General features: G+C 45.0%; 7 protein-coding genes and 1 long non-coding RNA gene across 16 annotated transcripts; 4 read left to right on the top strand and 4 right to left on the bottom strand.

Annotated features, from left to right (window-relative positions):
* Positions 1–556: 556 nt before the first annotated feature.
* On the bottom strand, positions 557–4,865 carry zgc:153867 (uncharacterized protein LOC337226 homolog). Of its 5 annotated transcripts, none has more exons than XR_005100827.1 (7): positions 4,740–4,865; positions 4,351–4,378; positions 2,539–2,682; positions 2,299–2,472; positions 1,987–2,064; positions 867–1,069; positions 557–807 (listed from the first exon to the last, which is right to left on the bottom strand). XR_005100827.1 is itself a non-coding variant. In XM_037275838.1 (7 exons), exons 1-6 carry the CDS (start codon positions 4,740–4,742, stop codon positions 1,735–1,737), a joined length of 456 nt encoding a protein of 151 aa, XP_037131733.1. In that variant the 5' UTR covers positions 4,743–4,865; the 3' UTR covers positions 557–1,069; positions 1,716–1,734. The 5 variants fall into 5 exon arrangements, 4 of the variants coding, with proteins under 4 accessions (XP_037131733.1, XP_037131746.1, XP_037131723.1 ...); XM_037275838.1 differs by adding an exon at positions 1,716–1,763 and having other exon boundaries at positions 557–1,069; XM_037275851.1 differs by adding an exon at positions 4,105–4,132 and having other exon boundaries at positions 557–1,069; positions 4,740–4,855.
* Positions 4,866–12,969: 8,104 nt separating this feature from the next.
* On the top strand, positions 12,970–16,194 carry neurod4 (neuronal differentiation 4). The gene is made up of 2 exons (XM_037245735.1): positions 12,970–13,194; positions 13,827–16,194. The coding sequence occupies exons 1-2, from the start codon at positions 12,976–12,978 to the stop codon at positions 14,913–14,915; spliced, it is 1,308 nt and encodes a 435-aa protein (XP_037101630.1). The 5' UTR covers positions 12,970–12,975; the 3' UTR covers positions 14,916–16,194.
* Positions 16,195–20,625: 4,431 nt separating this feature from the next.
* On the bottom strand, positions 20,626–23,491 carry birc5b (baculoviral IAP repeat containing 5b). The gene is made up of 4 exons (XM_037245838.1): positions 22,720–23,491; positions 22,184–22,293; positions 21,499–21,616; positions 20,626–21,432 (listed from the first exon to the last, which is right to left on the bottom strand). Exons 1-4 carry the CDS (start codon positions 22,843–22,845, stop codon positions 21,343–21,345), a joined length of 444 nt encoding a protein of 147 aa, XP_037101733.1. The 5' UTR covers positions 22,846–23,491; the 3' UTR covers positions 20,626–21,342.
* Positions 23,492–28,694: 5,203 nt separating this feature from the next.
* znf385a (zinc finger protein 385A) lies at positions 28,695–60,447 on the top strand. Of its 2 annotated transcripts, XM_037279216.1 has the most exons (8): positions 28,695–29,268; positions 41,158–41,333; positions 45,464–45,574; positions 49,948–50,113; positions 54,902–55,189; positions 57,203–57,387; positions 57,588–57,680; positions 57,826–60,447. In XM_037279216.1, the coding sequence occupies exons 1-8, from the start codon at positions 29,259–29,261 to the stop codon at positions 58,072–58,074; spliced, it is 1,278 nt and encodes a 425-aa protein (XP_037135111.1). In that variant the 5' UTR covers positions 28,695–29,258; the 3' UTR covers positions 58,075–60,447. The 2 variants fall into 2 exon arrangements, with proteins under 2 accessions (XP_037135111.1, XP_037135112.1); XM_037279217.1 differs by lacking the exons at positions 28,695–29,268; positions 41,158–41,333 and adding an exon at positions 43,457–43,768.
* A 12,681-nt stretch (positions 60,448–73,128) lies between these two features.
* On the top strand, positions 73,129–74,577 carry tac3a (tachykinin precursor 3a). Of its 2 annotated transcripts, XM_037276854.1 has the most exons (7): positions 73,129–73,297; positions 73,478–73,593; positions 73,661–73,766; positions 73,838–73,867; positions 73,930–73,983; positions 74,121–74,187; positions 74,482–74,577. In XM_037276854.1, exons 2-7 carry the CDS (start codon positions 73,492–73,494, stop codon positions 74,498–74,500), a joined length of 378 nt encoding a protein of 125 aa, XP_037132749.1. In that variant the 5' UTR covers positions 73,129–73,297; positions 73,478–73,491; the 3' UTR covers positions 74,501–74,577. The 2 variants fall into 2 exon arrangements, with proteins under 2 accessions (XP_037132749.1, XP_037132759.1); XM_037276864.1 differs by lacking the exon at positions 73,930–73,983 and having other exon boundaries at positions 73,131–73,297.
* Positions 74,578–77,258: 2,681 nt separating this feature from the next.
* On the top strand, positions 77,259–84,442 carry b4galnt1a (beta-1,4-N-acetyl-galactosaminyl transferase 1a). 3 transcript variants are annotated; one of them, XM_037268539.1, is made up of 12 exons: positions 77,337–77,426; positions 78,033–78,104; positions 78,511–78,825; positions 78,894–79,076; positions 79,885–79,991; positions 80,077–80,114; positions 80,208–80,388; positions 81,240–81,335; positions 81,545–81,732; positions 81,802–81,942; positions 82,311–82,548; positions 83,274–84,442. In XM_037268539.1, the coding sequence occupies exons 3-12, from the start codon at positions 78,608–78,610 to the stop codon at positions 83,483–83,485; spliced, it is 1,602 nt and encodes a 533-aa protein (XP_037124434.1). In that variant the 5' UTR covers positions 77,337–77,426; positions 78,033–78,104; positions 78,511–78,607; the 3' UTR covers positions 83,486–84,442. The 3 variants fall into 3 exon arrangements, with proteins under 3 accessions (XP_037124424.1, XP_037124434.1, XP_037124445.1); XM_037268550.1 differs by having other exon boundaries at positions 78,608–78,825; XM_037268529.1 differs by lacking the exon at positions 78,033–78,104 and having other exon boundaries at positions 77,259–77,426; positions 78,608–78,825.
* On the bottom strand, positions 80,830–81,266 carry LOC119132980. The gene is made up of 2 exons (XR_005100022.1): positions 81,043–81,266; positions 80,830–80,945 (listed from the first exon to the last, which is right to left on the bottom strand). It is a non-coding gene; the product is annotated as an uncharacterized LOC119132980 (long non-coding RNA).
* Positions 84,443–85,471: 1,029 nt separating the features above from the next.
* Positions 85,472–91,699, bottom strand: slc26a10 (solute carrier family 26 member 10). Its single transcript, XM_037268517.1, has 18 exons — positions 90,047–91,699; positions 89,372–89,482; positions 89,082–89,242; positions 88,833–88,997; positions 88,588–88,740; positions 88,131–88,213; positions 87,916–88,063; positions 87,731–87,844; positions 87,568–87,645; positions 87,410–87,505; positions 87,211–87,317; positions 86,905–86,974; positions 86,586–86,768; positions 86,417–86,471; positions 86,190–86,278; positions 86,066–86,120; positions 85,881–85,987; positions 85,472–85,824 (listed from the first exon to the last, which is right to left on the bottom strand). Exons 1-18 carry the CDS (start codon positions 90,330–90,332, stop codon positions 85,792–85,794), a joined length of 2,094 nt encoding a protein of 697 aa, XP_037124412.1. The 5' UTR covers positions 90,333–91,699; the 3' UTR covers positions 85,472–85,791.
* Positions 91,700–102,603: the final 10,904 nt, after the last annotated feature.

Here is a 102,603-nt window from a genome sequence, read left to right on the forward strand (position 1 = left end):
GTAATTAGTGGAGCACCGACAACTCGTCACGTGCACGCGCATTCCCAGAGGGACGCTCGGTGTGTAGTGAGGAAAAAGTTAAGCCACTTGTGCACGAAGTCACTAAATAAACTGGAGCCTTCTTTTTGTTGTCTTTTTACCGCTTTGTCACCCAAAATGTTCACAACACGCGCACACAAAGCAATCCTAGTTGATAAAGCAAGTGGAATTCGCCACACGCACCCGAGGGAAATGAATTGGAATTTAGTTTGACAGTTTTACTGTAAACAGACGGCACCTGAATAAAACGTTTCAATTTTACGAGCGTCGTCACTCGGTACACCAAGTAATTTTTTTTATTGGCTAATTGTCCATATGCTGGAAATAAAGTTTGATCAAATACAACCAATTATTTCACTGGGATCCCCGAAGAGTATGTTGTTTCCCCGCTAATGCCTATTTCAACGATTACCACCCGGACACTGCAAACTAAGAGCAGCACTGCCCCCTCGTGTCGTGCGACCAACACTACAGACGAGCCATTTCATTGAAACAAATGCAGTCACATCCAATGAAATCGTGTTTGAGGAGACTTTTATTCGAATGCAAAAAAGACTGTGATATCAATAGCATGGGAAAGAAATGTCTATTCAGGGATAATATGAATTTTAGAAGACTGATTTGCCACAATGACAAAGCAAGCCAGCGGTTTTGAGCCCAAATTCTTTGCCAATATTACAGTCGATCAAAGCAGATCAGTGTGGATAAATATGAAATTGCCATCCAAATTTGATGCTTTGGTAGCAGGAGTTACGACAATATTGGGTGAGTTAGAAAAATCTCAGATGATGCATCTTGGAATGTGTCAAACAAAGCAAGCTTCAAGACTCCTTAACGAATTCATTCACGTCAGTCATGTTGTTAGACTTGACGGCAGTAGCCAAGGTGATGTCTTCAGACATATCAAGGAGCTTGTGGGGGATTCTGACAGAGAACTGCAAAAGGAGGAACCGTGACAGGGTAAAAGACAAAAGAAAAAAAAAGCGTGATTCTTTTCATCTTCAGCCGTTCATGACCATCCTGACCAGTTCTGAGGAGAGAGGAGGAGACAAAGAAAACATGTCAGGAGCGCGTGGCGACGTGCTGCCCCCCGCAACAAAAGGAAGGAAGCCTTGAAAGAAGGAGGCGAGGCAATCGTCTCGAGCTCTTATTCAGCCCAAGCGTTTGGCCGTGTCTACGCTCCAACGAGAGCCAGCCGGCCGGCCGATTAGGGAAGGGAGGGAGATGATGGAGGCAGCGGCCAGCTACAAATTCAGCTTTCAGAGCAACTCTGCAGATGTCTGGTTAGTACAAACGCTCCAAGAGGAATACTCCGAAAGGTCGTCGACGGCTAACCGGTCAAGTTGCGCATTTGTGTGAGAAGAGCCACACGGACGCTTTCAAACACCCGCAGAGAAGAAAAGTCCTTCATGCAAATGAAGAGCTGCAACGCGCTTTCCATGGATGACGCAAGCCACTTCCCGGTTTTACGTTGCAAGAGGTCCACACCCTCCCACCAAGCTAATAGAGGCTTTCCCCACACACCGACAGGTTCAATCTATTTTGAACCACCACCACACGGACACTCGAAAGAGTTAGGGAGGCCCAATGCGAGCGCTTATTATGTTGAGGAAATAAAAAAAAAAAAAAGCTCGGAAGCAGCAAAGCCCGCTCGTGCCGCCTGGCGGTATGTATACCCGCTGCCAGTACCGGCCCTCAGCCTGACATGATGTGGCGCACAAACGCTGTGGAGGAAGAAGAGTTACACACTGAGTGGTCCACACGGCAAAGGCAAGTCAGCACGCTTGAGGCGGCGCATTAGCGACCGTCCCCGCACGTCCGTCCAAGATGGACCGCGTCGGCTACGTCGAGGATTTCGCGATAGTTTGTGTGCTCCTGCGTTGGGACGCTTGCTACTTTAAATGTCTTCCTTCCTCTCTTTTGTAAATTATCACCCCCCAATCTCACCTTCATAATTGATGCAGCCGTTTGCGTCTTCATGTCCTGCCAGAAGAGTCTCCACCTCTTCCTCTGTCATTTTCTCTCCTGAAAAAAATCAACAGAAAAGTATTTCACTGGCACCTTAAAACAACGCAGCCATCTACACGCACATTCAAAGGCGTCTCCGTTCTCGTCAGGGTTCGCCCAAAGTCGCAAACCCTCACCAAAAGTACTTTTCTTGAATGTTGCAAACGTTTTCGACCTTGCGTTTTCCGAGACATGTCCTAATTGTGTTCCGACAGCAACCAACCTCTGCTGAGCGAGGCTAGTCTCACTTACCGAGTGTGGTGAGGACATGGCGCAGCTCGGCGCCCATGACGGTGCCGTTGCCTTCCTTGTCAAAGACGCGAAGGCCCTCCACAAAGTCCTCCATGGAGCCCTGATCTTTGTTTTTGGCGATGGTCTGGAGCATGGGCAAGAACCTCTCAAAGTCCAGCATCTTGGTGTTCATCTCTGAAGGAGAACACCAAAGTCAGCAAAGTCCATTGTGTGGTGACCAGGCCGCCGAGGCCGACTCACCCTCCGCTTTGGGGTTTCCCAGGACCTTGAGGACGTCGGCCGTGACGGGGTTCTGTCCCAGGGAGCGCATGACGTCCCCACACTGGCTGTAACAGATCATCCCTTCGCCTGTTCTGTCGAACAGCAGGAAGGCCTCCTTAAACTCTGCAACAGAAAGGGAGGACGGCGATCAACTGAAAAGCCGCACCTACTGAAAGAAACGAGTATGGCGCGAGAACCATCAACAAAAACGACATGGTAATGACGTCACCAACATGCAGGCAGATTAAAAAAAAAAAAAAAGCAGACATTTAATATTGAAAGCGTTCAACACTAAAAATGAGCAGAGTGCGCATCTTGGTAAAAAGAAGGGTGGGGAAAAAAAGAAACGCAAGGTGGAGGTCAGGTTATGCTTGAATGTTGTGGTTCTACTGCAAAGACCAACGGGATACTTGAATCAAACAACTTTTCAACAGCTGCATGTCGACAAACGGCGCATTGCCATTATCACAAAATGTAAACAAAAACGCTCAACGGAATTTCCTCTTGAGGGAGTAAAATTAGTCGAATGATCTGGGGGAAAAAAGTAGCATAGATGCGGAAAGACAAACAGGGGACTGAAGTTAAGCGCTAACATGCGGAGAGTAACTGGACACAGCAAGCATTTGGACAAAAATGTCAGTGCACAAAAAGCCACAAAAAATGAATTCCAAGAAGGTTGGACGGTCTCGGCATGACCGTGGACCTTCAACACGTTAAGAGAGTTCCAAACTATTTGAGTAAGTGGACAAGTCTTTAAGTCAATCAACTTCACGATTAGCGATGACTAAACACTAATCCTATCTGGCAACTTATCTGCTCACTTGATATAAATACAATTGTCGTAAAGAAGATTTCATTTAATGAGGTAATAACACCAGTTTGGTGAAAATGCTTTCCTTTCCTCCAGTCGAAGTTGTTTGTCATCCGAGTGTTGCAAAGCTACTCTGTTTACACTTATAGCCGTTGATCAAGAGAGAAAATGACCGTATAATATTCAGCTGTAAATAGGTGAGACGTGCCAGGTTGTCAGACCAAGCAAAAACCAAGCCCAAGTCACTTCGGCAGTGTTGTGAGGTGTTTTTTTATTGGCCCCGTTCAAAGGAATGCGTCTCTTCCCGTCTGGCATGAGACAACCTTTCCCCAGCACCATATTTGGTAATGGAGGAGTGGAGAAAGGAGGAGGAGAGTGCAAGAAGGAACACGGCCCATGATGTCAACGGTGTTCAAACATACATTAGCAGCACCAAAAAAGGGGAAGCAGTGAGACAATGACTATCTGGGAATTGATGAGCTAAAGTTTATGGTGACCTGACACAAAGCAGCAATGACAAAAGACTCTGCTCATGACTATGTTTGGCATTACAGCAGTGCAAATGCACGTCTCATCGTGTTACGCATCTGGCAACTTTAGGCATGTTTGGGAACGCAACAAACAGCTCAAAGCATCTCAATCACGTCAACAACAACTCCGCCATATGCGAACATGCAAACCAAATCCCGAGTTGGCCAATATTTGCACTTAAAGACGATTTTCTACCGACTTACCATGAATTTGTTCGGGGTTAAACTCAATCTGTGAAAAAATAAGCAGTTGCAAGTGGAAAGGGGTGAAATTGTGCGAAGGGAACAAGAGTAGGAATTTTAAAATATGTTGATTGTGACAGGAGGAAGACAAAAAATAAAGCAAGGTGACAGTGGACGGGGGGCAAAGTGCCGTTTGGAATGAAACACAATGACACAGCATGCATAAAGAAGCGTGATGGTAACAAAAAAATAAATATGAGTACTCACCCTGAATTTGATCGTCCGAGAAGTCAGACTGTTAAGAGACATTGAGCGAGATGAAAATGGTTCTGTACTAGGTCGACGTTAGCAATGTTAGCTCCGCTCTAAAACATGTCGCCAGGCCTCTTTACTCAAACGAATTGCTTCAGACTGTTTAACTTTGGATAATTAACGTTTATTATGTTATATTGCTGCAAGTATTTTTGTTAAACTGCGCTCGCTACTTTCGTATAAGCTACATGCTAAGACTAGCTTGGGAAAAAGTTGCACTTCCGCTAGCAAGAAGCGAGCACAAGAACGACATTTTCAAATGAGAATAGATCGCAGCGATAATCCGAATAATAATTGCTAAAACGTTTTTTTTTTTTAAATGTCGAATGGGAAATAAAACTCACCATGTTTGAAGCGGATGAGGTGTGTCGGAGAAAAAAAAGAATGTGACAGTGACTACTACATGCACTAGTCAGACTCGGGAGTGACGGCTCGGCTCGATGGGCGGGGTGAGGGAAAAAAAAAAAAAAACGTCGCTCGACGTCATGACATCACTAGAGTGACGTCCGTTGATGAGATCTATTTGGTTATGGATGAATTTCATTTTTCTACGCTTTGATAATAATGGCAAAACAATTTATTCATCGATACAAATGTATAAAGTGTTTCCCGTTTTTTTATTTTATTTTGCCCATAACCATAAATGTGTTTTGTTTAAATACTCTGTGATTGCCCGGATACCATTTCTTGGTGTCACCGTGACGTCAATGACGATCATAAATTTCATTAAAAAAAAAAAAATGGAGGGATGTTTGTACAGCATTTATAGTGTGGATGATGGCCATGCATAAATGTGAGGCATATTGTAAAGGTTTAGCACGTGACATTGGCACGCATACATTCTCACACAAGGCAGTTATGAGAAAACAGACACAAACATACACAAACATGACATTACTTGCAGTACACATACACACAATTACTGCATATGTAGACATCAATTGTATTTCCTTAGAATCCCTTGACACAAAGGGCAGTATAAGAGCAAACGTACAGTGTTTCCCAGACAGTGAAAATTAATTGACAAGTAATTGACAATCCCACCCCCATCCAGTAGATGACAGTAAAACTCCCCCCCAATAATACAGTTAAAATCGTACTTGGCACAAAGATGCCACAAAGCGGTGCCAATGCAATATTCTAGTTAGCCAGAGCAAAAACAGAGCCCAAACAGAAGTGATTTAAAAAATAATAATAATTAATCAATAGGTTAATTTAAAGGAGGCACTGTATAAAATGCAGTATACTGAAAAAGTCATTTCTAAGGCAGTCATGATATTTGTTCATTCTTACATTATTCTACGCCCTTATTTAATAGTAGAAGTGGCTGCCTGATGCACAAGAGAACGAATGCCCTGTGACAGAAACCGCGTGGCGGCATCACTCTCGGTGCCCCAGTTCTTATTTTAGCTTCTTTCTCACCACAGGTTGCAGCTGCCGTCTTTATTCATTGTGTGTTTCGTTGCAAACCATCATCACCCTATATGTAGCGTCACATACTCAGCATGATTGACATCACTCACCTCCAAAGTACTGGGGTCAAACGGTGAATCTGATGGCCGCAGCATCCTCGGTTTCTGTTCTGGGGCTACTTTCGGTGCTGCAGGCAGGAGAGGAAAAGGGGGACCCAGGATGGGCTGGGCCAGTGGCGAAGGTGACTTCTTAACGGAAGGTTCTCTTTTCGGAGCCATCCTTAGCCTCTTGTGGGCTGCCCGGACTGTATGCTAGGAGTGACTGACTAAAGTATGTCAGCGTGATGGAGAAATAGGTTGAAGGAAAAAAACGGGTGATGATGCCAATGATGCTCAGGGACTGCACGGATGGAGCATGAGAAAGCGAGAGAGAGTGAGGGGGTGAGGCAAAGCGTAGGAATAGAAGCCACCTAGTATATGCGAGTGACATAAAGTGACAGATAGAACAATTTCATTATTCTTCTACTTGATGCCAGAAGGTACATTATTCATATGCGCATCCACGTTTTGTGACAATTTTCTTTGGTGGTGCGTCTCAGACTTCTCTAATATCGAATATCTTCGTTGACTAAATCAAGAGGAATCCTGCTAGAGTTCAAAAACTGTAATTTGCAACATTACCACTAGAGGTCACTGTTAGAATGTTGAAACAAACATATTTGTGCTCTCTCTTTCTATCTATCTATCTATCTATCTATCTATCTATCTATCTATCTATCTATCTATCTATCTATCTATCTATCTATCTATCTATCTATCTATCTATCTATCTATCTATCTATCTATCTATCTATCTATCTATCTATCTATCTATCTATCTATCCAACGAACGTGAGCATGACTTTGGGGCGCAATCCATCGCGCGCTCAATGAGCCTTGAAATCACCTTATTTATTTGTGATGAGCCCCGAACAAAGGCGGCAGACTAAATGGCACCTCTGACGTCACAACCATGGATTGTGCAAAATCAACAGCAATAGTAAAATAGGAAATTTTAATGATCACATAGAGCAAAGCGCAGGATTCGAACCGGACCGATGGAAAACAACCCAACGACAAGTTGGCCAGGGTGTCCATTGGCTTGGCATTGATGTCTATTCATGGGCCAAGCGATTGTGGCAAGTCTGCCGAGCAGACAGCTCAGTGTCAAGCACTTTAAGGAGATTAACTGCATGAGCAGACTCACGTTTTTTTTCCCTGTCATCTCGATAATCCAGCAAAAGAAGCTAATATCTCCACCAATAACACTACAGCGCGCCTGCTTTCAGATCGATTGCCACTCTTTTTTAATTGGCAAATTGGATTTTAATCCCACTGCGATGATATTTCGGCGCATCTAAGCATCGGACGGTCGTTCTCTTTTACGATTATTTGGCACTTCATTCTGAAGACTATGCGTCACATATACTTTACTCATTCTGTGTTGAGTGCAGGGAGAAATTAAATTAGTGTAACTTGAAGGAAACGTTTCAACAGATCCTCTGAGATGTTCCCACTGGCTAATGAAATTATGGCAGCTCTCCTACCTAATGCCATTCAAAGACCCCCCACCCCACCCCCAAGCAAATCTCCAAACCATCTGATTTATTTTTAATGATATTACACCCCTCAGTTGGCTGTGTCATGGTAATAATCGGGGCCGCTCCAGCTGCCTGGAGACCACATTAGCCGGGCTTAATATTGGCAGCGCGGGGCCCGCCGAACAATGAGGCGATGGAATCGGGAGCTTAGCGGCAGGCTAGCCAATGGGCATACTGCAGGAGGTCGCGTATAGGCGTAAACCGAGGTGCTCCAGTTCCCTGTGCCCCGGAGGACTGGCATCATTATTAAGATGGGCCCGCCAGCGCCTAGCATCTCGGACATCAAAACCATGCTGCCCGGGGAGCGTGAAACAAGTTGCAAAGTGATACCCCGCTCGGTGCCAAGACAAAATCCAAGCATATGCACTTTAGCCCCGCCCCCCTGCTGTGATAAAGTCAGCCAGAAAGGTTTGGCCGGTCGTATGACATTAAATCAACAACTCAGAAGGACGGATGACACCAAACGCTCAACACTCGCATAAACGCTTGAAAGTACGCCACGGGACAATGCGAACGTATTAGTCGAGTGCTTTTGTCGGTTGGTCTAATTTCTCTGGCGGGGTCGTCGTGTTGCTGTATTTGCATAATGGTCACAGTGGGAATCAGACGAGGCCACTTGTGGGATACTCGCACCTGATCACATACTCACGATGGATGGCTCTTTGCCAATCACAGCTCTGCGAGTCTCCCTCCACAATTCCAATCATATGCCGAACGTTACGTTTACATATTTGTTGGATTGTACAGCGCACAATTCAGTCAGCTATTATGTTTTGGCCCAAGTTGTTGTTTGGATGGGATTTTGTATGGGGGCTCGCAGATTAGCGCCGTTGATTAGTGGTTGGGTGTAATCCTTTCAGCCCCTCTCTCTCTGCAAAACACCCCTGGGATATGGCCGTCTCCCTCAGGAGCGCTAGCGTGGCAGATGGCTCCCCCCCCCGTTCTGCCCCCTCCGACATGCAGCACACCCAAAAACACTGTTGATGTCCTGGGACGGAGGTTGTAAAGTATCCCGAATATGAAACCACAGGCACCTTTGTTGAACGGCTCTCTCTCCACTTAGTGAGAATTGCCCTCGAGCCAGATTCCCATTCTGTTGCTATCTGCGCGATTGGAATGTTTTGCCAATCCATTAGCCCAAAGGAAGACGGAATAAGCTGCAAACAATCTGCTCATATCGCATGCAGGATATTAGCAAAATACAATTTGAAGAATCGGATTCAAGTGTCACACTTGCACATTCATATATGTTTTATATACAATGGATATCTGGGTGAGTGCAACTGTCTTTCATTAAAAAAAATAAAAAATAAAATAAAAAAATAAAATAGTTTGCATGTGCGTATGACAAACTTCTCCTTCGGCAGTCCATATGCAGTGTAAACGCTTTTAAATCCAGGTGACAAACTATGTTTTAAACCTCTTTAAGAAATTAAAATCAATTTCACTGACAGTAATTTTCTGAAATGACCGTATTTTCCGGACTATAAGTCGCTCCTGAGTACAAGTCGCACCCCCGGTCAAACTATAAAAAAAAAATGCAACGTATAGTCTGGAAAATACGGTAAGCTACTTTTGAATTTTTTTCCTTTTCATTTTCAATGCCTTGATTTTTTTGGGGGGGGTTACTGCATTTAAATTTACTTTTTAAAGTAATTCTTTTGTTTTCTTTGCTTTTTTTAGCTGTCTGAGTTGTTTCAGGCATTTGCTTGTGTAAGAAAAACAAAACGTCCTCCAAGACAGCCTCAATGAACACCAAACAGCACTCAAGGCCTTCTCAACATTTATGTAACATCCAGAACCATATCTACAATCCGTCGATGTGTGCAAATGTGTAGCAAGTTGCTCCTTCCTTCCTTCCTTCCTTCCTTCCTTCCTTCCTTCCTTCCTTCCTTCCTTCCTTCCTTCCTTCCTTCCTTCCTTCCTTCCTTCCTTCCTTCCTTCCGTCCCTCCTGGCAAAACAATACACTGGCATCACTCGGACTTGCTCACACTGTGCCATGCATGCGGCCTGCCCCTTCTCCCCACTCACTCCATCTTTTATGATGTCTACAAGGGCTCAGCTTTCAGTAGCGGTGTGTGTGTATGTGTGTGTGGAGAGAGCTTTAATTCCCATTGTGTCGGCGCAGTCCTGGTGTGTGTGAGTGCGACTGTGTTTTAGCAAAGGAGGGAGATGAAGAAAAAGACAGGAACAAGGACCCATCTGTCAGCACCAAGCAAGGAGCCCTCCCATTTCACTGCGAGGCCCTGGGGACATGACTGAGAGACAACTCACTTGTGGCAGTGATTTCTTTTTTGTTGTTGTAAGGAAGGGGGTTAGCCTCATTATTAGCAACAGCAGAACTCAAATAGCTGGTACAAGACTCCCCTCGTAATGACTCCAAAAATACAGATGGCCCAAACCAGTGGTGCCTTGAGATACGAGTGATCCGACTTACCAACTTGCTTTTCCGATTTGACATGAGAGCAAAAATTTGAGACAGGAGCGCAGTGAACTCAACTAATTTTTCACCAAGCGACACTTATGCAGTGATTCGACGATTCTTCAAAAAATGATGCTTCAAGGTAATTAATGACAATAAAAGTTGAATTTGGCTGTCAGAGTAAGACAAATACCAGTTGTGTCTTTAAATCAACCACATACTAGCTTTGTATTCATGAAAAGCCATCTTAGCTTCATGCTAACAAACAATGGAAATCTCTATAGACATGCTAACAAATAGCACACGAATGGTGGAGCAACACATGTGGGCTGACAATCTAACAATATATCCTTCATCGTCTTCATCTTCACGTAAATCCATTCGTCTTATACCGCCCCAGGTGGCAAAAACAGGCTCACCAGAAGAACCAGCACCAATATAATGAATAAATCATCATCCACAAACTCATTATTTTATTCTCTATAAAAGAGTAATATTTTCCTCATCAAAAGGCATATTACCAAAATAATTTCTGGGTGAAGGCTGGAACAGATGATTGGCATTTCCATTCACTTCAAGTTGATTTGCGATAGGACTGATATACACTCCAGCACGCTCTTCAATTCTCCCGCAAATGACAAAACTAAAATGAAAAGTTATGACGTGGTTTTAGCTCCGACGCATGACCTCTTCCAGAAGATTGGTTTTGTGTGTTAGCGCAAATGGGAGCAGGATGCCATTCCCTTTCCGTTGGACTGACGTTCGGAGCGGTGGGGATTGCGGGAGATGACGAGGTTTTAATTCCCTGTGCAGGCTGCAGGTGCGATGGAGGCCATGCTCACTCGTGGGACGTATACGGGGAGGGGGGCAGGGGTGCATGTACCTGGGGAGTGGGACTCTCTCTATATGTACACGCAACGTCCTTTTCTGTCTAGTTGTCTATAGACAATTTTATTCTTTACCCTCTGCACAAAACAACTAATATAATTTTCCCTAAGACTTGAAAAGAGTTCAGATGTCTTAACTTCCTGTCTATCCATCTATCTGTCTTGTAGTGGCCCCAGATGGCCAAAGTGGGAACAACAAAAGGAGCAGCACAACGGCCAGTCAATTGATGCAACATAAGAAAAACTGATTTTTTTTTTCTTTTTAAGATACATAATCATATTGTGCAATGTTATTTTCCTCCTAGAAAAAATACACAACAACAATTTGCGTTATGAGCAAGATGACAGAATGAATTGAACTCGTATCTCAAAGCAGCGCCTCCGACCACATGCACGAGCGCGTGCACGCGCGTTGGCGCGCACGCCCAAAAGGCGCACTGGCCAAAGGAGTGAGGGCCGTTATGGATGTCTAAAATGCTGTTTCAGCACGAGACCGCATCCGCGGACAGGCGAGTGACGCGTGAGCATCCAAGCAACAGATGCCCCCACCCCCAAGACCCACCCCCAGCACGCCTCCGAAATGCAGCCATCTGTCAGGCTCTGTTCAATAAATCGTTGGGCTGAGCCGAGCGCGAACCGCCGCTCTTGCATTCACGCGCGACGTTGCGACGAGTCACGTGATCCTCTTTAAGCCGGTCCAAGCAAAAGTGCGTGCATGCAAACTTCTCGTATGTATGCGTGCTGCTTGGCAAAGTTGAGGAACCCCCCCCGGTCTCGTGCACAAAGGGATCAATGTGGGGCACGTGCGAGGCGCGAGACCCCAAGAGGACAATGTGGTCCCCCACTGGGCCGAGGCTCGCCACGCACGGGGCCGCCGGCCCTTTATTATGCCACCACAAAATGTGAAAACGCTTCAATATGGAGAGTGTAAAAACAAGACGGCCTTGTCACGGCAGAGTTTTGCAGCTAGCAAATTCAAAATGTGCATCCCTTTTGCGACTTTTTTTTGCGGCCTAATGTTAGAAAAACCTTAAACTCTAAATTGTTGACATTTATGGCAACAAAATATAGCGCAACAAATGTGTGTGTGCAATGCAGCAAATTAAGACAAATTTCACAACAGAAAAACTTAAAACGTAATGAAATTGCTCAACTTAGAATGTTATGAAAGTTTGTTGCCTTGAAATTTCGAGTTCACCCAACATATTTCTTACATTGTCAGGGTCCATATAAAAGGCCAACGGGTGCATTTAATTTGACAAAAATGCCGTTTCTCCTATTGATAAAATATTTCCTCGCCAGTGAGTAACACACACACGTACACAAACCCGCACAAAAATCCAAAATTATGATTTGGGCAAAAAAGGGGACAGCTTGTGACCGAGCCCAAACAACTTTTTAATTTCATCTAAGAAACTTAGTTTTTATCTATTTAATCAAAGGCGGTCCACAGTTTCCCATCCCGGACACATCCAAGCTCCCAATATTCGGTTTCCAAATTCTGGGCTGTTGATTGTCGCGCCAATAAGGAACGGAAGATGACGCGCGCTCAGTAACGTGCAAGAAAACAATCAAACGACGGAGCGCATGCATGACGCACACACACGCACGCGCGCACACACACACACCTGCTCTCCGCGCAGCAAGCTGTCAGAAACACTTAAATCCGCGCGCATGGAGGAGCGTCTCCTCGCCCGGCCACAAGCAGCCGTACAATGTGCGCCTAATGAAGTGGAAAATTCCTAATCCAACCGACTAATGATGAGATAGACAATCGATTAAAATGCTTAACGCACGTCGGCATTCAAACGATTTTATCCTGTCGCCGATCTCGCAAATGAAGGCAATACATCTTGAAATTCCGATTTGTATTTTAAAACCACTTGCAAACGTGCATGTGAAGAATAGAAAATTACGGCGATGACGTTTATCATCTTAACGTAAATTGAGGGTTTTAATCATTCGTTTGCAAATCAATAGAAACTTTTGAACAACAAAGTGATGTTTCATGAATGGCCGGTTCCCCGGCTATGCAAATTGATGGTCCTGTTCGGTGACTCGCTTGACTCCGTCTCCGAGCACAATTGACCCCCCCCCCCCCCTGCTTGTCTCGCGCTTATAAAACAGTGATTAGGCATGCAGCGGGGCGTGCGCTCTCTCTCTCTCTGCTCACAAATGTTGTAAAACTTCTGGCCACGAGACTGCCACGCGCGTTTCAATGGGTCGAGGGTGTGGCGTGGGAGGGAGGGGCTTACGGAGCTTAGGGCAACAAATCTCAGCGCGCTCGAGTCATTTTGGGACGAAGCCTCCATGCATATATGCGCCCCAGCGGCCAACTGAGTTTGGGGACAGTGGCACACGTACGAGACAAACGCGCAGACGTTGGACTTTCTTTTTCACTTCTTCATATTCTTTCTTTGACCGTCTGCCCAAACAGGTGCGTTGCATTCGATCCAGCTTGACCTCCAGATGTAATATTTACGACAGGCAATATTTGTGCAAATACTTTCTTCACAAAATTCAAAATTAGGGCATCGATAAAATGCTAAATCTATAGTTTAGATTAAATACATAAAGTCTAGTAATTTGTCCCATTTTTACATACTGGTGCACACTTATCTGGGACATTTCACAAAAAATCTATAGTTATATTTTTATGTATTTTTTGCATGAATAAATAATAATAATAATAAATAATTATCACAGGTTATTTCAACTGAAAAATAAAACAGAAAAATAAAACAATAGTTTTTCTTTTTTTGAGAGGGGTGTGCATGTGAACACATTTTTTGATTTTCATGTTGTCCCATTTAATCTTTAGGCTTTATTTGCTGGCTAAATCCTGCCGTGTCCCAGATTGACAGCGTCCTTATGCCGTTCTCATTCCTCTCCTTTATTATTTTCTGTGAATCTCACTATATTACAATGCAAGGACATGTCAAATGTAGGAAAGGGCTCATGCATGGCGATGCGTGAGCTGTTCACCTCGTGGTGCTGAAAGTGGATATCAAACATGCGATTTGAAGTGGTTCTTTGACTAATGGTACACACTGTCCCCTTTTTGCGCAGAGCAAAATGATGAACAAGCCATTTGGAAAGAGCGGCGATATGAGTGAGCTGGTGGGCTCCCTGGGCTGGCTGGAGGAAGACGGCAGCTCTCAGGATGGCGAGGAAAGCCCAGAGATGAGGGGCCACCATGTCCTGCTTGAAGGAAGCAGACACTCCTGCTCCGAGCTGGGCAGCGAGGACATGGAAGAAGAAGAGGAGGAGGAGGAAGAGGAGGAGGTGATGAGTGGGCCTAATGGAGAAATGGCTCCTAAAAGGAGGGGCCCCAAGAAGAAGAAGATGACCAAGGCTCGTCAGGAGCGATTCCGGGCCCGCCGCATGAAGGCCAACGCCAGGGAACGCTCGCGCATGCACGGCCTGAATGACGCGCTGGACAATTTGCGGCGAGTGATGCCCTGCTACTCCAAAACGCAGAAGCTGTCCAAGATTGAGACGCTGCGGCTGGCCCACAACTACATCTGGGCGCTGTCGGAGGTACTGGATAACGGCCAGTCTCCGGAGAGCCACGGCTTTATGGAGATGCTGTGCAAAGGCCTGTCGCAGCCCACCAGCAACTTGGTGGCCGGCTGCCTGCAGCTGGGCCCAGCGCCCTTGCTCATCAACAAGCCCGAGGATAAGTGCGGAGGCCCCGGCTCAGTCGCCGCGGGGGGTCAGGCCGGCCGTGGCCTCAGCTACCCATCCCCGGGGCTCCCCAGCCCCCCTTACGGCTCCCTTGAGGCATCCCACCTCCTCCACATGAAGGGCTTCAAGGGGGGGCAGTCATTCGGCCACCCCTCCCCTCATGAGTGCGGCGGCGGCGGCGGCGGAGGCACCCCGCCGTACGACGGGCCCCTCACGCCCCCCCTCAGCATCAGCGGCAACTTTGCCCTGAAGCAGGAGCCGTCGCCCCGGGAGTCCGAGAGGAACTACACGGGCCACCACGCCCATTACCTGACGTCCCACCATTACCCCGCCTCGGCGAGCGCTGGCCTAGCCGGGGGGCATCAGGGCCACCCGCTCTTCCAGGCCTCCCGCTACGAGCTGCCCCTGGATGTGGCCTTTGACTCCTTCGCCTCTTCTCATCTGTTGGCTGCTCAGATGGGTACCATGTGAAAAGACCCTCACAGGCTTTGAAATGGTCAACGGGCTACCTTTGCTACACTGCTTCCTCATTGGGCCAGGGGTGGGGGGGGGTTCAGCGTGGGGTGGTCAGCGTCTTGCTCAAGGACACTTGGACATGCTTACAACGGCTGAGGATCCAACCTCCAACCTCTGGCTTGGGGGACGACAATATTAGGCACCAAACTTGAAGTCGATGCACACTTGCTTTCATGGACCACATACGATGATGCGAAGGGCCAGTTCTGGACCCCGAGCCTCAAAGTTGGACACCGGTGCTAGAGAACCAGCAGTACATTGCATCACCTGAGCGCGGCCACCTTTCAAAGAGCGACTGGTCAGCTCCCATCCATCCACCTGATGCTCAACATCTTTTTGAACAAAGGACGCAAAACTTTCCATCCACCTGAAATTGCCCGCAGCCATTGAGCGTCTCAGCAACGGAGCGATGAATTTATTTATAAATTTGTATTTAATATTTATTTTGATCCTGTCTGTCTTTTTACAAAAAACCCTGTCTTCTCTATTTTTCCGTTTTGTTTTCTTTTGTCTTCTCGGTTTGTCCTTGGCAGCTATACTGTATTTAAGTTATTTATTGGAGCTCTTTCAGGTACTTGTTGATTGGGTGTCACAATCTTTGGGTGTCGACATTGTAAATATTTTTGCTGTTTCGCACTTAATTGAATAAATATTCTTATACAGTATTGGATGCTCTTTCCGTCGTAAGATTTTGTTTGGGCTCGTGCAATTTTACTCCATGCCGTATTCTAGAAAATTATTAGAAATTATTCAAATGATTAGAAATGACTGATTAAAGATAAATAAAAAAATAAAATAAATAAAAATAAATAAATAAATTTTTTCAAAATCCACAGGGACCACACATTACAAAATTATAGTTTGGTTCTCATTTTGATATAAAACTAACAACGCTTGAGGATAGTCTACCATTTTGCTTCACTTCATTTATTTCAAGGTGACTAAAGTGCAAGTACAGGCTTTCTTTTTTCTTTTTTTTTTTTGTTCAGTGAAGTCCCACCAGAACTCATTTGCAAGATGTGTGAGCGTGCACGATGTGTGGCTTCACGCAGTCAGGCGGGTGTGTGGGACCCCGTTGTGGGCCATGGGAAACAACACTTGAGGAACAGGTGAATGTGGCACGGCCTTTTTCTCCAGCTCTCCCACATGTCCCCGTTTCCCATCATGCCAAAACACTGCAGGGCAAAAAGTCATGTTTCATCCACCATACAAAGTAAAAAAAAAAAAAAAAAAAGCAGATTTTTAGTGGCAGCAGATACAATGATGTGCATTTCCCCAAGTGGCCACGTATCATCTGGCACATTTATATCACTCCCTTAACGTCAAAAAGCCGAGTTTACACTTTAATGAGCCCGTCGAGTGACTTGATGGCACTCGAGGTGAACAAAGACGAGGGTGGCAGAGCGCGACGTGCGTGTGTACGAACGACCCCGGCTGAAGCAGAAGAGGTGCCTCGTTGTCCAAAAGAATGTGCCCCCTCTTCAGATGGCTCTCCAAAGGTTTGTCTTTTCCAGTTGGTGCTGAAAGGCCGCAGGAGGAAAAGGGAATGATTGTTTTACAGGGCGCCACTGGTCTATTGTGAGCGCAGCCTGTTCTTTCTCTTGACCTGCGACCTCTATTGTTGCGGGGTTCTCTCGTTCGGGGAGGGCAGACAGCTGGGGGAACCGCGGGGGGGGGGGGGGGCTGACGGACAGCTGGGCCAATTTGGGAAGAGCAGAGTGAGAGCATGCGAGCCAGCGAGCGGGCGGCACGGCCCACAGAAAAGGGGAGCAGTGTGCCGAGGGGTAGAAGGGGAGGCCGAGGGCACCAGAGGTGACCGGGGGGGTCCTTGCGCTTCATTCACAACTTTGTCCCGACTGCTCTTTGGCATATAGTGACACATAGCTGTACACACAGACAGACGTTTGGCCTGTGAGAAAGTACTGCTGGAGTCAGTTGGCGCGCATGCAGCCTCTTTGTGCTCTTTTGCTGGTAGGGTGGGGGGGCGTGATCATAGATACCCCCCCAAATCTGAATATGGTGGATGCAAATATATAATATATATATATATATGAAGAAATAATAAATTCACTTTGCAGAATGCCCCAAATCTGAATATGCGAATAAATAATAATAATATATATCAATAAATAATAAATTAACTTTGCAGAACGCAGACAAGAGCGACTTCACACCTGGAAAAAATGGAAAAGTTGTGAAAAGAGAACATTGTGGACTCAGTAATAAGGTCAACCAAGTACAATGATTCAAGGGGACATTTGTCACAATTTGAAAAGTGTCTTGATAAAGTGTCGGAATAAAACTTGACACAAAGGATGAAGAATTACAGGACACACCAATGTCTTTTATCACCACAGTGACCAAAGTGAAGCCTCGGGGATTATGACTAGGTAAGCGGCTTGTTTTTGAGAAGCTTCGAGTCTGAAGACAAATGTGTTAGCACCTCATCACGCAAGCCCAGAAATTTGCCAAATAGCCGTATCCATCCAAGCTCACGTCGACAACATTTAGCAACTTGGGAGTATGTGACACTATGTGGTATTGTTTGGGAACACTGCAGCTCTGCTTACCTTTTGGACTTGGCAGGATCGATGTTATCTTGGCACCAGTTGATTTGCGGGTCTGGCTGCAAAGTCATGGAACAAGAAGATATAAGATTGACTTCATTTTATACATGTTGGCTGAGCCAAGTATTTGGAAACAAACAGTTAAGGAGGATATTTCCCTTCATTTGTTCATAATGCGTATTGTAAATTGTTTGGGAACTGGAGTTCACCTTACATATATACTTAATGACCTTATTTTTTCTCCATCTTGCGGTCTACAAATACTGTAAACATTTAAGAATAAATAAATAAATAAATAAATAAAACAAGGCATATTCGCAAAAATGAAAACAAAAACAGAAATGAAACAAAAGTCTTAAAGTAACAAGTAAAAAATCTCAAACCACGATAATCTCGCCTCACAGAATATTCGGCGAAGGCGGTCTGATTGTAAAAGCAACAATGTAAACGTCAACTATTCGTGACATTGGCCATGCAGGAAGCTTGCTAGCTAGCCATCTTCTGCGCTTAGATTAGCGTTTGTGTGCGCCGGCCGCTCATCCTTAATCCAGCAGGCCAACAACAGTGGCAGGTCAGGCCACCAAAATGAAAAGGCCCTGATCCATAGGAGCGAGATTGAGGGATAAAGCATTGTGATTAAGATTGTATTAATGGGGCCATGGGAGCTTGGAAGGCTTTAATCAGTGTCTGTGCGCCAGTAATCCCTTGGCCTCAGCCCCTCCCCTCCCCCCTGGTGGGGCACACACAGGGATGTGATGGCCCACACTTGGAGGTAGACAAACCTCAAACAGAGGAGCCTCAGGAGCAGGTGGTGGAGGACACACAGAACCAGGAGATGATGGTGATGTTAGAATCATCAAGAGGAAAGGAGAGGAGATTTTTCACAATTCCCTGCTCGCCTCGGGGCTAAACCTGAGTAGCTCGCACGCAGACCCGTGACCTCACGCCAGAGGTGACGTGCCGTGCACGAGGACACGCCTTCTCCACCCGAGCGGGCCTCGCTCCCAGTATTAGCGTGTGGAAGTTAAAGAGCTTCTAATGGGATCTGGATGCTGTGGTGTTTACCCTGACGCCGCCCGCCCCGCCCCCTCCTTGCACGCCCACTGCATTGTGGAACTTGCCGGGCTTTGGCGCTTGACAATAGGGCGAGTGTGGGGACAGATGGAGGTCCCTTTTGGAAGAGGCCACAAAAACAGCCAAGGTAGGAGGGCCCGGGTGTCTGAGAGGCGGGACGTGGGATAACTTGGAAAAAAGGAGAGAGGGGGCAGGAGATGAAGGAGCTGCTGAATATTGTGATGCTGCACGGACTTGCCTTGAGCTTTGAAAAGTGACATCAATTCAAATTGAAAGATAAGAACAGTAGCCTAGCTTGCCACTGTGCAGTGAATATTTTCTATGCTTTAACCTGCATAGCAACAGGATCCAAAATGTGGGAGGAGCTTGCCCAATAAAGATACTGTCAATATTTTTATATATACTATAACATAACATAATATATAATGAAATATAATAGTATATTTAGTATATTATTTATATAATATTTATAATATTTATAAATAATTTTGCTCAGTGATGGTCAAAGTGAGGTAGGTGTACAACTTGTCATACTTGACTTGTTCCACTGATACCCGAGTAAGTTAGCAGAAAAAAAAAGTCAGATACTTTTTTTTGAGTTTTAACTTTGCAAACATTTGACTTAATCAATTCAAAACAAGTGAGGCAATTTGTGGAGGTGATTAACTCAAACGTTCAGAAGTTAAAAAAACCCCATAGTGAGGCAATTGACTGTCTGTGAAGCCTTTCAAATTGTCCTCCTAACTTGCTTCCAAAAGACATTGCAATTATTTCTAAAGTATTCCTCTGGCGATGCTTTTCTTTGGATTGTAAAGTGTCTTCCGCCTACTGCTCAGATTCACAAAACAGACAATCGGAGGGCCGAGAATGTCAAATTGTAAGCTAATGGAGCTCGGGCTCACATGGGCTAATAAGCGGCTAATTGTCTGGCAAGGGTTAAAGCAGGTCAGGCGGGAGGTTAAATGGGGACGCCCGCCCGCCCGCCCGCTCGCTCGCTCACGAAGGCTGCGGTGATAGATGCTGATGAGCCAAGCGAGAGAATACCAAGACGATGGGGGAGGGCGGAGAGAGGGAGGTAGCAGGTTCCGCAGCAACAGATGGGCCTGATGGAAGGCCCAGGTTGTAAACTTTGTGCTCGCAACATCTGTCCGTCTATCCATCTGCCGCGCTTATTTCGTTTGTTTAGCGAGCGCTGATTAATTAGAAAAAGGCAGGCCATCCCGTGCTCTGCCTTTGTGACTGCATTTCAATTACAAGAGGAACAACTCAAAGCTCGCCCCTGATTTAATGTGTGCACACTGAGAATTATTAAATCACATTTATGGGCCGGTAATTAATTGTGCCGGATGCGCGAGGTGGGCGGTGCGATGTACAGTGAGTGCATAGGAAGTCGTCTTTCTATTTTGCTGAAAATAAATGGCTGCTTCATCATATTACAGAAAACTGAATTTTAAATTAAAATTTTAAATCTAAATTTTAAAGTGAGAACTGATTTTTTTTCCCCATGAGTAACAGATTTGAAAAAAAAATGCAAAAAACAAAGAGCGGCAGATATGACGCAGGGGTGTGGGGATCAGATTATCCAAAGGAATTAACAGGTTTGCAGCTTTCCCATGCCCAGATCAACATCTGCGCTGAATAAATAGATGGTCTCAGGGTGATTAGTGTCACCTTCACGATCACTAACGTCAACACGGATTGAAGTGGGAGCGGCTTACAGACGGCAGCAGTGCTCCTTTGACTCGAGTTTGCAACCAAAATGCAACCAGTCGCGTCAAAATTGTCTTTCCAATCAGATCGTGCCGTATTCCGAGGAATAATGCGTTTGAAAAAGCCACACGTTTTTATCCCTCATAGGGGGCGGCCATTTTGCCACTTGGCGCAATGCTTAAACACCTAAATGAGTTTTTATTTCTATTTCAATTTTGTGTAAAGCACTCAGAATGATCTTATAGATGAAGTGTCGTATAGAAAAAAGTTTCCTTGCCTGTGATGTCATTTTCAGTCAACAGCAAGATGCAAAATGGCCGCCACCTGGGACGGGAAAAACAAACAATGTTAGTGTTATATTGTGAATGTCGTGCGTGGGCTTGATACAAATTAATGTTTTCCACTTGACTTCTATTTTAAGTCATTCATTAAATGGTCAGTTCTGGCTTCCAAAAAAAAAAAGTTGCTTTTGAATTTGCAAGCGGATGAGTGAGAATTAAGCATCCGAGTGGCCAGTGTTACATTAAATGTTAATCCAGGAGAGTGAAGGTCATGACCTCTCATCCCGTCGTGCTGAGCTATAAAGAATCCCGCTAGCTTGATTCAAAAACGACAAATTTGAGAAAAGCTAAGGAGATGCCATATTGAATCTCAGCCTACGTGTCAGCAGCGCTCCTCCCAGCGTTGCGACGGGCCCTCTCCGAGTGGAACAGATGTTCTGGAGGCAACAGTTGGTATTGAAAGGGAGGGGCTTGGAGCCATCTGTCCGGGGTCAACTTCTGAAAAGGGATGCTGGAGATGGCTACACGCTCACCGAAATGCTAAGTGTGAGCTTGAAAAGAGGGAATATGGACGACATGGTAATCTAACTTTCTTTTAGGACGCCTTTTGTCAAATTAGTGAGCTCCAATAGACACGCGAAAAACCTGAAGCTCAAAAGCATTGCTTTGAGGTTAACATAAAAAATTTATTTACATTTCAAACATCATTCACCACACGCAATTAGATCATAAAAGTCAACGTGAGCGTTGTCAAAGAGAAGTCAGTTGCGAGCGAAAGCCTTTAAGGGCCTCGTCCACCGCATCCCGCATGCCCGCCATCTTCTTGTGGCAAACTTTTCTCTACGAAAGCAAAGAAGGTCACAAAACATCGTGCGGGCTTAGGCGGGCTGGTGTGGCAATGCTCACAGTAAAGATCTTGACCCTCTCGCTCTCCAAGTGGAACATCTCAGCCAGTGTCAGCTCGCGCTGGTCTTTCTTCAGGTTTAGGAAGGCACACTTGGGGGAGCGCTTTGAGTGTTCGTTCCTGGGAGTTTATCATTCATAAAAATTTTTTTTTAAAAAAGGTGGGGGGCGTTTTATTTCTTATCCAACAACACTGTAGCAAATCAAAAGTGAAAAAAAAAAAAAGACACTGACCAGCCTCAACATTGACCACTTGGACAATAATAATAATCATAATAATAATGGGCTGAGTAAATAAGGGCAATCAAAAGTGAATCAAAGCTTTGCATTTAGCAAATGAACTGTCAGCATAATCAGTCGCTTTTAGAGTTTTTCCAAAATTAGTCGATCCGCATTTGAAAAAAAGTTGTTTTTAAAAATTCCGGAAAAAGAAAAAAACTGCAGTTACAAAACCATGACCAGTAGAAAGCTCTCCAGCCACTCAAACTATTTGCCAAAATAAATATTTTAAATTAGGGATGGGCGAGCATTTATTGCAGCCACATTTTAAGCTTAATAGCAGGTTTCATTTTGTCCTGGTGTGTTTGAATGGCCAACTTGGCTCCTCTACCACAGCGATCTTAACGCGTACTATCAAAGTGATGCCAATGTGGCTGGCTGCTCAGTGTCCATTGGATTTTGGCCACACCAGGGTTCGTCGTCGGGCTCCCAGCCCTCCAGCTCGATGAGACAAAAGAAGCAGCACACCACATCGGGCTCGTTGTCTCCGGGACAGTGCACAAAGCCAGCCTTGGCCATCTGCACACAAAAAGCTGCATGCGCTCGCTCGGATCTGCAACAAAATGCAACTATACCGCACACGGTTCGGGATGTAATGCTTAACAACATCCGCTAGATGTCACTGTTTGATCAAATGAGGCGCTACACTGGGGCGGGTATTACAAGCAACATATGCACAATTTAATAGGCATGTATGCTTTCCCACGATGTTTCAGCTCCCACTCAGCAAAAAAAATAAAAATAAAAAAATGATGACAGCCCATCAATCACGAGAAGATGTGGACAAGCGCACTCAAATCCTTTTGGAGTAAAACCAAATCCCGGACCTGCTTGACTGCAAATCACATCTAACGCCGCAGTAGGCTATATAAAGTACATTCTTGACGTATTGCATTTAAAGTAAAGTTGCACTTGAAGTTGGTGAGAGCAGCCAGCTGGTCTTACCTTTTCAGGTGTGCAGTTACAATCTTCTCGAAAGGGCCAGTTGGCGAAGCTTTCCTCACGTGACTCAAAACTGTACATCACGGCATAAGAGTTAAACCTACTCATGATGACTTCAATGCTGGACATCTTTTCAGCAGTAGAGTTGATTTGATGCACAATTGGGTTGATGCACCTCACAAACCCGAACCGTGACGTTTCCTGGACATTCACAGGACTTTTCAGTTGACATTGATTTAGTGGGCGTGGTCATAAGTCAAATGCTTTCCTCATACACATCCATTTATGTGATTTAAACGTTTGACATTTTAAAGTCAAAATATTTTGGGTAGAACTCATCAGCGATCTTCTGTGTGCTTTTAAACCAATTCAATGATGAATAGGGTATTGTTACGTCACGCAAGGAAGGGGACGTGAATGACCACGGCTCCCCCTATTGGCGGTTAAGAGTATAGTAAAGTGTCAAATGCAAATTCAGTGTTCAATAAATCATGACATAATTTTCCTAATCTATAGTGTTGTTCTGTACTCTTAAGAGCTTTTTCTTCTTCTTCTTGGGACAAACAACAATGGTGGTAAATGTGACCTTACCCACTGGCCTCTGAAATTTGAACACAAGTGGAAACGGCAGGAGTGATCGCTTTGGACTGCAACTTTGATTTTCAGTATGTGTGTTAACATGATCACGCTCCAAATGACTTTTAGAACGCTTGAATGTCATGACTTGATTGACATTGGAAGCTCTTTCTCCTGGTGACCAACGTCCGTCTCAGTAGCTTGCTCCCTTCTCCCTCATCCAAACGCTTGCAATGGCCCGCTGTAGATTGTTTTCACACAGCGCTGCAAAAAAGCGAGGGAGGGGAGGTGTTCACGCCGATATGTTTGCGGTCTCTGTGTGCTCACCACCGCCAGCACGTCCTTTACGTTTGCACGGGGAGGTGTATGCAAATGCTCCCCTGGCGTCGGCCTTCAAATCTTTTTCACAAGGATGATAACAAGAACTGCGTGCGATGACTAGTTTGATGTAAGCAAGACTTTCCCGGAGGAGTTAGCGAGCGACTCGACGTTTGACCCACTCGGGAAGTGCAGCAGACGGGCAATCGATGTGGGCTGCAGGTAAGAAAGGAAGCCTTTTCTTTGAGGACGTTTTGCTTGAATGTGGAGCAAGAAATAGAAGAGCTTTCTATTCGGGATTGAGATGTTACTTCAAAAAATCTAACAGCGCACCACCAAAATAAAAAAAAACATCTGAATTTAGGCAATTTTTGGTTGAAGGCAAAGCCGTCGTTCCGTTGGGGGAGACACACTTTAGGTTCTTCACCGAAGAGCGCTTCATTATTGGGCCTGTGGCTGTAAACTGATTGGTACAGATGGATGAAGAAAGATTTGTAATGATCATTTTAAGTGGGATTGGACAAATTCCCGTGGCACCCCAGATGATCTCTCACAGCACGCGATTGTCACTGTAATCTTCTGAAAGACACAAATTGCTGCGTGGGAGATGTTTGCCATCTAAGATCTGTCACGTCACATTGAGCAATGACTTGATTCTTGGACTCTCATCTACTGTCATCCAATCGCTCGGACGGGAGTTGAAGAGACAAAAGAGAATAGAATTTGGGGCAAGCATGTGATCCCGATGCACTTGCCAAAGAAAGATGCCCTCTTCTCAAGTGGGGGCGACGTAAAAGTGTCATGGAGGTGCTAGAGTGTGACAGTCAACTTCAACATTCTTCTTCTCTGGGCACACCGCAGACTACACCCACACACACACATTGAGTATATATATATATCTATATATATAAATATTTAAAAATACATAGTATATATATATATATATATATACCGTAATTTTCGGACTATAAGTCGCGTTTTTTTTTTCATAGTTTGGGTGGGGGGGCGACTTATACTCAGGAGCGATTTATATACATATATATGGTTTTTTTTTCACTTTTTTGGGCATTTTATGGCTGGTGCGACTTATACTCCGGTGCGACTTATAGTCCGAAAATTACGGTATATTAAAATACATAAATACAATTTTTACAATGGATACTTGAGGTCGTTCCCTTTTCCCGCATATATAATCAATGGTCTAAATGCAGAGTGATGATTATCTGTCATGGCTGCGAGCTGATAGACTCGAATGTCAGATGTGCATGCAGGCTGCGCCCAATTCAAGGTGTTTCAATTCTGTCGATTCATCACACGAAGTAAAAAGCAACAACAAAACGTAACAATTAACACGTATTCTTTAGATCCGTAAGATTTTCCTGCTGTCATGATTGACATTTTTTTTGTCCAGTCAGACGTGTAGAGCAGGAGGGCGGGGCTATAAAGCGGGCAAGTGTAAGTATGTCCGCCGCTTGCCCCTGCTCGCCCTCTCACCTTTGACCGTCGTAGGCGGGTTCTAAATTCACCACCTCGGTGCCAGCCGGCACCCGAAGTGCTGATATATGAGCTAGCTGAGTGCGCACACTGTATCAACATCAAACCTTGACATCGCAGCACACACAAAGAGCAAAGACAAACTAGCATTGAGCTCTCTGCCGCCGGTTCTTGATAAATGACTGGCATACAAGTTGCCTCTTGACTTTGACTTGAACATACTTCAATCGTTTGTACTGCGCAGAGATTTAGCCGCGTCTCCCTTTCAGGAAAGAATGCGGAGGTTGGATGGTGGATGGTATACTGTAGATCGATGAGGAAATGTGATCCCGACCCTCCTAGATTTGATCTATTCATAGCTCGCCGGATGTTCCTCGGACTGAACATTTCAAGTGTGTTCAACAGATTTGTTGCATTCAGTCTATCGGGCAATCAGCATTTACAAACTGAAGAGATCATTTGTTCCTCACAGGAACTTTTCACAAAGTCAAAGCTGCACGAACTGATGGCTTCGCCGTATGGCTGGTATGTTGACATTGTTCCACCGTTAGGGGGCAGCAACGCTGAGTTAATCATCGTTTGCAGGAACCCTTTCTAAATAAATAAATAAACCAGCAAACATATAAATAAATAAATAAATAAATATGATTTATTACAGGGCGGCTCGGTGGTGCACTGGGTAGCACGTCCGCCTCACAGTTAGGAGGGTGCGGGTTCGATTCCACCTCCGACCCTCCCTGTGTGGAGTTTGCATGTTCTCCCCGGGCCCGTGTGGGTTTTCTCCGGGCACTCCGGTTTCCTCCCACAACCCAAAAACATGCTTGGTAGGCCGATTGAGCACTCCAAATTGTCCCTGGGTGAGTGCGAGTGCGTATGGTTGTTTGTCTCTGTGTGCCCTGCGATTGGCTGGCAACCGGTTCAGGGTGTCCCCCGCCTACTGCCCGATGACGGCTGGGATAGGCTCCAGCGCGCCCGCGACCCCCGTGGGGACTAAGCGGTACAGAAAATGGATGGATGGATGGATTTATTACAGTGAAGCAGCAACACACAATGGAAGGGAGCTGACTGACTCGCTAAAATGAGAACCGAAAGCACTAAAAATGTTTTATTCCCATTTAGCGCATGCACCGTTAATTGCCATCCCAGCATGTGAAAATGATTCGATTCCATTCTTCTGTCATCCTTTAAAAAGTCATTTGTCATCATCATGACACAATTGTGAGCTCAATCCCCGAAGACCGCACAGGTCGCCCATTGCCAATTTATTATTCATCGAAAACGTTCCGTATGTGCTTCCTTCCTTGACGCGTCTCCCTCGAGGCGCCAAAAATCACCACATCATTGCCCGAAGAAGTGATTTTCCGTCGCTTCCGCTCAATTTCCTCACCATGTCCGGTGATGCCAAGCACCCCCCTCGGAGGCCCCCGGCCCAGGCCGGCGCCGTCACCCAGCGCCGCCTCTCGGCGCTCTCGTTCATCGGGGACACCCGATCTCCGTCCTCCTCTTCCACCTTCTCATCGTGACATCCATTAAAGTGGCACCGGACCCCGTCCTCGGGGCCCCCGTCTGCTCGACGGCACATTAGCACTCGGACCATTGAACGCGGACAAGGGGCGTCTCTGAATTATTGATAGCGACGCAACTAATGAGGAAACCCGAGCGCAACTTTTGTGCTGACTGAGAGCGACCTTCACACGTGGCCGTATCGATCGCTTCCACCGCTTTTACTTGTTGCCGTCATCTTCATCCGTCCGCCTGTTTGTTCGTGCTTTGCTGTCAGCGTCCCGCCTTGGCTGATTGCCAAGTAAACAAAACTAATTATGACGATAGGAATGCAGATTGAGAAATCAGTGAATCATTGCGTTGGAGCTTCACATACTTGCCTTCTTCAAAAGAACCTTTAAGCTGTTTATTGCTACTCCCACTTTTAGTTTACCGTTAAAATGTGAATATAGCTTAAAGTCCGCTTAGCTAAACGCTAACAAGTGATGTAACACCATAGCGAGGCGAGCAAATGGCCTCAATGTGGCAGAGTTGCAATGCCTCGAGCATTAGTGTACCAAATGTGCAGGGATACCGTATTGGCCCGAATATAAGATGAGGTTTTTTCATTGAAATAAAACTTAAAAAGGGGGGGGGGGGTCGTCTTACATTCGGGGTCGAGACAAAGGCTTTTTTTCAAACTTGAGTCTTGAAAAAGAGGGAGTCATCTTATAATCAGGGTCGTCTTATATTCGGGCCAATACGGTATATTCAATATCTTTGGCAAAATGAATGGGATGAATGAGATTTCAATACGAAATGATGATTTGCAATACAAGTGTTACAAGCCTGATCAAGGGAAAGAAAAATGACTCTTATCTCAAGGCATCCCTGTAATATTCCACAATCATGGCCTTTCCATTGCTGACTGAACTTTCTATTCTGATTGGCTGGTAAAAAAGCGCACGTGTGGGGCCAAATATGATTCATCGACGAAGGGTTCACTCGTTTGTTGTGTTTGGTTAAAGTAGCTTGTTAAGCTTTTTTTTTCTTTTGCTAAACCGCAGAAACAGGATCTGAAAGCACGTGTTTGTCTTCTTCCCTCGTGGAATTTTGTTTGCTAGTTGTCAGTGTTTGCATACAACGGCGGCGGTGCAGTTGTTGGGAATCTTTGTGGCATCGGCGGCCAGTGACTCATCACCTCCTCCTCCAAACCTAAGACGCTTTTAGTGCATGCATGGAGGCTGAGAGGAAACCCATGCAGCGAGGGAAGCAGCTCGCGCAACTCGAAGAGGCGCTGTGAACATCAGACAGCGTTTTCCGTAGCCGCGGGCTCACGTGTTTATGTCTCCAAGCATACACGCCCGCCCGCCCGGTCGGGGATTAATTTTTTGACAGCTCCGTTAAGCCTTCTCTTAAGCTTTGCGCTAACATTGCGTCAGGGTGCTTTTCAAAAGCCATGCTGCGACTCCTCTTGATTGTGAAAGTGAGGAGCTGTTGCTGTTGTTGGAGAGGCGGCTCCTCTTTGCACAATGTTTCATTTTGTGCTGCCTTTCTGCTGTGACTTTGCGCTTGGTCTCCTCCTCGCTGCCACTCCACATCGCTTCATCCCTCTGTCGCTTTGCATTGAGTCGAATCACTGCCCCCCTCCTTCTCCTTCATAGGCTACTGCTTCCTCTGCTTGTCGCCTTCCATTTCATCTTTTTGCGTAACCCCCACCCCTTCCTTCTTGCCCGAGTAGGTTAAGAGAAACAGTAGCGGCAACGATTTAAATAGAGAAAAGGTTCATCCTTTGGCAAGTCACACAGACGCAGCAAGTTAGAGGACAGAGAGGAGACAACAATTGCGCTCGCTAAACAGATGTGACAATCCGAGAGCCTGCAGGGAGGCGCTGCGTGTCTGTGCAAAGTCAATGCGAGAAACGGGATGGTGGGAGGAGATCGCGTTCTCGGTCAAGCTCCTTCTCTCCTTCATGACTTCCACTCTGCATGATGACAAGTGTCTTCTGCGGCTCCCATTGGTGCTGGCTGCCACCAATCAGAGTGAAGGCATGCAAGGTGCCTCTCGGTTATACGCAAGCCCCAAAACCACACACAGAGCTGGAGAAGACAGTGTGTGCCAGTTGAAGCGTCGGAATGAAATAATACTTGTGAAGAAGTTGCCTGTCAGTTGTTTCTTGGAGCTCACTGCAATCCCTCCTGGCTACTGTGAAGAAGAAGAAGAAGACTTTGGTTGTGTAGTCTTCCCCTCTGATTGGTTAGCTCACTTTAGGTTCCCCCGCCTCCTCCTGACTCTCCCCTCCCTTGTTCCCCTTTGCAAGTAAACCCCCTCTGTAGTGTCCTCAAGCTTACCTGAGCCACAGCTGCAGGAACACTGCCCCCCCCACCCTCATCTAAACACACACACGTGAGCTTGCTCTCTCTCTCCCTCGCTCTCTCTCTCTTTCTCACATCCACACCTAGCTTTTCACCTGGCGAGTGCGGGCATAGCGGACGGCATGCGCAGCAGCAGCAGCAGCGGTGGCGGCAGCAGCAGCAGCAGCTCTCTCTGCTCCCGTCAGGCTCTCTGACTTGCCTCCTACTGGAGTTCACCTCTGAGGAAGGACTTTGGAGCTATCCGTCCCCAGAAGCTTTGCGACGGGGCCGTCGGCTGACCCGCAGCCAGCACGCAGCATGATTTTGGGTGAGTTGGCAGTTTTTGCTATTTTGCGCTCGTAAGGTCAACGGTTTTGCCGGCTGACTAATTCCTTTGCTAAGCTGGCGGCTCTTCATTAGTGGTGCGGCGTGCGCGGCGGTGTTCATTCCACATCTGTCAACACAGGCCGGCGGCGGGGTAAAAGCTTTAAATCCCAGCGAGGGCTTGTAATTATCATCATTGCGTGCCATTAATATGGCAGGTGTGAGCGATGACAGACAAGGTCAAATTGTTTAACGCTCAACTATCTGATTAGGACATGTTTGGTCACATGACCTGGCTTGAGGAGTCGAAGGTGGATAGCATCGTCAATGGGGAACCAATTCCGAAGCTCGACAGTATTTACAGATTTGGGGGAACCGCTGTCAGATGTGATGCATCGGATGCCCTCAACTCATTTTAATTCAGTTCAGCAGCAGCAAAAAAAAAAAAAATGGAGTTCTGATGCAGTCTTGATGGGTTGTGAGTCAGCCGGCCAACCGGGCGCTCGGTCGGCACTTTGGCATTTAATATTCCGCTCTCGTAGTGGCCATGTCTGACAGTGGGATCCCGCACACACATCGCTGCCGCCTCGTGCACGAGCGCTCGCCTCTCCAAGTCCACATGGCCGATCATGCGTGATGAAGGACAATGTTTATGCATTTAACTATATCTACCTCATGCCCACCAGCATCTGCAAGCAAATGTGTGTGTGTTTGTGTGTGTGTGCGTTAATTGCGTCGCTATGCGCGCTGGCGGAGACGCCACTTTGTGTTAACGCATGCCTGGACTGATTCGGCTTCTGCTCTGTGGGCAGACGTGTTTTCAGAGCATGCAGACTTTGAAAAGAACAAAATCCACTTTGCTTTCTCTTGTTTATCATTCCGGCAGAGTTGGCACGTTCAGGTTTTTGCCGGAGCTTGCAGCGCTTTAGTTAGACGTGACGTGTGTGTGTGTGTGTGTGTGTGTGTGGCGCTTGTGAATGATATTAGTCAGGCAACGCTTAAGTTCCTCAGCGGCAACGGTTGGCTTGGACGATGACTCTCGTTTTTCGTTTGCGGCCTGCGTAGTGTCGAGGATCATCGAGTCGTACTTTTTGTCCCTTTTCATGCACCGTCCAATCTTTTAAGTGCGGCTAGAACACAAACAAGCATGAGTTGTGACATTCCAAAAATGTAAACGCTCGTAAGCAGCTGGCGTTTGCTGTGAATGACCTTGAGCGTCTCCACCTTCTACTGTTTATTGTGCACTCGAGAGTCCATTTTGGAGAAAATAACACGATGAAGGTCGTACAAGCCCCGGTGGCCATTTTTCAATGTGACAGTGGTAATTATGGGAATGTCAGTGGACGTGCTCTTTGGTTGCCCTCCGGGGCAACCCGTGGATCAGAAAGTCAATCAATTGGAGCGCACTTTGGAGGCAATCGGCCCCATTTGACTGAATTCCAAGCAGCATGTGGCAGGGAGAGTTCATAACATTGCAAACACACCATAAAAATCATCTCAATACGCACACCATTGGCACCATTCATCTATTTGGAAGAATTGTTCACTCTTTGCCAATATAATAAAAATACAAAAATAAATAAAAATAAATCAAATTAAAATCAAATAAATAAATAAATGTTAAACAAAATAGAAAATTGATACGGAAAAGCCAATACTTTGACATACGTAGCATAATTTTACATCTTTCATCGGTCAAGCAAGGAATGTTGTGCTGATGCTCGGCTTCCTGTGGATTTTTTGTGCGTGTTTCATCTACCTTCATCTGACGCTTTGTATTTGGACGCCTAATCTGTTTTCATAAAGCCTGGCTCGCTTTTGAACTGCCCTCAACTGGCTCCAGCAGGTCAACTCAAAGTGACACAAGAGAGAGAGAAAAATTTGAGCAGATCAGAACTTCTTGCCCATTTTCTCAACTGCTCCCCGTGTTTGCGTCAAAGCGACACACTAATTAGAAGGCCTCGACGAGGCAGACGTTTGCCAAGTACGCATACACACGTCATCCCTCTGGCTTTTATTTGCATATTCGACAATTCTGAAGATGAGCTTGTGTTGAAATAATCCGGTGGAGCACAATTCTTCAAATCGGTTTTGTTTCACTGAATTTATTCATGCGCCATTTTGACTGCCATCCATATAGCACGTGCTAGGGCCAAAGATTCAAGAAATAATTACGAGCCTCGCCTTGGCTCCTGCTGGACTCGTGAGCGTTCCAGGCCGATGACAAGTCAGAAGTGAACAGATTGCAAGAAGAGACGCCAGGAAAAACACATCATCGGTGATTAGCTGAGTGTAAGCTACGTACGTCGATGTGGAGTCGTACATCCGACTCGTCCGCTTGTCCACAAGCCTGTTTTGTCAATAAACGTGCGGGAGACTCTGACGACGGGGGCCGTCATTGGGCTGGCGCGGAGGAAAGCGTTTGTGCCCGACCGCATCCTTCTTTGTGTAATGTCGTGTGGAGCGCCGCCGAGTCAGGGGCCGTCGATCCGTTCTCTGCTTCACGCTGCGCCTCATGCTAGCTGATTGGAAAACACGTCCGAACATTTAACCGCTCGTGCTAGCTTGTTACACTTGAGCTTCTCAATCTCGCTCGCTAACGAGAATTTGGAAAATAAACTGCGCCCCGACGGTGTGGTTGCGCTACATTCAAAGCCTTCTGAGATATTTGGGGAGAAATTCTCTTGCTTTGTTAACGGTTAAACAAAATATTTTGTCAGGAGCCATCGTGAAAAGTTAAAGGCTTTTTTATCGATCACCTCATTCGGCAAGACTCGTAACAAATCCCTAAGCGGCAGCAGCCGAGCATCAAAGCAAACGTGTTTGGTGGGCAGAGATGACGCGTTATTATTTCTGTGCAGCCTGAAGACGATGAGAAGCGAATGCAGTGAAAAGTGCTAATAGAGGAGATTCCTCCCAAATCAATTGTCCTTGAGAAGCAACAAGGTCACCGTGGCGACGAAGATGCACGGGAAGGCGTGGGAGAAACGTACGACACGAGCGAAGGAAACGAGTAAGATAATGGCCACATACTCGTCTTTCAGTTCAAAATTGGCCCACGGGAAGAAACGGATTCCTTTCAGCAACGCACACGCACCAAGCCCAGCTTTCTCTTGTATCGTCTGACTCATGGAATCTGGCCCATACGAGCTTTATCCATGACATACCGCTGGAAATGCCATCACCTCAATTCCTGATCACGACCATCACAAAGGCTATTTTCTTTTCCGTCCTCGGGATAACCACGCGCACACACACGCACAAAACCTGCTTCATTGGCTTCCAAGAAGCTAATCCTTAATGTTACAGCGAGATTCTCAAAATAGCCTGATTGGCCACGCAGACACTGCCAACTAAATCTTCCCCTGTGACAAAAAGATGGCAGTAGCCGGAGTTGAGAGTGAGCCCAATGTGTCGTCTAGCCCGCTGACAGCCCGCACGTATTTGGAGCGTTGGTTCAAGGAGAAGCCGCTGCAGGTCTGGTATGCACACCTGTCTCGAGTCTCTTGAAGAGAGCGTGTGAGAGGGGGTTTTGCCAGGACCTGCCCCACGCAGCGCCCCTGAGGCCGGAGGGAGGGGCAGGGCGGGGTGGGGCGGGAGATGCCAGAGGTGCAGATTAGAAAGGCTGTCAGGGCCAAAGTGGGAGCTGAGGATATCCGTGACGGCGTGTGACGCCTACGTCATAAGATGACGTTCCCGTTGCAGCATTTTCAGCGCGTCAAGAGTAATTTTAAGCCGCCTTGTGAAATGTAAAGCAACACTACAAAAGATAATTTGCAAAGCAATGGAAGCAGCATTAGCATATTGATGCACTTAGAAGCGGCACCACACGTTGACATTTGAATAATGTTGGGCTTGAAGACAGCAACGCTTGCATATGTGAGGAGAGTGAAGAACATATGCTTCTATCTTTTCAGCTCCTTTTTCCCCCCGGATGTTTTTCTATAAATGTTATTTTAAACTGACGGAAATGTCGTACTACTGTCCTCGAGAGATATCATTTCAATGATATTTTTGGGTTTATTTGCAGTGGTGAATTTCCAAAATTCGCATTTATTCACAGCAAAAGAAAAACTAGAATCCATGTGAAATCAATCTAACACAAAAATAAACCCCACCCTCGAAAGAAAAACTCAAGTAACACAGGGAATAAACTCAACAGTATGAATTGACAACAGATTTGACGTGGCAACGAGGCGCACCCGGACAAGACCCAAGCGGACGGAAAGAGCCGATTGGTGGATACAAGGGGGATGATGAGAACAGGCTTGCGGAAACCAAATCACGTGAGCCGCAAGAAAAAAAGCTTGCCAGTTACCTCGTTTTCTCCACCGAACCTGTGATGACTTGTTTTGAAATGTCCCAATAGATTTGGTTGGCACTGCCACAAATCTTTGCTTAGAGGATTAGCTAGCAGGGAGACAGCTTGTGTCGCGTTACTTTCACCAGTTGCTCAGCAAGTTTTCCTTCCTTCCTTCCTTCCTTCCTTCCTTCCTTCCTTCCTTCCTTCCTTCCTTCCTTCCTTCCTTCCTTCCTTCCTTCCCTCCTTCCTTCCTTCCTTCCTTCCTTCCTTCCTTCCTTACCATCCTTCCTTCCTTCCTTCCTTCCTTCCTTCCTTCCTTCCTTCCTTCCTTCCTCTTCCTTCCTTCCTTCCTTCCTTCCTTCCTCTTCCTTCCATCCTTCCTTCCTTCCTTCCTTACCATCCTTCCTTCCTCTCGTCTTCACATGTAGTCTGCATGTAAAGACTGCATATGTGTGTGCGCTCTCCATCCCTCATGGCAGGCAGCTAATGCTCACACGATTTGTCAGCGTGTCCCCTCAGGGAGCATCAGCTGCCCGTTTGGCACGCCTCCTCAAGACACAACAAATTAAGGTCACAGCAGGGATGGACCACACGAGATGTGTGCGAGTGTATGACTTTTTTTTTTCCCCAAAAGAAACTCTGCTGACCCCTAAAAATGGACCTGACTGCAGACATTTGTCATCAAATGTCTCCTGTCCTCCTCAACGGACCCTCAGTGAGCTAGTTTGCAAGATAAAAGGTGACACCGGCCCTCTTTTGAATCCAGGTCAGCAGACAAACATGAAGGTTCTCCTGGTGGCACACCCTCATGTCTCCTTCGAAGACAGTGGCTGCTCATCTTTTACTCGAGTACTGTTTTTGCGTTCCTTCAGCATGTGCACGGCACACCCAGGAAAAGTCTGTATGCTGTTTGTTTTTGTTATTATTATTATTTTAAATATCCTAAACACTTACTGTGGTTAATCCTAAATCTATACAAACACAAAAAAGTTCCAGGGGGTTTGTCCTTAGCAAGGCAAGGTGGAGACCTCTGTCGAAGGGCGGCATCATATTGTGCCTGCCTGTGCAATCCGTAGCTGCAGGGAGGGTGACCTTCACGGTTCAGGCTGGCAGGCAAGCGGGCAGGCTGCGACAGGCAAAAGGATGGCGGCCTTCGATGAAATATGCCACTTTAATTGCGATAATTACATTCAATGTTGTTTCAAACATCACTCGGCTGATCCAAGAAATTCCTTTTCCTGGATTTCAATGACTTCGCCTCCACTGGACCAAATGCACAGTACAAAAACATCAATCATCTCTGTCATTCAATCTTAAAGCTCGGGAGAATAAAAACATGATCCTCACTCCATTTTTCTGCTGTAGTTCCCTGAGGGCTGAATAAAGGTGACTCCAGTGACAGATTGTTATTGGCAGAGAGGTAAGGGCGATGACGCAGCCAAATAGACCCCTGCTCATGAATATTGCATGTCCCAGTACCCCCCCCCCCCCCAACCCTCCTTGAGAGCGAGCCGGACAGCTGGCTCGCTGCGTGGGCGCATGGTGCAGAACAAGGTGCCCCTTTTTTTTTTTTTTGGGCCCCCACCTACATCAACTCAGAGACTCCATATACCCCCGAAGCTTTGCTGCTCTATCCGTCAATTCTCTTCATGCCCTTGCATTGTCATCCTTTGACTCCCCCTGCCTCCCGTCCCTCCCCCCACCCTCCCAGCTCCTCTATTTTTGTCAGCGACAATCACTGTATTTTCCGCCTCACTGCCCCGCACTGCCGCAGTCTGAGGCTCCTATCGAGGCAGACTTGAAGGCGAGCGAAGGAAAGCGATGGCAGGGAGTGGGCGCGTACGTGGCGCGTCTTGCGTGGTTGCGCAACGCTTTGTTGCCGCTGTCACGTCCGTCGGCCGCCGAGCGATGAACTCGCACTCTGTCCGTGACATTCCGTCACATGTCGGCAAACGGACTCTCATGCACATCACGCGTGCGCGCAATGGAAGATTCTATTAAATATAATATAGTCTGACCCTTGAGTGGGTTTTTATTTTCAAAAGAAATCCAGTGGTGCCTTGAGGTCCAAGTTTGAGCCATGTTCGTGACTCAAAGCACCAGTGTCATTAATCTGACAGTTTTTAAACAGTGTTCTGTAATTCGTCGTTTATGAACAAATATTTAACGACACTCAACTCAAATGTAAAGATAAAACAGATTTCACTCCATTTTTTTCTTCTCCTTCGGACTGCTCCTTGCAATGTGCTCGCCTTGCCACCTGGGGGCAGTGTAATGCATACGGAGACACACAAAGAAGTGTTTCACAGCCGTCTCAGTAATCTGCAGACAAATTAGTTATTTTTTTCGCAAAGGATAAAAAATACTGTGAGCATCGCATCTAACATGTTGCTTCGGTGCTTGCATTTCAATATTTGTATGTCGCAGCAATTTCACGGCGCACCAACACAAACATTGTCACAAAATCAACACTTGTATACGTCTGCATAAACTAAATCATCATATGGAATTTGGTTGTTGAACATACGCTTAGACATTGGAAACCAACATGTGAATTTTCACATTCTTGCTGCAGTGAGTTAGAAGAATGTGAGCGCCATATTTTCGGATGTTTGGGGGTAAGGAAGCGCCTCGTGTGTGGGAAACATCTTTCAGTGTCACCCAGGTGGCTCAAGCTTGAAAATGTGCTTGCACTGCACATCACAGTCGCACGCACGCACACACACACACACACACACACACACACACATTGAGACTGACTGCAAGCATGTCAGCGCAGCCCAGAAAAGAAGCAAAGCGCAGCGTCAAGCCAGCCAGCGACAGGGATGGCGAGTGGATGGGGGTGGGGCTGGAGTGATTGGCCCATTTTAGATGTCTTGCATGCGTGTCTTCATGCTGTTTGTACAATGAACATTGAGTGCTGAGAAAAGAGCCAAAGGGTCGCAGAGGGGGGGGGGGGAAGCAGCGTAAGCAAAGACGTTGCAAGTGAAGGTGACAAAGAGGAGAATTAACGTCCCACTTGAGCTATGGGGAGAACAAACAGGACTTAAACACACATCAGGAGCAGGAACACCTAAAATGTCTTATCAGTTTTTTAATTTACTCGAGGTGGCTTTTCCAGACAAATTTGAGCAGAGCTCCTGAAGGTTACAATTAAGATCAGTGTCATGCTGACTGCTGGTTTTTCGGAGGTCACGGTGGCACTTTTTTTTTTCTTTTTAATTGCAAACTGTTCCTTGAAAAGGTTTGTTTTGCAATTGCGCCACGCACGGCATCATACCAAAGTATAAATAGTTTTTTTAAATTAACTTTATTTATTTTCACAAAGTCAAGGTCTGTGTCATCTGCGCCAGCGTCCTCTTTGAGCTCACCGACGTGGAGTTTGCTGGCTAATTCTCCTCAGCCTGTCGTCTCCCTCTCTCCTCCCCGAATCCCCTTTTAAATCCTAATCCCCGCTTTTTCCAAGTCCCGCCTCTTCCCGGCACCACGTGGCTCTCTCGGGCCGGCGTTGGCTTCGGCGTGCGGCGCAATTACGGAGATGACAGCCGCTGTCAGTCAGCGGCTCACGGACGAACGAAGCCGGCCGGGCCTCTCCGACATGCTAATGGCGTGCCAGATTCAATCGGGCCTTTGTATGGCAGCCGGAGCAAGGCGCTGCTCATTAGCAAAAGAATCAAAACAGCAATGAGGCCGAGCCGCAGTGCCGGACGTACTCTCCTCCTTTTTTTTTTTCCATTTCTGCTCCTCAGAATGGTGACGTCGGCTCGAGGAGCAGCAATTTGCTGGCTAATATGATAGCGTGTATTTTAATTCTTCAAATCGGGACGACTGCACATTTTGGTACGATTGCAAAACTTATTATTGTCACACTCGGGGCCCCGTAAATGGATTCCACTTTGTAAATCTTGCCGATTCAGCATTTCCTGAGTCATAATTAGCAAAATTCATGTGCAGAGGAATTGATTGATTCTCCCACCAGGGCACATTTCTCTCTTTGCTAGCTGTCAAGTTCTTTTTTTCTCCAGCCAGCTCGTTGTTTTTGGCGAGCCAGGGTGTCGCAAAACGTCAAAGTCGTTTTGACAGATGAGAATTTACTTTACAAGGCTTCGTGTCTGATCACAATCAAAAGTCACACCTCGCGAACGTGTTGCCGTCCCATTTCTTCACCGATGCTCGTCGACAAGGCGCCTTGGAGCGACTTTCAAAAGCCGCAATCCGCGCCTTTCCTTTCATCCACGCTCGGCTTTGTTAAAAAACATGTCGGAAAAGCTCACCGTTGTTCATTTTGATTTGACGTTTGCTGTGATCTCAGGCTCGATTGCGCCACAGGACTGAGATTTATGGCGGCCGGGAACGACGGCGGCTCGTCGAGTGATGCAATCGCTGCTTTCTTGGAAAAATATGCCAAGTGCGCATTCATCAAATTTGAAAACGGCTTGTGTGGGGAAAATGATCATGTTTGGATTCCTCCCTTGGAGTGTCAGCTGTCCCACTCTGCAATGACAAGTGAACCCGCTACTTAAAAAGATTGGGCTCCGTTTGGCTGGCTTAATGTTAAAGGACATGCTTGTTGCTTGGGCTAACCCAGCCCCTCCCCCGCTCTATTAGGCTGATGGAACATTCCTCCCTGCCCAAACTGCATTTGGGCTGATAGAATTGCACACCTGAGGGCACAAGTTCCTGGGAATAAAGTTGCCGGCTATTGTTCCAGCAGGGTACCGCCCGCCCAAACAAAAGACGGAGAGGATGTGGGGGAGGGCTGGCTGCGGGATGGAAAACAATGGAGGCCAGGTGGAAGGAGATGGCGGCGCTTCACCTTGCGTCACTTTGGTGGCCACGCCCCCTTTTTTGCTCCGCCCCACTTTTGTCATCCATGCCCACAAGTCTTGCGGCAGACACAACAAAAATGGCCTTTTGGGTTGGGAAACCGTTTGTGCGCCGCCTCCAAAGGTCAATAATCAAGCTTGGATTCCTTTGCTAACACTTTTGACCTTTGCACTGTGCCATATCGCTGCAAGCTGTTAGACTTGAATCATCCAATGCCTGCATCTTTGTACATATCTTAAATATATTCTGTGGCATATATTGCACTAAAAATATGACTCCTGCTGAATTTAATTTAAAATCTCAAAGAGTTGAAATAGAGTTCCGGATCCAGATGTTCATTTTCTAAATGATGAAATTTGTTTCTAGTGCCAAGTCTACAAAGTCTACCATTTGTGTGCTTTCTGCTCTTTCCCAGTTATCCAGAGAGTTGCGAGCGCATTCATCTTCTTCTCCTCTTTTGCATGTTATTGTTGTGCTAAGCTGCAGCGTCGCCCTGGCACCGTCTGCGTTGGAGCCCTCACCCCGGGCTGTCCGCTCCCATTAGCTATTCGTCTGACCTCAAAGCGGCCCGACAAAATCATTTTGTCCCAGGGCCTCAGTCTCGAGTCCACGTTACCTTTTCATCGCGCTTTGGAGATAACCATCATGAGGGAATGCCGTGGCTGAGAGCCAACTCTGGCATATTTTCATTAAGTATATAAATCCTCCTCTGAGCGAGCGAGTGCGTGTCGTGACATGAGACCCGCAGACGCCGACTCAACGTGAAGCTCGGCGCTGCATACTTTTTGCGCATCCACCTTCGGCGCGCTCCATTATTCGTACGCCGTTGCCCAGTCAAAGGACTTGTTTGTGTAAAGCTGGAGAAGTCAAGCGGGCATGCATGTGTGTTAGCCAGAGGTGCCCCCACCAAACACACACGCGTGAAATCCCTCGAGCCACAAGTACAAAAGCCGAGCGCTTTTGCGAAGGTCCGCTTGCAGGAGCCAGCAAGAGATTTATCTGGAGGATTAAGGGAGGTGCATCTGTGGCTCACGTGCACTGGTGTGTGTGTGTGTGTGTGTTTGTGTGTGTTCAAGACGTTCCGCTTTGCCGAGTTGAGGTCAGACAGGTCACGAGCAGTCATTCCATGATTCTGACATCACTTGCGTTCGTCTGTTGTTGTCTTCTAAACTAACCGAGCGGCAATTAAATGTTATTGCGTGGATTCGGCGACTTAGCGGATATCAAAGTGGGATCTACCTGGGGGGGCTCCAACGTGTCCCAATCATCCCACTGGGGTGTCATTACTATTGCATCAAGCCTTTCATTACAGCCAGCCCATAAATTGAAGCTTCAACTTGCCTTGAAATTAAAACAATTGCGAGAAAAGCCGCGAGCTGAGATTGGCGTGTTGCCGGGTTTTTCTTCATGAACCCGAATGACCTTTGTGATGCTTAGCGCAGTCAAAATGATTGAATTATTGTTCTGTAAAGTGGTAGTTTGCGATTGCGTAGGGACATTTCAGAGCAGACCGAGCACAAGTCTGCACGGCGTACAGAATACGCTGCACTGAAACGAGAACATGTTGCAACTCATATTGGAACTAAGCCGCCCGTGACCTTTTTGACACGCCCTCACGCGTTTGCAAATACCTTCCGTGCAACTTGTGATTGATGAAACTGATTCTTTTTCCACTGCCAACGAATAATTAATTACTGCAGTTTCTTGAGAAGTTGTGACCGTGTCCATGTCTATCATGTTGCCTGTTTTATACTGCCCTCAAGTGGCCAAGGCGTGCACAGACAGACCACCAAATCAATCATTTTGTTGATTCCAATTACATTCCTTAACTCGTTCACTGTTAATCTTTGACGTCTATAACCGTCATTGGTAGCGAACGGGTTGAGCAGCGCCAGTGTGCTTTTTTCCAACGTTTGGAGCACCCCAAGTGCTTAAGCTGCGGTAACGATGCAGTCGTCCCCACCTGGAGGCTGACAGATGCTCAGCAGAAGGCAATCTCCACTTGACAGCACTCTGTCTGACAAAGGCGCTCTCTCTAATCCAAAGTTTGTCGAGTGCATCGCTTAGCATCACCCGCGCAGAAGCTTCCTCTGATCTCATCCGGCGCGCTTTGAGTTTGATGAACAAGCCCGGGTGTCGAGAAAGCCTCAAATTACATCTTGCCGGTGCAGAGGCAGGTAGATGGAAAATTTTCCAGGCCAAGCGAGAATATCGTGTAGCCCCCAGCAATCCCCGAAAGGAGAGCAGCGAAAGCTTTAAGTCGCGGGGGTTGGAATTTGAACGCGCCGGCGGATATTAAAAGGCTTAATCCGAGAGCTTGCTGAAGAGGAGTTTTGCCGCGTGGGGCCCAACGTTATCATCCTTGACAGAGGTCAAAAAGGAGACGAGAAGGGAAGAGGAGAGATGATGACCGCCAGGAGGTGGGGCGGCGAATTGGCTTCAACAACAGCACGAGTTAAAAAATGATCTTGATTACGTTGTGAATGGCCTGAATAATGAATTGGGTCTTCTTCTCTATTGCTGTAATTTGAATGTGTAAAATGTCAGTCGAAATAAAAAAAAAAGTGACATCAGCCAGATTGCTTGCATTGGCCAGAATTGATATTTTAGCAGATACTTATGTCCAAAATTAGACAATTAACGTGATCATCGACAAACTGGTTAAATGATAGATGTTTCTGTTTGGACGGTGACGTTGGCGACCCACAACGTTTTGCTAAATGAATAAATAAAAATAAAATGTGTTGTGATTTGTGTGTGCAGGAAGTATAAATCGTGCCGGGGCAGCGGTGCCAGCATTCTTGCGGACCCCAACAATGATCCAGTCCCACCTGGACATGAAGCCCTTCCTGCAGTTCTCCATGGAGACAACACCTCCTCCTCCCCCTCCTCCTCCACCTCCTCCACACGGCTTGAGCCTCTTCCACAACTTCAGCACGGTAAGAAACCGAAGGGACGGCTTGCACCGTGACGCCGAGCTCCTGCGTGATGATTGGATGAACTGATCCAAAGACTTGTGTTGTGTTTGGCGACTTATTTTCTCGGGGAGGTTAAAATTTACATATAAATAAAAAGGCCGGGAAAATAAATGAGCTGCTCTCCTGGAACGAGCAGAAGCCACCGCTGCTTTGAAATAAGATCTTCTGTGATGAAAGTCTGTTTGAATGAATCAAGGCTGCTAAATGAAAGGTAGCAACACACTTCAAATGGCACAGTTTGTTTGATTCAGCGTTTATCGTGACAGATTGGGACTTTCCTTCTCCCTCCGGGCCTTGGAAAAATGCTCATAATTCAGAACAGACCGCCGAGGCTTTCAACACTTCATCAATTCGGCCTTGTGTTGCTCCTCCAAACGGCGTTTGAGAATGTCAACACGTTGCTCATCAATATGTTTAAGCAGCACTAAGCTTTGTTGCCACTGGGGAATGACGTCAGGCTCGCCTGCACACTGTCACCGCCTCCATTGCAAATCGGGCTTCGTTTGGACCGCAGCTTCAGTATTTCATCCGTCAAATGAGTCGCTGGCTCCAAAGATGATTCTTATCTTATTCTCTTTTGGATGAGGAAAATAATTAGAGAATGTTCAAACTGTATTATTATTATTATTGCAAGCCTGGAGCGAGAGCAGTAGAATGAAGGTTGAAGAACATATGGAATGATTGGCATTGGTTTTTATCACCAGTAGCGATATATCACAGTGGTGTTAGCAAATAAAAATGCAGTGACATCATGGTTTCCAATTTGGGGCTGAACAACACCGAATTGATAATTTCATGTGGGCATTTGTCCAAAGGGGAGCAGCTGTTGCCTTTTTTAAGCACTGTCAAAAAAAAACAAAAAGCCAGGAAATAAATTTGTATATGATCCATAAAATCTATCATTGTTCTTTCAAATTTGGCTTTAAGGCTTGTATATTGATTGCAACCACAAGCTACAGTTCTACTCGCATAATCCATTTGTCATTAGCTTCAAACCAGCTGCTTCTATTTTTTTTTTATTTGAAAACAAGTTTTCCACCAATCGATTTAAAAAAAAATAAACCTGCTGCGTGTGATGTGTACGTGCGGCCAGGAGAGGGAGCCACCGGACAGATGTAGCCTAAAGCAAGTTGCATGTTCAAATTCAGCTTTCATATCTGATTGACTGACAGAAAACTGGCCCTGATAGTTTTGTGGCTTGCTTGCTTGCGAGTCGTGACTTGCAATTTGGATGGACTGATGGATGGATGGACGGACAGACAGACGGTAACGAGAGTGGAAACTGATTGGGGCTGAGAGTAAAAGAATAAAAGAACGGAGCTCTGGAAGGGGATTGCTAATTGGTGTCTTCAAATCCCCCTGGTGTCTTTGGGCTTTCAACGTGTCACTGGAGACTCAACATTTGTAAAAGTCCTTGTAGCTGGCACTCTCGGCCTCTTCCTGATTGTGTCCATCCTAATTAGCCTTACCTTGACAACGTGGCTCGCTACCTCAATGGCCTTTCTTACTCAGCCGTAATATGATTTGTGCTCCACTTGGCTGTCACTGCCGATGCTTTTAAGGCCAGTGATGGGCTTTGCTTTACAGTAGAGTACAGTATGTGTTGCTCCCAATATAGATTCCCCCGAGTGAAATGAAAGGTCAGCAATTGGACTTTCTTATCAGGCTCATTTCAATTTGCAGAATAATAACCCCCCTTCTGTTATGGATTCTTTTTGTAAACATTTTGACAGAGGTCGCTAATCTCATTATCACAGGCAGGGAATTCCGGCATTCCGGAGAGAAACGCTCTCGCGCACGACCACTGCTTTGTAACTCGCGGAGCGGCTGGCTTTTCTGCCCTATGACGACAAAGTACCATCTTGAAGTTGCTTCCACAGGCTCTTTTGAAAGTCACAGAGCAGACATGTTGCAGGATAGGATAATGCTTCCCGTGCGCTGGTCCGAGTTGTCTGGCAATGCAAATGTTTCAGCTTTCATTGGCCGAGCTTTGGCAAGGAGGGGGGGGAGGGGGGGAGTGGAACGCTACAAGCACATCCAGAGAGAGCAAATATGCATGAGAAGGAGGGAGGAGAGAAGGAGAAGGGGAGGAGACACGGCGGTGCAGCTTGAGGGACTCAGCATGGCAAGCGAGCAGCGGGACATGGTGAACGAGGACGATGCCTGACGCCTGACGGAAGGTGTCATGCCAACATCTCCAAAAAAAAAAAGGCAACAATGCACCACTAGGCAGAACTTTGTTTTCATTTTTCACAAGTGAGGGGGGAAGCTGAATGAGTGCAACAGGCACTTTGAGTCTAAGCCGCTCGGAGAGGCAAACACACACCTGTGAGGGCAGCGCACACACGCCAGGGAAAATGCAGCTCCAAGCTGCCGCAGACACCGAGGAGAACAAGGTGAGTACGCAGCTCCTTGGAAATGCTTCTTGTTCTTTCGAGCGGCCGTGTCTTCATGTGGCCACTTGATGACACGGCGCGCATTCCCGGCCACTCCACTTGCACATGATGAAAACAATTTGCTGTCTAGAAGTCATCAAAGACAGCAGGGGAGTGAAGTGAAACAGGATAGCAAGACGCGCCAGCATCATGTGACAAAAGTCATTTTGGGAACAGGACAAGAAAGTTTCACCACCAAGAAAATATGCAAGCATTTGCAAACAAGTGTGACCAGAACAGCCAAAGCGATCCGACTCAGGACTCTTGGAGGGCCGTTCCATTTTTTCAAATTGCGCCGGTGGAAGCCGTACCATCCAAGAGGGAGGCGGGATGAGATATCCTTGGATGATGACAAGCCTCGTTTTTCCGGTGAGGAATGCCGCCCCGGCCGCAGCCTCCCGCCACAATCGGCCCGGCGCACTTTGGAGAGTCAACGCAAGTGTGCTGATTGCAGGTGCAAAAATGAGCTAGCCTTGAGCTAGCCAAACGATGAATTTTTCAAAATCCACTCAATATTTTGTTGTACTGGCATTTTCATTCATTGCAGTGGAGGAAAAAAACATTTACGATTTGATTGTTTTGAGCCGCTGAAGGAATTAAACTCATATCTCAAGGCACTTCTGTAAATAGATGTGGACAGCAAAGCTTTTTGGATCGTCAGTGTCTCAAGAAGCCAGCAGGCATCATCTCAGAGTGTTGGCTGAGCTTGAGTGGGAGTTTGGGTTGCTTTCCGTATGACCCCCCCCAAAGGCCTCTTGGCAGCTGCACAGTGTTTTTCAGAGCTGAAGGAGCCTGCATGGAACGTAGCTTAGCTGACCTCCTCCACCCAGGGAATTGGACCCAAGCCCATCATTCATGCGCACAGTTACCTCAGCTCTTGTTAAACGTTCTCCAGAGGCGGCGACGCCCTCAAGTCACAAGCGCCGCTTGGAGCGCTGCAGGTGACATCTGACGGCGTCACCCAGATGCATGCAATTCTTTTGCACGTAACTCAAGTCCGAGAGACATTCAGTCTTGGAGGAAACGCTCTTCCTGATAATAAAGGTGTGGGAGGACGCAAGGGAAAGCTTGGCAATGGGCCAAATGAAACAGCAAGATGGGCCAAATTGAGTCATGGCTTGTCTATGAACCTGCCAAAGCAGCACGCTTGCATCACAGCTGGAAGGCTCCGTGGAACATTCTGACTTTAAGAAACACGCAACACCAAATTTTCCCTCCTTCCTTTCCTCCTCCTACGTACCCCAAACAGTGCCACATCATTTGACTTTTTTTTTTTTTTTTTTTTTTCTGTGTGATGGGAAATCCCGCCGTTGACTAACGCTAAAGGCAATTTGCGCTGGAGGCTAAATGCAGTCAGCTCGGGCGCTCGAGTGTTCAAGTCGCTCAGATGAGTCGGTTAAACGTATACGGGGTGCTGACTGATGGGGCAGCTGGAGAAAAGTCACACAGCAAGAATGTGAAAGTCCAACAGAACAATGTCAGCCCGTCATTCGTTGAAGCCCAACACGTCACAAGTGAAGCTGCTAGCTGTTTCTTGCTAGCGCCGGTTGACGTTTACTTCCGGCAAGCTAAACCGAAAACAAAATGTGAAGTTCAAACTGTTTAAACAAAACTATCGCATTTTTCATTGGGTATCTCTTTTCCGTTCTGTGGCAGATGGACCCGGTCCAGAAGGCGGTGATCAACCACACCTTTGGAGTTCCACTGGTCAAGACCAAGCGGCCGGTCATCTCCTGTAACGTCTGCCAGATCCGTTTCAACTCGGAGGTACGTTTAAAGCGCGAGAAGAGCTGGGTCTTGGTGCAGTTCTCGGCCTTGTTTTGGCCCTTTTGACCCCCGCTGGAACTGAATATGCTTCAAAACACGATCTAGCAAGGGTGAGTAGCATAGCTTGTTTACAAGTCGCTGCCCCGTTTTTATTTTTATCGGAAGTCCTCAGCAGGAGACAAAGTATGTCTGACGACGGGGAAGCCTTCAAAGAATTCCACCGTGCAGACTGTGATGTTGAAAAGACGTTTTGGCCAGACCACACGGAGGAGTCGCGCACCGCTGCTAAATATACGCGCAAAGTCTGCAATCATGTGGCTAAGCGGTAACGCTTACAATCTTTCAAGCCGTTCTGCTTAGATCTTCAAACCAAAATGATATTTATCCGCCAATGTTTATGGGAGTGTTCACGATTCAGGCTACGCTAAAAACATACACAGTTTGGACCAGAAAAATATATTATGGAGCTACACCCACAGGAAGTGAAGGAGAGAGAAGGACAATGTGTATTCAGCTGTGCAACAGCTTTCAAATTTCTGTCAAGACTTCTGGAGGGATTTGTCCGCGTTCATCGAACTCATTCACATCATGTGTTGTCCGTGCACGCTGGACACCAAACAGGGCCTTCCCAAAACATGCAATTATCCCGACGTTGACGAGAAGCTGCAGCTCAAATCGTTCAAGACATGTGCATTTTGGAAAGCAAACAATTGTCGATGGCTCGTAAAGCAGCAGCAACAGAATGTCAGTTATGTCAGAGTTGCGGTCGTCTGCTCGTCCAACTGAGCTCACCATGTTCTTCACATTTTCCATCAACAATTCAAAATGACTTTCAATCTAATGCGGCTTGAGCTGTTGATTTGTGTGCAATCATAAAATCATCAACATGTTTTAAAAGGTTCGATTTTGCCGTTTTTTACGTCGATTTCATAAAGACGTCCTTTTTTTTCCCCTCAGCTTTCAAGCTGTATTTGGATTCTTATTTTATCGGGAATGCTTTTGGTGTGGTTTCTTGCAAGTGTATTTTTTGTTTTCCAAAATAGCAATGCTCTGGTGGCGTTCCGCATTGACGACGTCATAAGCGCTCGCTTCCACAGCATCGAGCAATGTCACACAGCACAATTAGTCCGATAAGGATCTGTTGATTTGCTGACTTTCTCCTTCAGCGCCACCTTGTCCGCTTTCTATTTTCACATCTGTCACATCAGTTTTTCTTTTGAATCCTCTGCACCATAGCTCGAATGCTGTGCTGCACATTTGATCTTTGTTTCAAATAATGGTCCCATCTCAAACAAAACATACAACCAGATATTCTATTTCTAAGCGGCCACACGGAGCTACAAACACACGCTGATATGAAACATATAAAACGCATATCGCATATCATTCACATTTCATCGTCAAAGAGAGCAGGCCCCCTTCAAAGTCCCCCCCCCCCCCCCCATTAACATTGCTTGCATGCCATTTGTGCAATTTGGCTTCACTTAACAGCCACTCATAAATCTAAAATCTATTTTACAAGACATACGTTAACTTGGACCGGGAATCTCGCTTTGTGAACGTTAAGTCAGTCAATTCTACTCGATTGTAATAAATGTCAGAAGAATTAGAATCACGCCGGCTCGTGCATCATTTATCACGACCAGAATTTATCTCGAAAAGGTGAGGGATGCTTCCATCTCCCAATCGGCGTGTCACTCTTGGTCGGCTCCCAATATGGACGCCTCCCACTCAGCAGCCTGCCAGTCCATCCCTTGAGCTCAGCTGGAGAGCTTAAGAAAGCCTCGCTGGCCAGACCAGGAAGGCAGAGCTTCACCTTCTTGAGATCCGAGCTTTGAACCAAGCCACCTTTTGAATCTCCGCCATTTCATCATCAAAATTGCTGGATTCGCATCTTTCCCGTTTTAGCAAGACGCGGCAGGGAGCACGGCTGCCGTTCTTCTATGCACGCACGGAGATAGATGTCCATGATTCCGAAGTAGGACCTTTGAAATCCACTGCAATGCCGCGAACAAACATGAGTGGGCCCGCCCGCCAATCAGCACCTTCACCAAGCTGCTCCATCAGTCCCCCCTTAGCCAGATAAATGCTCGGAGCCTTTCAGCACCTGCGGCAGCTGCCCGACGCCCGTCATGCCGCCGACCCCGAGCCAGCCGCTTAAAAAGGAACATCTTCACGATGTCATTTTACGAGCTCACTTTGTAGCACACGACGCTGCACATCTGCTCCCTCCAGCTACGCTCTTTCGGCGGTCGTTGGACTTGTTTGTACGTCGACGTGCTTTGCGGCAAAGTGAGCTAGTAAAATCGTCGTTCTAGCAAACTGCCGTCTCGTCTCATCCGCCGTCTCGTGCCGGCCTCGCAAAACTGCCGGCAGATAACCAAACAAAGAAGTCCCCTGACGAATGGCTCGCCCCGCTTGTTTACGCTCTGTGCAAACACATTCGCTCGTGGCCAGAGATGACTTCCTGCAATAAATCCCAGAAACATTATCTCTTGTAGTTTAGGATGATTTTTTTTTTTTGTTGCTTTTCACCGGACAAGCAAGCAAGCGTGCCTTGCTGTGTGTCTTTGTCTCTTTGGGAACCATAAAAAGCTGGAAGCCATTAATGAAATGCTGTCTAATGACACGCATTAGAAGGATAGTTTATGGCGCTTCCAGTACATCGGCATCCCAGTGGGCCCCAGTTTAACTCCCACTGGCATTCTCAGTCTGCTATTAATGAAAGACGGAGCCAGTAACTGTCAGAGACTTTGGACTTTGCACTGATGATTGACAAGCATGTGTTCAGGGACATTTTCATGTCCTTGGGAAAAGAAATGACAAATAAATATGTGATGAGTAAGGAACAAAGAAGGGTCTCAAGTGTCTCTCTCAGCAGGATTTTGGTCCGCCATCTCTCCTTTCACTGTAAACCAGGCTGCCGTCGGTGCTACAGTCCCACCCCACGTATAGAATAACATGTATGCGCCCGCTGTCAGGTCAGGTGAGGTCGCGGCAAATGAGGACCCGTGCAAGGAAGCATGGATAGGGGTTAAAGATAAGATAAGATAAAATAAATAAATAATTTAAAACAAACAAAAGACAAAGGAGGCTCTACTGCAGGTCAAACTCATTTTTGTCACGGGCCGCATTGTAGTCATAGTTTTCTTCGAAAGGCCATTATAATTATTATTACACTTTGTATTATATACAGCAGTGGTCCCCAACCTTTTTTGCACCACGGACCGGTTACGCTTTTATATTTAAAAAAAACACCAATACATTTATATAAATAAATAATACATTTATAATAAATATATAAAAACGATGAAATAAAATAATACGACTGGCATAAAAAGAAATATAAACCACATAAAAATAAAACTCACCATTACGTTGAATTAGTGGGAGCGCTGAGCTTCAGAGACTTCAGTAATTGCTTCTGTCAATCTTGTCCACGTTTTTTTTCTTTCAAAAAATCCCAAAGGTTTGTCTTTTAATGCAGGATGCTTGGTTTCCATGTGACGAAGTAGTTTTGAAGGCTTCATTGCCTCGTTAAGCTTGTCGCCACATATGCTGAGTGGGCTTGGCGCGTCAGAGTCACCTGATAAATCCATATTTTAAGTAGGACTCCAAAAATGTTCTTTCAAATGCAGCTTTCCTTTTCTTAGAAGTCGTAGCCTCTTCTTCCGTCTCCTCGTCGGGCTTTTTTCCCTTTCCGAAGAAGCTTTCCAAACATCTCTGTTTCGTCCTAATCTTTGCTTCCTTCGCGGGCTCTATCGGGGTGACATGCCACGTGACCGGATGTAACCGATGGATGTAATTGGGAGAAAATCGCCCAAATTTTTTTTATATTTTTCAAAATAAATTCTTACTCATTTTTGCTAGCCAAAACGAAACCAACTAAGAACATGACATCTGCAAACTTAAAAATAATATGCCTGGTGGTCTTATTTATTTATTTATTTATTTATTTATTTATTTGCACCTGATATGTTTATTTACATATTGATCTACATGTGCATTTATTTGTTTTTTTTTTATTTATTTGCAGTTCACACAGCACCTGATATGTTTTTTTTCTTTTTAAAGAATTCCATACTCATAAAGCCTGTTTACACACTCAATGACCATTCAATCATTCACAAAGTCAGTGATGAAGGAATGCATTGCAAGAACCAAGTCAAGTCAAGTCAAGTTTATTTGTATAGCCCTAAATCACAAGCACTCTCAAAGGGCTTCACATAGACAAAAATTGACAATTATTCTCAAAGCATCCCCTGATCTTAAGCTCCCAAGAGTGCTATCAACCTTTTGAATTGTTTTTCCAATGTTGGATGACCTTATATTTTTATAACCAATAGTTAACGTGTTCTTGTGTCACAATCCAGAACCAAGCGGAAGCTCACTACAAAGGAAACCGACACGCCAGGAGAGTCAAAGGCATCGAGACGTCAAAGAGTCGCTGTCAAGATGGCGATAAACCTCAGATTGTGACCCCCACCGCCTCTCCATCTCCTCCGGGCGCTGCCTCAGATAGCGAGACCGGCAAACAAGGTGACAAAGCAGAAAACGCTTCACGCAATAGCGGGCACAAATTGCACTGGCAAGTGCTTATCTTTGGAAAGAAAAAAAACAAAAACAAATGGAACATTCTCAAGGATAGCAAATACAAACTCAGAGTTGCTGAGGCAAACTGCTGACGACGCTCCGCTTATCAATGCTAAACAACAAATATTCAAATTAGGTTTGTAACGTTACCAGTTTTGGGTCCAACCTGCCTTAGGGCAGAAATATGTCACGCGCCATGCATTATTTTATTTTATCACCACAAACAAAAATGGACTCCTGCCAAGTGGGTATTTTTTCTTTTCTGATCAAAATTTGCAGCTGGAATTGATCACAAGAATTGTCGCAGCCATCTTACACTACAGCGCCGATGCTGTTTCGATTGCTCATCGTCTACAATAGCACAAATCCAAAAGGGGCATTTACTTTCTTTTCTGCTCTCATCTAGCGTGTGCCAAAGATAATATCTTGTTTTAATCAAGTCTAACCACAGCTATGCTCCCCATCTGTTAAATGTAAACATGTTTTGAACACGAGCTGCAGGACATTCCCTTGGTATCACATCGAGTAGCGGAGTGCATTTGTTTTGTTTTTTTCGTTCGACTCGTTCATGTTTTGCAACTTTGGAGAAATTACAACACGTTTACGGTCATGCTTTGGAATTTAGGGATGACTAATGTTTCATTAATATTGCCTCCACTCCCTTGGCACCGGTTTTGCCACGACTGCTTTCTTTCATCGGCTGGCCTTTCGGTCACCGTTGATCGGTTGCCGTCGCACAACATTCGATGTTCTAATTGATTTCAGAGTAGCATCTGGCGTGGAACTCTTTTTATTTTCTTCCTGTTCATTTAGAAGACAGAATTGAGACTAAATTGCGAGCAAATGGGATGTTTTTGTTTATTAACTTCAATATAAATACATTTATGTTAATGGAAAACACAAGCTAAGACAGAATTGAGACTAAATTGCGAGCAAATGGGATGTTTTTGTTTATTAACTTCAACATAAATACATTTATGTTAATGGGAAACACAAGCTAATGCTAAGTAAGCTATTAAGATGATCAGGTGTGTGAAGTAGGGAAACTTGTCGAAGAGGAAGGACAGTAATGTCGTCAAAGTAACTCGCCCGAGGCAATTAAGATGGCGCCGTTGAACAAACATTAGCACTTAGTCCAACTTAAGAAACAAGAGTCACGGTGCGACCTTGTGTCGTCCAGTTGTTGGTTTTCTCAGAATCTCTTTATCCAGCAGCTCAGCTCAGCTCATCTTTGTATTTGTAGCTTTGACGTGGAGGCCGTGTGTCTCCTCTCTGTTGCTTCCTCCGTGCTGCATTTTCCATTGCCTCAGTGTCCCCGGACTTGTCCTTGGAATAAGCACCAGGCGACATAGCTGCCTTGTTTTGGTGACATTTATAAAGGTTCCTTCCCATGAGTGGCGCAAAGCAAACACAATAGAAACGTATTTTCAAGTACAAAAGTGTAAACTTTGAACCACCTTTGACTTTATTTTAACCCACAAAACCACTGTAAAAGCCAAGATTGTTGTGTTAGCCATCCCGGAATAGCGAGAGGTCCGTTTGGGTTGCTCTGCGTCTCTCCAGAGGGATTTGAACTCACCATTGGAGCATGCTGAGCCAAAGCAAGCTCGCTATTATTGGCAACACAAAGTAGAAACATGTGAAAGAATCGACTTGTTGTGACCCTTGCGTCTTCCTGCCTTGCCCTCTTTGAAGCATGTGAATGTGTGATTTCACTCTGGTTCTTCCCACTGAGGCCAAGAACAACGCGCATAATCCAGAATTTGAGAAGAAGCAAATCAGAAAAGGGATGGATGGATTCAAATTATAAACAAATCAGAAATCAAAGATGGAACAAAACCAGGGAACCGAATACGAGCCAAGCGACGAGACATGCTACACCTGGACAGGACATGAGTGGCTGGAGGGAGCTGATTGGCCGAAACAAGGAACTAACTAATGTGCAAGGTCAACCAAGAAAAGCGGGACACGGGGGAAACTGAAAACAGAAAGTCAGCAAAAACACACAACTTGGCCGTGACAATGTTGCTGAATCGTGGTTTGCGAAGCGTCATTGAGTTGGTTGCAAAGCGGCTTTTAGAAGATACCGACGCATTCATTCCTCGTTCTCGTGGGAGCGCTCGCTGTAGAATTTGCTAAAAAAAAAAACTAATGTATTCAATCTGTGCTGTACGTCCAGCAATACGCGATTGGTGGCGTCCTTTATCCAGGCTGTTGACCTTTCGGAGAAGGTTTTCATTGCTTTGAGGGATTTGCTATGGTAAGCTGAGGACTTGACTTGACTCTGGGGGTGATGGAAAGGCAGCTGGTAACTTGAAGACAAACATAACTTCACCTTCTTCCCCTCGCTGTTCTCTGATACACTCACCCACTTGAATGTTGGGCCTTGTTGTCCTCCACACACACGCAGACACACTCAAGGACAATTAAAGCGATGACATTCATGCGATAGGCTAGGTTGCATGACTAGCGCCTGACTATTAGGTTACGCGGGTTAAATTGGGTTTCCATTCTAGTGATTCGAACCATCACATCTTATCATATGTGGAAACTGTTACAAAATGGTCAAACGATTCAAAAGATGTAAATTATCTGAAATTTCTCAATTTGCGTGATGAGGGTGAAGGGCACCCATCAGCTAGCTAGCTAGCTAGCGCTCAAGATGAGCATTGAGTTTCGGACCCGATGTGCACGTCATCAAAAATGAAGTGAGCTAGCATAATGGCCTGGCGGGCAGCTAGCAAGTTGAACCAGCTAAGCTTTTCAATGCTGAACTTGAGTGGTAGAAGCTCCCACAGCATCATTTGATGACCCCCAATGTTTTGACAGATAATGTTTCCCTGGAAGCATCCGGCTCAAAAACATTCCTTTGGTGGAATCTATAAGACTCCCACGACTTCACCAACAAAGTAACAGCATATGATGCGTAACTTTCATTTCCTGACATGGATTATGTACGCAGACGCATTTATCAAGCATCTGGACTGCGTTAACGCTCTTTGTTGACCTCCACGACCCCCCCAAGTGAACATTTCTGCTGTTTGGAGTTGAGGCGGACTATCAGTATGTCAGGCCTTAATTGACGCTATCGTGCTGTCCGTCACAGTCCAATTCTTACTTGACGCAAACATTGGCTAATTATAGCAAAAGCTGAGCTAATCCGCTAGTAGCCCAAAAAGGACTTTGGGAGTGTTACTTCGCCTTTGGCTGACCTGCTTTGAGGGCGAGGAGGCGTCCGGCCGTTCCACGAGCTTGACCAGATGTCAACCGTATGCTATGGATCTGTGATCAATAGTCCTTCCCCAGTAGAATTCAAATATGTGCGTGGGTCATGTGTTCCTAATTTAGATGTTTAGAATCTGCTCAAGTCCTTCATCGGCTTCGCAAACGGCCTGCTTGTATTTGCACAGGACGAATGAGAAGGCTCCATTTCGACCCAAAAAAATAAAAATGGATGGCTAAGAGAACATCTGCAGCTGGAAACCTCCAAACCTGCGTGGATTGTCATTTCGGAAAGCCCGTTCATCAGATGTGATGTCATCAAAGATGTCGTTTTCCTTTTTTTCTGCATAACTTTAAAATGATCTCATGGAAGATAAATATACGAGCTGTCAAGACAAAGCTGTTAAAGAGCGACGGAGTCGTTGAATTGGGTGCTTGTCTTCTTACCGCAAATATCTCATGGTAGCCCTTTAATGCCGTAATCTGGTGGGAGGCTTTAGCGCGGCGCTCAAGTTGGCTCGACATCAGGGGGAATTTGGAGAAGGGCCGAACCCACCCGCTCGACCTCCTCATTGGGGGTGAGTGAGAGTGAGTAAGCCACCCAAATTTAGGGCGTCTTGTTCGGACAACAGCCAGGGTGAATACCACAGGCATGGCGTAGCATTAGCAAAAACACATGTGCTCGTGCGGACAGACGGGCGGACGGATCATTGTGCCAACAGGTTCACAAACAAAAAGCGAGAAGGCATGCCAAGTACGGGAAAGACGGACTTTGTTGCTTCTGCCTGTGACAAAACGTGCCAAAAGGAACAGCTGTGTAGGAAAGAAGCTAACGGACCAGCTAACGTATCACTTTTCCACCTCAAATAAACTTTTCACTCAAGTCAAACACGCTAACATCCACTTCAAGGCTTCACGTCTGCCGGAAATGTGCCCACCCCCCCCTCTCGTCTTTTGGCTGTCCGACGGGTTTTCATTCTTTTTGGCGCGTGGGGTCGGAAATGAAACTATTTCACTCGCACCTGCTTTCCACTGCTTTGTGTGATCTCAACATGCCAAACTCTCAAACGTTGAGCTTTTGGAATGGACGACGACATTCTCGACGTTTCAACGCTGTATTTCACAGGTGTCAAACTCAAGGCCCGGGGGCCAGATACGGCCTGCCACATCATTTTATATGGCCCGCAAAGACAAAATGTGCATCAAATTCATGTCAATGCTAAAACTGCAAATTGTTTTCACTTTTTAAAAAAAGCGATATTGCTAGCAATTTTTATTACCATTCATATTTTTTGAAATTTTATTTTATTAGTCTCTGTTTTGAAAAATAGTTATTCATCTCACTAGTTTGTTGTGCAGTCTACACTATATATATAATATGAGACATCCACACATTTTTGGATTTCAATGGCCCTCCGAAGGAAACTATGACTATGAGGCAGCCCGCGACAAAAATAATTTTCACAACCCTGCTGTATTTAATGTCAGGTCCAATTTTTTTTTTCTCCGCAGATGAAACGCAGCCTTTGGCAAACGGGCTTGCCCCAGGAGCTCTCCCGCCTCAGAGCGCCTCACCCGCCTCACCCTTAGAGCCACCCAGTGTACTTCCCAACCTACCCACTCCCGTCCCTCCCCCGAGCTCCACGTCTTCTTCCGGTGCCAACTCCGAGTCGCCCCCGGTTCCAGCAAGCGGCCCGCCCGGCCCGGAGACGGAGGAGGACAAGGCAAAGAAGCTGCTGTACTGCTCCTTGTGCAAGGTGGCTGTCAATTCCTTGTCCCAGCTGGAAGCTCACAATAAAGGTGAGTCGCTAGCCATTTGGGTCCACACCTGAGGATGACCTGGTCCAAGGTTCAGAAGGCGTACTGATATTCTACCTGAGTGTAACTAAGACCTCAGCGTCTTCTCATGTTTCCTTCCAGCCATTCAACAGAAGCAAGCAGATCGGCTTTATTTTCAATTTGAGTCAACGTAGACACGATGGTCAATATTTGAGGATTTGCTCTGATCTTGTTTAAAGTGTCTGCTTTGGCGCCAAACACTGGGATAAAACAATTGAAGCTGAAATGGAAGATTTTCTCTCTTCGTTGGCTTGACGCAGATCCCTGCATTCTTCTGCTTACACCAAAAATGTTTGTTTATGCAAAAGAAAAACAGCGAGCACGTCTCCATGCGGCAAAACGTTACTTTTCTCAGCCGCTGCCTGTTTTAATCCTTCTTGCCCTCCGCGTGACCTTTTTTTCCTCCCCTCTTGTCTGCCCATTAGCGCTCGTGTGCTTGTGTTTATCCTTGGCTTTGCTTTATCTATCTGCAGGCCAAATGTACTGCAAAGGGCCACCATTTTTCTTTTTTTTTTACGTCTGTTGTTTTTATATCCATGCATTATTAATGGAGGTTACACACCATTTAGCTTTTGCAGCTTTCGTCATTTTCTGTGCATTTTGAGGTGCAATTGTTTTCGCCTTTGTTTGAGTTTGTCGTAGTTTTCTCTAGGGCAAGCGAGCGACGCACTTGCTACTCGAATCAGGCGTCTGCTGAACCAAATAGAAAAAAAAAAAGAAAAAAAACGACACCGGGTCATGAAGGCCAGCCCGCTCCGCTTGAGTCGGAATGTTCTGGAATCAATGAAACAAAACGGCGTACGTTTGCAGACTAAAAATAAAGACAGAAAAAGTGCGTGAAAGGCTGTCAGGACATTCAGGCAAACACATTGGCCGTGTTGTTATTTGTAGAAATGTGCTTTGCGTGTCGCTCTACACATGTGAGGGCGATCTTACAAAGACAACAAATCCGCAGCACTATCTGCTTTCTGACCGAAATAGAAGAAAGGCGAGAAGAAAATATTTCTGGCCTTGAGTAGAAGCAGCCTTCGTCCTCCTCGGTGTATGTCACCCCCGTGACCCCACCCCCCTCCTCGCCTTCCATCATTCTGAAACCTTAACTCTGTTCAAAGGGCTTTGGGAGTGTCAAGACTGAGCCGGTGGCTTTCCTTCAAGGGTGGGGGGAGGGGGCACGGTAGACGTTGGAGTACGACACCGACATGATCACATGATTGACACTGACACACTTGAACCAGCCGACGACACGACACTCCAGTGGCAAACATTTCGCCTCCTTGCGATGTGTTTCGAATTTCATTTGGTCCGTCACGTCCCACCAGCTTGTCTGGTGTGAGCACGACTGCCCCAAGACACCCCAAGACTCGCCCCTCCCCTTTGCATTTTACTCCCGAATATCTGCATCCTCATTGCACAGCGATGATCTTCAACACCGATAACTTATTCCGAAAAAATATCTGAGCGGGGTCTTTAACTCATTCACAGTTAATTTTTTTGACGTCTATAACCGTCAATGGCACTGAATGAGTTCATGTGTTATTGTATAATTTGAATTTGGATTACTGTCTTGGTCTATGCCGTTAGATAGATACCTTGTGGAATTGGTCACTACTATAATAGCGTCACTCCATCATTGTTGTTATACAAAAACGCAAAGGCCTTCATCCTGACCCCAGACTGCGCTGCAATAATATACCATCAAGGAAAAAAAAGCAACAATGCGGCACATGTGGCGCTAACCTCCGCTGTCTTCACAAACGGGAACATCAATCGACAATATTGTAATAAAAATGACACATGAATGAGCAGACTGGAGTTGATCTCTCGGAGCTCACCTGCCGCGCAGCTGTATGACTAGCGGGCCTTTTTTTGCGCTACAGCTGCAGCTCGCTTTATTGGAGAAATACAGCCCATACATTTTTGCTTCATTCAGGCCACTTGAGAGCATTTCAAAAAAACATTTGTGTCTGCACGCAGGTACCAAACACAAAACTATTTTGGAGGCTCGGAGCGGGCTGGGCCCCATCAAGGCATATCCACGCCTGGGTCCCAAGCCCAGTGGGGAGCAGGGAGGCGGCCCGGTTGACCCCAACACTCAGGAAAGAACCTTCCACTGTGAGATCTGCAATGTGCGGGTCAATTCTGAACTGCAGCTCAAACAGGTATGCGGAAGATGGATGATGGATGGATGGATGGATGGATGGATGGATGGATGGATGGATGGATGGATGGATGGATGGATGGATGGATGGATGGATGGATGGATGGATGGATGGATGGATGGATGGATGGATGGATGGATGCTCCATCTTCTTCTTCAAAGTCCGCCAGTGTCATCATGTCAGCTGTCTGTTTGCTGCAGCACATATCAAGTCGGAGGCACCGGGACGGCATGGCGGGCAAGCCCAACCCCCTCCTCGGCCGGCACAAGAAGCACAGGGGAATTGATCTGACGGTAAGTTCTCATCAAGCTCTCGTTCCACATTTGGACGTTCAGACTTGACAGCGTTAATCTGGAATTTTAGCTAACCCCCCAAAAAGCCACCTCTGATGTTGGTGGCCTCCAACTAATTGTTGTGTCTGCTCCTCTCGACTCTTAGTCTTCTCTGACGTTCTCCAAGAGTCTGAGCAAAGCGTTAGGGGCCGGCCTGCTCCCCAGTCCCTTGGCCGTGGCGGCGGCTATGGCGGCGGCCGCTTCGACGAACCCGCTGGCGCTCCGCGCGGCGGCCTCGGCGCCGCACCCGCATCACCACCTTCTGCAAGGACCGCCCCTCAGCCACGCCATCTTAAGACCCGCGCCGGGGCCCATCCGCACCACCCACGGACCCATCCTCTTCTCCCCTTACTGACTCGGGCCTGATCGGGATCAGCCACTCCAAAAGCACACTGTGAAGACGCAGACAGCAACTGATCCAAACTTTGAACTGAGAAAAAAAAAAAAGAAAAGAGGGCGGAGCAGTCTCTCATATTTCCCTTTACCTGAAATTCTTCCTCCATTTCTGAGACTTCTGCGAGACCTGCAGATGGAATGGTCAGAGATGATTATTCATAAGGGGTTGAAGTTCCTGGCACATCCTGACCGACTCTCCTGGCAGTCCCAAATAGCTACAAAAAAGAAACGCATATCAAAACCACGTGTCACTGCACCGTGTTGTTTCTTTCCTGTCATCATGACAAAATGTGCTCTTCTCATCCTATGCACTTCCAAAAAAAACATTTGGTTTTTGGTAGCTTTGCTGTGATAGTCCACTTTTTTTTTTTGTGCCGGGGTGTTTGCTAGTAATAATGCACACGCAAGTCGTAAAAGCAACAAGAGATAATGTCGCTCACAGAGAAGCTCGAGTGAGAAAAGTCTTAGCGCAGGTTGTCGGATTGGACGAATCTGCATTTCCAAAATAGATGGTATCAACAAAAACATTTCCACAGAAACCAGAGCAGGCTGGGACGTAGAAATCTCCAAATTGGAACATAATCCGATAACTTCAAAATTGTTCACTTTTAAATAAACAACATAGTATTCACGATTTACAAAAAGTTGGGATTTTGGAGGGCATTTTTGTTTCATCCTGCAATTTCACCTAATTTCTTTATAAAAACATTCCTTAATGGCACACAAGTAAAGAAGGTGCCTGACAGTGACGAGTTAGAGCCAACAACCGGTCGGCCGAAAGGTTACACTGCCACCTACTGGCGCTTGCTTTGTACTGCAGGAATTTTGTCAGCGGGGTGGCAATCGGGCCAGCTACATGCTAGTCGCATATTAGCATCTGTTTGGGAAAGTCAAAGTATGCACTGAAATGGCAACTGCTGTATTTCCATGTTCTCTTGGAGAGAGCTTCGTCTCATCAAGCCGTGGGTGCTGAGGTTGCAACACCAACTTGTTACATTTGGGTCTGGCAAAGTCTGGCTTTTTTCCCCAAGCCTGCTCCTTCATCTTCCACCTCACCAAGCCTTCCTTTCATGGAGCAAACACATGAAAATCCAAAACCTGAGAGAAAGAAGGAGCGATCGGATAGAAGCCAAATACATGACTAGAGCAATGAGCGACAATTGGACCAGAACCGCAGTGAGGTCACACGCAAGTTTTGTTTTCTTCCAAAAAGCCATGAAATGCACCGTGATTTGTTTTCCTCTGCATGGTGAGCTCTTTATTGAGTTCACACAGTTCACTTTGACATCAGAGCACCAAAAACAAAGAGAAGAAACACGATGATGACATTTTGGAAAGAGGGAGGGGAGCAGCGATTGCCGCAACTGAGCTCCGGACATGTTCACTGTGCCGCCTTTCATTGAGAAGCAATGAATTCTAATGTTTTAGTCTTTTTGTCTGAATAATGCAAAGCCACGAGCATTTTGTTGTTGTTGTTGTTTAGCTTTGTGACATGTCATTCAGAGTCGTACATGTCAACCAGGAGCACGCCGATAGATTTTTTTCTTCCATGAGGGTGGTGAACCTTCCCCGGGCTTCCTAAACTGGACTACAAAGATGGAATTGGGTTAATATTAAAGAACTTTTTTTTTTTTTTTTGCTTAACTAATGTCTGCTTTGGGAACAGGGTATAACGCCAGAAGTCTTGCGACAAAAAGCTATCGACTCGCAAAACTGGCAGAATGGTTTTCTAGTTAGTTGTGCTGTTTTAAAACGGGAAGATGATCCACCTCGTCGTCAGTGTCTGAGTTTTCTTCCAGGGGTACGTGCTCTCCTTCTGTTCCTGTGTGCGTTGAGACCTTCTCGCTCTCTTCCGGAGTTCAAAAGGTCATATTTGGAAGCCGCGCCGTCGTCGCATGATCCAGTGCTCCACAAACGAAGCAATCATCACGGCTCATGTTTGATATTCACAAAATGCTCAAAATCACGTTGGATTCTTATTTGGAGAGCAGATGTTAGCTGTTTTTGGGCTACTAGCCTTAGCCTTATGCTGCCCTCCATCTCTCCTGCACGGGGAGGGGCAGAGAAAAAGAGACAGAGAGGCCATGCTGTAATTTTGTCTTGCCAATAAAGTTATTTTTGAATTTCACTGTCGGATGGACAAAGACTTTCTTTGTATGATGAACTGTAGCAATACCTGATTCCTTCCGGCTACTCTTGTTTATTGCAATAAGATGAACTTGAATCATATGCGTGTATGTGAGTCAGTCATTATCCATGTAATTTAAAAAAGATGGAAAATAATGTCGCTATAAAAAGAAAAGCAAATGTCAATAAATCATTACAAAAACAAGCGGAGGGTTTTTGTGTGGGGGATTTTTCTGTTGAATTCTGACTGCGGACAGAAACAGACGTTGTGTTGTCCAGTCTGATGAGAGAAAGCTTTCATGCTCTTTTTTCTTCTTTTTTTCTCTCCAAGCATTCCTGACATTTATCCGGCTTTCAAACAATACGCGGTGCGGCCGATAGATGGCAGTACGCTACCGACTGTGCCACTCGTTCTGCGTCTCAGGCCTCCAGACAAATTGCATCATTATTTGGGATTATCAAGAAGATTCCACCCCAACGCTCATCCACCCTTTTCAGTGGAAGTCAACTCAAAAAAGATTTCTCCTCAGATGTTTAATATGTTCTAAGCACAGTGATGATTCCTCTTGGCTTTATGGAAAATCAATTAAGCAGAAAATTCCCCCCGATTTCATCCGTCCCTGAAAATGACATCACAGTTGCTCGGGGCTCAAGTAAGGACCGCCCCCGCTACCTCCCTCCCTCCCTGTCAGCTATATTTTTTCATCCACTGACAGTGGGTGACAAACAAAATGCGCAGAAAGCAATCTATCTTTTAATAGCATAATCAAAGAGTGAAGAAGGTGAAATTGGTTTCCTCTTTGAAAGACTAAATTGAGACTTCAGTTGTCACGATGTCACCAAAATTGCAATGTGAGAAGTCTTTGTGCTCTGATGAGTCTCCTTCTGGTGGTGTAAACATCTCAAATCACAAATCAATCTGCCGCTTGAGGCTACTTCCATCGGGAAGATGAGCCACGCAATCCGTTCTTACAAAGCTCAAATCATCTCGAGCTGGCAAGAGAAAATTATTTGAAAAAAAAATGTGAGAATATCAAATGAAATGCTGGAGAAGCTTAACTTGGCTTACGCAAATTTGTGCTAGCCAACATGCTAATGGGTTCCCCAACTGCTTTCAATCTATGCGCAGAGTTCCTCAGATCTTGAACTTGAAATAGAAGCAAGCCAATATTTTGTCAACTCTTTTCATTTGGGCGAGCAGCACTTCATCATAAGAGCCGAACATTTAAAAAGCCTCTTCCAAGTGCAATCCATTCAAACATCGGAGCACAAATTGCTCTCAACATAGCGCCCGCCATTTTCTTGCCTTCTAGGAAACATTGATTACATTCGCTTTCGCCGCTGCCGGCCATTTTCTTGCCTTCTAGGAAACATTGATTACATTCGCTTTTGCCGCCGCCGACGCCGGCTTCATTGCCTGTGTCGCACGCAAGGCCAATTGGCCTTGACCACCCACTCCAACCAGCATCAAGGCCCGTTCGCTCACGATTGCACTTCTTCCATCCAGCTGCTGCCATGCCAACAAGTTAAGTGCCCGCCTTCTGTCATCGGGCTCCACAAACCACTGACACATTTCAAACATTTCTTGGATGTGCTCTCAAGGTTTTTCAGAGAAAACCTCAAGTTTTGCCATGCTGAGATAACCAGCTTCATATTTTGTGCAACCCTCAACTGGGATGTTTGTTTTTGTTGTGAGAATGGTTGCGACTTAAGTTCCATCTTTAAGAGGCCATCTTATTGTTGCCTTCAGTTGATTCTACAGAGAAGCATGTGTCCATCAATATTTAATGAAACCTCCATCCATCCGTCTGTCCATCCGTCCGCCAGACTTGTTCTGTTAGATTGAACTGAACATTGGGCCTTTCATTCTGTCAATTGCGCGCGACGTTATTCTGCCCTTTCACAATTTCAAAAGCTATTTTCCTGACCGAATAGTTTTTTTCGCGACACACTTTGCTACCTTGACATCTGACCGACATGGAAGCAAAAGTTGTTTACTCGCACGGCGAGGTCACATCGTAGAAAAAGATAGAATTATTCTTAGAATTAATTAGAATTAATAAAGAGGTAGAATTATTATATTGGAATTATCCATCCATTTTCTGAGCCGACCTTCACCATGATCATCATGAGAGGTTCACACAGCTGGATTGGAGTCCACCTTTGGGAACTTCACTTTGTTTGGTCATCATTTGGATCGAAAAGCACCAAGTCAAAGGTAGGCAAGATTGTATTCATTGCAACTGTCTGCGCTGTGCTAAATATTGGATGGAGGCGGGCCGAAGACCTCCAGCGTGTGGGACGTAGCCGTCAATCAAGAGAAAGTCAAATTGTCTCCAAATGGAATCTGAAGAGGTCGCTCGACTACGGTACTTCTCTCTAAGTGGATATCAGCGCCTGGAGAAAACCAAATGTTCCTTGGTGTGCCTCGCTAAACTTTTGTGTGTGAAGACCGTCATAAACGGCAATGCAAGAAGATGATTGTGGGCAATCAGAAAAAGTCATGAATGAATGTTGTGCTTTGAGCTCTTCAAAGAAGTCCAGACATGTTGAAATAACAACGGTCGGGCTGTGAACGACACACATCGAGCAAGCACACCCAAAAAGAAAAAGCATTTGCAAAGAAAGCAGAGAAAGCTAAAGTAGCTTAGCAAGATGACGAAAAGAACATCCAGTGATGACTTTTAAGCACATTTAGAAGTCAGCTAAAGAAAAAAGTAGCTTTGGAAAATTGAACAATTTGTAACCGACTTGCAGTAGCCCGAATTTGGGTCTGCTAGACATTAATGAAGTCAAGTTTGTTTTGGTTTGGCTGAAGGGAATTTGGGTTCATCTCGTTAATTTGCTTTTGGCGGTGACACCACACGTCAATCGATCTGCTGTCATCTGGGGACATTGCTAAATATAGCCAGCCGTGTGTCATCTGCAGAGCCATGATTGGCATTTGGAAGCATTTGCCCCAAAATGGGAAATGAAAAGTAAAAAACCTGTTTCTTCAGGTGAAAGAACGGGACATCTTGTAATCAGCACAATGCTGCATAATGATTATGCAAAGAAAACAGAGAGAAAAAAAAGAGAGGTTGATGTTTTAATGGAGGAAGCGCGTAAACTGTTCACATTAAGAATTAAAATATACAATATGAAAAAAAAGGGAAGTCGGAACTTTCCTGAGAAGGCTGCTGCCCCCGCGACATATCCCAAGAAAACTGATTTTTTTTTCTTCATTAAACACAACCTTATTCAAGATAAATACTAAAGATAAACCTAACCACTAAAATAAATAAATAATATTAATGATAATAACAATGATAATAATAATGATGATGATAATAATAATAATAATAATATCCTTATGAATATGACCATGCAGATTGTGCACCAACAATATTGTTTGATTATTGAATTTTTTTTTTTTCCAATGCCACGGTTCATTTCCTTTTACAATGTTGTGGCCGACGGATCCATGACGTCATGGCAACCGCCAGTCCAGTCAGCGTGTGTGTTTGTTTTGCATCTATGACCACAGTGCACAAAACCATTGTGAATCATGCCTCACTGTCAAGTCAAAATTGCTTCAACTCACAACCACTAATGCCTCCTGGTGTAGCGAAGCACAAAAAGGATTGCAATCAGTACAAGTCGTGATAGAGCCCAATACGCTGACAGCTAAATGAGATTCAGCCAGCATTTGTTTCATTATGTGTCTTTTTGGGAAGCCTGTTGCTTATTGATGGAGTGCAAGCCAGAGCGGACCAATCCCGCATGTCCAAACAGGTAGGCGCGACCCCCGAGGCCCACGACAGCAGATGAGTAGTGAAATTGAACAGAGCGCTTGCTTTGGGCTCTGATAAATATGCCAACGTGAACAAATGATAGGTTTGGACACGTAATCAACACAACGGCAGAGGAATCTTCAGAGGCACCGGCAGAACGGGAGCTGGGTCACCAAATAATATTAGCTTGGACACTGCAACTAAAATAGATCAACTCAGAGATTCCAAACGTCGCGATCATCAAGTGTCACTATATTAATGTCGTTTTCCCAACAATTTTTTGCTTTGACTTGCAAGCAAAAATTTCAATTTAGATACGAGCTTCACTTCACAACACGCAGCACTTTCAACAATTCTTCCAAACAGCAGCTTCTTCTCCAATGCAAAAGTAAAGTGTGAAATATAAAATAACAAAATAATACAAATAAAATAAAAAGAATCAAATTAAAATTAAAATAATTGAAAAACATTAACAAAATTTCTTCTCCTTCTCCAATGCAAAGGTAGTGTGAAATATAAAATAACAAAATAATACAAATAAAATAAAAATAATAAAATTGAAATAAAAAAAATTTGAAAAAGAAATTAACAAAAAATAATAAAATAACTCATATTTATGAGATCTAACATATAAACAATAGGTACTGTCGGTTTGCTAAACATGAAACAAAGCATGTGTCAAAACAAGCACATTTATATATCGCATTGACAGTTGAAGACAAACGGTGGAGCAACACTTGTAAACAGACAATTTAACAATACTCACAGGCATAGATTATTTTTCCTATACGCAAAACACCAAATATATATTTCTTACTGCATCTTACTGAGAGTGTGTGGTATACGCATGCCACCACATGCACACCAAAAGGGTCTCAATGAATGAATCAACGGTTTAATTCCCAACATTCTATTTCACCATGTTCCGAGTGTGTTTCTATGAAACACAATATCATAGAATGCTGTTTTTCATACCAAAACACACATTGCAACATTTTTTTTTTTAGGGGGTGGGGCTGCAGCAGATTAATGGCAAGTCCATTCCCCCCATTTCAGTGACAGGCAGGACAAATGATGGCAGAGGGTGCAATTCACCTGCGTTTCCACCTGTTGGCATTCATCCGACCAAATAAGTCACGACTTCCTGCGGCCGTGTCTGTCCGCTGCTTGGAAATGAGGTCCAGATTAGAAAATACGCCTCACAGGCGTAAACCCGCTGGAACTTTTTGCCGTGATTGGTCTTCATGTCATCTATACTGTAAAAGGTTCTCTTCCCATGTGACTTCCTAAACACAGAGTGAGTCACACGTGTCTTCTCCAAAAGGTTCCAGAAGGATGGATGCAACGTGAAGGAAGCTATGCCACCTTTAATTGAATCAGACAAATCACGTCGTTGCGTAAGATTCTGTTGTGTGACCCGTCCTCAGATGTCACCGCTTCCTTTTTTCTGAAACATTTGGCGATCTGCAATCAAACATCATCACCCTTCATTATGATTGGTCTTCATCAAAATGGAGCAGTGAAAAGTATAATGCTGTCTTGGACTTTTAAACTCTGCATATCTAGCACAGTCAGGGTCAATTTATGCTTTAAAACCAGTCGGAATCTTTTTATTATTTATTCCTTTATTATTTACTTTTTTATTGTTATTTTTATTATCTTTTTATTATTTTTATTATTCACTTAAATATTCATCAATAAAAGAAGTGGAATCATAAATATGAGATTCAAAGCTTATTATTTCAAAACACTAATCAAGTGGTGAGGATTTTACCGGCCGCCCATTGCGTCCAAACATTGATTTATGATAGACAAATGCTTGTAATGAGCAGGACATCATGCTGACAGATAGCCATCTCATTATGGAAGTCATAGCAGGTTGCCAATGAATTATGATGCGTGTCATCAGCAGATAGTCAAGTCTAACCAGTTTATAATGTCTCACAATCGTGTTCCTCCAGCTATCTTATCGTCCTTTATCATCCTTTTCCGCCATGACGTCCTCCGGCTGGCTCGGACTTGCTTCAGGAGTAGTGTGGAAATAAAGATCATGCCTGTGTGTGTGTGTGTGTGTGTGCGTGTCTATGTCAAGAAAGCTAAAACACTATGTATAATTTTACACACACTAAGCAATTTGCCTTCTTGCCGAGCATGACAGACGTGGTGCCAGCTGTGTTTGCCGGGACGCCCGACGCTTTGCACGTAATCACTTTAGCGGCCCCGGCCTGCCTGCCTGCCTGTTATGGATGGATGGCACTTGTCATTTACAAACCCGCGCCCGGGGCCATCACTCATCTCAATGTGTGAGTGTGTGCGCCGTGGCACAGGGACTTCCTAAGGCGGTTTATTTTTCTTTGTGTGTGTGCACGCGTTTTTATTATTATTTTTTTTTAAATGTCGCCGTCGCGCCACAAATCTGGCCAGTTTTAATACAAGCAAGGAGGGAACAGAATCTTTTTTTTCACAGGACATCATAAATTAATTGCACATTTTAATTAAGTTGATTTTAACACACTTACGTGTCTTTATGGTACAAAAAATGGCAACATGAAAAGAATATCATCGATAAATGATAAGGGTGCGCCATAATTATTTTCAAAGTTTAACATCAGTGCTCCTCCTCGTCGTACTCACTGAGTTAAAAAAAAACAAACAATTAAAACATGGAATATCAAACATATTTAAGTGAAGCTTGAAACTATGCACACACACACAAAAAAATCACTACATGTTCTACATTACAAACTGGATTTTACTTTTTGGTAACATACGTCTTCATTTGATCAGTTTGAAAATATTTAACCATAACTTTTGTTTACACACACACAGTTTGAAAATATTTAACCATAACTTTTGTTTACACACAATACAATTTTGTCGTTACCAAGCATTATTGATCAAATGATAGGAAAAAGACGTTTATATAAAGCCCTGATAAGAAACGTGGCTAGCTGCTACAGGTTAGCGTTATGTGCTAGCCTATGTGTTAGCGAGATTGGGCGGCTAATGTCTGTCACATATGTAATGAATGGGTTTTGCAGCAGTGTCGTAACGCCTTTGACATCGGTGCGTTCTACGGCAGTGGAAAGTGCTCTTGCGCACGCGCACTAGCTCGCCTCTCCAAGCCGTGTACATGCCACCTGTCTCGAGAATAAACATAGTTTGATAACAACACGACTCGGATAATCTTACAATGTCTGTTTAAATGTAAGCGCTCAAGAAGTACAGTAGGTTTTGGCAACACAGGAAAAAGTCGCTGAATACGATTTAAAAGGCGTCCTAAATAAAAATAAAAAATAAAAATGTCGTACACCGAGACTGTTGACAAAGAATAACAATGCTAACATTGTAGCGCTGTGGGCTCATTGGGCGATTAAAGGCACAAAGCGTGTCCTCCCGTAAACTGGACTCCATGGACGTGTCACAAGCCATCAAGTGCCGAGCCTTCAAAGCAGGAAAGCAATTAGTGCTGTCACTTGGATGGAGGTGGGAGGGGAGACACGCCAGGTGAATAATAGCAATTATGGCTTTCTTTGGCTCATTGGACCACGTGACTGGCGAAAAGGTCGGCGGATAACCACAAGAATTTTGGTGGTCTCACCCGTACCTGCAACCATCCGCACAAAAACCTTGTTAAACATTCAACACGTTTGAACAAAGCACTTTGTTTAGCTCCCTGAGGAAATAACATCAGATTACATGAATATTTTAATTTGCATACCTGAAAAAAACAAACTAATTATGGCTTTAAATGCGTGTTCATTTCATCGGGAGGCAACCAAAACGTGATAGAGCCTCGCACTTTGTTGACCCTAAATTGCAGAATGGTTTTAAACAACACATTTGTTCAAGCAGGCATTACAGGATGACCTTGATTTTAATTTTTTGGGGGAGGTTTTTTTCTTGATTTTAATTGTTTTTTTTCCTTATTTTTTCTTGGTTTTAATTTTGTGTTTTTTTTCTTTATGCTACAATGCTGCATTGTCAAATTGTATTTTCTACTCTAAGTAGTTCGCCTACAAACGCTTTTTGAGGGGGGGAACGGATTCCTGGCACTTGCATTCATTTTAATGGGAAAAGTGGATTTAAAGCAAAGGCAAGGCTTAAAGTTTCCATCGAAAAACTTGACTGGTGTCATTTCGGCAGCAACGATGAGCAGCGGCAGGAAGTCGCCACCTGAGAGCCTGCGTGGGTCGCTTTCATATTCACGTGTTAAGACCTCAATCTTTGCCACTGTCACTCATATAATGCTAATGAGACCTTGCTCATCACAAAAGATGAAACAGCACTTGAGTATTTTAATCGGAGATGAAGCAGGCGGACGATTCCTATTCCTCCGTTTCATCTTTTAGCATTCCATTTGTTGGATGATATTGTGGAGAGCATCGCTTTGCTCTTGCACCAACAATATATTGTTATCATTTTTCAATTAAATATAGCCCTCATCTTTTCTTCACTGACCAAATAACGCAAGAGATGAGAAAGCGCTCCCGTGCCGGAGCTTTAGATGCCAATTAACAGAACGAGAATGCAAAACACAAAACGTGCCAAAGGTAATTGGGCGGCAGTCCAACCGAGCAAAGGGTGAAATTAATCTGCAGTGAAGGGAACCATCATACGTGAGCAGAACATAAAACAAATTGAGGCGAGGCATATTTCATCATGTTCCGGCTTGTAGATGAGCCGGAGCTTTTTCCAGCTGATTTCAGTTAAAAAATGGACAACACTCGAGACCGACCGGTCACCAATCGGGCGCACGGCACAAATTGAGACAGACCATCTAAATTAGAATTTGAGAAGGTGACACAATGGCATATTGATGGCCCAGTTTTTTTCCGTGGCCACACCAATACCTTCTATCTGGCAGCAAGAAACTCAGAAATAAGATTTGTTCTGGCTGGAGTGGCTCAAACGTGTCACTTATTTCTGGAAGGACAGCAGTGGTGAAATAACAACAGCTGGAGATGTAGCAGCACTTTACATCTGACATTACTGGTCATATTTGGATATAGTACGTAAAAATGAGAGTAAATATATTTGATTTCAATGGGAAATTTTCAGACATTTTTAAAATATTGTATAAATCGAGTCTCCGTATATGAACTGAGCAACTTCAAGGGGGGGGGGTTGGGGGGGCGAGAGAGAGAGAGAGAGACAGAGAGACTTAAAAAAATTAACATTTCGATAGGAGCAACGTGTGAGGAGCTCACCAGGAGCATCCTTCAGTCGTTTGCTTGGATGAAGACGCAGCAATGTTGGATGGGCTAAGATGTGAGCCCATTAATTCAATTATTGACAAGTGCGTCTTGAGACCTGGTGGGACTTGCTAACCGGCTTATTTTAGTCTTAGCCACAAGCAAGAGCAAACAGCAGGGAGTGTCAAAGGCTGCTTTGCTCCTCACACAAACCCCCCCGCCCCCCTTCGGACTTGGGAACTCCAAAGATACGCATGCAATGTCGAGCAACTCCAGTGAAAATGGACCATTTTTCACACGTCAACGCGCTCGCACAATGTCCACATCACTCTCGTACACTTTTCCCAGCTTTTTTTTTTTTTCTTTCTTCATAACACCTCCCTCTCCAACTGTGGCGTCACTTTTGCCCTGTCAACTCCAGGCTGGAACTCGCCTGATATTCTCCTTCTCAGGCCACGACAGCGTGACTAAAGCGATGATTGGCATCTCCGTTCAAGAGACGGCGTGACAGTTGTGCGAGCTCTTATCTGCTGCTCGCCTTCAAGGCGCAAAATGGCGTGTACGCTTCCGTGTTTTGACATTGTCCCAGAGCAAACTGCAGTCAGCTTTGAGAGGTTTCCTTACACTTACAGTATGTGACGTGACATGATGGGCTTCTGTGCAAGACGTGCAAGTTTTTTTTATGTGCGTCATCGTTTGGAGGACGGTCAGCTTTGTGAACAAACATTGTGAGGATTATTTTTTTTTTTAAAAAAGAGAGACTTCATTCTGGAAACATAAACCAAAGAGACAAACATATAGCTCACTTTAGTTTGTTTAGCTTAACAACTTGACTTGTTTAGCTTAATGCTAACAGAATGCAAGACACCAAAGATGGTGACGCAAACGGTGGCGCAACACATGTAGACTGGTAACATACCAATACATACATTTATTCTTTATCCTCTGTGGGCAATACTTGCATGTATTCTAGTGCCACACTCCAGAAGGATCAACACAATGTCTATTGACTTGAGGCAAAAAAATGTGCCAAAAAGCATGTTTAATTGTTTTACATTTTTTTAAATTGCATCACTACTGTATACTTTGATATAGTAGAATAATATCAAGTTTCTTGTAAAAATAAAAAAATATATATTATTGTATTATATTATATTATATTATATTTGCGTCACTACAGTATACTTTGATATAGTACAATAATATCAGGTTTCTTGTAAAAACATTTTTTTAAAAAGCACATTATAAACATTTTGTTGAGTTTTTAGGGAGTCTGGAACAAATGAATGGCATTTGCATTTATTTTAGTGGGGGAAAGATGATTTGAGAAGGCGCCACTGCATATGAATGTGATCAGAGGTGTGCACAGGTTCTCTTTGTGACCTACAAAATGCCCCAGTGATGTCCCTGCAATTACTTTTTAGAAAGATTTTTCCCAGCACATGTGTTAGGTTTTTTCTCTGACCGAACAAATTTCAAGAGAAGAGCAACAGCAAACAAACCACAAGTGAGACAGAATATTAAGTGTTTTCTCGCGAGGAGTGCAGTACAGATAGCTTCACAACAATCTCACTACACTAAATATCTGTGTACACTCCCGCTCTTTTTATTTGGATTTGCCCTACCCACATTTGTGAGGCAAAAGCCCCTAAAAGGGGAGGGGGAACGCGTGTGGGCTTTGCCTCGTAAGGAAGAAATCACTAGGTGTTTACATACTGATAAGAACATGTGGAAAGAGGAATTTGAGTGGCCTGGATAGAGAAGAAAACCTTTGACCTCTAGTCAAAACATAGCAAGGGATGCTTTACGACATTGTGTAGAATGGGACAAGCTAGGTTATTTATTACTGGATACATACATTCCGACATAATCCTACGATTAAGATAGTTTGGAAAACCCTGACAATGATGGTCACTTGTAGGTTCATCTGAGGTGCAAGACAGCAATGAGGCATGTTGTTTAACAAAGTGGTCTTTGTTAGAAAGGAACTGTCTCGGTAGATGTCTTCTTTTTGCTGAGTTGTCAGCTGGTCCTGCCTGACCCAGCTGTAACCTCTCTCCTGACCCAGCCGTAACTTTTCTCTTCTGTGGTACATCATAAAAACAGCAAGGCCAAACAGCAAGCATATATTGCAGTAATACTGCGGTAAAGCATTGATTAGAGAACGCATGATAACATATATATACATTTTTCTAACAACATGTGACATTGAAGTGTGTTTGAAAAGGGGAAAAGGCAGTGTGACACAAGCTGCGTGCAAAGGCTACCACGTCCTTATTTCTATTCATCGGGCGCAGCGTGTCAGAGCGCTTTGTCTGCCGCCCTCTGTTCTCTTCACTTCCAATTGCCATGAGCCCACCCGCTGTTACCGGTCAGGGCGTGGAGATCTTGCTGACCTTTAGGAATGATCCAGTCACCTCTGACAAGAACTCAGGGCTTCGATGTCCGTGGGGCTCCGTGATCCGAGCCATTTGCGTAAAGGCGCGTTGAGGGAAAACAGCCTCCGGTTTGAGCTCCTTCTGCTCGGATTAGCGAGGCTGACAAAAAACACACATCAATAATGTAAAGGCACAATTAATGACTTCCCCACTTGTGTCAGATCTGCCAGAAGCAGCCCCGCCCCTGCGCCGCTGCCGTCCCCCTTGTTACAAAACATGGCGACGGTGACTAACCTTTGGTGGTTTGACACTTTGTTGTTTGGGATTAGAAGCGCGAAAAGGCAAAAGCAGCTGTTGCGGATCCTGCCGGCTGCTTTGTAAACTGGGATTTGATGAAATATTCATATTACTTTGCATTTAGAGCAGGCCCAACACAGGAGTAATTGCTTGTGTAATTGCACGATAAATGATGGATTTACTGCTAGGATGAAATGGAAACGTTTGAAGCTCCTACATGGAGCGCAAATGGCTCAATGTGATTTACATAACGAGTGAGGCAAGCCTGGAACAACACCCAAAATCACCGCCGGTTTTCCTGGGCCTAAATTCACCTCAGATGGACTGATGCAAGTCCACGTTTCAAATTGTTGTTGGAAATTACGTCATGCTGGACAGATTTGAAAACGCGTTGTTCTCCTACCATCCATCCATCCATTATCTGACAACTCAATCTCAGCTGCTCAGAGGTTTGAGAAAACACCTGCAAGAATTCACTCCAAGCTTTGTTGACATTGTCGAAAAGAGCTGCAGTACTGCCGCAGTCTATGTTTGTTTGCACTGTTTCGACACGCAAACTTCAAAATTGTTTGACTTTATGGAATTAAAACTGCACAAGCGATGCACAAACAGGACATCAGTTTTTGCCGGGCAATATCCACAGCTTTACTGTCAAAGTCTGTTTACCATTAATAATTATTATATTAGCTGTATATTTGGAAATGAGCTGTTTTAGAATTACCCACAAAATACGTATTTATTTATTTATTTATTTATTTATTTATTTTGTATCCCGTCTACAGTATTTAAAAAAAAAAATTGGGAGAAAATTTTGTTCTGTGTTTTTATTGACGTTTGACACAACATCCCAATTGATTGGGGTTCCTATTTGGTTTTGTGAGTTGCGGGCAAGTCCGCTCCGAGCGCAGCTGCTGCGTGACCCATCTTGTCGTCGCATTCATCACCATCTCGCACAGTGTCAAGCAGAGGCAGCTGCTATCTTTCTAATGACTTCCTAAAAAGATTAACATCTTGACAGTGACCATGTCAACCAGCGCCAGCATCGCCTAACTCAGTCAGATCCAAGACAAGAAAATGGACTTTTGCTTATTATTATTTTTTTTTCTCCATGAGTGTCATGTTCTTGTGCCTTAATTATCCTTCCACAAATGTGTGTGGGCTTTATGACGCGCTCTGTGTTTACGCGTGCGTGTGTGACAGGGGGGTGGGGAGAACCGATCACTGACCAGGCGACGAACCTTTTCAGCCCAGCATAATATAAGAGGCTCCAGTCCACCTACTTACGTTCCACTTGCTGATTGGCCTTACGCAGATATCCAGCGTTTATTTATTGCCACAAACTACAGACTCGCCACATTTATCGGAGCAGCTCTCTCTGCACTCGGCACTCGGGCACCTTCTACAAACAACAGGTAAGAAAATAATCTGTAATAATATGAAATTATTACAATGACAAAAGACCACGCAATTTTACGTTGGGTATGTTCGTGCGTATTTACGCACGCAATGCGCACCAAATCGGTTGCTGGATTAAAGAAGACTGAAATCGCCATTAGGCAGAAAAAAAAACCGCTCATCGTGATATTTTGCAGGTGTAGCTGTGAAAATGAGGAGACGCTTTTTACTCGTGTTTCTGCTCCTCGTTGTCAAACTTCGATGCAGTCAATCCAGATGCGAGGATCCCGAGTCGCGCGAGTTAACTTCACTTGTGAGTTTTGCAGATTTTTTTGCCGACATTTTCCATGGATTCATTTGTTTTCTTTTTTTCCTTACAGCGGGAAAGTCTGGGTTTGAATATCCCCAAACGGAACCCGATGAGGAGGTTCGGCGATTTGGATTATGACAGTTTTGTGGGATTGATGGGCAGAAGAGACGCTGACGGTGAGTTGAAAACTCACGCGCACAAACACACACAAATTAATTAATACATTTCTTTGCAATATTTGTTTCAGATGCAAACGTTGTGCAACAACCACAAAAAAGTAAGTTCACTTAGCTTTTGTTTTTTATTAAACGATTAATGTGTAACTTTGACTCTTTTCAGGGGAAATGCATGACATCTTTGTTGGTTTAATGGGAAGAAGAAATTCTGAGACCGGTGGGTGTGACTTTAATTAATAAACAATCAATCATATTAGGTATAGACTTGCTCAGTCCAATGGAATCAATAAGAGAAAGAAATTCTGCAATCGAGTTGTGCCCAATGTCTCTCTGATGTTTTTTTTTTCTTTCCAGACAGTGGTCCCTGGAGGAGAGCAGATCCTGAGAGGAGAGGAATCTTTGTCAACAAATGTAGGCTGAGGTGAGACACTTTCTCTTTTAATGGGCCCACACATTGGCCGAAGCTTTGTACCATCCATCCATCCATCCATCCATCCATCCATCCATCCATCCATCCATGCAACTGTCTGTTCTCTGTGGGGTGAGCAAGACCTGGACTGGTCCAACCATCGAGCTTCTGCTCACTCAATCTTGTGTGCAAATAACAAAAACATACCTGACTTGACTATTTGAGAGCCTTATGCGAATAAAAGTTTGAAATGTGAAAGTAGAAATAAATTGGCATCTTAAAAGTGCCTGGTGTGTTTTGCTGCAGGTTTCTTCAGGGGCTGTAATAGAAGACACAAAAAAAAACATCCACACAATGAAGGAGTCGCCTGATGGAGACGACTGAGGAATTGCATTCCAAACCTTCCAAACCAATGAAAAGACAACGTACATTTGTCTTTATTACTGCGTTCAAAGTTCGAAATAAACGTACTTTTTTATAAACACATTCTTTTACTGTGATGATGAATACTCAATAAGCAACTTACCATTGCTCTCGTAGCTCAATGAGAAAGATTCACTGATGATTTTTATGTATGTAGGAAATTTGGGGCTTATATAAAACATATTGTTCTGCTAGAAAGCCAAAACAGAGCAAAAGAGTTGAGGGCCACTCAAAATGCTTTGTGCTGAATCCCACCGAACATAAATTTCAGTGTAAGTGCTTCGTCCTGAAAATAGCCCATACTCACTTGTGAGGGGGTGCACACTTATAAAACTGTTGTTGTTGAGATCACCTTTTCACATTTAGAGCTGCTTATGCTTATAAAATACGCAAACAAAAGCCTTTTTTTTTTTTTACAAATAGTAATATAGTTGTCTACAATGACTGGCAGGCAGTGGGCAAACAAAAGTTTATCTTTCTGTTCGGTGAAGCACTTGAATATGTAAACCGCTACGTTAGCTTCTTCAGCTAGCCATAGGCGTGCTAGTTGCTAGGAACAATTCGTTATTTGTTTCACTTGAAGTTCGTAAGGATAGCGTACGGCTTCTGTATGTAAATTCATGAACTCATACACAAACAAAAGCAAACAAAAGAGGTTTTTTTGTTTTTTACAAATAGTTGTCTAAAATGACGGCAAACAAAAGTTCATCTTTTTGTTCGATGAAGCTTTGAGTGAATATGTAAACCGCTACGTTAGCTTCTTCCGCTAGCCATATGGGTGCTAGTTGCTAGCAACAATGCGTTTGTGTTTCACTTGAAGTCCGTAAGGATAGAGTACGGCTTCTGTTTTTAAATTCATGAACTCACAGTTTGACAACAAAAGCCAATTTGCGTCGTTCGTCGGGTTTGTCAGGATAAATAAATAGGCCATTCAATGGCTGATGGGATCTGTAATTGATCTGCCTCATAGGAATTGCAAATCTATTTAATTGCATCGTGAACAGTAAATTGAGCAATTATCCTTTTGTTGACGAGGCAGCGTGTCCACTGCAATCATCTACTTTCAATTCAAATCGTCTCAATTTCAACATCCACGGGTCAGGTGCACCATTTGAATGCATCTGATGCTCACGTGTTGCTACCACTGCCATGAGGGCAAATTTGAGATATTGTAGCACACGTTCAGCTTTGCCAATGAACCAATAAATGGCTTCCCATTTCGCACAGATGGACAAGAATGAGTTGAAAGAGTCTTCAACCGCCAATATGTTGACACTCCAAACAGAGCGTTAATATGACCTATCTCATGCCACATCCAATATCAGCTCTTCATGAAACTACCTCAAGATAGTCTATTATCACAAGTGGATTGTTTAGATGATTTTATTTCAAAAGCCCACAGATTTGTTGGTTTTTATTTTGAACTTGGCAAACGCAACGCCTACCCTAAAGCTGTTCAGAAACACATTTTGGAAATCTAAGTTGCATCAACATACAGCATTTTTTTTTAATGTTTAAATTCTAATCATAAATGCGAGTAAATTTGTGAATGAGTGTCCTGAACTGTAAAAAAAAATATATATATATAAAAAAAACAACAGTTGGAGCGCAGAGCTGAAGAGGGAGAGAGCATCGAATTGATGTTGTAACATTTGTGACCACAAGATGTCGCCCTCCCCTCACAAAATAAATCAAATGTGCGCCAAATGATTAATTCTATGGACAATTACACCAAAATTTAAAACGTACAACTATTTATTTTATAAAATGGGGAGATTCAGTCTATTGTTTCACAATATAGAGACACTTGCACGTCATGTCAATACTGAACTAGAACACAACCTGTTTTTTTTCTCTCCAAAGGAGCATGGCAGCTTGGGAGGGAAATTCCACAAAATAATTGACTCCGCCTATCACCGTGCAGCAGATGCAGATGCGGTAGTTTTCCTCTTCCTGTGCTGGGAGCAAACATGCTCACATCTGGTGAGACCAAGGTTATTTGGGTTTCCGAGAAAGTGAAGGCCAAGGTGCTTGTTTTTCTTCTCTTTCTTTTTTTTACTTTGTTTTCTTGCATGGCAAGGCCTCTATCTCAATCAACAGTTGGAAGTCAACATCGGTCTGCATTCAGCTGCAACATGTCACAACAAGACAGAGAACTTGTCATTCGCACAGCTTACACGTTGAAACGGAAACGGAAACCTCAACCGCAAACGAGCTATTTGTTCATTGTCAAGAGTTGAAATATCTTTTCGTTTGGGGTAGATTCAGGGACGTGGTCAGAAATCGGTGACACAACAACTCATTGGCCATAGGGGCGCACGCAGATAATCATCATCTTATTAATTCATGGTTTATTTGGCTTCTTAATAATTCTAAACAATACATCTGAACTTAAAATAAAAATGGAAAAACTGGGCATATCAAGGGTTAGGGCTCCCAATTTTGAAAGGAAACCAATTATTCAAAATGCCCTAAAGTTTTTAATCACTCTTAAAATGTCTCCAATTTCAATTTTGGTAGTTTTCTTTACGTGCTGAATTATTATCAATGTTTGCACCACATGCACGCGTGAACCAGAGTCGCAGTCATTCAAAAGAAACACACATCGGAACATACTTGGAACGCATCCGAGCTCAGGGTTGCGCGCGCCCTTGTCAAATAGACAACCGACCAGCATGGACTTTAAGATGTTGATGTCATTCGGCGGTGACGATCGAGCCCCACCCACGACCAAGGCATGCAAATTCCCAATGCGCACGCACTCGGATCACACAAGACCGGACCGATCACAAGACCGGACCGAGTCATCCAGCTGCTGCCCGCGCACGGTAAGCCTGCCTGTCTGCTTGCCTGCCTTTTTGTTTGCGTAAGTTTTCCTCGGTGGTTGTTTGTGCCAGAGATTTCAAATTCGAGCATGTTTTCCTCATATGGCAATCCATTATCGGTTGGCTAACTTCGAGCGAGTGACGTGAATTATTTACAAAAAGATCCATTCCAATAAATGCAAGGAATGTGAGGAAAATGAAATAACGCAAGAGGAGCTCAAAAAATAAAAGTACAAGTTAGGACATTTGTGCAATCCTTGACATTGCACACACACACGCGCGCGCGTCATCAGGATCATGGCCAGAATTCTGTTCTGTGTCAGAAAAGTCATCTTGAGTCAAGAGGATATTTTCATGCAAGAATGCAGGGGTCACTGTCTTTGCAAAATATGATTAAGAGTTACAATTACAAACTAATGATACAAAGCAGAATACAAATGATTCCTAAAGTGGAATAAGTTGGCTTCTGATTTAAAGATCTTCAATTGAGCAATGTGCCAGCCAATCTTTTTCAAATGGGTGCCGGCAATTTCGTATTGCTTGAATGGGAAACCCGATTGGCCAATTGAACAAACGTTGACTCCATTAATTTCTTTGTGTTGTCGTCAGATGGTATCATGTTTTGCTGCATGACTGACTTCCTCTCAAATGGCACGCCACAAAACCTGAATTTGATTTGAGGTTAATCAGATTAGTTAAAGTTAAAGTCCCAATGATCGTCACACACACATCTGGGTGTGGTGAAATTTGTCCTCTGCATTTAACCCATCCCCATGTGATTTTGATCCATCCCCTGGGGGAGAGGGGAGCAGTGAGCAGCAGCGGTGCCGCGCTCGGGAATCATTTGGTGATCTAACCCCCCAATTCCAACCCTTAATGCTGAGTGCCAAGCAGGGAGGCAATGGGTCCCATTTTTATAGTCTTTGGTATGACCCGGCCAGTCTCAGGGCGGACACTCTACCACTAGGCCACTGAGCTGGTATGATGCACTTGGAATGGCGGATGTGTGTGTGTGTGTGTGTGTGAGGGGGGGGGCGTGGCACTATTGCCAACAATGAACAAACACCATCCAGGGGAAGTCAGCAAGGGAAATTACAATCACTTCTCAAATTCACTCTCAAAGTTGCAAAATATAGTCATATAGAGAGTCACTATCAACATCATTGTTATAATCTCGTTCGCAGATGCGCGTCTTGTCTCGCAAGTGGCTGGGCGTGCTCGCGATCGGCTCTTTCCTGCTTCTGCTGCTGGTGCTGTTCAACGCGCCGAACCCGAGCGGCTCGGGAGTTGACCTGCGGCCGGGCAGGACCAATGAAGCAGAGACGGCCATCAGGGAGCACATTCGAGACCTCTTCGATGACTACCATGATATTTCCTATCGTATCAAAGAGGAGGTCGCGTGGTAAGTTTGTTTTTGTTTCGCATCGGCCGACGCTGCTCGTCACACTTTTTGCTTTTTCCCCGATTCAGTCGCTTGGCAAGAAATGCGTGCGTCTGCGTGGCTGACGAGGAGACTTTTCGGCTGCCTTTCTCCAACCTGCTCTTCCCACGCGCAAAGGCCCACCAGCTGGACGTGAAGTTTTTACAATCCCATCCCGACCCCGAAGGCGTGAAGCGTCAGCGAGCTCGAGAATACAGCCGCGTTCAAATCAGGTAAATTACTCACATGCCGAGTCAACGGCATCAGAAGATTTTCGCCTTGAATAACCCCTTACCGTAAATTCGTGATATAATCACCGTATTTTCTGGATTATAAATCGCATTTTCTTTTCAGAGTTTGGTCAGGGGTGCGACTTATACTCAGGAGCGATTTATCGTTGAATTTAATGATTTGGTGTGACACGGATGGTTCGATAAACTTGTTAGCAAGTTATTTATGCTATAGTTATTTGAATAACTCTTAATATGTTACGTCAACCACATTCTCAGTTTCTTGTTTATGTAACGCTAGCATAGCGTAGCGTTCAGTCTGTTGTTGCCTTTTCATGTCTGTTCTTGGTGTTGGATTTTATCAAATATATTTACCCCAAAAATGAGATTTATACTCCGGTTCGACTTATATATGTCTTTTTTTTTTTTATTACGATTTTTATGGCTGGTGCGACTTATACCCCGGAGCAACTTATAGTCCAGAAAATATGATATAATAAATGATCAATTCTCAGCAGACATCTGAATATTTGCACTATGCAAAGTGGAAGTAGATTTCGATTGAAGCCAATCTTCATTTTGCGGTCAAAGTTGGACCTCGTAGTGCTTGCATCAAAGGCTCAGCAATGTTACAGGAAACAGGAAATGGTGCAACAACCCTTTGCTCAATCAAAAGGTATCCAAATTTTGAGCTGACAATTATTGTCACACGCTTGAACTGTTTTATCAAGTTCTACACTGTCGAGTCTTGTTGGGGTTGATTGGCCACTTTTTTTTTTGGTGACTAAGCCACAGTGGTGTGTGTATGAAGGTCGTCCAGTCCCGCAGACGTGCTGATCGTAAATAAAGCCAACAGTCCTCTTCAGTTTCCCTCCCAGGGCGTAGCAGTGCGACCTCTCAACACCATCATCATACCAGGTAACGGTGGCGTGCAAAGCAACGTTAGCTTTAGCCACTTGCAGATGATGAGCAGTATATCTTCATTTATTGTTTTTTTCTTTAGGTTTGGGTCTTTTTGAAGAAGCAGCGTCAAACCACACGGTAAGTTGAGCAAGTCTGCATCACGAAAAAAATAGCAATTGGTTAGCTTTGAAAATGTTCAGTCTGTTTTTTTCTTATGAAATGGCACCGCAGATATATTTAACCGCCACACTGGGGACTTTTGATGTGGCGGCTACGGTGGAGAGGGTCTCGGTGGCAGGAGGAGGAACGGCGCGCTTGATGCTCTCCAGTGCTTTTCTGTCAGCCCTGAACAGGCAATTGCAGTTTGTCACCTACACCAACTCCATCTTCCATCCCAAGACAGCAGACACAGGTGCATTAAACAAAGCGTACCAGTGCTGATTTGACTCTCATTTACATCGTTTGTATTTGTGCTGCCCCACGGAAGATACTAGACAACAATACTGTGACTCAGAGATTCCTAGTTAATAATCAAACTTTGAACACCGCCGCTCTTGTAGAAACGTAGCAGGAAGGCAATAAAAGGACTTTGTCCCCCTCTTCAAGTTGACAGATACTCGCTCGCATTTTGAAGCAGTTCTCCAAACGTCAGGCTTTTGCTAGAAAGCAAAAAGTCTGTTAAAGAACAGCTGGAGTTCATCTGAAGCACTTTAAATGGTGAATTCTAAAAAGATGAGGGTGTGCACACTTATGCAACCTCGGTCTTGCCTTTTTTTTTTGCGTTTCTCATTGTAATAAGGTTTCAGTACAGGTTAAAATCCACATTAATGATGGAAAAGCTATGTAAATCATTATTTTATTTTTATTATTATTTTTTTTTTCGTGGGTTGGTTGACTGGCATGTTTGTCGAGTTTCACTTTCCAAAGCATTTCTGCCAGACTTTATACATCGAGAAGTTGATACGAGCTCTTTTTTTAGGGTGGTGATTTTTATTTTTTTTTAAATATGTACTCTGGCTCAAGGAAGGTTGAGATCGTTCATAGATCGTTCATAGATCGTTCTCACTGTACTCGCTTCTGCACGCCCGCCCTGGGCTGCTGATGTCAGATAAGAACAGAACTGCATCCGCAGGCGCACGCCTCCACTCAAACCGCACACACTTTGCAAACAGTCCGGCGCAACGGAGCCTTTTGTCCTTTCAAGAGTGACAATTGTCTCAAATGGAATCGCAGCATTCATTGCACTTGTGTTTTTCTCCACAGTTCAGTTTGCAACTCAAAGTCACAACTCATTTTTCACCATCAAAATTGGCCACCCTGCCACCCCGAGACTTTACAAGTCTGGCTATCATCCAAAAGGTTGGTGAGCATTTATGACAGCGGATTTTCTTTGTATTTATATTTTATAGTATTTATTCTATATATTCTCTCTCTATATTTTTTTAAATTTATTTTTTTATTTTTGACAGCAGATATTTTTTTGTGTTTATATTTTATAGTCTTTATTTTTATTTTTTTACAATTCCGAATTGTGATGATTTTTTTTTTTTTTTGCGTTTCCTTCTAAGAGAGCAACATCAGCGAGCTGGTTACCATTGCGACAAAGACCTTTCTACGTTACGACAAATTGAAAGATCTCATCGACAGCATACGGCAATTTTATCCATCCGTGGCAATCGTGGTGGCAGATGATAACGAGCACCCGCAGCAAGTGACCGGAGCTCATGTCCAGCAATTCATTATGCCCTTCGGGAAGGTCAATCTCAATTTCAAGCAAGCGTCGGCGCGTGTCGGGATCAATCAACATTCCCAGTTTGATCTTCAGGGCTGGTTTGCTGGACGAAATTTGGCCGTGTCTCAGGTGACCACCAAATACGTGCTCTGGGTGGATGATGATTTCATCTTCAAAGCCGACACCAACTTGGAGAAGATGGTGGACGTTCTCGAGAGGACCAGTCTGGATCTGGTAAGAGAGAATGACAAGATCTTGTCCAACATCTGTTTGGGAAGTGTGCTGTGCAATTTTTTATTCGTGATTTACATTGCCTGTCCCAGTTTTGAAGACCCCAACCCGCTTGCTTCAACCAGCAGACCGAGACTTCCCTTGTTTGTAGTCCTGGTGACAAACAAAAATTTTTATATTTCCTAAAGCGAAAGAATGTTGTGGAGCCGTGATAACTGGCTGCCTTTGTTGTGACTTCCTGCAGTCGCTGCACATGAGCGACATGTTGACGAATGAAACGATGCTATTGTCTCCGCTCGTGACCTCTGCGTGGCCTTGATGGATGTCAGAAAACCCATCTTTGGTCTACCTGATTGTTTTCCATGCTGCAGGTCGGCGGAGCGGTTCGAGAAGCAACCGGCTGGACGTCCACGTTCCGTCACACCATTTCAGTGGAAGCGGGCGGAGACGACGGCGACTGCATCCACATCCGGCGCGGCTACCATCATGCCGTCGAGGGCTTTCCTAACTGCGTGGTCACCGACGCTGTCATCAACTTCTTCATGGGGAGAACTGACAAAGTGCAGCAGGTGGGCTTCAACCCCCGGCTGGCTCGGCGAGGCCATCTAGGTGAGTAGCACGCCAGCGGCATCCAAAATGGCTGACTGCCTGTGGAACCACATCCATCATTCCAAACATTCAAATGAACGGAAAGGCCAGAAACTGTCCCTTCCTTTTTGTCCCTTTTCTTGTCAGTGGTCTCTGGTTAGCCCCGCCCCTTGTGTCGTCCAATCAGCTCGCTCAGCCACTCGTGTCCTGTCCTGTTCCTCCTTGTCACTTTGTATTTAGTTCTTTCTGTTTCTGCTTCTCTCGTCTGCTCTACGCTTTGTGCTGGTCCTCCCCTCGTCACGTCCAGGTCTACACTTTACGATGTTACTTTGCATCTTTGTTGTTTGGAATTCTGCTTTATCTAGTTTCCCCATGTTCATTAGTGCTTTGTTTGCGCTCTTTCATTTAACGACAGGATGTGCTATGTGTTTGTTTTTAAGTACATAATGTGGCATTTCCTTTTTTTGTGTTTGGTTTGACCGTAAACTTGATTTTCACATTTTTGCTCACAAGACAAATGTTGATTTCACTGGTTTAGTCTTTGTTTGGAGAAAACTATCAATATAACAAAACATATCTGTGATTAATATGCATGTTAGTTGACGTTTGCTTATTTTCACAATTCATTATGATGGTAATTTTTTTTTGTGGTCTTGCTGAGGCTGTAATGACCAAATTGCTTTATGATTGAAAAATCAGGGGAGAAAGAACATTAATCACAAGGCAAATGTTTTATATCTCCTCAGAGTTCTTCATTGACGGGCTGGGCGCTCTCCATGTCGGCTCATGCAGTGACGTGATCGTAAACCACGCGTCAAAGATCAAATTGCCGTGGAGCGGAACCAAATCGGAAAAGGCCTATGAAAAATTTCGCTACTCCAAGAGCGATGATGAAACTTACATACATGATGAAAACCTTTACTTCTCAAACAGGTTCAAATGCATGACCAGGCAATAATGAAACATGCCAATAGCAATGGGAAGTGAATTTAGTATTTTATTTTCATCCCCGCCAAATGGCGTTTGAATTTTGAAGTGAAAAAATCTTAATATCGGCGCAAATCTCGCCTTTGAAACTGTGAAATCATGTGCGCTCGCCAAAACTTGCTTCCCAAAAGGCACGTTTGTGCTTTGTTTGCTGACCGCCGGATGGTCTTGTCATGCGGAACCACTGGCTATAGTGCCACCTTGTGGTTGATGTTAGGAGCACATGCGCTTGAGACGAGTGGGGGTCCCAAAAGGCAAAAACAAATCGGTTTGCATGAAGTTAACGATCATTTCAAATGGTAGCATTGTAACCATCCAAGCTGTCTTTCGAAGTCGAACTCAAGAGCGACTGCCGAGTGCAGCAACCTCTTTGATAACCTCAAGGACAATCGCAATAAAGCTGCCTTTCATTTACAAATATGACCCACAGATGCACAAACATGAAATGTTTTGTTAGCTTTAATGTATAATATGTGCAAGTTTGTCCAAACTGACATTGTTTTATCGCTTTATCCCTGCCTACAATGCCTCACTGGTCACATTTTGTGGCGACCAAAAAAAACAACCCCACACTTTGGGGTTTTACGTCAGCCTTTTGAGTGTTTATTTATATCAGATATGTGGTCTATGACGGATTTTGCTGCAATCAGATCATTTACAGAGAAATTTGAACTACTGATTGTATATCTGTATTGTGTACACTGTTCGGTTGGAGAATCCAGAGATAAAAGGGAAGTGATTGAATTTTTTATAATTATGTGTAACATGTTTCATCCTTACATTATGATCGAAGGTGAATGAATCGAATGAATAACGACGTGAAATATTGACTACCTCATGACTTTTTTTTTTTTACATGAAAATTGAGTGTATTAAAAATGAAAGTAATTTCCCTCCACTGCATCAGTATACATTTTTACAAATTCAACCTGTTGTGCACTTGATACAATGAGATTTGACGAGCAACTCGTTTGCCGAGATGATTTCCTCATGATGGAATGTGATTTTACTGATACTCGAGCTCCAAGTATTTGAAACCTGTCTTCAACTGCCAAGAGCAGGATGGCATCATTTTCACTTCTGGTTCCACTGTGGCACTTTGATCGTCAGTTCGTTTCCAAGTTGTTTTTCTGCCTGTTGACGTTTTACTACATTCCATTCAGGTGACTTCTAGGGTAGCAGTCTTGCTTCAAGGAACTCTGAGAGCACTTAAAGTAAACGTCATGTGATAGTAGGGACGCAGATAAAATAAAATGGACTCGCTGGACCGGTCCGTTTTGTTACGTTGTTTTTAAAGAGTTCCAATTGTAATCTGAATTAATTTAATCGGTGTTTACGTAAATCTTTGTATGAAAACATTGACACAGGGCAAATAAATGAGAATGATTGATGTGTCAACTATGGAGCTCATGGTTTGCATGTTAGTAGGTCTGTTTGTAAAATCCGGCTGGTTGTGTGCCATCCTCTAATAAGAGCGGTCTATTTTCTGCCAATTAGTCAAACATAGTCCGTGCGCTTAAAAGGCAAAATCCACAAGGGTACAAATTTGTCTTGGTCTCTTTGAAATATGCACTAAAAGAAAAAAAACTTGGCTATCGAACATCAAGCGAGAAAATAATTAGATTTGTCTTTTTTTGTTCCAGTTTGATGCTGTTAGATTATTAGGTCAAGGTTACACTCTGCGTGCGAACGCTCCTCGTTTAACCGCTAGAGGGCAGCAGAGTGGCGGTGTAATGTTTTACTAGCCTAAAATTGTCTTGCATGGTAAAACGTAAGCCGCACAAGTTATTTATTTTTGTTGAAGCTTTGCGTGTCAAAATCATCCGGATATTGTGCTGAAGTCGTCCTGTCTGTTTTTCATCACATTTTCATCTTGTCCGGCTTTATCACGCAAGAGTCTAGCATGCTTTACATTCCTCACCTGTAATAAAAATGTTAGCATACACAAAGCAAGACTGTAAGGATGAAGAAAGCAATCACTTTTAATAAAACGTAGTCTTGTTTCCTTGAAAAGTCTTATATGTGAGCAACTGGAAGACAATTGCAGACAAATACCAAACCGTATTGCATGTCCATATGCTCGTATTTAAGCGCTTATAAAATATATAAATATATTTACTATTGAACCAGTTCAGTGCACCTTTTGGTCTATTTGTTTTTGGATTGCAAACAAATATTGTCTTCAGCATAAATAGGTGCCTCCATAATGCTACAACAGGCTACTGCTTCTTTGAAACGGGCCGGAAAGTCGGATCCTGCTATGGCCGTACATCATTTTCACACCCAAACGGTGTCTTCTAGATGTTTTCCCTGCAACGAAGGGCAAGCGTTGGAAACAGGTTGACATGTGTGACTTAACGTGCTACCTTCTGCTGCTGAATGTACGTGACGGCATCATGGACAGTGACGAAAATGTGCTGGGGCTTCATGTAGTTCATGAGGCCGCTTGAGGTGAGAATCTTTAAAACGCTCTCTAGGAGAACAAAGAGCAGAAAGAAGTTTGTGACCTTGAACGAAAACACATGATGAAAGATGCAAAGGTCTTAGATACCATTACAGCTGGACAAAAACACAGCAAGGCCGACTTTCTGGCATTCGTGGCACATCTGCAAAGCAAGCAAAATAGTTTTTTTTTTTGGGCCGAAGCGACGTTTGTATGGATTTTGCACACCGACCTGAGTGAAGAGTCTCGCTCCGGCAACGTCAACAAATATCACACGACTGCAGTCGATCAGTACTGCCTGCACATCATGCTCCGATGTTTCTGCAGATAGCAAAACAATCTGAAAACCTTACGTCACAGTTGAATCCAATGATCAGATCTTTCAAATGACATGGACTCATTTGATATGAAATCTAACACTCTCCATATGCATATTGTGTCTCGGATGCCACTCCTTACCAAATTGAAAGAACTCATTTTCGGACGAAAAAGATGCATTTGCAATGCCTCCTTCCTGAAGAATGGCAAAAGTCACAAAAGCAAAATGAACAGAATTTTATCAATTTAAAATTATTGTATTTATAATTTTATTTATTTTTACACAAACACTCGAGTGGGGCCAACGTACCACCGTGATGACATTGGTCTCTCTTTCCCGCTTCTCCCGAGCTTTTCTGGCTTTCTCTCGGCTGCGGACCTTCTCCGGCGTCAGGCCCAACAAGCGACTCATCTCCTCCCTAAAGAAGCTGCGGTTTCCATAGTAAATGGGCCCGTTGTAGGTCAGGATCTTCATCCCTGGCACCTCGTAGCACTGAAGAGAAAACATGTTTGAAGAGAGGCTGATTTCTTCCAACATTCAAATTTGTCAGGGCTGTTAAACTCTTACCGTGCCAAATTTAGAAGACATGTATTTTCACTTGACAGGGACTTTAAGATGGCGTGCTCACCTTACTATGATTCTCCAGTGGTCTGTAAATTTCTGTGTTGCTGGCCCGGCCGAGCACGGCGCAACCGGCCCTGGTGAAGGCATCGTGGTTCAGAAGATGCAATCGACATCTTAATTGATAAGCTTGGTCCATTTAATTAAAAAATTAATTCATTTATTTATTATTTTATATAATTAAAATTATATATTAAAAGAAAATAATTAATTTAAATTTAAAAAAAAGACTTCTGTCAAAAGAGAAAAACAAAGTCTCTTCTCATAAGACGGGCAGACAATTCATGACTATGCCAGCTGGAACGTGAGACACCTTTGCGTGCGGCAGACGACGGTCATCATCGAGAAGATCACCCCGACGGCTAAGCCGACGTCCACGTTGAGAACCACAACTGACAGCCAGGTCACCACCCAAACCATCTATGGAAAAAAAAAAAAGACCAATTAGCCACGCCTCTGCAATCAGCTGCCCATCGAAAGGTAACAAATTCTAGATAGAGCCAATAACTTACAAAGTCAATCCTGCTGATTCTCCAGAGTTGCGGCAGGTCGTGGAATTGCAGGAACATTTGCCTGAGGCTGGTCACGTTGATGCATGCCAGTACCGCCTATGGACAAACAAACCAAATGAGCCCAGCTCCTTCTACTTTGAGACAGCACACAAACGCACCTTAGGTAGGAAGTGGAAGAGCGGTCCGATAAGCAGCAGAACAATCAGGACAACCAGACTGGTGAACAAGCCCGAGAACTGCAGACACAGCAGATAACCAGATGTTATTTCTTATGTCATCTGTTCAGCGACATTGGAAAAACGGTTTCCGCTTTGAAGCGACCTGCGTGTGTCCGCCGGCACTTTCCAAGATGTTTGTGGTGGCCAGAGTGGCTGAACTTGGAAAGCATGTGAAAAAGGAAGACACCGTGTTGGAGATACCGTGAGCCAGCAGCTCCTGCAAACACATGTGTCCAAGTCAGCAGAGCAAAATGCGAAGAAGCTGAAGCGAGGGTTTGAAGACACCACCTGGTTGGGGTTAATGGAATAGCCGTGCTTGTCGGCGTAGAGCATGGCCAGTGAGACGGACACGGCGTAGCCCACAAACGTGATGGCCACTGTGTCCCCGGCGATGGCGGGGAACGTGTGCAAGGCGGGCAATTCGGGCCTGGGGAATCTCAAGAAAGAAGCAAGACGAGTCAAATGGTGGAGCCGTGGCGGATTCGCACTTGTGAAATAATTACCCTGCTGGAATATGGCCGACAATCTCAATGTCATAAATGGAGTCCAGAGAGAAAGCGTAGGCCACGCCCGTGGCAATAATCACCTGAAGGAGCAGAAACAAAAAACACAATTTCCTCCACTTGTCAAGAAGTGAAAGGAGCTGGGCTTGGATCAGGGTTTATTGAACGAACTCAAAAGACAAACTACAGTTGCTCGACTTGAGACATGAATAACAGAACAGACTGGAGACTAGAAAACAAGAAGACATGTGACGAGACAGGACTTAAATACAAGACAGGTAACGAGAGGGAGGTGACGGCAATTACATAGATTGTGAGCAGACACAGGAGGGGAGGGGCGACGCCAACAGAAACCATGGCAACATTCAAACAAGGAAACGAACGGAGACGGATCGTGACACCGCTGTCTCCTGCCAGATTGGTGAACAAGCTAACGAAGGATACCGCTCCAACTGACCGTGAGGATCTCCACCGGGATGGGCGTCCGCAGGCGTCGCCGGTAGCGCGTGTTGAGCTCTTTCACTGGGACCAACACCGCTAAGCACACCAAGGAGATCAGCAGCTCCGCCATGTTTGTCTGAGGCAGGTTCTCCATTACTGACGCTAAAGTCTGAACCCACAAATTGATAAGTGGCAGCCAATCACACACTGTCAAAGAACGGGCTGAACTAATTTCCCATTCTCGTCGTTCACTCCGCTGACCTTGAAGAGGGAAAAAGTCCCCGTGTGGCGAGCCAGCCGAAGCCCCAGCATGCTTTGCAGCTGCGAGCTGGTGACATGGAAGGCGGCGGCACTGGTGAAAGCTTTCACGATGGGCTCCGACAGGTAGGTGGAAAGGAAGCCCAACTGAAGAGCGAACATACACAGCTGGAACACAAAATCATTGGCGCGGCTTAAGATCCAAGCGTGAGTCATCTTGGCCATCATCGCCGGTCCCAGATGCCACCTCACCATCATAAGTCCCGAGAGAAGCGCGACAGCTGAGGCCACGCCGATCCTCTGGAGCTCAAAGTCGGCCCCTTGGGGCGAACTGGAGTTCAACTGGGCTGACGTGGCGGGCACCAGCTGCTCCACCACAGAGCCGGTCATGAGGCTGACCACGGCAAACGTACCTGCGACGGATGATAAGTCCTTGATGAAGGAAGGAAGGAAGGAAGGAAGGAAGGAAGGAAGGAAGGAAGGAAGGAAGGAAGGAAGGAAGGAAGGAAGGAAGGAAGGAAGGAAGGAAGGAAGGACTCTACCTGTGGATACGTGGCGACCCGTGCCGAAAATCATGTAGAGGACCACAGGGAAGAAGGACGTGTAGAGGCCAAATATGGGCGCTACACGGGTGAGTAGTGCGAAAGCCATCCCTGTGTTAAGGAGAGCAGCAGCATCCCACTTTTTACACATTGAAATCAATTAAGCTGCAACAAAAGGCCCTTTCAAAATTAGATTAGCAATCACTATAATAAGCTTGGAATAAAGACATTTCAAAATGATTTTAACAGGATCCATCCATTTTCGCCTGCTGATAGACAAATGAGACTTCCCAGTTTCACACTTGCATGAAAAGATAATCAACATCAAGATTCAAACTCCAAAACTCAGTGTGAGCCAGATTAGATCACCACTGCACAAGATGCACAATTGCACAATTTAACCTGTACCTAATGAAATGACACTTTTAATATCTAGGAAAATTAATTTGAAAAAGTGTGGCAAAATAACTAGGCTCTTGGCTAATAAATAAACACCGGAATATACACTTTAAGGATTGTCTAACGACTTGCCTTTCACCCAAAGTGATACGAAAGAGCCCACGTATAATTATTCCCAACAAGGTAAACATCTACTGGCAATATGTTCAATTATGTTTATGACTACTATTTAAATCCAGTGCAGGCATTTTTAAATATGACGTGTTGCTGTCTGACCTTGAGGGATGTGAAGGACGCCAACTGTCAGTCCAGCGACGGTGTCTCCCAACAAGCATTTCTTGAAGCGGTACGCGGGCAGCCAGTTGCAAATGGGAACTCTGTGACGGAGCAGCTGGATGCAGGCGCGCCGTGAGCACCTGCAGCTCCCGGCGAGCTTGGCCCACAGCCGCGCGCGCGCGCCTGCGCTCGCGCCTGCGCTCGCCTTGTCCTCCTCTGAGCCAAAGGCCTGCTTGAAGCGGTCCTCGGTGAAGATGCTGCGGTACACCGCCACGGAGGCGCTCATGTTGTCCCGAAGGTGCCTGAATAGGGAGGGGCGGGGCTGTGTGTGACGAGCCGGCGTCTATTGAGTGCGGACACGCGTGGATTGTCTCATGACTTTTATAGGAAAAAGTCTGCCCCTGTTGCTTCGACAATTTCCTGCCAGTCGATGACACGCTTAACTTGTTTTGTTTCACTTTTTTTTTTTTTTTTAAAGACTGGAGACACGCAAAAAAAGGTGATCTGCTCCAGGTTGTCCGCAGTTCAAATCCTCTGGGTCCTACTGCCCAAAGAGTTCTCACATGCACTTTGAAGCGCACAGACATTGAAATCCAGTGGTCCACTCTTCTCTCCTAATTTCCCAAAACATGAATGTGAGGTTCAATGAAGACTCAAACTCGGGCCACATCGCCATTGCGTTTTTCTGTTAACACCGCAAAACCATCACTTCAAAAAATAATAATAATTTGAAATCAGACTTCCAGGAGAATGATGGCATGAAAATATAGCGGCCACCCTCACGTCACGCTTCAATTTGCATTTTTATTCCAAGACGTGGTTTTTACTCTCAATTTGTGGTGTTGCATTGACAAGCAATGATTTGCTGGATTGTCAAATGACTCAATTAAACGAGGATCAATCGATGATTCCAAGTGTGTGTTGTGCCAAAGACATCAAAGCAGGTCTTGTTCATTTCCGAGAAGGATGAATGTCTCCAGCGGGCGGCCTTTTCAAGTGTGCGGCCTCGGGGGAACCCGAGTCTGGAACCGTGACCCTCCTCTGAAACTCAATCACACATGTCGGGCTGGTTCACGGATCAAACCGCACCTCCGCTCCGATCAGCCAAGTAAGCGCTGGACGAGCAGAATCTGCGTGGATGGAGCTCCGAGCAGACACGCGTGTGTGTATTTGTTGGCGCGCCATTTTCCAAGCATGTCCACCAAAGTGTAGCGATGCAGCGATACGAAGGGACTTCCTTCACATTTGAGGAATGCGAGCCATTGTGTTGATCAGCGGTCGAGGATTTACGAACGTACATTGCCAACAACGTGTCTGCGAGCTGTTTAGACAAGATCTTAATCAAGGCTCCAAAGGAACAATGTGCCAAGGAACCAGAAGAAGCCATTTTCACAACGGCAAAAGCTAGTCAAGTGTGTTTGCGGCTCGCACGTTTCACTCCAATGTTTTTGGACCTGGCTGTCTCCTGACCGTCATGTGACTTTGTGCTTTCGTCGTCACGCCCTACCGTGCGCTGGTCTTTCTATTCTTCTCATCCAAAGAGAGGCTCCAGTGCTGCTGTTCCTGCAATTGTTCCTTATCTGCTTTATTGTCCCGGCCCCCCCCCCCCCCCCCCTCTGGCATGTTGGAAATGAAATGAGCCGGCCAGCGTCCCTCCCCGTCTCCTTACCTCTCCCATCCCTTTCCGCTGTCTGCTCCTCTCCGTCCATCATCTACTGCGTGTCGTTTGGCTCTGTCAATCTCGTCTCTGGCTTAAGTAAGAAGAGCAAGACGCAGCTGCAATTTGTCAGCCGCTGCGCAAAGTTCGTGTCGTGCTGAAGAAGCGAGCAACAAAGAGGCTGATTATTAGCTTATCGCGATGTATTCGTGGAGACTTGCTGAAAATTAGGAATGGTCCAAAAATTGCCTGGTGTGGCTCATGATAAGAATGAACAATGTGCAATTTTGCACAAAAATGACCAAATTAAACGGGAATGAAGTAGCTAGCATACGAAAGAAAAAAAAAATGTTTGCATCAGCTCTTTATTTCTGAGTCGAGTCATGAAACTCAATTTCTCTCTCTCTTTTTAGTTTTACCTTTGTTGTCTGGCCTGAGAAGTTTGTACGTGAGCGCTGGCATTGTGCAGGCCGGAAGGCGAGCCTGGCGGCGCTCACGAGCGCAGTTCCGACTTCACGTCTTCGTCTTGTCCCGCTGCCGTGGTGCACGTAGCAAACGGAGGCCGTGCGCTGACGCGGCGCAGGGAAGTTTCACGGTACAGGCGAGCTCCACGCGACCTTCGGAAGAGAACTTCTAAAGTGTTCGGTGTCACTCACCTGAATTTCGGTTCCCATTGTATCTGTACGTTTAGAATTTCCCAAAGAGCAGCACAACCCAGTCCCCCTGAACTCAGTGTGAGGAGCTCAAGTGGCTCTCAAGGGTCCACTCTAAGCCAGTCTGAAGTCCTCGAGCGAAACATGACGGCGTCCGCTCGCCCCAGCCTTTTTTGCTTCTCTTTGCACACCCTGATTACAAAATGCAATCATAGAAATGTGTGACAAAAGGACAGTTGGAAGGCACATTCAGAATGCAAATTGCGTTTAATAACGTGTCTTGTGACTACATGCACACCCCTCGGCTCGTAGCTCTTACGAGCAGTTTTCTCTTGCAACCAGGCCGCACTTCTCGAGCGTGGGTGGCCAAGGGCTTCTCATTTCCTCCGGCTGTCTGCAGCCATTCGATGTCGGCGTGCTCCGTCAGGGCTGAGCGGACCCCCGGGAGTCCCCCAGAAGCCTCGGCGCTCACGCCGCTTCCTGCACATTTGAGAGAGCCCTCAGAATGGAGCGCCATTGTCTTGCCCGTTATCTGATGGCCTCAATGAACAAGGCGGACAAAGCCTCGAGACCCCCCCCCCCGCCCCTGGGGACCCCGCCCCTCCCTCCCAAATACACGCACACTTAACGGGCTGTTTTGAAACTCTCCTGGGCTTGTCTACAACGATCATGAAAAGTGCATATTGAAGGGTATAAATAGCTACAGACTAGTAAATCAACTTAATACAACATGGGCAAAGCAGCCATGGTGCTATTTTGTGACTCTCATCGGTACCAGTACCTATCGCATTCAATATAGATTATCTTTATTATTATTTTGTCAGTCAACCAAATAAATACACTCAGTTCGCAAACACTTTTTATTTATTTATTTTTTTACTTATTTTTTTTATTTTCTTATTTTGTTTTTATTTTTATTTTCACTTATTTTTTTTTATCTTTTTTTTTTTACTTTTATTTCTTTTGACGTTGCAAACCCTAACCCAACCCTAACCTGAAAGTCAGTCTGACTTTGAAATTTTTACAAAACTTTATAAAAATACAAAAAGAAGTGTTTCAAAAACATTATAGTGTTTAAAACTACAATAAAGGTTCGAAAAACTCTGGTGAGAGACGCTAAGAAATGCTGTAAATAAATACAGTCGCAGTTGCAGCTAGTTAACTACAACACGGAGGCAGTGCCCTCTTGTGGAAGAGAGCAGTAGCGCAAGTGCAAGAAAACAAAACTGCGCACGGCGGGTGGCTGGGCTCGAGGAAGAAATCACATGCTAAAGACGCCGTCGACTCGAGGGGGCGCCAAAAATCAGCGGAAAATTCACCTTTTGATGAAGAACTCTTCAATCAAAAGGAAGGAGAAGTAAATTGAAATCAAAATGCAGAATATTTCTAAATATATGAGATGGAGGATCGGTGGTTGTTGCACAGTCACTGCTATATGAAAATTAAAAGATCATTGAGTTGATGAGCAGAACTTTAATTTATTTACTGTGAAAAAAAAAAACATATTAAATGGCGATAAAACGTATAAATACATTTTGATAAGCTAAAATAAATAAAACAAACAAGAGCGGCAGCATCATTTGTGAAACAAGCAGTAATTTCCCCGTGTGGGAAAAATATATCTTGGATCTTATGGCCTTAATCAGGAGATTCCCGAACGGCAGGGGCTCGGATTTGAACCCCCAACCTCAAAACTATGAGGACAACCTCCAACTGATTCTTCCATTTTCATCCTCCCTACTTTTTCTTCATTTCTTTCTTTTTTTTTGGAAGATCAAGCAATGGAAAAAAAAGTTGAATAATTCTACTTCTTTGATCTACACACACACGCACGCACACACACACGCGCGGGCACAAGTGAGGGTTCATTTCCATTTTTGATTTTTTCTTTTCCTTTCTGTAAGAGCGCCAGCGTCAAGATTTACCTTGGTGTGCAAATGTGCTGGAATAGGTTAAAAGGAAAGCTCGCAGCTTTCTCAAAGCACAAGTGCAGATGTGATGAAGTTAATTAAAAATTTAGCGATTCCTTTCTCCCATCCCAATTTAGGCGGCATCAAATAGGAGAAAACAGACGGGAGAAAATTGACTTGTGAGATGAGTGCATGCGCGCGCGTACGCTGGCAACAGCTCGCGTCAAATTGTGCAGATGTCGTCAAGCTTTTGCTTTTGCCCCATTTTGATGGATGGATGGATGGATAGAAGCAAGTCCTGCTTATGATTCTGGCTGAACTTTACCGATGAACTCTACGCCAGCATCAGCGATTGATATTGTTGCTATCAGACCTTTTTGCATCAGACTATAAAATGATGGAAATATTTTCAGATTTATTTATTTATTATCTATATTTATTTATCTTTTATTGTTATTTATTTATTTATTTATTATTATTATTATTATTTTTTTTTTAATCTTTTTATTTTTATTTTGCTTGCATGCTTAACGTGCAGATCACTGACATAATGAACATATTTGGATGTATCGTTAGGGATTTTCTATCATTACATGATGATGGTTATCGTCTTTGGCAAAACATTGCCATTATATTCACTGCAAATATATATTATATGAACTATTTTTATATTATTTCATATCAAGTTGCATTTATTGAGGTTTCTGACATTCTGACAGGTGTGTGCAATTTACGCATCTTTGGATCCACTCCTTCTCCAAATACATTTGAGAAATGTAACCTTACAAAAATATTTTTTTGTTTTAGACATTTCTCGACACGCCCTGTGAGATGCAGATGATAGAAGACAATTGAGATAATCACACTTGAATGACACCCTCAAACGCCGCCGCCCACATCCCACCCCCGAAGCCCTCCCCATCTTCCCAGTCGACGCCAACAAGTAGCCAGTGTGCTTAGTGTGTTGCCCCAAATTGCATCAGTGTGTTGACACAGGCAACAAACCTTCTACCAAGTCTTCCATCTCCTCCTAAATCATCTTGCCATTCAAAAGAAAGGATGTCAAGTCTCAAGGTGCCCCCAGCCCGCCCCCTTCATGTGAGGATGATGCTCCAGGAGGGCTGGATGGGGGGGTTGGGTCGGGTCTGCACAGGTGTTGCAGCTGCATTGGTACATATCTGTGCAGGCAGCGCTATGTGCTAGCCTCCCCCCAGTGGACCCCCAACCCCCCCCCACACACACACACTCTTTTGCAGTGAGTGATATTCCAAGCAGCAGCCTTGCGCCTGTGATGGGCGTGCGCCGGGCCCCCTCCCGGTCCTAGGTGACTAGCGCTTGACTTGTTCAATTTGTTTGGAAGGCTCATTGGGCTCTTTGAAGCCACACATTGGAGCATAAATCATAACGTGTCTGCTGGCGCACAACGGCTTTGAAATGCAACATCTGCGCGTGAATTCCCCTCGCTTTACAATTAGCTCGGAAACATCAACCGATTGATTTTTAATGACCCGGTCCGGTAACCCAGACCCTAAAAGTTGTGTTACCGGGATGGCATCCGGGCCCTGTCAAATTGTTTGGCCTGGTTGCTCCGTTGTTGACTCTTTCATCAGCGTCTTCCGCTCGTCGCCTGTTTGTTGGTTTGTTTTGCAAAGCGCAGCCTTCTGTTCAGCTGAGTCCCAGAGAGAAGCCGGGTCTGTCGCTCTAACTTTGTCTGAATGACGTTGACGCGCGGCCCGCCGCCGCGAGTCGAACACGCCGGAGCCAGCTGCTCCTTCGCACGTGAACCCGCTTCAAGTTTGCCGGATGAAGTTTGTCGAGCTCAAATCAGCAAGTGGCAAATATTGTGATGTGCCACATGAGTAGGAATACCTAAGATCCAGCTTTCAGAACATCAGGTAGGCGCATTAAGAATTCTTTTTGCCTGTTGAAGAGGCAAATAACAATCTCCATCAGATTTTTCTCTTTCCTCCCAATGTAAGTATTTGATCAGTCGTCATCCGTTGGAGTCGCTGAGGCGCAAACGCGCTTAGATGAAAGAACCCGTGTTGTCATTTTCTCTCCTCCTCCGCCACCGAGCTCGGCGCCTAAACAGCGGCAGGCTGATCCGTAGCGCCGCGCTGACAAGATGACACTTGCCCTGAGATGACGGAGGGGCTTAACGCCGAGTGGCGGCCCGGCGTTTACAAATAAATCCGGGCCGGGCTTGGCACTCCTCAGCTCAGCCCGCCGTGCCTGATTTCAGCTGGAGTCCCGCCATGAGGTCCTGTAAGCATGGCGAATTTAGGCCCCCTCACCCAGATGGCGTGTTGGGTCGTCACATGGAATATTTATGAGGCTTCAGCTCGGGCCTCCGATTTTATTTCGAGGATGCGAAGGATGATGTGTATTCTATGGGTCGGTGTTTGTTGGGTTGGCTAAAGCACACGCAAATGTTTGGAATTTGAAAATGTTTTGATTTCAAATGTTTACAGCGCAAGTCGCTTGTGAAGGCCCTGGCCAGATTTGATTGGCGGAGAGGCTGAAATTTGATTGGACGGAAAAAGTCGACAACATCTCCATAAGAATTTTTGTTTTGGCGAAACAATAATACAATTGATTGTGAATGTAGTTCAAACCAGTCAAACGTGCAACGTCATTCTGTGTTTCTACTCCTATTTCACTTTTTATTTTCATTCCCTTTTCATTAGGAGCACGAATGATGATGAAGGGATTAAGTGACTTTTTATTCTCCCAGGTCAAATGAAATCTCAGAGGCAAAAGAAATGATTAGAGCTGGCAGCTTGAATCCCAAAGACAGGTGCTGCCGTCGCCAAAGAACAAAGCTCCGCCATCCATCCATTCATCCATCCATCCCCGGATGCTACAACTTGATGGCTGTAAACGGTATCATCAAGCGCCGCGACTCATTATTTACCTTTGTTCATCTTTGTCTGAGTGTGTTCCGAGACGCCAGATGATTGATAATTCCGTTGTTTGTTTGTTTTCCCCCCTTTTGTCTCTGCTTCTTTTTTTATTCATTCCACGCGGCGCCGCAGTGACAAGCGATTGTTGGGAATTCGTCTTTTTTTACGCGGCAAACGCTATGAATAAACAAGTCCGCTATTTCTCGATAAATTAGTTGTCATCAATTTTAAATGGTAGACTGGGGGAAATGGATGAACATGGATTTTGAGCATGTCGAAAAGAAGCAGCAGCAGCAGCAGCACAGGCTGCAGACTGGTGGTGCGCCACATTGCACCATCCAGCCAAGAGCAAGTCAATGCCGGACCACAAGGTGGCTCTTTCACAATAAAGCTTGATTGATGTGGCACAAAAATGCTGAAAGGAATTTTCCATTTTTATTTTTCATCTTCCTTTGGAAAAATAACACTGACCAACGTTAATCAGAGATTAAATATTATCATCTTGAAATATGCTCGAGAAGAATTGCCTTGACCTTTGACCTCACCTATCAAGGCCTATTAAACCAAGTGAGTTCTTCTTGATATTAAGAAATCCTTTGATATCATACTAAAGAAGAGTGCTTAAGATTGGACTGATATCACAGTCGTGTGTTAAAATAATCAAAATTCATAAAAGTTTCAATGATGCCAAACATTGGAACTTTTCCCACACTCATTCAAAAAGCTTCTGCTGGAAAATATTTGTTTTGTTTGGGCGGTATCGCACGTGTCATTGGCAGTTGCAGGTTGACGGACGGACGGACCGACGGACGGGACGACTCGTGTGCTCACTCAGGCAGCCTCTTTCACATCAAACGCCTTGGTGTCGTATCCTGTCGAGATGATGAAATGATTATGAAGCAGCATGAAAGTGACACGCGCCAGATGGACCGTGCTCGTCTTTATCGCACTCGAGCCCCTCGTGCTACTCGCCTTTGATAAAACATGAAACATATGCTACGTTCGTACTTTCAACATTTTCCGTGTTGCTTTTGGGCGGCTTTTCTGCAAATACCGGATCGGTTCCTTACACAAACATGGTCTCCGACAAAAAGATTGAAAATGTGCATTGCGAATGATGGCGGAGGTGCGCCATGTTCTTTAAGAAAAGGCAAATTAGAAGACAGCCTGCTCTTCTTTTGCCGTGTTCACACACTTCCCTTTCGTCTTCCGTCTCGGGCGCATGTCAAGTGATTGTTGAATTGAAATATTGATGTGGAGTATCAAAGCGTGGCGTAGCACTCCTGTGTTTCCAGAACTAACCGTGGAGCGCTTTGATCAGATACTCCTGTGATCCGACTTCTGAAGTTGTTAAGAGTGCTGGAAAACAAAATGCAAACAAACTTCAAGTGCTCTTGCTAGTGATAAAAGTTTCCTTTGACAAGTGGAGAGGGGACCTGCCTGCCTGCCTTGGGGGAGTCCATGTTAACGGCCAAGAAATGAGGGACCCATTGTGGTTTTGTACAAACACACAAGTGATCCTCAAGAGCAGCAATATAACCAACTAGTAACTAATTGTAAGTGTATTGGGAAAATTTGATTATTGGGCAATCCAACATCCTTTCATCTTCAATTCTTCCAGATTGCAAGATAAATGCGGATAAGCCAAATGAAATGAATCAATTATTAATTGATGGTTGGAACTTTTTTTTTTTTGCTGGGAAATGGATTGTTCTTGTCAATGTTGGAACGTTTGTGATGTATCAAATCAGAAGCAAAAACAAAAAAAAAAATACTTTCTTTGCTCTTAGAACAAAATCGACATTTGGCAGAGCAATACACCACAACATGGAAAATAATTAGGAGCGCGGGGACCTGGCTAATGAGTGCGAGAGCGCTTTCAAACCATAACGAGACGGCTGGCGAGCCCATGGATCTGCATCGTGGCCGTATTTACGTCTTTATTTGACACGCAAAAAGTAGCGACGACTCATGATCGGCGCAATTTTAATGCAGCGTGAGGACGGAGCGCTTCAGCTAATGGATGAACGGATCGTTTTGATTTCCCAATTCTCTAAAGTTGTGCCACCTTAAGGAAGCACAATCGGTGACTCAATTTGAATCAAATTTGTCCGTCCGATTCACTAAAACGCAAGCTGTTTATTTGTTGTTGTGCTAGGCTAGCTTGCTAGCTCCCATGTTCCCTTAGCTAGGATTCAATTTGTCGGTCCCATTCACTAAAACACAAGCTTTTTATTTGTTGTTGTGCTCGGCTATCTCGCTAGCTCCCACGTTCCCTTGGCTCGGATGCCAAACATGGAAGTCAGGCCACTTGAAGGCGCCGCTGCTGCATCATGGCACTCGAGTTCTCTTTGATAGCTTTGTGCCTGCTGAAGCGCCTTTGAGCTGCCTGCCGGGCCATCGTGTCTCAAACAGAAACACGCACACACGCACAGCGTGATCGCAACAGGAAGCAGGAAGCAGACTGAGGTATCAAATTGTGCCACTGTAAAGTCCAGCTGTTGATGTTGCTCCCGAAGGTCGTGAAAGGGAGTGTCATGCTAATTGGAGCCCAGCTTGCCCCGTCCTGGAGCTCAATACTTGCGAGCCAAGCAGCATGTTGTCTGTCTGTCTTTCTGTCTGTGGCGTCCATTAGGCCACATTTGTCACAGGAGGGCCGTTTGAATCGGCGGCGTGCTGTAAAATGGCCTCTTTGACATGGCCACCAGCACAAAGGCCGCTCTCCTGTGTGGAGCTCGTCCTTTTCCAGTGCAGATGGTCAAGACAGCTGGGACAATTTAGGGAGGAGGCTTTTAAAACTTCAAACTGCCTCCAGCCATGGTCAAAACAGATTGACTTAGCCACTCCACTATTCAACGTTCTCCTCCGAGTTTACGATATCAGGAACCAAAAACAGGCCGGTGAGCTCGATTGATTTTCCTGTTTGGCAGGTTGAAAAAACATAAAAGACGGGTTGAGCCCTGCTGCAAACTAATCAATCTCGTTTTGTAACACTTGGCTGGTCGAGCGTTTTGTTTGAGATGGCGATCATCCCGTCGGCGACATCACGCGACACAATGAAGCGGACAGATGGCGGCAAGCAACTCGCACTTTTGACCTCCGCCATCTTGACTTCGGGCCGTCGGGGCGAGCGAGGCCTCCTCCGCTGTCCGAGACGCTACGAGAAACACCGACCTACATTCGCAACCTTCATTTAAATATTTCTTCCGTGAAGGCCTTTTAATTTATTCCCAATGGGCTTCATTTTCTACTTGCTGCTTGCACGCCATGTGCATGTTTCCTAGTTTTGTCCAATCACATTTTAGCCCGTTGTCACGTTAGCGCCGGCCCACGGAAGGCCAATTTCCCCATGCACGACTATAATGGTATCTCCTCCCGAAGAGGAGAAAGCGAGCGGCCGCCTCGCTGCAGACGATGGCAAATGCGCGACGGTGCGGGCCTGATTAGCGGCCATCTCGGCAGCTGTTTAATGAACACGGGGACCTCTTTCTGTGGAAATGAGTTTTCCCTTGAAAATCCAGGTCTATTTAAATGAGCTAACACGGGGAAGGTAAGCAGAGCCAGCCACATGAGCATTGTTTTCACAGTTCAAAGTGAGGAGAGGCTACTTTGCACTTCAAAGACACTCATCTGGGAGGCAGCGCACTAGAGGGGGGGGGGCGGGCGAGGGGGCGGGCCAGGCAGGTGGGGGATGTCGGAGGGTGGCGGGGGATATTTGCTTGGGAAGGAGGAGGGGGTTGATGAGAGGGGACAGGAAATAAGAGTCGGGGTAATTAACAACTTCTGCTCCCTAATAAAGCCGAGACGGCGTCATCCTTCGTCAGTATTTGGTCCTTCACTCAAATGAAAGTTGCTTCCAGTGTAAAAGAGCTGTGGTGACCTTTGGCAACACAAGAGCAAAAGGTTCCTTGCATCATTCACAGAACCCCCGAAGCGAATATATTCATTGCGTTGCACACAAGCTCGGAATATTGCTCTCAACGTTAAAAAAAAAAAATGTAGGTGTCAAACTCAAGGCCCGGGGGCCACATACGGCCCACCACATCATTTTATGCGGCCAATTTGGAAAACAAATCAACTTCATGTGTCAATACTGATATTACAAATTTAGAAATAGAGATTTTGCTAGCAATTTTTATTACCATCCATATTTTTAAAATAAAGTTTTTACTAGTCTCATTTCGTTCTTCATCGGTTTGTTGTGTAGCACACACTGTGCCTTGAAAGCCCTCCGATGACCGAGATGCGGCCCGCAATAAAAACGAGTGCAGTGTCATGTCGCGCTAAATCAGATCTACAAAATGGCTTCTTGTAAGAGGAGCTTGTCAGCCTTCTCCTGGAGGTGCGTTTATTTAGGAGAAGCCAATTAACATGAGAAGCGGCTTCCCAGCCTGGAGTTCAACTCTTAACATTGTAATGGTGAGCAGACTCGCAGAATGAGATTAAGGCTCAATCTGCATTTAATGGAGCACATCTGAAGCGGCCTCCACTTGAACTCGCCGATGTGAGAATGTCACACGGGGCGGCCTATTTCATGTGTCACCTACTGGTGAGAACTCGCTTTGATTGAGTTTTATCAATTAGCTTTGTGTGTGCGTGTGTGTCAAGTGCTCTTCATTCTTCCATTCCACGGAAAAGTTTCGAATTCAGAGGAGCGGTTTGGACGATAAACATTTTGTGTGCTTGATCAGTTTGCGCCTGTGTTAAATTTCACGGCGGTTATGGATCATTTTTGCTGACTGGGATCCGAAGCGAACACTTCCGATTTCAGACACCGCTGCATTCGGAATAAATCAATTATTATTCAAATTCCCACCGTGGAGATGAAGCAATAGTTGTCGAGTTAAAAATAATTTTTGACTGAGCTGCTGTTATGTATGCGAGATGTTTTTTATTGAACAGAGTAAGCAAGTTTTTGGTCCTCAGTGGAGGAGAGATGGCGGCTTTGATATTCTACGTAGAATACAAGTAAGGTCGTTTCCGTGACGACTGCTAGATTTTGTTCAAATAAAACGAGCTGTGTCACAGTTGAACTGGCCTTTAAAAAGCTTCCCAGTGGCATTTTAAAAGCACCTACTTAGGTTTCTAAAATGGACAGCAAATTTTCAATGTCATCCCAGCAGAACCGCTGATGTCATTTGTAATTGTTTTGTTCGTTTTTAGATGAGCTGAGGCCCCACAAATGATTACGATATTTTAGCCGAGATGCACATGACGAGAATTCTAAGTGCACGTTTCATGTGACTTTTTATTTTATCGATAATAAAGAAAAAATAGGACTTAGATCAGAGTTCATTGGCTCCCATTTTGATCTCTACTTCTGAAATTTGCTCAACCTGAAAGTGCAACCCCGCAAAAAAAGAAGGCTGTGCAAAGTGGCCGTGGGATGTTTTTGCAGACTGACCACCAAGTGGTACTTGGACTTTGGAACAAT

The sequence above is a fragment of the Syngnathus acus genome, chromosome 2 (genome assembly GCF_901709675.1).
Source record: "Syngnathus acus chromosome 2, fSynAcu1.2, whole genome shotgun sequence".
In the NCBI taxonomy this organism is placed as follows: Eukaryota; Metazoa; Chordata; class Actinopteri; order Syngnathiformes; family Syngnathidae; genus Syngnathus; species Syngnathus acus.

Excerpts from the sequence above, each read along its gene's own strand:
- zgc:153867 (XM_037275828.1), bottom strand. Across the intron at positions 2,065-2,298 it reads CCATGTCCTCACCACACTCG|GAGAGAAAATGACAGAGGAA; the intron begins GTAAGTGAGACT and ends GATTTTTTTCAG. Across the intron at positions 1,070-1,986 it reads CGGCTGCATCAATTATGAAG|AACTGGTCAGGATGGTCATG; the intron begins GTGAGATTGGGG and ends CTCTCTCCTCAG.
- neurod4 (XM_037245735.1), top strand. The coding sequence starts at position 12,976 with ATGGGTCGAGGGTGTGGCGTGGGAGGGAGGGGCTTACGGAGCTTAGGG. Across the intron at positions 13,195-13,826 it reads TTGACCGTCTGCCCAAACAG|AGCAAAATGATGAACAAGCC; the intron begins GTGCGTTGCATT and ends CTTTTTGCGCAG.
- birc5b (XM_037245838.1), bottom strand. The coding sequence starts at position 22,845 with ATGTCCAGCATTGAAGTCATCATGAGTAGGTTTAACTCTTATGCCGTG. Across the intron at positions 21,617-22,183 it reads GAGCCCGACGACGAACCCTG|GAACGAACACTCAAAGCGCT; the intron begins GTGTGGCCAAAA and ends ATAAACTCCCAG. Across the intron at positions 21,433-21,498 it reads AGAGGGTCAAGATCTTTACT|AGAAAAGTTTGCCACAAGAA; the intron begins GTGAGCATTGCC and ends TTGCTTTCGTAG.
- znf385a (XM_037279216.1), top strand. Across the intron at positions 57,388-57,587 it reads CTGAACTGCAGCTCAAACAG|CACATATCAAGTCGGAGGCA; the intron begins GTATGCGGAAGA and ends TGTTTGCTGCAG. Across the intron at positions 57,681-57,825 it reads ACAGGGGAATTGATCTGACG|TCTTCTCTGACGTTCTCCAA; the intron begins GTAAGTTCTCAT and ends CTCGACTCTTAG.
- tac3a (XM_037276854.1), top strand. The coding sequence starts at position 73,492 with ATGAGGAGACGCTTTTTACTCGTGTTTCTGCTCCTCGTTGTCAAACTT. Across the intron at positions 73,767-73,837 it reads GGGCAGAAGAGACGCTGACG|ATGCAAACGTTGTGCAACAA; the intron begins GTGAGTTGAAAA and ends TATTTGTTTCAG. Across the intron at positions 73,984-74,120 it reads AAGAAGAAATTCTGAGACCG|ACAGTGGTCCCTGGAGGAGA; the intron begins GTGGGTGTGACT and ends TTTTCTTTCCAG.
- b4galnt1a (XM_037268529.1), top strand. The coding sequence starts at position 77,274 with ATGGACTTTAAGATGTTGATGTCATTCGGCGGTGACGATCGAGCCCCA. Across the intron at positions 79,077-79,884 it reads TACAGCCGCGTTCAAATCAG|GTCGTCCAGTCCCGCAGACG; the intron begins GTAAATTACTCA and ends GTGTGTATGAAG. Across the intron at positions 81,943-82,310 it reads AGAGGACCAGTCTGGATCTG|GTCGGCGGAGCGGTTCGAGA; the intron begins GTAAGAGAGAAT and ends TCCATGCTGCAG.
- slc26a10 (XM_037268517.1), bottom strand. The coding sequence starts at position 90,332 with ATGAGCGCCTCCGTGGCGGTGTACCGCAGCATCTTCACCGAGGACCGC. Across the intron at positions 88,741-88,832 it reads GGACTTTTTCCCTCTTCAAG|ACTTTAGCGTCAGTAATGGA; the intron begins GTCAGCGGAGTG and ends TTGTGGGTTCAG. Across the intron at positions 87,646-87,730 it reads GTGCCGGCGGACACACGCAG|TTCTCGGGCTTGTTCACCAG; the intron begins GTCGCTTCAAAG and ends CTGTGTCTGCAG.